The sequence below is a fragment of the Rattus norvegicus genome, chromosome 18 (assembly GCF_021556685.1).
Source record: "Rattus norvegicus strain SHRSP/BbbUtx chromosome 18, alternate assembly SHRSP_T2T, whole genome shotgun sequence".
Classification (NCBI taxonomy): domain Eukaryota; kingdom Metazoa; phylum Chordata; class Mammalia; order Rodentia; family Muridae; genus Rattus; species Rattus norvegicus.
This window is the reverse complement of record NC_141551.1, coordinates 73,144,244-73,288,422: the sequence shown is the minus strand read 5'-3', so window position 1 is coordinate 73,288,422 and position 144,179 is coordinate 73,144,244. Positions and strand designations below refer to the sequence as shown.

The 144,179-nt window shown below is 44.3% G+C and overlaps 1 protein-coding gene, 1 long non-coding RNA gene and 1 other non-coding gene across 6 annotated transcripts; 1 reads left to right on the top strand and 2 right to left on the bottom strand.

Annotated features, from left to right (window-relative positions):
- The first annotated feature begins 27,459 nt into the window (after positions 1 to 27,459).
- On the top strand, positions 27,460 to 111,268 carry Ark2n (arkadia (RNF111) N-terminal like PKA signaling regulator 2N). Of its 4 annotated transcripts, none has more exons than XM_087592711.1 (5): positions 27,460 to 27,639; positions 64,523 to 65,306; positions 86,619 to 86,786; positions 98,199 to 98,325; positions 107,456 to 111,268. In XM_087592711.1, exons 2-5 carry the CDS (start codon positions 64,592 to 64,594, stop codon positions 107,643 to 107,645), a joined length of 1,200 nt encoding a protein of 399 aa, XP_087448837.1. In that variant the 5' UTR covers positions 27,460 to 27,639; positions 64,523 to 64,591; the 3' UTR covers positions 107,646 to 111,268.
- LOC147999885 (uncharacterized) lies at positions 52,956 to 92,369 on the bottom strand. Its single transcript, XR_015643081.1, has 3 exons — positions 92,274 to 92,369; positions 78,721 to 78,799; positions 52,956 to 54,120 (listed from the first exon to the last, which is right to left on the bottom strand). It is a non-coding gene; the product is annotated as an uncharacterized LOC147999885 (long non-coding RNA).
- On the bottom strand, positions 53,842 to 53,969 carry LOC120098380 (small nucleolar RNA SNORA17). The gene has a single exon (XR_015643191.1). It is a non-coding gene; the product is annotated as a small nucleolar RNA SNORA17 (small nucleolar RNA).
- Positions 111,269 to 144,179: the final 32,911 nt, after the last annotated feature.

The following is a 144,179-nucleotide window of genomic DNA, read 5'->3' as shown; positions in this document are numbered from 1 at the left end:
ATCCTTCCCAAAACAATTCCACAAACTAGGAACCAAGAATTTTAAATATTGGGGGCTGGAGAAATGGCTCAGCGGTTAGGAGAACTGACTTCTTCCAGAGGTCCTAAGTTCAATTCCCAGCAACCACATGATGGCTCACAACCATCCGTAATGGGATCCAATGCCCTCTTCTGGTGTGTCTGAAGACATCTACAGTGTACTTATATATAATAAGTAAATAAATCTTTAAAAAAAGAATTTTAAATATTCATTCTCATTCAAACCACCACAGTCAGTGAGATGGCTCAGTGGGCAAAGGAAGGCACTTGCTACCAAGCTGGACGGTCTGAATTCAGTTCTGGAAACCCACAGAATGGAAGGAGAGAACCAACTCCTACAAGTTGTCCCCTGACTCCCATACGCACATTGTAGCCTGTGGATACCCACACACAAATAAGTAAATGCTATTTTTGAACAAGCGAGCAAATAAAACAAAGGCTATGAACCATTCTCTGCTGTGAACTCAGTTGTATGTGCAGGGGAGACGGTGTTGAGGGGCACCCTCTGGTGTTTTGTTTGTCTGACCCTAGGCTACATGTCTGACTGCTTTCCTCCTGTTACTTCCGTATCCATCCCCTAAGAACAGAAACATTTGTAGCTAAGCACAGCAAAATAATCCAATTTATAAAATGTAATATTAATGAAATATTACTGCTGTGTGATCCATACTGAAATTTCTCCAGCTATCTTGTAGATACACTTGTCCCATTCAGGGACATATATTATGTATTGACCTGTTTTCCTTTGTTGTTTTCTGCTTTTTTGAGACAGGGTCTCACGTACACCTGACTGGCCTCAAACTCAGTGTGTAGCCAGCGATGATCTCAAACTGTTGATCCTTCGGCTCCACCTGGAAGCTGGATGCCGGCTGAGGGCTGACGTATGAATGAGAAACATTGCTGGGAAGATGTGTCTGGTACTATTTTAAGAGCAGGATGATGGCACTGGATGTCCTTGGTTGCCAGGGGAACTCTTTCTTGTGACTTATCACAGAAGCACATGAGAGAGGGCTCACCCTAGGCTGGCTGCAGCCCCGAGCCTGAATCGCTGACGTTGTGGGTTGGACCGGACACCTCTGAGAGGCCATCCTGCCAGCTCCCTTTAGGAGCATGGTGCGCGGCCCCCTTCTGATCTCAGAGCGCTTCCTCTCACCTTGTGCAGGTGTGTATTTTTAGGCTCATCTCGCAGCACCCGGCTCCCACATGTTCAGTTTGCTTTAAACTCTGCAGCGGCAGTCGTGGGCTGACAGCCTGCCTCCACAATGTGGGGAGGGGGAACCGCTCTCTCTCGCGCTACAGGAACCAGATTTCCAGCTTATTCCACAGGGAGCATCGAAGCCCATCCTTACACTCCCTGCGGTGTGACCTTAAAGACTGCAGGGCTCTCTCTCTGGGCGTCAGACAGCAGAGCCGCAGGGGCCTTCTTTGCTTCTCATTGGCTCATTTCTGAGCATCCACTAAGCATAATGTCTTATCTGATGAGGTTATAAGGATAAGTAAGAATTTCCAAGGCCCTGGGTTCGGTCCTCAGCTCCGGGGGAAAAAAAAAGAATTTCCCCCTCAATTTCAGGCACTTAATAAATTCAAAGATCATCAGACTACCCAGTCTAAATATTAGTTTTGGAAAGATAGGTAAAACACATTTTTACAAAGATTTATTTAGTATTATATATAAATATAAATATACCATAGCTGCCTTCAGACATACCAGAAGAGGGCATCAGATCTCATTACAGATGGTTGTGAGCCACCATGTGGTGGCTGGGAATTGAACTCAGGACCTCTAGGAAGAGCAGTCAGTGCTCTTAACCGCTGAGCCATCTCTCCAGCCCAAAACACATCTCTTACATGACACAAATGTCTTGAGTATCGCCAGACTTAGCTTATCTGTATTGTGTTCTTATTATGCACACGGAGACCCGAGTTCAGCTCCCAGCACTCACATGACAGCTCACAACTGTGTGCAGCTCTGGTTCCAGGCAGCTTACTCTTGCTTCCGGCTTCCTTGGGCACTGCAGGCATGGTGCACGTAGACAGGTATACAGGCAAAACACACACATTAAAAAAGATTTTTGGCAAAACACCATACACATAAATTTATTTTTAGGTTTACAAAATTCCACCTTGGGTATGTGCACATGCTGTCATCTAAGCATTAGTGAGGTGGAAACAGAGACATCAGGAGTTCTAAGTCATCTTTGGTTACAAAGATATTAAATCCAGGACCAGCCTGGGCTACAGGAGACCTCATTCCTCAAAAACAACACACACATGTAACTGAAATGTATTTAGAATTATTGATTACTTAACAAGAGCTGGTAACATTAAACATTGTCCCTTCCCCAAAGGTAATTGCATTTGAAGTGTAGGGTCTATGTTTCTCATAAAGTCTATACCTCCCATATACTTTTTTTTTTCTTTTCTTTTTTTCGGAGCTGGGGACCGAACCCAGGGCCTTGCGCTTGCTAGGCAAGTGCTCTACCACTGAGCTAAATCCCCAACCCCCCATATACTTTCAAGTACATCTATCTATCTATCTTCTTTCCTTCCTATCTATGATCTATCTTTCTCTCTTTCTTTCTTTCTTTCTTTCTTCCTTCCTTCCTTTTCCTTTTTTCTTATCTATCATCTATCTATCTATCATCTATCTATCACCTATCAATCAATCAATCTATCATCTATCTATTAATCAATCTATTATTATCTATCTATCATCGATCTATCATCTATCTGTCTATCATCTATCTATCATATCTATCTATCCATCCATCTATCTATCATCTATCTATCTATCATCTATCTATCTATCTATCTATCTATCTATCTATCTATCTATCTATCTACATCTATTTTTGAGGCAGGGTCTCACCGAGTGTCCCTAGATGGCCCAGAACTCACAGAGATCCACTTGCCTCTGTCTCCCAAGTGCTGAGATTAAAGGCATGCACCACCATGCCTGGCCTTTAAATCTCCTCTATGTTAATTAGTTATAATATCCAATACAATGCCTACAGTGTAATGTTTAGAGGAGGGGACCGGAAGGCTGTACGTGTAGGTATAGGTGCCATGCTTAACCAGATGTTTCCTGTGGTTGGTAGACTCTGCACATGCAGAGCCCACAGATGTGAGCACCGACTGTTTATCATCCTTTATATAATCTAGCATACACAAGTATACATTTAGGAATAAAATTGTTGGTATGTTAGCATAGACATTCCTATCAAAAAAATTCCCAAAATGATTGTAGTAATTTCTACTCTCTTCAGTCCCACATCCTCATAAATCCTTGGCATTGTTATTTGAATTTTTTAAAGCAGTCAGGTGTGGTGGTACCAGCAAGAGAATCACCTAGAGTTCAAGGTCAGTTTGGCTTAGAGTGAGAGAAGAGACTGTCTCAAAACTGCAATCCACATCACAAAGGAAAAAAAAAAATAAACAATGCAACTAGGGAGTGGTGATGCATGCTTTTAATCCTAGCACTTGGGATCCAGAGGCAGGTGGATCTCTGTGGGTTCGAGGCCAACCTGGTCTACATGATAGGGATACCCAGAAAAACTCTGTCTCGGGAAAAAAAAAAAGCCTAAAAATACTAAATAAATAAGTATAAAAATAAATATTTCATAAATGCTGCGAGTATCCCATTGGTTTTTTTTTTTTTTTCTGTTTTAGATTTTTTTCCCCCTTGAGACAGAGTCTTACTATGTAGCTCTGGCTGTCCTAGAACTCACTGTGTAGACCAGGCTAGCCTTGAATTCACAGGGATCTGTTTGCTTCTGCCCTTCAAATTCTGGGACTAAAGGTGTGCACTAATATGCCCAGCTTACATTTTTTTTTTCTTGGTTCTTTTTTTTGGAGCTGGGGACCGAACCCAGGGCCTTGCGCTTCCTAGGCAAGCACTCTACCACTGAGCTAAATCCCCAACCCCTACATTTTTTTTATTATTCTTTTAGTTGTGTGTATGTGAGTATGCATCTGTGTGTGAGTGTGTGTGCGCGTGAGTGCGTGCAGATTCCTTCAAAGGCTAGAGGCTTCAGGTATCCCGGAGCTGGAGTTAAATAAAGAGGGCTGTGTGTAGTGGAGTTTTTATTTTCTTTAAAAAAACATAGAAATAGTATAAGAATGTTTTCATTTTAATCCCTTCGCAGCAACTGTCAATGATTTGCCTCGTTCTCTTGTTGGGGCGTGATTTTTACCAGCTGCAGATAGTTTCTGCAGTTGTGTGACTTTTGGAATTCTAGGGACTTTTCAGAGGCCTCTTGAGGAGAGGTGGTGGGTTGCTGGTTGCAGTTTGTTAAGTAGTCATGCTCAAAGAAGAAACAACAACAAGAAGACATTAGATATCCTGACAGCAAAGATCAAACTCCCCCCCTCCCCCCCAGGAACCTGATGCCCTAATTAGCAGGAAGTAGTTTAACAACTACGTCAGTCACCCCTTTCCAACCTCTGACCTTATTCAGGGATCTCTTTCCTTTCCTCCCTATCCTGTTTTCCTCTCTCCCATGTAGTGTTAGGGGGTTGAAAGGGTGGAAGAAAAATGGTGAAGAAAAAAGAACCCATGATGTAGCAAAGGACAGATACAGTTGCAAGCTGCCCAGCATGGCCCTAGGAACCAAGTGCTTGGCAACAGCTGCCGATGGCTCTTAGCAGCTGAGCCGGCTCTCCAACAGGCACTGCCACTTTGCACTCAAGTGGGCACAGTCTTCTCACCCAGCGAGTGGATTGTCAGGATTATCTAGCAAGAACGTGGAGTTGTTAGGGGTTGGGGATTTAGCTCAGTGGTAGAGCGCTTGCCTAGGAAGCGCAAGGCCCTGGGTTCGGTCCCCAGCTCCAAAAAAAAAAAAAAAAAAAAAAAAGAAAGGGTGAGCCACCAGCACTCCTGGCATTATTTTGGGGTTGGGGATTTAGCTCAGTGGTAGAGCCCTTGCCTAGGAAGCGCAAGGCCCTGGGTTTGGTCCCCAGCTCCGAAAAAAAGAACCAAAAGAAAAAAAAAAAAAAGAACGTGGAGTTGTCATACATCTACCAAAGGGGAGAACTTAACTATTCCTGAGTTACCAGAAAATAGTCTACCAAATAATGTTTTAAGCCTTGTTTTAAGCCTTTCAACTATTCTCATTTTGTTGATTTTAAAAAATAAATGTAGGGTTTTTTTTCAAATACTTTTTTAAAGGAAGACAGCAAAAAGAGGTAAAAATGTGCGGAGTTGTAGTCCTCCCTGTAAGGGGCCAGTTCGTGCGTTCATTTTTTATCTCTCAGTCATTCAGTCAACATCATTGAGCAGTTACCGTGTGTCCTGCCCGCACTCTGCGAGGCACTAGGATAAGACACAGGCGCAAAAAAAACCGTATACCTGAAATGACCCGATCAGTTCTCTACTGAAGTCTGGTTTTCACGCTCAAGATCCTGAATAACTTAGGAAACTATCTTAGCAGTTCTCCTGCTCGCGATACTCAAAACTCCCTGTCTGGGGTCATGCTTGAAAGGCTCGGGTGCTGGCAACCATAATTTCAGACACCAGAGGGCGGTCATAACTTTAAAATACTTTCAAACAAAAAGAGGCGGGGGGTGGGGGGGAGCGCGTCTAACTGGGTCCAGAAAAGGCTATGGGGTGGATATGTGGAGAAGAGCATAATCTCACAGAGCTACAAGTCCAGCAACCAATCTATTGTTCTACTCGAGGCCTGGGGTCCTTAATGGAGGATGACACAATGGAACCTGATGCTCGTCAAAGCAAAATAGGTCACAGCGTTTCCAAACCAACACTGTCCCCCAACTCCCCCCACCCTCGCCCGGGGACGTTAGCCGCACTGGGACCTATGGGGGCTGGTACCTAGAGCATCCACAGACACGCCATCAAGTTCGCACTGGAGGGTTAGACAGGAGCGATTGTTGAGCAACAGTTGTTTAAGCAATGGCTATTCCACGGCTGAAGGGAATCAGACTTGCTCTAGCTGCAGCGAGAAGGCTAGCTGGCAGTAGGTCCTGGGGTGGCCACAGCCAGGACGCCCTTTCCCTTCACTGGAGGGGATCACTGTTGCCATGTGACCAAATTTCAGTTTGTTTAAACACAGCCTACAGAGCTTGCCTTCGCGTTCTGCTAGCCCACAAGTCCAGCTTCTACCCAGCTTGGGCTAGGAGATCCATTTCCATCGTCACTTTTTGTTTAGTTTGGGGTTTGGTTGATTTTGGTTTCTAAAGTGTTTTCTGTCAAAGCCTGACATTCTCAAAACACAGGGCTTAAGCTTTGGGAAAGTACAAGTGAGAGAGAGGCAGAGCCGGCTTAGTAGCTCTGTTTGTAACCCTGTGGTACTTAAGAAACTGAGGTGGAAGGACATGGAGTTCACCGCCAGCTCCGACAGTTTAATGACAGCCTGTTTCAAAAGAGAAAGGAAAAATTATCCTCTCTAGCGCTTAGGGAAACTAGAGGCGATGGTGGAAAGGGTGGAAGAACCAGGGAGGGGGTCGGGGCAGAGTGCTGAAGAACATTGCGTTCCAAGCAGTGACAGACACTCTTGTGCTCCGCTCTGAGCAGGCGTTGACCAGCATCGTCACCGCCAAACGACTGGACCTTCGACCATTCTGGTGTGGGGTCGGGTTCATGAGAAGCCTCCCTTCCCTGTGGATTCATAGTAGTGGTTGCTGGGAGAGTCCTTTTCTTTGGTGGTAGAGATGCTAGTAAGTTGCCCGTGCTCCTGTAGATAGATCTAATCAGACTAATTAGGGGAGGGGGAGGACTGGAGAGATGGCTCAGTGGTTAAGGGCACTGACTTCTCTTCTAGAGGTCTTGAGTTCAAATCCCAGCAACCACATGGTGGCTCACAACCACATGTAGTGAGATTTGATGCCCTCTTTTGGTGTGTCTGGAGACACCTACAGTTTACTTATATGTAATAAATAAATAAATCTTTAAAAAAATAATTGGGGAAAATCAAATGAGCCCATTATGTATTACATAAATTGTATGCTAATGCAAAAAATTTAAAAAGTAAATAAGAAGGCTGTTGTATATCTAAGTGGGAGCACTAACCTACCATGGGTAAGGCCCTACATTCAATCCTTTTTTCTTTTTCTTTTTTTTTTTTTTTTTTTTTTTTCCGGAGCTGGGGACCGAACCCAGGGCCTTGCGCTCGCTAGGCAAGCGCACATTCAATCCTATATACGAAAAAATACACAGAGAAGAGACAAACAGATCTCTGAGAGTTCAAGACTAGCCTGGACTACACAGCAAGTTCTAGGTCAGTCAGAGCAACATAGTAACACCGTGTCTTTAATAACAATATTAATAACAGCAATAACAACAATAATAATAATGTTGAAAATATAAAACAGAGAGTTGGGCTCTCTTCAGCCTCCTCTTGCTCCCATATTCATGAGTACAGAGTCTGCTGGAGTGAGAAGAGAAGAGAGGGAGGGAAATGGCCGACATAGTCAAACTGTATCCCGCCTGGAGCTGTGAGACCGCAGCTCCCTGGCCTGCGTCTGGCCTATGGTAAGAGCACACCCAGCATCGGTTACTGCAGGTTCACATCTCCTCACTGGAATTTCCAAAGCTCCCAGCACTCTCGAAACCCCCAAGGGTTTTATAACTCATCAGACAGAACTTGGCCTGACCTGGATTTATCTATCGTGAGGACTTGGGACAAAGCTTGGTGGTAGACGGAGAGCTTACCTAGCACTCTGAGGCCCAGAGTTCCATCCTCAGCACCACAAGGGAAAAAAAAAACTACTGGAGTAAGACCTGACAACGTGGCCAGTGACGCCTGTGAAAACTGGCGCTGGCCTCACTGGGACATCATGAATTTATAGTTTGAGTCCCTGCTTTCTAGAATCTGAAACATCCTGAATTTTGAAGCAGAGCTGGCCCTGGGATCTTGTTCCTATTGGGAAATCATCCTCTCTGTCTCATCTCAGCCATTGTCCATCCACGTGACAACAGGTGTGATAGGTAGATCCCAAGGAGGCCCCAAGGCTCAGTGACCCCTTGGTTTTGACGATGGTGGGCGATTCAGTTTAGACATCAGCTGGACTGGATTAAGTGAGAACTTAGAGAATTGAGAGTAACTGTGAGAGGCGGCCATATTCACGTTATCTGTCTCTCTGTCTGTCCCTCTCTGTGTCTCTATCTCTGTCTCTGTGCCTGTTCCTCTCTCTGTCTCTCTGTGTCTCTCTGTGTCTCTCTCTGTCTGTCTCTCTCTGTGTCTATATCTGTCTGTCTGTCTGTCTGCCTCTCTCTGTCTCTCTCTGTCTGTCTTTCTGCTTCTCTCTCAGCTGAGGTGCTTATCTCTTCCTGCCACAGGCCACCAGAACTCCAGGATCTCTGCCCTTTAAGCTGCGTCCCTTCACCTTCAAGCTAAGATTTCCTTCTGAGGCCTTTGGACATGACATGTAGTGTGGGCACCCTTGGATCTGTCCCAGAACTTCTCAGCCTCCATAATCGCATGAACATGAGCCCAATAAACCTCTTATTTAGCTATTTTTTTTTAACTTTTAATTTTTTTTTAAAGATTTATTTATTTATTTTATGTATATGAGTACACTGTATCCGTCTTCAGACACACCAGAAGAGGGCATCGGATCCCATTACAGATGGTTGTGAGCCACCATGTGGTTGCTGGGAATTGAACTCAGGACCTCTGGAAGAGCAGTTGGTGCTCTTAACCGCTGAGCCATCTCTCCAGCCCCTTAACTTTTAATTTTTGTTTGTAAGGCAGGATTTCCCATGTTGTTCAGGTTTCTCTGGTCCAAAATCCTGGGACTGGGGAGGTGCACGTATTAGCCTCTTTTCTCAGTGACGTAACCAAATGCTGACAAGAAGCAACTTAAGGGAAGAAAAGCTTATGGTGGCTCACAGTCTAAGGGTGCAGGGAAGACCTGGGGATGGAGGACAGCTGTTGGTTGTGTTAGCTGTGGCAGTTGCAGTGTGAAGCTGCTGCTCACATCTGGGCGATTCAAGGAGCAGGAAAGGAAGTGCGAATGCCCCGCTGGCACTGGCTTCTGCCTTCCGTCACTTTATTCAGACTGGGATCTCCATTGGGGGATAGTGCAACCTGCCCAAGCTCATGGCAGGTCTCCTCTCCGCCAGTCCTTTCTGAAAATGCCCTCAGTGACAGAGGCAAGGTGAGCCTCACTAATCCAATCAAGTCGACAATGAAAACAAGCCGCTTTAGACCTGTCTGTCTGTCTGTCTGTCTGTCTCATATTTGTTTTGGCCCAATGGACAATCCTACTAATATAGACCGACATCACTCGCTATTAACAGAATATGACAAAGTGAAGAGATTTTAATCCCAGTAATACACATACACGCACACCAAAGTTGTCATGGGGCTCAGGTTAAGAAGCCCTGCTCTAGTGTGTACGTGTGGGTTGGTGAGTCTATCCCTCCCTTGAGAGAGCAGAGGGGACCGTGGGCCCCGAGCTGTGATGCTGAAATGGCTACTGCACAGGCAGAGGCTATGCAGACAGCTGGGGACTCCTCCTGGGTGCCTCTTGACCCATCTGCTAGGCTGGCCAATGACTGCAGCTGGCTTGGCTCCTGGCTGCAGAGGGAGTCGGTTTTCAAGAGCAGGAAAAAGAAACATTCTCTTTTCCCTGCTTGGAAGGCCAGTTCCACTGTGCTAGACACTGGCCCTGTCATATTTAGGAGAGGGAAAAGGTCACAGTTTGAGATCTTTGTCCCAAAGCTTTAGAAGCTCTTGGGCTTGTCCCCTAGAACTGGCCTGGACCCTCTGGAGCAGCAGACGGAGGATTGGAATCAGGTTTCCTGTGGGCTGTTGGCAAGCGTTTGAAGCCACAAGGCTGTGCTTCTGTACTTCCCCACCCAGCCAACTGTCTTGTCTCCTTGCAACCCATCTCTCTGGCTATCAGTCCTGCTCTCCCTAACACCCCCGACTCCGACCACCCACTCATCCCAGCCAGGAGTAGTGAGTGTGTCACGAACCCTCTGCCTCCCCTCCCCCAACACTCCCTTGCACACACAGCTAAACTCATCTGCCTCGCTAAAGGGATTGTCCCTTATTCAATTCCTTGGGGGATGATCTCATTAAGCCTCGTTATGGGACTTCTATTTCAGGGACAGTAAATTTGCCACAATCTATGGGCGGCTAGTTAATTGAAACCTGAGGAAGGGACTGGGGGAGGGGGGGTGATAGAGAAGCCTGAACACGCAGGAACCGGGTGGCCAAGCCTGGTGTTGGCGCAGGGTCCAGGAGGAGGCCGAGGTCCAGGAGGAGCTGGAGTACACGTGAGGGCAGCTGATAAAGGGAAGACCTGAGCCACAGAGGGGGAGGAGACAGAACAGCCTGATGCGGGCGAAGCTGAAGCTGGCCTTGCGGTCCTGCTAGACTTTGGCTCACCCCCAGACAGCCAGAGTCCAGACTGGCCCCAAGTGATAAGGACCTAGGCTAGGATGCAGCCACTGCGATGGAAAAAGAGGAGGAACAGGAGAACTTGGAAACTAATTTGATACGGGCATGAGGGAGAGCAAAGAGCCCAAGATGACCTCTAAAGATCTCTGGAGAATGAGGACAGGTGCCGGAGCGCAAGCCCAGCAGAGGCCTCAGGCCGGTGCCAAGCTCTTTTGCGCTATTATTTTCGACGGTCTGTCTTCACGCACATCCTCAGAAAGCGTCTTCGTCTTCGTCTATTAATGCTTACATTCGGCTCCTAACCAACCTCTATGGCTCAGCGTAAGCCAGATCCGACAAGTACAAACAGGAGCACCCCTTGGGTCGGACACTCGGAACTCCTGCAGAGAGCACTTAGCCACACTTGGAATTTCTTTGACTTCAATTCCTCTGTATAAGCAGTTGTATAATTTTCAGGACAGTCGCAGAAGAGGGAAGAATGTAAACACTTGGGAAGCAGCGGCTGGTAGCCAGCCTGAATGTCAGATCAGCTGGGGCTTTTGATAGTGCTTGGAGACAAGTGGCCTCTAACCCACTTTGTTCTCTTAGCCTCGAGGCCTGGGTTTCTTTGGGTGTAAAAGAAGCCGGTGAGCATTGGCATTTCCCCAGAACTATTTTTTTCCCCTTCTTTTTCTGTGTTGTTATTGAACGGATGTGGACGCGCACCTGCCAGTGTGGTCTCAGTCTGGGGATGTAGCTGAGTGGTTGAGTGTGGGCCTAACAAGGGCTGGCTCCCCGGCACTACCAGGGAAACGGAAAGACACAGTTGGGGTTCCACTCAAGTGTGTACCGTGTTCTTTCATTCCGGAAAAGGACTTCAGAGACCTGTGCCATAGAACTTCATTGCAATCCCTTGTTATTTCCATGGAGTTAGGGTGCGGTGCGAACCTCCCGCCATGAGTGTCTCTGGACTCTCTCTCTGGACTCTGTCGCTTTCTCAAAATTTATTTCCATTTACCAGGCATAAAGATACTTTAATCTGAATACTCAGGAGGCAATGGCAGGCAGATCTGTATGTATATGATGTATATGTATATGTAATGTATAGGTATATGTACATGATATGAGAGAGAGAGAGAGAGAGAGAGAGAGAGAGAGAGAGAGAGTTCGTTCCAGGATGGCTGGGGCTACATAGTAAGACCCTGTCTCAAACAAAACAAACAAACAAAAAATCAACCAACCAACCGAAGACACCCAAAAGATTTATTTTTATTTATTTATTTTATTTTATTTTATTTTATTTTATTTTTTTGGTTCTTTTTTTCGGAGCTGGGGACCGAACCCAGGGCCTTGCGCTTCCTAGGTAAGCGCTCTACCACTGAGCTAAATCCCCAGCCCCTTATTTTTATTTATATGCCTCTGTGTATGAATATGAATTTCCAGGGAGACCGGAAGAGGGTGTCTGATCCTCAGGAGCTGGAGTTACAGTTACGCACTGCCCGATGTGGGCCTTAGGAACTGAATTCAGGCCAGTATGTACTGTTATGCAGAGCCATCTCTCCAGCCCCTCTGGCCTGCCTCTCTTGGAAGGAAGGATGACTTGTTCGATACAAGAGTTCCTGGAGTGGAGCAGCTCTGACTGGCCCTCTCTGCAGAGCTTGCCTGCCCGCAACCCTTTAGCCAGCTCTCACGTGAGGAGGTGACGGTCCCAGTGCAGAGGCTAGGCTTAGAGTTGCTCTGGAGGGGCATTCTGTAGTCACGCTGTTGGCATTCTGTCTAAGCTCCACCCCCCTAGTTACCTGGCAACAGCCAGGTGTGCCTGACTCACTATAAAAGGAGCTGCTTGCCCCCTCCTCATTCTCTTGCTCTCGCTCTCTTGCCTCTTGCCCTTCCCAGTTTGTCCCTTCTTTCCCCATCCTCCTCCCCCCCTTCCCCTCCACATGCTGGAATGGCACTCTGCTCTGAAGCAGGTGTCCACGAAGAGGCCCTTCCATTGCATTCCTTACGGTCTTCTTCTCCACACCTCCCACTTGCAGGCGGCTGCCAGGCTGGTGACTCCTAGTGTCAGGGACCTGGGTGGAAGGAACCGAGGCGAACAGCTCTCCTGTCTTTCAAGAAAAATGCTGATGAGTGGGGGAAAGGAATAGGGTGAAATTCGGTGAGGCATCTTGAGAGAAGCAATTCTCGGAGCCTTGGTTGGGAGAAAGATGCTGCTGTGCCCACCCTTGCATAGCCATCCATTTACAGAGGGGTCCTAAGAGGATCTTGGGGATTCCAGTCTTGGGGAAGGTCTTCGCACTCATAGCATGAGGCCAGAGACCCTGCCATAGTGTATTGCTGGGTTTGGGCAAGTGAGGAACTTGCCTAGATGATGGTCTAAATCCTCTATTTTTGGGCAATTGGATTCTGGGAGTATCTAGCAGGAAAGGGAGAGAGTGAGGCCTTGGTAATAATGAAATGAACCGGGTTTGGGGATTTAGCTCAAGGCCCTGGGTTCGGTCCCCAGCTCCGAAAAAAAAAAAAAAAGAAAAAAATAATGAAATGAACCCTTCTGGTAGGTGGGGGCCTAGGAATAGAAGTTAGAGGGGCTGGAGAGATGGCTCAGCAGTAAAGAGCACCGGCTGCTCTTCTAGAGGTCCTGAGTTCAAATCCCACCAACCAACATGGTGGCTCACAACCATCTGTAATGAGATCTGGTGCCCTTGTGTGTCTGAAGACAGCTACGGTGTACTCATATAAATAAAAATTAATCAAAAAATTAAAAAAAATTAGGCTAGTTTGGATGTGGGTATAAACTAGGCATTCGAGTGGTCTCTTGGTTAGCGCATGTGAGACTCTGTTCTTTTCTGACTTTGAAGGTAAACAATAGAAAGACAGACTATAGGTAAGTAGACCGATTGATTTAGGTCAGTAGGTAGAGAGGAAGGAGGATGGGTGATAGGTAAGTAGATGACGGATTGATTTAGGTCAGTAGATAGAGAGGAAGGAGGATGGATGATAGGTAGGTAGAGGTAGATAGATGCCTCATTGGGACAACTCTTACATAGGTGAGTTTGAGGACAAGATTATTATCTGCTATATGGGAATTCTGAATACCTCATTGGTCCCTGAAGTGCTGCTCCACTCCCACCGCTCCCACCACACACAGACACACCTTCTATAGATATGTTTCCAGATCTTTAACTGACTCAGAATCTGCTCTATCCTTCCTCACCATTTTGGGGAGTGTTTTTTTATTCCCTAGACTGGGTAGATAGTGGCCATTTTCACAGTGGCCTGTGCCAACTGGTCTCAAAGGGAATCTCATCAATGGATGGGTGTTTCCAGCTGGAGACCAAAGGCCCAGCTAACTAACGAGCCCTTCCATTGTTCTGGTATCGAGGACCAGGGTGAAGAGGATGGCACAGATAAAATTCAACCGCCTGCAGATGAAGGCCTGCCTAGAAGGGTCTGGCAGGGCAAACAGGATCCCTCCAGATCTGAAGACTGTGTAGCCAGTTAGCACCAGGCCTACTACCAAGGGACCAGGGGCATAGGGAAGAATAGCAGAGACTGTTCTGTCATTTTTGTCCCATGAGGACTCTGGGAAACTACAAACACTGCTGTCCTCTCTGTGGCCCAGTTGTCTTTGCTGTCTGTCCCCTTCTCCCATCATGAAGAGACCAGGGTTCCCTGCAGATCACACGGCTGACTCATGGCTTCCAACCTGGGCTGCCTGGAAGAACCCTATCTCTACACAGATACAGCCAGCGAGTCTACACTAGACAAGGCAACCAGAGATCAAAGAGAAGAAGAAAAGGCAGAGCGGGCACAGGACACAAGAGGGAAGCAACAGCTATTGGCTTGGGATACCACAGAGCAAACTTGAGGTAGCAGCTCACCAGTGGGCTTCGGTGAAGTCAGAGGAAGTCAGAGACGTGGTGTTGTTTCTGCCACTAGCCATTGGCAGAGAGGTTGGCCTTAGCAATGATGGAGCGTCACCACCCTAGTAGCCATGGGCAATCTCTTTCTGGAAGACAATAGGCCTCCTTGCCTTTGACGGTTCTTCCAGTTCACTGTCACCTGTGAGGTTCCGGCTGTGAACACAGCCTGCCAAAGGGACAGGCCGCAGGGAAAGGACTGCATGGGGGTTGGGGATTTGGCTCAGTGGTAGAGCGCTTGCCTAGGAAGCACAAGATCCTGGGTTCTATCCCCAGCCCCGGAAAGAAAAAAAAAAAAAAAGGACTGCATGAGAAAATGGGGAACCTGTCAGGGTACAAGCAAGCTTCCTGCAGCCCCATGGCGTGGCTCTCCAGTGTGGGTTGTCTCTCCAACCTTTGTTTTGGCATGGATGTGAGACATGCTCTGAAGTTTCTGGAGAAAAGTAGGGTGGCAGGCGAAGTTGGCAGGGCTCTGTGAAGAGGCTGGAACATTCCACATTTGGATTCTTGTACGTCTTTTTGTTTTGGGGGGGGTGCACATTTAAAACATGGTTTCTCTGTGTAACTTTGGCTATCCCGGAACTCACTTCTGTAGACCAGGCTGGCCTCAAACTCAGAAATCCACCTGCCTTTGGCCTCTCTGTTCCCTAGTATGGAGATTAAAGGTGTTTGCCACTAACACCCCACTAAATTCTTCTTTATTTTGATGTACTTGTGCTATGTAAGTGCTCTGACCCTGAATTGCTACCCACCCCCCCAGCACATAGAGACCCTGGCTACACTTTAATTCCAGCCCTATTGGTTGTAGAAGAGGCTTCCTCACCTACATCAGTGACTTCTCTGGGTTCTAAAAGCTGGCTGAGCAAGGGAGAGCACCCCGCCTCAGCTCCTGACTGGTTTGAGGTACTACCTTGGCTTCTGTCAATGGACTATTGATATCTAAGCTTAATAAACCCTTTCCTTCCCGACTTGCTTTTGGTCACGGTAGCATATCTTATCTCACTATAGCCATAGTAACACTAACTAGGGCACACTTCAACTTCACAGTTTCGCTTTAGGTAGAGTTCCCTTCGGTGATGACAGTTTATCCAGGTGATGATGGGGCTTTTACTGCCCCATTAAAGAACGCCTTAGGTCTCGGAGGGCAGTCTGCCTCTCACACGTTTTATGCATCCTTCGGTCTGACCTGCAGCTTGTGGGTGTGTGTTCTCCCCGCTTCCAGGACTGGGGCACTCACTCTCTGGCTTTGCTGGTCTCTTGTACTTTTGGCGAGTCTGTGTAAAAGTTCATGGCTTTCCTGTGCCTGTCCTTGCTCTGAGACATTGACATGGGGATCTGGAATTTTTTCTTGATGAGCTTCCTTCACTCTAGCGGGGTCGATACTGAGCTCTTCTAACCGGACCATGCTGGCCTGACCTACTTCCCAGCCACAAGGAGATTCTTGCCATGTGGGTGTCGTCGTTGCCTTCTTCATGGTGTCTCATCCTACCTCCCTCTTTTTCCACCCAGGACTCCCTCACTGGGATCGGAAGCCCCACCTTATTCTTTCCTGCCCAGCTGCTGGTTTATCAGTTCTTTATTAACCAATCAGAGGTGATGAAAAACAATTTTTTGCACAGCATTGAGACAGGAGGTGCCTGACAATGCCAACCTCAGGACTGTAACCAGACCTCTGGGCAGAGCGATCGGCATCTGAGTACACAGTGCACAAAACAGTCCCCCAACAAGCCTGACTTCACTCAGGGAAGCCTGCAGGTCAGTGTAAGGAGGGACTTCAAGAGGCTTTGCTCTCGAGCTGGCCCTTTGTCCTTTGGCGACTTGAACTAGTGATGAAGAAAATCCAAGTGGAAAAAAAAGGCCAGAGTACGCTGGCCACAATGGTGCAGACAGAAGGATCAAGAGTTCAAGGCCAGCCAGGCCTGCACAAGACCCTGACTCAAAATATAGACTAAAGCAAGCAAGCAAACAAAAATGGCTAGAGCATCTGGATACTTAGCTCTAGAAAGGGAGATTTGTAAAAACATACTATGGTAGTCTGAAAGAAAATGGCCCCATGAGCTCATAAGGAGTGGCGCTATTGGGAGGTGTGAACTCGTTGGAGTAGGTGTGGCATTGTTGGAGAGAGTGTGCCACTGGAGGGTGGGCTTTGAGATTTCAGGAGCCCAAGCCATGCCTAATGGTGCACTGTCTCTTCCTGCTACCTGCAGACCCCGATGTAGAACTCTCAGCTACATTTCCAGCACCATGGACGGTAATGCACTTACCTCTGAACTGTGAGCCAGCCCCAAATAATCGGTTTCCTTTTTTTTTTTTGGTTCTTTTTTTCGGAGCTGGGGACCGAACCCAGGGCCTTGCGCTTCCTAGGCAAGCGCTCTACCACTGAGCTAAATCCCCAACCCCTATCGGTTTCCTTTTTAAGAGTTGCATGGTCGGGCTGGAGAGATGGCTCAGCGGTTAAGAGCACTGATTGCTCTCCCAGAGGTCCTGAGTTCAATTCCCAGCAACCACACAGTGACTCACAACCATCTGTAATTGGGTCTGATTCCCTCTTCTGATGTGTCTGAAGACAGCAACAGTGTACTCATAAAGCTAAAATAAATAAACCTTAAAAAAAAAAAGAGTTGGGTTGGGGATTTAGCTCAGTGGTAGAGCGCTTGCCTAGGAAGCGCAAGGCCCTGGGTTCAGTCCCCAGCTCCGGAAAAAAAAGAACCAAAAAAAAAAAAAAAAAAAAAAGAGTTGCCATGGTCACAGTGTCTCTTCATATCAATAGAAACCCTACTGAAGACACATGCTATGACTCTTGGCCTCTTACAAAACAAGACCCTGACCTCTAAAGCCTTCTTTTATACAGGGTTACTGAGGAGCTGCTTGGGACCCAGAAGTCGTTCCCATCCCCTTGTTGTTCTATGGTCCCAGGGGCATGACCATTTGCTGTCTCTTTCAGGGGCTGGCTCTGCAAACCTCTTCTTAGTCTTTCTTCTCGGGGTCCTCTCTGGACCCCAGGACTGGTGCCTTTGGACAATTCCCTAAGAGAGCATGCAACCGTTGCTTCAGTCAGTCTGTTGAGGGACTTTATGGAATGCTTGTTCTGTTCTCATGTCTAGAACTTGTCAGATGCTCTGCACATTAGTAACACAAGGAGGGAGGCTGGAGAGATGGCTCAGCGGTTAAGAGCACTGGCTGATCTTCCAGAGGTCCTGAGTTCAATTCCCAGCAACCACACGGTGACTCACAACCATCTGTAATGAGATCTGATGCCCTCTTCTGGTGTGTCTGAAGACAGCTACAATATATTAATATGTAACAAATAAATCTTTAAAAAAAGAATAAATAAATTAAAAAAAAGAGAGATATAAGGAGTCTTTCCCCTCTCCCCCCAGTTCCTGCACACAGTGGCATGGCTAAGTTCCTCCCAATCCTCCAACACACAGGTGGAACTGGACGTGGGGAGTCACGGACAGCAGAACAAGGTTTGGTTTGATGTCCACCTCCTCCATTGGGTGATGGTGACCTTGGGCAAGTCAACTGCTCCCTGATTGTTCAACATTTCCTTGGGATCTTCTGTTAGTCCTTGAGTCTCTGTGAAATGATACAATAACAATATCCACTGGAACCTCCTTCTGTCCCATGCTACTGCCGGCTACTCTCTGGCCCCAGCAGTGTCACTGCCTCCAAGGCTAGCCCCATGGTGGGCCGCAGCCACACCAGCCCCATGCAATCACGCCCACCTCGAGGCTGGCTGTCCCAAATCCCTATACCCTGGCAAAATCAAAATCCTAGAGGCTTGTCATTTACTAATCGGATTTATATCAGTAAACTCTCATCCCACAAATCCTCCACACAATAAACTCATAACCAATTGATATAGATATAAACTGCCCACCTAGATAAGACAAATTTTCCTGTAATCATCCATCCTTATAAGATATTCATAACTACCTGTGGCTATTTAAAGACACATGGATCTGGGTCCTCCTTCTCTTCCTCCGTCTTCCTTCCTTCTCCCCTTTTGGTATTCTCTGTCCGGTCTCTAAAATTCTCAGCCCGCCTTTCTTTTCCACTGCCCAATCACAGACCTTGCCTTATCTTGGGCCTGCCTTCACCTGCATCTAGACATCAACCCACATCCTACTAGTCCTGTTTAGAGAATCTAATAAAGCCACCCTTATTAGCTGGATGTAGTGGTATAAGCTTATAATCCCAGCACCTGAGACTGAGGGAGGAAGATCACAATTAGGGGCTAGCCTGAGATGTATAATGAGACAATTAGGGGCTAGCCTGAGATATATAATGAGACAACTAGGGGCTAGCCTGAGATATATAATGAGACCCTGTCTCAAAAATAAAAACCAGGACCTGGAGAGACAGCTCAGTGGTTAAGAGCACTTGTACCCCAGTTCAGTTCCCAACACCCACACGGTGGCTTACAACCATCTACATCTCCAGTTTCCAGGGGATGGAATGCTCTCATGCACCAGGCACACCTGTGGCACACATGTATATGACTTGGTAAGACACTCATACATGTAACATAGAAATAAACGAATCTAAAAAAAAAATTTAAATCTCTACTAACAAAAGCATGCTCACGAAAGGGATTACATAACGGATACACACGTATATTTGTTGGTATTAATAAGAATCAAAAAAGGAAACAAACCGGAGGTCTGGATGACTGACGTAGTGGTAGACTGGTCTCTTAGAATGCACAAGGCACTGCGCATGCTCGTCAGGAACTCAGATGATGGGAGTGGTGGTGAGAAGCGCCCAAACCGTAATGCTTATCCTAAGAGCTATGCACTTGCCCTGAGAATGGGGTGTCAAAGGCAGCCCTTCCTTAAGCCCTTCCTCAAGCCAGTCTTTGAGACCTTTTTGAGCCTTACCCTCTGCGTGAGGCGCTAGCAAGGCACACTGTCCATTCTGTCCTTGCTCTTAAGGATTTGTGGTTTCCTCTCACACAATCCTGTATCAATTAAAGACCATGAACGGGGCTGGAGAGATGGCTCAGCGGTTAAGAGCACTGACTGCTTTTCCAGAGGTCCTGAGTTCAATTCCCAGCAACCACATGGTGGCTCACAACCATCTGTAATGGGATCAGAGGCCCTCTTCTGGTGTGTCTGAAGACAGCTACCGTGTACTGATATAAACAAAAATAAATAAATCTAAAAAAAGACCATGAACGAACAGAGGAAGCTTGTTCCCAAAACCACGCCCTTGGGACAGGAAAGCAGCACAGTGGCAGACTGCTCACCAGAGGGTCTCCCCCTGTGAGCTGAGGAAACCTGGGCCTTCTTGGGTAGCCACTGCGTGGTCACGGAAAGCACTTTGCGCACACTCAGTTGGAGGCTGTAACTAGAGGCTGACAGGTCTTGGGTGTTTAAAACGGTGGGCAGGAGGGCTGTAGGGATGCCCAGTGGAATGGAACTGCTGGGTGTAGCTGTGTTGCTTGAGAAGTAGCAGTGTTCTGGGGAGAGGTGACCACATTCTCTTCCAGGAACCCCAATTCGACTTTCCTTCTCCCTGAAACCTGGTCAGGCAAACTGGTCTGGTCCACAGAACCTTTCTTATTGCCTGTGGGGAAGATTACCCACAAAGCTTTCCACCGCAGACCTTGCTTAGGTCTGGCCTTCTTGGGCTGTCTTTGGAATACAACTAACGGGCGTATACACTTGCTGAACTCTGCTGGCACGCGAGGCTTAGGAACGGCTTTGTTTAATTGGACATACTCGGTTCAAAATAAAAGGTTTCTCTTCAAAGTCAAATTTTAGGACATTGTGTGCTCCCCCCCACCAACACACACACTTGGGGCAGGAATGGAGAGGTGAGGAGGGACGGCCAATTCTTTGAGACCAATGTAGTATTCCACAAATTAGCCCGGTGCAGTCTAGATGTCTAGGTTAGATGGTCGGGCTTCTGAGCCCAGCGGGGTTTCCAAGTTACATTCTGTTCCAGATCTGAAAATTAGGGGGAGGAGGACATTCTCATGATCTCCATTTTATATTTGATAGAGTTCACAGAACTCGGGTTTAATTAAACTTACTAACAGTGCATTATACTTTTGCCCATGTACTAATATTTGATTTTTCTTTTTCTTTTTTTTTTTTCTTTTTTCTTTTTTTCGGAGCTGGGGACAGAACCCAGGGCTTTGCGCTTGCTAGGCAAGCGCTCTACCACTGAGCTAAATCCCCAACCCCTTGATTTTTATTTTTGAGAGAAGGTCTCATTGTGTTGCCTTGGCTGGCTTAGAAACACACTGTAGACTGGGCAGGACTCAACCTTGCTGCAGCCATCCTGCCCCGCCCTCCTGAGACCTGGGGATACCAATGTGGGCCACCACGGTCTGTTCCGTTTATTATCTTCATACAGGATCTCACTGTAGTTCAGGTTGGTTTCAAACTCACTATCCTCCTGCCTCAACAGCTTATTTGTTGGGATTGGAGGCACTTGCTCCATCTGGGTTTATTTACAATGTGTGTGTGTGTGTGTGTGTGTGTGTGTGTGTGTCTTGCTGGGGATGGAATCCAATGCCTCATTCATATTGGGCTAAAGTCCTGCTACCAAGTCCCAGTCTTGGTCCTAAAGTATACATCCAGGAGTCCAAATGAGAGACAAGGAAAGGGCCTGAGGTTAGCTCGAAGCTCTATGCCTTACCCAATGTAGGGCACAGTCCCAGAACTCCTTAAATCCCATCATTTTGGGGGAATTTATTAAGGTTTCACTACACAGCATTCACGATTAAATAATCAGCCATTGGTGGGTAAGGTGCATACCTGGAATTCACAGGTGATATGATAGGTTATTTTTCCACTGGTGAAATGAAATGAAGAGTGGAATATATTAAAGGCAGAGTTATTGGGAAGCTGCTCTTGGGTGAGTTCGCTGGTCCCCAAGGACCAAGGCAGGGAAATCACCATGGGGAGAAAAGTGGGGTGGGGGGGGATAGAGAAGAGAGAAAGGGTACAAGCACATTGAGAGAGAAGGGAAAAAAGGAGGAGGAGGAGACAGCTCCAAAAAAAAAAAGAAAAAGAAAAAAAAAGGAGGAGGAGAAAGAAGAGAGGAAGAGAAAGGAAGGGAGAGAAAGAGGAGAGGGAGGGGAGTGGGAAAGAGGGGAGAGGGAGGGGGAGGGGAAAGAGAGAGGAGGAGAGGAAGAAAGAAGGGGAGAGGGGGAAGAGAGAGGGAGGGAGGGGGAGAGAGGGGAAGAGAGAGCGCTCATGGAAAATGTCTGGATTATGTAGCCTCTGGGGTAAAAGCAGCCCCTGGGCTGGAAAGTTCAGGGTTGGGCCCAGGGTAGACCCCTTAGGGACTGAGGGATGCTCTGAAAACCTGAAGGCCAAGTCTGCTTTGATATGTAAAATCTGCACCTCAGTCCCTTGTCCCAAGAGAAACCAACCATCAGGCAGCTGAGGCAGGAGGAATTTGGAGTCTGAGGCTAGCCTAGGCTACTTCTCAGGACCTTGCCTCAGACCAATACTCTTTGGCCTTTGGCAACTGAATCCCATCTCCAGCCCTTCTCCTTTTCCTGGGGTTGGAGGTGAGGGTGGAGGATGGGAGGAAGGTAGGGCTGAAAGTTAGACTCAGAGTGGTAACTGGTAATTCTTGGAGGGTTTACTTAATCCCTTTTGTCCCTGAGTAACTGAAGGGTGTTCCTAGGTTTGCTCTAGCCCATTCTAGCTCCGAATAAATGACAGAGACTTGGTTTATTTGATGACAAGCTTCAAGCCTAAGCAGGGCAGGTTCTGCGCGGTTCCAACTCTCTATGGCTGCCTACTTCCGGTGGCGTGGTCCTTTGCCTGCATTTGAGTCTTGCCCTGGTGCCCTCTGGTCCGCGTGTTCCTCCTGGCTGTTCTCTCAGCCTGGTGGCCATTCCTCCTAGTTCGTCTACCTCCATGAGGTTTCTCCACTTCTTCCTCCCCGTGGTCCTTCTCTAATACTCCTCCCTCTCCGGTTTCCCTCACCTACCCCCACCCCCACCCCACCCCATCCCACCTTCTCCCGCTTGAATCACAAGTCCTGCTCTATTCTCTCTGCCCAGCTAAAAGACTGATCAGTTCTTTTTTTTTTTATTTTTTTTAATTTTTTTTTTTTTATTAACTTGAGTATTTCTTATATACATTTCAAGTGTTATTCCCTTTCCCGGTTTCCGAGCAAACATCCCCCTCCCCCCTCCCCTTCCTTATAGGTGTTCCCCTCCCAACCCTCCCCCCATTGCCGCCCTCCCCCCATAGTCTAGTTCACTGGGGGTTCAGTCTTAGCAGGACCCAGGGCTTCCCCTTCCACTGGTGCTCTTACTAGGATATTCATTGCTACCTATGGGGTCAGAGTCCAGGGTCAGTCCATGTATAGTATTTAGGTAGTGGCTTAGTCCCTGGAAGCTCTGAAGACTGATCAGTTCTTAAAACGCTTGTTGTTTTGTTTTATTTTGTTTTGTTTTGTTTGCATAACATAGAGGCCGGAGATGGCCAACCTTGCTAGAGTTAGGACCTAGAAGTCGGTATCTGAAAACACAAAGCCCAAATCATCCCCTAACACAGCTCTCCAGGTTTCCCAAGGGTCTTGTCATTAGCACAAAGTCAGGCAGCGGGACTTCTATCCACAGGGCATCAGGAACCTGGGTCGAGGAGGGCAGAGACCTGGGGTTTGTTTATTCTGTCACCTGTCCCCTGGTGCGGCTCTTCAATGCCATTATTATTAGAACTGGGGGAGGTAAGACAAGGAGCAGAGACATTTGTAGAGCTCATAGCAGTTCAGCCCTTTCTTCTCAAGCTAAGTGTCTTCTGTGGCCACCCACAGGGAACTACCCTTGCTGTTTCCTTCCCCACGTTTTCCTTATTTCCTCCAGAGCCTTCCGAAGTGCCTTTTCTTCTCCCTGGGTGCCCATTAGTCTCCTGGGTTGCTGGTTCAAGTCCTTCACTCCCTCTTCCCTGAAGTGTGACTGGGTAGTGACAGGTAGTGGCTGTGACTGGAAAAAAAGTCCAGCTTTCTAATTTCTTTATAACCATTTTTTTTCTTTTTGCAATGAGTTCTCTCTCTGTAGTTCTATCTGGCCTGGAACCCACAATATAGATCAGGATGGCCTTGAACTCCCAGAGATCCCCTTGTCTCTGCCACTTGAGGGCTGGGATTAAAGCTGTGTGCCACCATACCTGTCTTTGTCCTCTAGTTCAACCTAAACTTCGTGGTGTCAGAATCTGGAAAATGGAGTTGTGGAGGAGAGGAACAGTTGCTAGACCTCTTTGATCCTATTCTAAACGTGGTGACAGCTATGAATCCCCTTTCTATAGCACTTGCCTGCTAATTAGTCTACTATGGAGAGGTAGCCTAACTTGTGAGAGCGGCCAGGGTCCAGACACTGGTCCTAACAGCTGCAGTGATGATGATGAGCTCAGACACCCGTCACAGAGGGGGATCCGTTATTTACGAAAGAGAGAGTGGGAATGTAGCTCAGGGGTAGAGAGCTTGCTAGCATGTAGGAAGCCTCAGCTTTGATCTCGAGCCACTCGTAAACTGGGTGACTAGGTGTGGTGGCACATTTCCATCATCTCAGCACTTGTGAGGTGGATGAGGGAGGATGGGAAATCCTGGGCTCAGAGGTGGAACACAGCTGGAACACAGAGGTGTGGGAGGTGGGGGAAGACTGATGAGTTAGAAACCATCTTTTGCATTTGTTTCCATTTTCTTTCTTTTAGGATGTTACACTGGGTCTGGAGAGGTGGCTCAGCAGTTAAGAGCACTTGTTCTTGCAGAGGACCTGGGTTCAACCCCCAACATCTACACCATGGCTTGCCAGTGATGACCTGGGTCTGCTCTCTATTGGAACCTAAACCTCATGTCAGGATCCTGAGAATGGGGTTGTGGAGGAATGTTGCTAGACCTCCTTGTTCCCATTTTAAATTCGATGGCTATGAATCCCTTTTCCAAAGCACTTGTCTGTATCACGCCTTCTCCTGATCTCTGCAGGTACCAGACAGGCAGATGATGCGCACACACACACACACACACACACACACACACACACACACACACACACACACAATGGGAGAACGGTCATACACATTAAATAACTCTCAAAGAAAGGCTTTCCATGTGGAACAGGTTTTGTTGCTCAGCTGACATGAGAGCACTTCATCCCAGGCAGACGGATGCCAATCACCCTGGCAGGAGAGAAAAGGGAGTCTCTCTCAGTCTCCCTTGGCCACCTTCTGCTTCCACCTCACATGTCCTTCTGTGCTGTTCTATTATGGATGGCTCTGGTTCTACGTGGTTGTCCTGGGGGAAAGGGGACAGAGAGAATCCTGTTGAGATGGAAATGTCATTATACTAAAGCACTGTGCTGGCTTTGGGACTCCCCAACACGTGACTGGGGACACCGGTACCAGAAAGCAGCACTGATTCATGTGTTCTCTCTGAGCCAAGGACTATGTCGGGAGCTTTCTCTGCGATTCTCATTTCACCTTCACCCTCAAGGGCATCATCAGGGGTCAGCCTGGACTCCCAGGTTCAGCGAGATCCCTTAATTGCTCGAAGGTCACTGTGCTGGAGTGAGGCACAGCCAGGTCCAAATTCGGACTTGCTCTTTGGATTCCTTTGTCTCCTTCTAGATAGCCTTCCCCTCGAGGATGCAATGTGATTCCGTGGGCGTATACTTCCAGGCAGGGCAAGCAAGTTAACTCTGGAAGCTGTCACTTGTCTGAAGTTACATGCCTATCACAGCGCAGAGGCTCAGCATGTCCCCAGAGTCCATAGCCTGTACCTTTGACAGGGCTTAAAAATACCATCAAGCCCATGGGGCCGCTACGAGGCTCAGAAGAATAAATCTGTTTAAATAGCACAGTATCTGTCACAGAGTATTTAATAAGAGCCACTATTATCTCTTTCTCTCACCTTACTTAGGGCTGGAAAATTCTTGTGCCTATACTATACCAGTGAGCAAAAATGAATGGAATATACAGGATATAATGCATGCACATACACACACGTGCACACACACACACACACACACACACACACGAAATGACATCAGCATATCAAAGAAATCCCTGCATGTGCGTGTTTATTACAGTCCTATTCACAAGATATGAATGTGATACACAGTACAAGGTTATCCAGCCGTGAAATGAAATTTGACCATTTGTTGCAACTTGGAGGTTTTGGATGTTAAGTGGAATGTGTCAGGCACCAAAGGACAAATGCTGAAACTGCATGCTCTCACTTATATGTCGCTGCATTGACTTTGCCAGGGGAAATGTGGAGGAAAATGTCTATTCACCCGGGACAGAACATCTGGGACAGATCTAAGTAATGATTCCACTTAAGTCCAACTTAGTAAACCAATGAGTTTACTGGTTTATTTATTATAGGAGCACAGGTGAGGGGTTACTTACGGGAGCTTGGGTGACTCAAAGACAGCTTCATCACCAAAAGGTCCTACTTCATGAGTGGTGACTTTAGGGAAGTTGTATGGGGGTGACTAGAATTCCAGGCTAAGATCCCATGACATACTCCCGTTTTTTCTAGGGTGTGGTAGCAGTCCCCTTACTGTTCCCATAGACCTAGTTATCACTTATTGCTCGGTACCACTGCCATGACTATGAGGCCAAAGTTATTTCTGCTCCAAAGTGGTCATGGGTTAACCATGTTTTGGCTGTTGGAAGAACTGATACGGTGACATGTGTAGAGGTTAAAGAGTGCCTCTCCCGAGAGCACAGAGTAGGACAGCTGTTACCAGAGCCTGGGGCAGACACGAGGGAGGATGGGATGTAGAGAGATGGTTAAGAACAGGTGCAGCTGGATAGGAGGACGAACTGGCACTGCTTTGAACAGCAGGCGAGGATAACGGTGCCTGACAACAATGTATCGAATTCAACAGCTAGGAGACAGGATTGTAAACGCTCTGGATGGAGACGAGCGATGGCTGAGCCAATCACGCTGATCTAATCATCACTTATGAGGTGGCACACTGCACCTCCACAAATGGTGCAGCTATTACATGTAGATAAAACACACTTGCAGACTCTTGAGAGAGGGCTGACAAGAAGACTCAGTAACTGTGCTTGCCTTGGAAGCCTGACTGAGTTTGATCCTCACAGGAAACAGACTCTCAGCGGTTGTCTTCTGAGTTCACCTGCACTTCTCTATCTTTCTTTCTCTTTCTCTCAGGATGATGAGAATAATGATCCTGAGTGAACCGGAGAGCAGAGCGACCTTGTCTACGGAGGTAACTGATGTTGATGGAGGTGCGAGCCTTTTTGTTTGTTTGTTTGTTTTACAGAGAGGCAATTTACTAACAGAAAATGACTGTGAATTCTCTTCCTCAGATGCTGTTATAAACGATGGGGTGATATCCCATAGCAAACAGAAACTCTGAAGGCTGATTGGACCCAGGGTCAGGGGTCTCGGTCTTGTCTCCTTCAGTGGTCTGGAGTTTGAGATGCAGGGCAGTGAGAGCCAGCCGGGAGAAGACTCATCCCAGGAAACCTTTACCTTTGTTTCCCAAGTCGCCAGGCAGATGGATTCTTGCTAGGACCAATGACACACAAAAGTTATCTGAAAGGTGCAGAGATGTGGCAGACACCAAATACATTTCCCTCAGCTGCTTATCAAGAGGCGCATCTGCTTTCCATCTTTTCCTTCCATTTTCTCGGTTATGCGTTGTCTCCAGACTCCACTACCAAATGAAATCAGAACAGACCTTTACCAGTTTGGAAAACGGTGAGACCCTGTCTTAAAATTGGAAAAAGGTCTGGGGACGTAGCTGAGGGGTGAACAGTTGCCTCGCATCTGGAGGTCTGCAGGGTTCAGTTCAATTCCCAGTACTAAGGAGAAAAAAGAAGGTACCGATGATAATCATTTTCTTCTCCTCCAAAACCTGCACTGCTTGTAGGGAGTCAGACCTTGCACTGTAAGCTTGTCCTCAGCGTCGGGAGCTCTCCACTTGTCAAGTGGAGACTCATCCCACTTTCTCCAGGTCCCGAGCCCAGGACGTAAGGACAGGTCTGCAAAACTCCTAGTAGTGTGTGTCACCCTTCCCAGGGCGCGCTGCCAAACCAAGGAGTGACTCTGCAGAGGTGGAATTTTGGGCGTCTGAGGCGTGTGTTGGCGGAGCGGGGTCCCCCGGAGGACTGTGTCACCGGCAGGTGGCGCGCTAGCCGCAAGCCCCGCGGTGTTTTCCGAGCCAAAACTTGAACAGGACGTTAGTGCGGGTGTTGGAAACCAGCGGTTCCCGGGAGCCGAGCTGTTGGCTCCCGCGGAAAAGTGACGAGAGAAGGGAGCGGACACCCTGCTGGAGCGATTCCACGATTCGGACATCGTGAGCTTCCTTCGGAAAGGCTTCGTGAGTGGGTGAGTACTGGGTAGCCCTCGGGAAGCGGAGCCCCGTGGTTTTAACGCGCGGGGTTTGCCTGGCCCGGCATCTCGTCCCTCTCAGACCGACGTTGCGGGATCGAACGGGGGGCGCGCGCGAAAGCCCGGGAAGCGGGCGCGCTGGAGCCCGCGCTCGGCGAAGGGCGCGTGCGCGCGTCCCCGCCGCCAGATGGCGCTGCGCAGTTTGCTCCGGGCCGGCGGCCAGGCAGCATAGGTTCCCGCCGCCACGGCGGCCTCTCTAGCCAGCAGGCGCTGCTCTGTGGTTCCGGGCGGAAGTGAGGCGCAGAGCGGAACGGCCTCTGGTGACATTTTCTTGGGGCGGCGCGGACGACTGAAGGGAATTGGTGTTGGAGGCTGCGGAGGCGGCGAGCTCTACTCTGCCCCGCTGCAGGGGCTCCAGCCGCGCTCCTCTGCTCGCCGCTGGGAGTTGTCTGAGGAGAAAGGGGGCGGCGGGGCCGCCGCGGCCCGAATCTGCGGCCCGTCAGCGCCGCCCGGGTGGGCGCGTGCCCCGACGGGGCGCGCGGGGCCGGCGAGGAGGCACGGACGGCGGGGCGCAGGTGAGGCACGAAGGGGTGCGGGGCCGCAGCCTTGGTTGCGGGGTGAGCCTCGAGGTCGGGGCTGTGTCCCGGAGAGGTGCTTGCGAGGCGGAGGGGAGCGGGGCCGGGGCTGCAGGCTCTGCGGCGTCTGAGCGTGGGGTCACGACGGCGGAGGCGCGGCCCGGACCCCTCGCCTGCCCGCCCGCCCGCCCGCCCGCCCGCCGCGGTGACCCTCGCGTCCTCTGCCCGCCGGTCCAAGTGCCCTCCTCCGGCCGCTGGCACCGAGTGGGCAGCGGGCTGAAGGGACCGCAGCCCCTCAGGCCGCAGAGTTGTGTTGGAGCAACTTTGCGGAGCCCGGCCCACGGGAGCAGCGGAGGCGGCCCCTCCTCCAGCTCGGTAACGGAGGCAGGCACTCACACCAGCCCGAGCCGCGGAGAGCCCCCTCCCGCGGTGGCCTTGAAGGAGCGAGAAAGGGCTTCCCGGGCTTGGTGCCGGCCTCTCGCCGCTTCCGCGACTGTGGGTCGGCTGATGCCCAGAATCTAGGTGCGTGGGTCTCCCGACAGTGTCCTGCGACTTTGTCAACTTTAAAGGCCAGCTCAAATGTATTCCGAGGACCCCCGGGTTAAGGACTCTCTTGCCTCCCCCGATTTCCCAGAGTACCTCACCAGTATCACTTCTCACCATTTCTCTTACAGCACTTATTTTTATAGTGTATTTGTGTGTGTGTGTGTGCGCGCGTGTGTGCGTGTGTGTATGTGTGTGTTTAAATGGAACAGCCCCCTGTCAGACTCGTCTGCCATTCATTCTCACCTTTAAAATTACCCTATCTTTATCAACAAAGTGGAGGCTCGAGGGTTGAAGGAAAGAACCGGTGCAGCCCTTGCAGATCCTTCACCCCTCGGGCAGTCTGTGCTTGCAGTGCTTTTGGTTTTGAGTTTGAGCCCTGCTCTCTGAATCTTTGCGTCCATTTGGGCGAACGGTTCCACCTATGATGCTTTCTTTGTAAAGGTTGGAGCACTTAATTATAAATGGGTCCGACAGTTTGCTTAGCTTATTACTGTATAGTATGGTTAGGCTCAGGTTAACAGTTTGAATCTCTTTCTCCTCTTGGGATATTTTAAGGATGGAGGCTATTAACTTCGCAATGTAGTTTTGCTGATCCTGGCAATTTGGATTTCTCCAGTAATCAGAGCATCGCCTTTTGGTTTAACAAGCAGTTTAGAGACCTACATATGTATCGTCTGCTATCTTGAAGAATTACAGCAGTATCTCCACCCCCCCTTTGGAGGATCATATTTATATGCTATTATAACGTTAATGAGAGTGTATTGTACATAGTACATTGTTGATAAGTGTGTAATTAATTAAATTTGAATTTAGGAAGCAAGATGGACTTTACTTCAGTGACCTATATACTACTTTAAAAAGAATTTGACCGAAATTTCAATTCATTCTATTACGTGAGAAAAAATGTTTTTAACATATAAATCGACTTTCTTTAGTATGCGTCTCAGTAATGCTGTTTTTTGTTTATTTTGGTATTCGTTTTTGGTTTTCAAGATAGGGTTTCTCTGTGTAGTCCTGGGCGTCCTGGAACTAGCTTTGTAGTCTAGGTTGACCCTGAGAGAGGCCTTTGGCTCTGCCTCCCAAGTGATAGGAGTAATGGTGTGTGCAAATGTGCCAGGAGCCACTGCAGCTGGCCGCTTACTGCTGAATTCTTACAATGGTAAACTACACTGATTCTGCCTCTGTCCCTCTTCCCCCCCCACAATATGTATGTGTGTGTGTGTGTGTGTGTGTGTGTGTGTGTGTGTGTGTGAGAGAGAGAGAGAGAGAGAGAGAGAGAGAGAGAGACCCCAACAGTGTTTTGTGTAGCTAGCACAGACTGGTTTTGAACTCCCGATTTTCCTGCTTCCATCTTCCAAATGCTAGCTAGGATTACAAGTGTCGTTAAAATAGGTGTAAACATTAAAGTAAACATAATAGACAAGGTGAAAAGTTACGATAGCTGTAACTGGAGGACCAAGTTAGTCAGGTTTTTTTCTTTTTAAGCCAGTCTGAGTCCTCCTGCCTCACCTTTTTCAGTTTTGCATGCTCAGATTTTTCAGTTTGAGTTAAATTTTTATATTTGGGTGCATGCACTGTTTTCTTAAGTGGAGGTCAGAGGAGTTTGTGGGAGTTGGTTCTCTTATTTTCATCATGTGGATCCCAAGCACTGGGGCTAGTGTCTAACTTACCAAGCCATCTTGTCTCCATAAGTCAGATTTCTTATGAAATGCCACCTCAACTTTATGGAAAGTGGGCTGGATTTTTGAAACAAGAAATTTGCCCATTGTTAGCTTCATATTAAGTTCACAGTGCATTTGTAATTTAGCTGGTATCTGTCTGTCTGTCTGTCTGTGTGCATGATGGAGAGGGACAGTGTCCAATCTAGCCATGCATTTGTGGCAGTCTTTCTGCCTCTGCCTTTGGAGTGCTGGGATTGCAAGTGTGTGCCAATACTCCGTGGCATTATTCACTCTTAATGTGTATCCATATGACACTGTCATGATACTGTTTTATGTGAGTAATTCAAACCCTACATAATGAAGATAAGTTTAACTTTAACTTCAAGTATAATGAAATTCTGCTCCAGCAATACTTACTCTCAACCTGTGGGTCCCATTCCCTTTTGGGGTTGAACAGTAACAAGACGTCCTGTTATCAGATATCTGGCATATCAGATAGTTATGTTATGATTCATAACAATAGTAAAAGTACAGTTATAAAGTAACAACAAAATAATTTTAGGTTGGGGTCACCACAACATGGGGATCTTATTAAAGGTTTGCAGCATTAGGAAGGTTGAGCTCCGCTGTGCTGGAGCTCTGTGTTCAGTGTATGGCCTAAAGTTTTGTTTGTAATGTTTGTGTCGATATCAATACTTTAGAATTTTTTGTAATAATATTTTACTGATACTTTAATTCTTTTTACTGAGTCAGGTATGATAGCTTATGTCTATAATACAAACTGAGGCAGAAAGATCGCTTTAAGTTCATGACCAACAGGTGTAACAGTGAGATTCAGGACAGCCTAGATTATAATGTGGGATTGAATCTCAGAAATACTTCTGTTTACTACAGAACTAATAATTTCTGTGAGCTTGTGTGGTTACTCATTATTCAAGAAGTTGTTTTTGTGGGAGCACTAACCTTACAGTTTTGCTCCAACATGTACAAGAAGAGACATGATGGACAGGCAATTTGAGTATTTTTCCCCCTTTAAAGCTTGGATGTAGTAGCAAACCAATCCTTAGCTTGGTAACTTTAATAATAATTATCCTAGACCTTCATTTTCCTGTGTGTAACTAGCTGCATGAAAATAACTTAGAGTATATTGTACTTACTCAGTTGGTAATGCTTGAAACCTCCAGCAAAATACATTATTATTTATTTTTTTCTTTTCTTTTTTTCGGAGCTGGGGACCGAACCCAGGGCCTTGTGCTTGCTAGGCAAGCGCTCTACCACTGAGCTAAATCCCCAACCCCTAAAATACATTATTAATGTGTGTTCTCTGCATACTCATTTAAGTATATTGTTGTTGTAGTATGTATGTATGTATGTGTGTGTGTGTATGTATGTATTATGTATGTATGTATGTGTGTGTGTATGTATTATGTATGTATGTATGTATGTATGTATGTATCTATCTATCTATCTATCTATCTATCTATCTATAAAGTCTAAATAGCCCTTGCTGGCCTGGAACTTTGTAGACACCAGGGTTGCTTCTTGCTCCTGCCTCCCCTAATAATTTTAATATATTATTTTAAGAAAGATTTGGGGCCCAAATTGATAATTATGTAGGCAAAATAAAATAGACATAATAACCAGTAAAGTGATGATATATGGACAAAGAAGACAATATTCACGTGGGACTTTTTTTATGGGAGATGAATATTACTATTACGACGTAGCCTTGGCTGGCCTGTAACTCACTGAGATCCCGCCTGCTTCTGCTGTGTCAGTCAGTGCTGGGATTAAAGGCATATACCACCACACCCTGGCCTCATTTGTCACCTCTTTATCCTCAGCCTGAAGCTATTGATTCTTAACACTTGCCAGCAGTTCCATAGAGCTGTGATGGAGCATGCTCAAGAAACGTCAACTTTTGAACCTAAGGTTTCTAGACAAGCATTTTCTGCTAGGGACAGGCCTAAGTGAAATCATTAAGCTCTGAGTTGCCTCGTGCTCTTAGGAAGGAGTGGCTGTGTTAGACAGAGTAGGGCCAAGTGGTGAAGATTTCTTAGTTTGCTAATGGGGGGAATATTGTGAATTTTCTTTTAAAATGACGTCTCATCTCTTAGTTGGAATTAGAACTTAATTAAAGACAAAGTGTTATAGCCCAGACTGGCCCGGGATTTGTGATCTTGCTACTTAGCATTCAGAGTGTTGGAAGGCACACAGGTAGGTAGGACATCCACCCTAATTCACAAGCAGTTGGCAGAGATGGGCAGTGGGGAGACTGAGACTGAGACTGGGTGTGGTGTGGGCCACCCCCAGTGACACACTCCTCCAACAAGGCCACGCCCAATCCTTCCCAAACAGTCCCACCAACCAGGGACCAAGCATTCAAACACAGGGGCCTATGGGGCCATTCTTACTCAAACCACTGCAATGGGATGTGCCTCTTCTGAGCCCTCTCACTGGCCCTGATGAATATTTTTCTTTAGTTTCTTTGAATTTGACTAGTGTCATGAAACTTTATAAAGACAATTTTGTCAGTCTTTGTCTTTTAAATGTACCTACTTTGCTTATTCTTTCAGAACTCTCATAATTGAACTTCAGGGAAAGAAACAGTGCTTCTTGTGTGGGCAGCATCTCTCTCAGATGAGTGGGATTGATGTTCAGTTTTCGCACTCAGCCTACAGGGTCTTGTGGTAAAGAAAGGAGAAAGGATCAGGGAGAGCTAAGAAAGTAACTTGTTCTTCTTTTCAGTGTTTCTGAGCTCCTAGAAGAGCTACACACACACACACACACACACACACACACACACACACACACACACACACACACCCCCAAGTACAGACTTATCAAAACGTAGTAACAGCACCTTGCAGTGAGTTTAAAATATTTTAGCCTGTATGAAAGATTTGGTTAGTTGTTCTATTTGGGATTTCTGGGTTTGACTTGGTTCTTGCAAATAACCTTGTTACTTTTCTTATATGTATATATGTATATACATAGATATATATATAATTTATTTCATATATGTGAGTATATTGTCACTGTCTTCAGACACACCAGAAGAGGGAACCAGATCTCATTATAGATGGCTATGAGCCACTAGGTGGTTGCTGGGATTTGAACTCAAGACCTCTGGAAGAGCAGTCAGCCCTCTTAACCACTGAGCCATCGCTCCAGCCCTATTTTTCTTATCTTTACTTAAAATAAGGAACTTTTCTTCACTCAGCCAATAGGTACATGTTGTAAATCCATAAATCCAAGTATGAACTTGGCTTATTTACACATTTCCTGGAATTTTTTTTTTCTAGTTAGATAAAAAGTGTAACTCTTATCAACAAATCCTCCTTTGTGTGAATGTAGGTGAATTTTACAAATTTTACAAAGTGGTTAAATTGAAACCCCTTTACTGAGTTTTGAAGTACTAGGTGGGGATGGGTACACAGATAAAATAGTTTCTAGCCAAGGAGATGATTCCTGCTTAGAATGTGAGAGGAGTATGCTATAAGGGAAAGCACTCACAGCAGTGTAGGCCATTTTCAATAAGGCTTGGAAAGCCACAGTTTTCTTAAATGGCTCTCTAAGCTTAAAGTGCCTGGAGACAGACAGACTTACTTTCTTTCTTTCTTTCTTTCTTTCTTTCTTTCTTTCTTTCTTTCTTTCTTTCTTTCTTTCTAAATATACTGTCAGTCCCTTTGCAAAATGCATTTTTTTCCACCTGGATTCAACTTTATGTATTAATAAATTAGCGTGGGTGATTGTTCAAAGAGCATCAGTGGTAAACCTATTAATATTTTTGGAGTAGCTATATTAAAAAAATTTAAAGGTTTTATTAGTATTATTATGTGTGCCTGTGAATTTGTGTAAATATGTGCCACCACTTTGTGTTTACTCAAGGAGACCAGAAGAGGGTGTTGGGTCCCCAGGAGTTGGAATTACAGTCAGTTGTAAACTGCTTTTGGTGGGTTCTGGGAATTGAATTTAGGTATCCTAAGAGCAGGAAGTCCTCTTTTAACCACTGAACCTTTTTTCCCCACCCCCTAGAACAGCCTTCTCTTTCCCCTTCCCTCCCCTCCCTTGCCCTCCCTTCCCTAACATCCTACTCTTTCCCCTTCCTCACCCCGTTTTCTTTTCAGTTTTTATTTATGAATGTTTTTTTTTCAAATATCTTGAAGATTAAATGTTGTGGAATGCTTTTTGTGATTTTTTTTCCCTCTTATATTCTCTTTTTGTTGTATGGTTTTCTGATACTTGAATTTTCTCAAATTTTATCTTGTCTTAGAGTAGCTGTTTCTAAGAATGTGTTTAAACTAGAATTGGGCTTAGTCTAGAAACTAAGTTTTTATTTACATGATTGACATTAGAGAGTTAAGATTACTGACTGAAATTTTTTAAATGGAGTCTTCTGAGTTTTAGAAATAAGTTTTTATGATGTTTAGAGTCAGTATTTTGTTAGCTGCTGTGTAGTTATACAAAGATATTGGGGATATGGAAGTTGGGTGTGGAGTATAAACCTCTAGGAAAACAGAGTTGTTCTCCTTTCTGTATTAAGAACAAAAATCTCATGTAGTTGATTTTAAAGAGTGTCTTTCCTGTCTGCCTTAGTATTATCCTAGAACCATATTCTTTGGTCATTTGTTGTGGTGCACACCTGTGATCCCATTACTTGGAAAGTAGTAGATTGAGAGTTCAAGGTCACCCTCAGCTACTTAGTGTGTTTGAACAAGCTTGGGTTTGTGAGACCCTATTCCTTCTAACAAAAGAGGGACCCTAGCTACTAAGCGTGACTATCTGAGTTCGATCCTGGGGATTCATATGGAAGGAAAGAAGGGACTCCTGCAAGCTGTCTTCTGACTGCTTATGGACATGGGGTACTGTGGCACTCAAACCCACACATGCGGGAAATAAAGTTAAAAAAATTATTGAGAAAGGTTGGGTGTTTTGTATTTTCTTTCTTTTCTTTTTTTTGGAGCTGGGGACCGAACCCAGGACCTTGCGCTTGCTAGGCAAAGCGCTCTACCACTGAGCTAAATCCCCAACCCCGTGTTTTGTATTTTCACACAGGATCCCACTTCGTATCCCAACCTGGCCTCGAAATCTAAACAGTCTTCCTGCCTCAGCTCTCTGGATCTGGGATTATGGGAATGAATGAATCACTATGCCCGTCTAATAAAAATGTTTAAATTTTTAAAAAAGATTTATTTATTTAATGCGTATGAGTACACTGTAGCTGTCTTCAGACACACCAGAAGAGGGCATTGGATCCAATTATAAATGGTTGGGAGCCACCACGTGGTTGCTGGGAATTGAACTCGGTTGTTGTTGTTTCATTTGGTTGTTGAGACAGGGTCTCTACGTAGCTCTGCTGACCTGAATTTACCATGTAGACTAAGCAGGCCTTGAACTCACAGAGATTTTCCTTCCTTTGTCTCCCTAGTCTGGGATTAAAGGTATGGGCTATCTTACCATGCCACAACTTGTTCTTAGGGATTTTTATTTTATTTTAGTTTTTGGAGGGGTGCTCTTGATTGCAACTATTTGAGAAATGTGTGTTGAAGACAGGACAACTTGTAGGAATCCATTCTTTTCCTCCACCATGTAGGCTCAGGGATCACACTTAGGTGGTCAGGCTTGGTAACAGGTGTGCTTACATACTGAGCCATCTTGCCAGCCTAGGTTGCTTTTTTTTTCTTGACAATTTTTTCAGTATAGTATTACAAGTATTCAAGGAATTTATTTCCCAATCAGGTAAGACAATGTTGGTTTTGTGTTTAAGGGAAAATGATCAAAAAGCAGTATTTATATTTATAAAGTAGCGTAGTATTTATTTATACTAATAATTTGTATTAATTGAGCCATAGATCTAGACAAGTGTCTACATACAATTTGCATATTCTGTAGATCTTTTGAAAAAGTAATTCATTTCTAAAGCCTTGTGTTGTTAAGAATACACTTATTGGTAAAGTCTGTGCCCAGAGAATATAAACCAGAATGTTCTTTTTTTTTTTTTCGGAGCTGGGGACCGAACCCAGGGCCTTGCGCTTCCTAGGTAAGCGCTCTACCACTGAGCTAAATCCCCAGCCCCTAAACCAGAATGTTCTTAAGATTCTATTTCAGTACTTTAAAATGATATATTTTTTTTATTTTTTATTTATATTTTTTTTAAAGATTTATTTATTTATTATATATAAGTACACTGTAGCTGTCTTCAGACACACCAGAAGAGGGCATCAGATCTCTTTACAGATGGTTGTGAGCCACCATGTGGTTGCTGGGAATTGAACTCAGGACCTCTGGAAGAGCAGTTGGGTACTCTTAACCGCTGAGCCATCTCTCCAACCCCCTAAAATGATATTTTAAAAATATATTTTTATTTATTTATGTGTTTGTCTGCTTGTTTGCATGTGTTCTCTCTCTCTCTCTCTCTCTCTCTCTCTCTCTCTCTCTCTTTGTGTGTGTGTGTGTGTGTGTGTGTGTGTGTGTGTGTGTGTGTGTGTTGGTAGCTGTAGGTATAAGTGCCCTGCAGGCCAGGAGAGAGCCCCTGAACTGGAGTTACAGGTGGTCAAAGAGCTGCTTGGTGTAGGTGCTAGGAACTGAATCCAGGTTCTCTGCAAGAGCAGCTAGTATTCTTATCGATTGGGTTCACTCTCCATCCTTATCAGTATTTGTGTGTGTGCTGAGGTATGCTTTCTTGTAGCTCAGGCTGGTCTAATCTTTCTGCCTCTATAGGCGTGTACTACTATGCTAAGTTTCTATCCTGGGATAGAACCCAGGGTATCACATGTAAACAAGACCTCTTCCAACTGAGCCCTATACGAAATTCTTGCCTCAGCATCTTGAATATGCCCTATCATGCTCAGCTATACTTGTTTTCCATTTGTGTTAAATATTAAGACTGGGCGTGAGGGATTATTTAGAACATTTAATGAAAGCCTTTTGCTAAGGTCTTAATTTTTGTCTTTCCAAAATTTATGTGTTGAGTTCTTCACTTCCAGCATTGGTATTAGTAAGGTGAGGCTTTGGGAGGTGATTAGGTCATGAGGGATCTGCCAGAATGAGTAGGATTAGTGCCTTTATAAAAGAGGCCAGAGAAAGATTAGATGAGATCAGGAGTGTTCAGCTACATTGGCTGTGGGCATTGGAGAGGTATTAGATTGCTTCTCCCTTCCACCATGTGAGGATTCAGTGAGGAGGAGCATTCTGTAAGCCAGGATGCAGACCCTGGCCAGATACCAGATCTGCCAGAACCTTGATACTAGGCTGTGTAGTTGCTATGACTGGGAAAAATAAGCTCTGCTGTTTAAGCCACTGAATCTCTGATATGTTAGAGGCAACCTGAATGCACTCAGGACACTTTTCTTCAAGAAATACTTAAAAAAAAAACTCTGTTATGTGTATATGTATGTCTATATGTACATTTATACGTGTGTGTGTGTGTGTGTGTGTGTGTGTGTCTGAATTGAGTTTAGATAAGATTTCATTGTGTTGCCCTAGCTATCTTGGAACTTAATATGTAGACCAGGCTGGTCATGAATTTGCACTGTTTTCTCCTTTCTCTGCCTCTTAAGTCCCTGGCTTATTTATTTGAGACAGAATGTTGTTTTAAAGCTCAGGCTGGCTTTGGACTTCTCATCTCTCTTTTGCTTCTCAAACTCTGAGGTTGCAGACAGACACTAGTAATTTTGGCTTAAAATTTTTTTTAAAGGAGTCTGTAGCTGAAGAAAACTTATTTAAAGGACTTTTAAATCTTATTATAGTCATATATTTGCCATCTTCAGGGAAAGCTTGCAAGTAGAAGGCCCTCCTGAACAATTTAGTCAAATCCTGTTTCAGAATAAAATTAAAAAAGGGGCTGATGATTATAGGTAGAGCACTTGCCTAGTATACAATAGGTTTTGTTCCAACCCGCAGTAATATAAAAGCAAACTTTTACTTACTGATTTGAAGCAAAGTTGGGTTAATTAACCTTCTCCTTGTCCTCCTCCTCTCCTTCCTCCTCCTCCTTTTTTTCCTTCTCCTCTTTTTTCCCCACTTCTATGTAGCCCTAGCTGGCCTGGAATTTGATATGTAGACCAGGCTGGCCTGGAACAAGCAGAGCTCCATTGCCTCCTCTGCCTTTGGAGTACTGGGATTAAAGCTGTCTGCCCCCATGCCTTGCCCTGTGAAGGATATCATAGCACAGATCTTACCCCAGAGGGTTAAAAGTAAGAGAAGCACTAAGAAGACATATACCTAGGCATTGTGAGTGTGGGCTTCTCAAGCGGAGCAGCCTTATTTTTACGACAGGGATTATAGGCATACCCTAGTATACCCAGTTTACGTGGTGCTGAGCATCCAGCCCTGGGCTTTGTGTGTGCAAGCACTCCAAGTGAGCTCCAGCCCCAGCCCCAGCCCCAGCCCCAGCCCCAGCCCCAGCCCCAGCCCCAGCCCCAGCCCCAGCCCCAGCCCCAGCCCCAGCCCCAGCCCCAGCCCCAGCCCCAGCCCCAGCCCCAGCCCCAGCAACAACTCTTGTCTTTAAAGCATTACAATCCAGGTCATCTTTTGTGAAAACCTAGATGTTTAGAATGTTTATATTTGACTAAAAGAGGTTGCTAGTATAGTATGGTCTAGTCTTGAAGCTGGGTGGAAATTCAGGAAGTGTTCTAAATATATCTTTCTAAATATATCTCGGCCATTGACCTACATATTCTGTTTTTGGAAATGAGTATTTCAGGCTAGTTATAATCAGTAATAAAATTTAATATATTGATTTCAAAACCTAAAATAGAATTATTTAAAGATAGTTGTTAATGTAAGTATACTTACTTATGTATTCATTTGTTTTATTTTACTTTACTTTATTTCATTTCATTTCATTTATTTTATTTTTTGAAGTGGGGCTTCTCTGTGTAGCCTTGGCTGTCCTGGAACTCACTATGTAGACCAGGCTGGCTTCGAACTCAGAGATCTGCTTGCTTCTGTCTCCTGAGTTAAAGGCAAAGGCATGTACTACTACTGCTCAGGTTCAGCTTTTAAAATGCCTAAAAATTAGCAATGATATATCCAACATTTAAAACAGAAAAGGCATGTGGTGGCACCTGACTGTAAGCCTAGCACTTGGGAGGTAGAGACAGGAAGACTGAGAGTTGAAATTAACCTTTGGTTCAAGGCCGGCGTGGGCTGTACACAACCCTATTTCAGAATAAACCTTTTAAACTCCAAGCCAGTTAACAAATTGTCAAAATTTCTCCAGTGCTGGGGTTATAGGCAAAGATTCTTGAATATATGTTTCATTTTCTACATGCCTGTAGGACATGTGCTTGTGTGTTTCCTCATGAGTTTTACCAGCTTTGTAGTGGAAGTGGGTAGGTGTATCAAGTTTTCATTCTATTCGAGATTGGAACTCACAGTACTTTGTAAAAATTTCAACTATACTGTATAACTTAACCATTCTAAACATTAAGACATGTAGTATGAGAGTATTGATATTGAGTATTAGATCCGTAAGAATTTTTTTAATAAAATTGTAGTGTGTGTTGGGAGCGGGGGCCATGAACATGGGGATGTCAGGCAAACCTTGTTAGAGTTGGTGGTCGAGGACAGACTCAGGTAGTTTGGTAGCAGGTATCTCTACCCTCTGAGGTGTCTCACCAGCTCCAGTTCATTCATCCTGTCATGTCAGGCTCTAGATAGTGCATGGGTTTTTGTCGTTGTTGTGTTATTTGTTTATTTGCTTTTTTGTGTATATCTTTTTGTATTTTTCTTCTCTTCCTCCTTTTTCATTTTTCTTTTTTCATACAGGTTTAAAGAAAATCTGTATAAGATTATTCTTTGGGAGTTTGAATATGCATTTATAGTTTGAGTTGATATTCTATGAGTTGATTCTATTTCTGTGTGAACCTAGAACGTCATACATTTGAGGTAAGCACTCGACCACTGAGGTATACCACTAGTTTGTTATTGTTTTTTAAATTTATATGTCTGTCTAAAGACATTGTCTATTTGTAGGCTGCCCTTGAAGTTTTGTTCCTCAATTTAGGCCTCTCAGCGCTGGGATTATAGGTTCATGCTATTATGTCTTGTTTCCTTTGTGCATTTTGAAATTTCCTTGTTAGCCTTTGGTTTGAGGCTAGTTCCTAGTTGGTTAAACTTGGGTAATGGATACTGAGTTGGGAATGCTGTTTGGGAATGTTTGCTTGCTTGTTTCTCAAGGCCTCTTGTCTGTGTAGATGATATGCATTTGACCTAATGTGGCTGTAGGAGGCCCATCAGCTCATGTATTTGAATGCCTGGTTATCAGGGGTGGTACTACTTGAGAAGGATTAGGAGGTGTATCCATTTTACAGTAAAGGAAGTGAGTTGCACTTGCCTGCTGCCATGCCCCTTGCCGTGATGTCACTGAACTAAGCTCTGGAACTGTGAGCAAGCCTACAATAAATTATGAGTTGCCTTGGTCACGGCATCTTTTCACTTAAATAGAACAGTGACTAAGACATCTATACAAGTAAGAGTCAGGTAGTGATATCAAATTCTCTGGGTACTGATCTCCCTGTCTTTCCTGATAGACCTGTTGGCACATGCTGTTTTTAACCTGGATCTCCTTTTAGCTAATGGTAGAAGCCACTGTGATGGTCTTGGCTCAAGAGTATCAGATTGGGCTGTCTTACTTTGCCCTGGCCTAAAGTTTGATCTGTTATTAAATTAATTTGGTATTTGCCCCAAGGCAGCTTTCATTCAGAGTTTTGGCTGCGTGCGTGTGCGTGTGCGTGTGCGTGTGTGTGTGTGTGTGTGTTTTGTGGTGGTGGTGGTGGTGGTGGTGGTGGTGGTACTAGGATAAAAGGCTTGTACCACCCACCAATCCTGGCTTTTGACTCTATTTCTTTTTTTTCTCTTTTCTTCTTTTTTGTGTCTTTAAAATTGAAAACTCAGAATATATTCTGATCTTAGTTTCCTCTCCCCATCTCCTTTTGGATCCTCCTTTCCTCCCACCTGTCCAACTCCATGCAAAAACACCAAACCAAACCAAACCAAACCAAACCAAACCAAACCAAACCAAACCAAAAAAACAAAACCATAACCAAAAACGAAAGAAAAGCACAAGAAACATAGATACACAAAAACAAACCCTTAAAACCACAAAAATTGGAAACCTTAATATACAAGGAAAAGACCAGTATAATTAAAAAAAAAAAAAAAAAAGCTGAATCAAAGCGATCTAAGCAGCAAATCTACAAAACACCACTGAGTCTGTTTGTGTTGGCTGTCTGTTGCTGGGCCTGGGGCCTGCCGTCATTGTGGTTTATATGAGCAGTGGACTCCACCAGAATCTTTTCCTTTCTAAGCGGTCAGTTGGAGATATATTTAGTTAGGGATGGGAGCTCGTGCCCATTTCCCATTCTTAGTACTGGACCCCATCTGCGCATGCTGCCATAGTTTCTTTGCATCAGTCCTGCTCTGTGGAAGACACTGTATCCTTGGTGTCAGCCATGCCCTCTGGCTCTTACAATCTTTCCATTTTCTCTTCTGCATAGCTCCCTGTACCCTGAGGAGAGGGGTTTGATGAAGACGTTTCTTTGCTTAAGACTAAGTGTAACATAGTCTCTCACTGTGCACATGGTCTGGTCCAGGTTCACTGAATTAGTTACCATCTATGGTAGGAGGAAGCTTCTCTGATGATGGCTGAGCAAAAACCCGATTGGTAGGTCCTGCAGTAAGATCACTTGTTAGGAGTCATCTTAGTGCAGTATTCTTTTAGCAGAACAGTAATATTTGGGTTTCCCATGCCAAATCTAATCTCATGTTCTTGGCCACCTGAGCAATATTATGCATGGGTTCCATTACATGGAGTGGGCATTAACTCTAAATAGCTAATAATTACTAATAATTGCTCTCACAGTTTTTGTGCCACTATTGTACCAGAGTATCGTGCAGCAGGACACTATTGTAGATGGCTGGGGTTGTAGCTGGCTTGGTGGTTACCTTTTCCTCCCTGGTGGTGTGCAGAGTACCCTCCAGTACCCTAAACATTACTCAGTAGGGGTGACGGCTCCCGTGAGACACCAGCTCTGCAGCTCCACGATGAATGTTTGTGACGTTACTAACACTGAGTACTTGCTGAGCAGGTCAGGGCTTCAGTCTCATCTTGGTGTTGATTGCCACCAAGGTTGGTGTGCCACACTGCACCCTCAGGGTTGTTGTGCCCCACTGGTTATCGATGCGCTTTCCAGGCCGCTTAGCGGGGTAGACTCTTGGTTGTCTCCCTCCTGTGGAACTTGCACGGAATCTTCAGCAATAGGGGTTTACTTCCCACCTTTGGGGGTGCACAGTAGCAATCGACTGTGTTTTGGGACTCTTGGAAAGCCCTGGCAAACAACTCAAAAGAGGGCTTCTTTTGTCTGATATTGGGGGTTTTGTTAAGTGGTGTTTGGCTCTTGGCGGGAGCAGTGGCCAGTCCAGATGAGAAAAGTTTGTTAAAGCTATATATGTATATTAACATGTAGAGTTACACATATTAAAGTTTTTTAGGTAAAGAGTTAATAACTATGATTCAATATAGCTTTTCCAGACATACTTATTGTTTAAAGATTATTTTAAGATTGTTTAAAGATCATATGATCACACTGTAGCTGTCTTCAGATACACCAGAAGAAGGCATCAATTACAGATGGTTGTGAGCCACCATGTGGTTGCTGGGATTTGAACTCAGGACCTCTGGAAGAGCTAACAGTGCTCTTAACCACTGAGCCATCTCTCCAGCCTCTGACATCCTGATTGTTAACTTACCCTCCTTCCTCCTTCTCTGGTTACCTCCCTCTTGCTCCCTAAAGACTCCCCTTTCCCATTTCCCTTATCAGATCACTTGCACCCTGCTCTTCCCTTTACTTCCTTTCTTGTTCTGTGTTTACCTCCTTCCCCCTCCTAAAAGGAATGAATGTTCTCCTTTTCTAGCATCCCTTCCAGCACATAAAATACAGTGTCCTTCCTTCCTTCAGATTTATTTATTTTATGTATCTGAGTACACTGTAGCTGTTTTCAGACACACCAGAAGAGGACATCAATCCCATTAGAGATGGCTGTGAGCCACCAGGTGGTTAATAGGAATTGAACTCAAGACCGCTGGAAGAGCAGTTAGTGGTCTTAACCACTGAGCCATCTCTCCGGCCCCTACATTGATCTTTCAAAGGAGACTGATAAAAACCCTAGTATTTGATATTTGAATCTAGATTACTTAAAGCAGCGTGTGTATTATTTGACCCAGTTGTCAAAGGAAAAGAGGAAAGAATTTACCTCAACTCTAAGGCTTTCTTCCTTTAAATTTTTGTGGCGGAAAATTTCATATACTCTTAGTGAAGAGAAGCTTTCTTATTTTACCAGTAAACTTTGGCTCTCCAAAAATTTTGAGTCTTTTTTTTTTTTTTTTTTAAAACAAGAAATCCGGGTTGGGGATTTGGCTCAGTGGTAGAGTGCTTGCCTAGCAAGTACAAGGCCCTGGGTTCGGTCCCCAGCTCCGAAAAAAAGAAAAAAAAAAAAAGAAAAAACAAGAAATCCATCTTTATTTTATATGTCTTGTGTAAGACAGCACAGTTAAAATTCATAAGATATTTAATATTAATACGAGTATGAAAGCGTACTGGAGCATACATATGCAGCAGCAAGGTAAGCTAACGGCTTATGCAGACGGTGTTTGAGACGTAGTTGCTTGTTCTGTCGGCTTTGGGGTGACGATTAAGTAAGCAGTTGTAGCAGTGCCGGCAGTCAGAATGCCTTGTTCTGTAGAGCGAAATCTTGCCTTAAAGTGTTCTGTTAATTAAGTTAATTTATTTTAGTCCTGGAGATAGAACAGATTTGTGTACATGGACCCTCCACAGATCTACGTTTCTGTCCTGGGAAATGTCATTTAATAGGTTCAACTTTTATCAGCTTATAGCCTCAACTTGTGGTTTCAGTTGAAGTTTTTTTTGTGGCAGCAATAAACTTGTAACATCGAGTGACTTCAGTTTATATTTTGTTACGAGGGTAAAGGACAGCAGTTTTAGTTTGTTTTAGCAGAAATGCCACGTCATTATAGCTGTGTAAATGATGGTTAATGATTGCTTATAAAGGTATATAGTTGAAAAAGGTAAGGCTTAAACTGAGTGTTCAGTGAGTTTATACGTTGCTTTACACGCACGCACGCACGCACGCACGCACGCACGCACACACGCACACTTAGATAGGGTCTTACTGTGTAGCTTTGATTGGCCTGGAACTCACTCAAGTCTAGCAAGTTCATAGGTCTGGGACTATAGGCTGTGCCATCATCCTCTCTCGTCTGTGTATTTTCTGTCTGTTTATGGTTTGTGCTCTTGTGTTACTCCATACACACTCAGTTGATTATTTTCCACTACCTATTTTATCCTGTCTGTGGTCTACTTTTGTCACCTAAGAGTGTTCTTCCAGAAACCCCCCTTTTTCTTCTCTGAAAGAATTTTCCTGATCTGTCTTGAAACCTTGTTTCCTTTAACTCTCAAATTTCTCTTTACTGATACCACTTATCTCATTTAGAAATAACTTTTAAAAAATACTTTAACTTTATGTGTATGTGTGTACTTATGTTTAAGTCTTTGTACCATGTGTGTGCCTGGGCTCTGAAGAAGCCAGAAGAAGCATCAGATCCCCTGGATCTGGAGTAAAGATGGCTGGGAGATGTCTGTGAGCACTGGGCTTGCAGTAAGTACTTTGAGTTGCTGAGCCATCTCCTCAGCCCCATCTCTATGGATAGCTTATGGAATTTGTTAGAGGCAGCAAGAAATGTCACTGGAATTGTCAGCTTTGTTGCCTGAAGAGTTCTTCTCAGGACCCTCCCCTTAAACACTGGTTGGATCTTGACTGAGATCTTAGAAAAAAATTTGAGGATGAATCAGAATGAAGCAAAGTTGTGGGTTTACTGTAAAAAGAACAGCATATACCCATGGGGTAGATTATGCTTCTCAGTCTCTCTAAAATGTCATGTATGTATGTATGTATGTATGTATGCATGCATGCATGCATGCATATATGTATGATTTTGAAATTACATTTCTAAAGAATACATTGTGTTTTGGTGCTAGGCATGGATGCACATGTCCTAATTTCAGCACTTGGGAGACAGAGATAGGCAGATCTTTCTAAGTTTGAGGCTAGCCTGATCTGCATAGTAAATTCCAGACCAGCCAAGGCTATATAATTTTTAAAAAAAGCAGTTTATGGGGTGCCTTGTACAGGTTTATAGAAAGAAGAATTAGTTCTGGTAAAATTAAAACAAGTCAAAAAATAAGAGAGGGGATGGATGGCTGTGTGGTAAAGAACACTGCTGCTCTTCAGAGGACCTGGGTCCAAAGTTCCACACCCAATGGTGGTCCAGAACTAGCTGTAACTCCATTTCCAGGGAATCTGGCACCCTCTTCTGGATTTTGTAGGCATTGCACACACATAGTACACAGATATCCATAAATACATAAAATAAGATTAAAAATAGACAAGAGGAATTAAATGTTTTTTAAAGTTATATATAAGTCACTAGGAGGTCAAGACATTTTATGGTTGTAACATGATTCATTATCATGTATGTGAGGTTTTTCTTAGGCAAAACCAGCTTTGTAGATGAGAAAGAATTTTTTTTGAACTTGAATATTTTATTCATATATTTGCATATGCCACATTCATGTGGCTGCCCAAGGATGAGGAAGCAAGAGAGCCCCAGTGGAGAGTCCAGTAGAGCCACAGAGGCTTGCTCTCAGTGCGAGCCACCTTGTCATACCACTAGCTGGGGACCAACTAGTCAAACGTGTGTCTGAGGAACATTTTCATTCAAATCACAGCACCATGGCTTCTTTACCTCCATTTTCTATTCTGCTTGGATCCATTTATTAGACACTAAATATAAGTGCAGAATTATTTTTGAAGGTTGAATATACTTACTACAAAATCTTTATTTTAGGTATTCAGTGTAGTAGAAGAGTGTCTTAGTCACTGTTCTGTTTCTGTAAAGAGACACCATGATCAAGGCAACTGTAATAAGAGAAACCATTTAACTGGGGGGATTTACTTACGGTTTCGGAAGGTTATTTTATTATTATTGTAGCAGGAAGCATGGCACGCAGGCAGAGGCTGGAGCAATAGCCGGGAACTGCATCTTGTTCCATAGGTAGAAAGAGAGAGACAGAGAGAGAGAGAGACAGAGAGAGAGAGAGAGAGAGAGAGAGAGAGAGAGAGACAGAGACACACACAACATACAACCACACACTCTGGACCTGGCATGGGCTTTTGAAACCTCAAAGCCCATTCCCAGTGGCACACTTCCCCCACAAGGCCACACTTCCTAATCCTTTGAATCCTTTCCAAATACTGCCACTCTGGTGACTAAGCATTCAAGCCCATGCAGGCCATTCTTATTCAGATGCCTCAAAGAGAGATAATTAGTTTAAAATATAGTTATGTAATGTATCCAGGGAGCAATACAGTAAATCATTTTGTTTTTGTGTTTGTCTGTCTTGTCTGTCTGTCTTTGAGTCAGGGTCTTATGTCTAGAATTCACTATGTTGACTAGCCCTATCTGAAATTCTTAGAGATCTGTCTGCCTCTGCCTCCAGAGTGCCAGGATTAAAGGCATATTCATGCCTATAGCCCTTTTTATTTAATTTAATTTATTTTACTTTTTTATTATTGGGGTCATAGTATAGTTATAACATTTCTCCCCTTTCCTCTCTTTAGGCACCTTCTTACAAATTCATGGCCTTTTTTCTATTGTTATTGCACACGTGTGCGTGTGCGTGTGTGTGTGTGTGTATGCATACACACATTTATATATGTAAATATATATCTGTCATCTGTATAGTGTGATTTTATGTATGTTTTCAGGCTATCTTATATAGATAGCCTTTACTGGCCTTGAACTTCTGATCCTCTTGAGTTTTTCTACCTCCAAGTAGTGGAACTATAGAGGTATACTAGATAGCTATTATTTTGATGTATTTGATATTTGTTTGAATTACAAACCTGAATATAAATGAAACAATTGCTTTTTGTACATTTCAGTTATTTTGTGTGTATGTATGTATATATTCACATATATGCCATGATATTATTACACATCAGAAGACAACTTGTGTGTATGTATGTATATATACACATATATGCCATGATATTATCACACACCAGAAGACAACTTGTGTGTGTGTATGTGTATATACACGTATATGCCATGATATTATTACACACCAGAAGACAACTTGTGTGTGTGTATGTGTATATACACATATATGCCATGATATTATTACACACCAGAAGACAACTTGTGTGTGTGTGTATATGTATATACACATATATGCCATGATGTTATTACACACCAGAAGACAACTTGTATGTGTGTGCATATATATACACATATATGCCATGATATTATTACACATCAGAAGACAATTTGTGTGTGTATGTATATATACACATATATGCCATGATATTATTACACATCAGAAGACAACTTGTGTGTGTGTGTGTGTGTGTATGTGTATATACACATATATGCCATGATGTTATTACACACCAGAAGACAACTTGTGTGTGTGTGTATACACATATATGCCGTGATGTTATTACACACCAGAAGACAACTTGTATGTGTGTGCATATGTATACACATATATGCCATGATATTTTTACACATCAGAAGACAACTTGTGGGAGTTGGATTTCCATCTACTATGGGAATCTGAGTTTTGGTTCTTTTTTTTTTTTTTCCGGAGCTGGAGACCGAACCCAGGGTCTTGCGCTTCCTATGTAAGCGCTCTACCACTGAGCTAAATCCCCAGCCCCGGGAATCTGAGTTTTGAACTCAGGTCCTCAGGCTTCATGGTAAGAACTTTTATGGGCTGGTTCATTTCTCTGGCCCCTTCTATATTTTAAAAATAAGATTCAAGAAAGACTTTCGTACGCTAACCCCCAACATCCCCCTGTTAGTTGTCATCATTCATTATTTAGGGTCCTACCATATTTTTTTTTTTAAGGTTTTATTTATTTTATGTGAGTACACTGTCACTGTCTTCAGACACACCAGAAGAGGGCACCAGATCTCATTACAGATGGTCGTGAGCCACCATACGGTTGCTGGGAATTGAACTCAAGACCTCTGGAAGAGCAGTCACTGCTCTTAACTGAGCCATCTTTCCAGTCCGTACCACTTTTGGTTATGAAGGTCTCTTTGCATTTCTTTTAATTTTGAAAGAATGGTTTTGTTGGATTTGGGAATCTTGGTCGACAGCTTTCTACCCCAGCATTTGGAAAGTGTGGGTCTACTAATACTGCCTTTTGTAAGGCTCCTCTTCACGGACCGGATTACTTCTGCGTTCTTGAGAATTCGTGCTTTGTCCTTACTGCCTGTGCTGCTGTCATGTGGCCCACTGTCAGTTTATCCTCTCTGAGTTTTGAGATGCTGCTGCTTCTTTTTAAATCAACTTTAGAGCATGTGTGAGTTGTTAATTTTCCTTTTCCTTTTCCTTTCCTTGTCTTTTTTTAGACAGGGTGTCATGTAGTTTAGTCTGGCCTTGAACTTGCTTAATAGCTGAGAAAATACTGCATCTACCTTTCAAGTACTAGGCTTACAAGTGGATGCTACCTACCACTGGCTTTTAAGATTTTTCCCTCCAATTTTCTTATGTTCTGTTCTCTTTTTGAGGATTACCATTAAATGTATGATGGTATTTTTCTTTTTCTTTTTTGTAAAGATAGGGTCTTATGTGTAGCGCTGGCTGTCCTAGAACTTTGTAGATCAGGCTGGCCTTGCACTCAGAGACTCACTCACCTGTCTCTGCCTCCTGAGTGCTGGGATTAAAAAGACATGTGCCACCACAGCCACTGGGCTTTTTTAAAAATAAGATTTTAAGTAAGTCTGAGTGAGTGAGTAAGTGAGTGAGTGAGTGACGCGCGCGTGTGTGTGTGTGTGTGTGTGTGTGTGTGTGTGTATGTGTGTGTGTTGTTGAGAATTTGAGGTTAGGGCTTTGTGCGTGTTTGGTAATTACTGAGGTACACTAGCCCCATCCTTAAGCTTTTGAACATATTTAAAATATATATAAATTATAAAAATATAGCTCCTATGAAGTCTTTAAAATTTTGGAAGTCTTAAATTTTTTTTTTTGAAATTGGGCATCTTAGACAAAATATTCCAATTTTGGAATTTGATTTCTATCCTTTTGAAGATGTTACACTCTTTGTTAGATTACAGATCTGTGAGGTGTCTTCACTCTGGTGTATGGCTGCTGGTTTCTCTGTTCAGTATTTTTTCTTTTTTAAAATGTTACGTTTTTAGTGGTTGCGCTTCTCATTTATGATACTGCGTACTGATCTACCAGCATCTGGAGCTAGTAAGACCTTGTTCTCCCAGTAGCTCTGTGTGGAGATAGCCGAATGCATTTTAAAGCTGAGGCCCTTTCAAAATCTTTCCACCACTATTATTTTCCGAAATGCTTATGCAACAGACCTCAGTGTCTTCTTCTGTTTTAGTTACCGTTCTGTGTTAGGAATAAAATACCTTGACCAAAAGCAACTTAAGGAAGAAAGGGCTTTTATTTTAGCTTATGGTTCCAAGGGGATAATGTTTAATCATGGTGGGGAAGTCAGAGCATGTTAACAGAAGCAGGAAACTAGTTGTCACACGTGTATTCATATACAGAGGCAAAGGGTTGGTGGGAGTGGGAGTGGGGGATGAAGTGGGGAGAGAAATGAGGCAGTCAGTGCTCTTAACCTCTGAGCCATCTCTCCAGCCCTCTAAGAGGAATCTTTTAAACCCCACCACCAACTGGGCACTAAGGGTTCAAATACATGAGCCTTTGGAGGAGGAAGGATATTTTTCACACATCAGCTGAGGATATGGTTGATACATTTACAGCCATATCTTAGTACAGCTCTTGGCTACTCTATTGGCTAAGATTATCATTTCCCCACAATATCTGGATATAGGTGTGGTCTATTTCTACATACTGAAATGAAGGTACTTTGTCAGTGTTTACTGTAGATTCTCAGTGCATTTTCCACATTAACAGAATCTCCTGAGCTTGCAGATCGCCTTAGGCAAGAATGTTAACTCCTGTTGTTAACAAAAATCCAGTTTTCAAGCATCAGCACTTATTTTTTGTATGCCTTTTTGGTGAATTTCCAGAGAATTGAAATGGTTCTTGTTAGTCTTGCTTTGCTTTATAGCAATATATATATATATTTTTTGAGAGATTTGCTAGCCCCCAAACTTGCCTATAGCCAGAAAGCCTGTATGTAACACAAAGTTAGATGCTATCCTCAGTTACTCTCCACCTTAGTTTCTGGTGAAGGCTCTCCCAGTGAGCTCCCATGATCCACTTGCCCCATACCCTCTGTTCCCTCTAGGGCTGCATGCAGATGAACATTACTGCTATGCCTGGCTTTTGCATAGATGCTGGGGATCTGATGCAGGTTCTCAGGTCTGTGCAGCAAGCACTTTCTCAGCACAGCCTCGTCTTTTTTGTTTCTTTGTTTTGTTTTGAGGTGGTCTTCTGTAGTCTAAAATGGCCTGAGCTCATAGTCTTCCTTCCTAGTCTCCTGAGATAATAGACTTGAGCCACCACACTTTCCTCTGTCAATACTTTTAATCTCTCTGTATTCAACCTTCGCTCTTCCACCTATAGGTAACTGCGACCTTCACATTTTGGTAAATGCTCCCTTGCTTTATAAGACGTTTTAGGGGGCTGGAGAGATGGCTCAGTGGTTGAGAGCACTGACTGCATTTACCCATATTAATATAGTTGTGTTAATTTGTTTCTACTTTATATACTTCTTTTATTTTTTTTTTAGTACTACATTTCTTTTTTTTTTTTTTAAAGAATGTTCAAACTTTTTATTGGTTCTTTGCGAACCTCACATCATGCACTGCAATCCCACTCATCTTCCTTTCCCCTCATACTTGCCCTCCACCCTCGCAACCTTCCCCCAACAGAGAAAATCTTGTGGAAGCTGTACTGTATAACAGCGTGTCCCACAGTGTTCCCTTTTCTCCACACTTCTTTTTATTCTCTTTTCCTTTTTTCTCTTTACATTTCAAATGTTCTCTCCTTTCCCAGTGTCCCATCCATAAACCCCCTACCTTATTCCCCCTCCCCCTGCTTCTATGAGGGTGCTCCCCTACCTACCCACCCTTCTCCACACTTTTTGCTTGCAAAAAAAAAATGTTCATTGCAGTGACTCAGATATGTGGTTTCTGCTATTGTATCAGTACTGGAACCTCAGTGGGGCTCCTTTCAGATATCCCGTTGTTGCCCTGTGTCATGAAGATCCTGTAGTTTTGGATCTGTAGACCGGCCTCTTCATCCACTCTGGCAGTTCATTGATGGGGTAAATGTTGGGGTGGACCAATTGAACGCCCTTGATCTAGGCCTGAGAGGCACCAGAAATGGTCATCTCCCCTGCTCTGATGCCCTGCAGGCTGGCTGACCTGCAGCCCCTGCACCAGGGCCAGCTCTACCCTGCTGCCTAAGTGAGGTGCAGGCCCACTGTCCTGAGTGCTACAGCCAGTGAACGACATGGCCAGTTCTCCCAGTCTTATAATCCTGGGGGCAGCTTTCTTGTCTGCCACAGATGGTGAAGGACAAGGGAGGGGAAGTGGGTGTCTCTCCCTCATCTGTGCCACTCACTGCCCAGCAGACAAGAGGCAGAGCCAGCTCTCCTATGATCACTCCCTTGGGCCTGGCTCACCTGCAACCCTCACATTCAAGGCCAGCTCCACCCTGCTGCTCAGGCAAGGTTTAGGGCCTGCTCTCCTCAGTTCTGTAGCAGACGAGGAGCAGAGATAGCTCTCCTGCTTCCATGACCCAAGAACTAGCCCTTCCACCTGCCCCAGGAAGCAAGGGGCAAGGGTATGGAATACTGTTGAATGGCAGACAATAGGCAGGGCCAACTCTCCCACACTCACACTCTTGAGGCCCAGCTTACCCGAAGTCCCACCATCAGGACCAGTTCTATTGTGCTGCCCAGGTGAGGTATGGGGCCTGTTCTTCCAAGTACTGCAGCTTGTGAGGGGCAGGACCAGCTCTCCTGTCTCATGACCCTAGGGTCAGGTCTCCTGCCTGTCACAAGTGGTGAGGGTGAAGGGTACTTCTTTCTTGTCCATGCCACCACAGGAAGATGAGTGAGAGAGCTAGCTTTCTCATGCTTACATCCTTGGGACCAGCTAACATACAACTCCAACAATGTGCCTGCCCTCATGCTTCTAGGGCCAGCTCTTCCTTGATGAGAGCTGAGGGCTGGGGCCGGTTCTGCACAGCCTTCAGACATCAATATATCCCCAGTGGCAGTCCAGACAAAATGTCTCACCTGCTTTGCTCCATCCCATATCACACTGTCGATGGCTACTCTCTGAGCCTGACAGCAATCTCTCTACCTGTCTAGTCCCAAGGCAGGTTGCCATCATGCCAGACATACACATCCCAATTCTGTGGTGGCTCAGTGTCTCCATCCACCACACACTCTCTTGAATTCAGTTAAATTGTCACATGAAAGAACACACAACACAATAACCTCCGATCCAATTGATAAGATATAATTGCCCACCTAAACATACAAAGCGCTGTACACATCCATCCCTTAAGAACACTCATAACAACCTGTAAATGTGCAGAGAGGAATCTTAACATTGGCCTCCATGTTCTCTCGGCTGCTTCTCCTTGCTCCAGTGTCCTCTTCCTCTCTAAAGCTTTTCTCCTGCTCATCCTTCCTTCTCGCCCACTGACAGGCCTCGTTGTATCCTATACCTGCCTTCGCTTGTATAATGACATTATCATGCAGATATCCATCTCACCTTTGGTGGTAACAGACCCTGCTGCTGCAGAGCCACAGACCCAGACATGGCTCCCAGTGTCAGCACAGGCCAGGACCCCATCATGGTTTCAGGTGGTATCACCGGCTATTCACTACCCTTGAGCCTCCAATACTAACTCTCTTTGTTGTGCATATATCCTTTTGTTTTTCTTTCTCTTCCATTTCTCCACCACTTACTTGTTCTTAGTGGCATCTTGGGTCTCTTAAGTGTCTGGGGTCCTCTCAGGAGTGATCTCAGGAATACTGTGCCTTCCTTGTGCTTTATGGCAGGTGTCATCTTGAGCATGGTTTGCCCCAGCCCCCAGACCTGAGGGGTAGCAGACTGGGTGTTCATCTTAAGCTAGCTTCATTTCTGGGTCCCATATTACCAGACTGGTGGTCAATTCAGGCTTGCTTCTCTCCTGGCCCACAGGAGTGGGGCATCTGTCTTGGGCTGCCTGGGGCCTGTGGTTCCTTGCTGGGTTCTTCTAGCCTCAGGCTTGCTTCCTGTTCAGGCCTATCCAGTAACCTGGCACCAGAGAGGTGGCCAGCTCCCTGTTCAGAACCTCTGGCACCAGACAGTATTGGTCTCAAGCTTGCTTTTTCCAGGGAATGTTAGGCTACTAATCATTCAGATGTTTGTAGATCAGAACACAGAACAAAGACATACCTCTCCTCTTTGCCACCGACTGATGCACATGTGACACAGCAATCACATTGCAATGTCTCTAGGGGCAGGAGCACGGCATTTCTTTATTGTGTCTCTCTGTATGTGTATGTGTGCACATGTGTGTGTATGCAAGTGTTTTCAAGTCCATGCCTGTGCTCCATGGTGCTGACGCAGAAGTCGAAGGACCACTTTGAGCAGTCAGTTTTCTACCATGCAGGTCCTGTGAAGTGAATTCATGTTGTCAGGCTTTGAAGCAAGAATGCTCTTATGTTTTGAGTCATTTTGCTAGCCCAGTGCTTCTTCAATAGAATGTATCATAATTTATTTTTTTAAAAAACCAGCTGTATTGTCAACATAGCCTGTGCATGGATTTCTGTTTTCCAGGCTGAACTCAAACTCCCTGTTAGTTGATGATGACTTTGAACTTAAATTTTCCCTCTTACACTTCCTCATGTTGGGATCAGAGCTTGTACCACTACTTCTGGTTTGTGTGGTGTTGGGGATCAAATCCAGGATTTGTGAGTGATAGAAAAACACACACTCTTACCTGAGTTACATACACAGCCCATGTGTACAGACTTTAGGGAAAGCTTTCCAGGTTTCATTTGGGCTGCCGCCGCTGATGGGTTATGAAATCAGTTTACTGAGTCATGACCAGAATTAGCTGTGTTTTACACACCTGCACACATACACGCACACACAGAGACATGGAATAAATAAAGATTTATTTTTAGTATATGTGTGATTAGCCATCATATATGGCTGTGTTTCATGTATTTTCAATGCCTGTGGAGGTCAGAAGAAGGAGTCAGAACTGGACCTGGAGTAGTTAGTACCTCTGAAAGAGGAGCAAGTGTTGTTAGGCCATCTTTCCAGCCCCAAGAAGAAATACATCTTGAGTGTATTAAATGCTAGGGTAGTTTTTTTATTTCATGAATGTCATCAAAAGAAACCCCACACTCTCAAGTCATGCTGTTTCCTACATGATAATTTCTGGAGAAAGCACTGCTCTTCCCTCATTCTGCTTTCTCCTCTCTCCTAACTGCCTTCCAGTTTGTACTTTGCAGTTCATGATTTGTCTTCTGAATTCTCAGCCTCTTCTGAACCTTCTCTTTTTCTCACACACTAACAGGTCACTAGTGGTGTTCTTCTCCTGCTGTCCTCCTCTCCTCCTATCTGGAGAGAGAGAGGAAGGGTAAGTGGTCCTCACTGCTACTCTTTTCTGGAATTTTTCTTTTCCTTCTTGAATCTACTTACTGTGGCCATCCATTAAATCACTGTCCCTTTTCTGTCCCTACGGCACTTGTTCTTCATTGTCATCTTGTCCATTCTTACTTTTTTCTTAGTTCTTGGTGATTTCAGTATATACATGGATGATTTTTATTTAATAGTCCCAAAGTTCTGTCAGGAACTCTCTCGTGATGATGATGTTCTATGTTCTTACCTCAGCCAGATTGTAGTATAGCCAGTACTTCATGAGTTATCCATTAGAAAGGGCTATGGATGCTTTTTATATATGGATTTTATATATATATAGAGAGAGGCTAGAGAACAACCTTGAGTGTTATTCAGGTCTTTTCCACTTTTATTTGTTTCACTATAAGGTCTCCCACTGGCCAGGAACTTGCTAAGTAGTATAGACTGGCTGGCCATTGAGCCTCCAAGGATCCAGTGCTGGCTGGCATCACAAACACATGTCATCATCATGGCAAACTGCTTTGTTTTGTTTACTTATTTACCTATACATTTATTTAATTGTTAGAAATAAAGCACATGGATTCTAGGGACTGAACTTAGGTTCATGTGTTTGCAAAGGCAAGCACCTTACCAAATGAACCATTTTCCCATAGAGCTGAGACTGGCCTGAATTTTTAATCCTTCCTGCTTCCAAGTTCTGGGATTACAGGCATGTCTTACCACACTACAAAGAAGAATTTCCATCCTGGATGTCCTTGTCTAAAAACATTGCTTATCTCAGGTTTGTTTGTTCTCAGGAGATAGGATGAACCTATTCTGGTTGTTCTGACCCATATGGGAAGAAAATCGATAGCAGAGTTGACACTCACACCATGCACAGCAGTGCTGGAAGCATGCTGACTCAGTGTTAGCGTCACTCACTGCATTCACTCCTAGTGCCCACATCAGGTCACTGTCTTAGGAGGCCCTGCATGCATGCTGTGCACATGCGCTCACCCAGATGAGCACATACACAACAGTCTTAAACAGACGTAAATGGTGGTGTTTGCTAAACCAAATGACGGGAGAGACTTAGGACTTTTTTTTTTTTTTAATTTTTAAAAATTTAATGGCGTGTGTGTGTGTGTGTGTGTGTGTGTGTGTGTGTGTGTTTGTGTGTGTGTTTGTTTCAGTTCAGGTGTGTATTCCAAATTGTGAGATGCGGTTTGTGGTTCCAGGGATGAAACTCAGGCCATTAGGCTTGCTTGACAAGTGTCTTTTAAACCATTTGAGCCATCTTAACCAGCTCAAGCTTTCAAGGCTTCACGCTCAGATTCAACTTTATCTGTTTGGCAAGTTTGTCTGGGTATATTCTCAAAGCATTGGATTATTGCTACTCTGCTACAATTTATTTATTTTATTTACTTAATATCTGTGAATTTACGTATGCATTCATGTATGTATGGGAGTGCACATGTGCCACAATGTGCACATGGTCAGCAGCCAGCCCTCAAGGGATTGGTGTTCTCTTTCAAATGTGGGTCCTGAACTCAGGTTTTGGGCTTGGCTGTAAGTTCCTTTACCCACTGAGATGGCTGACCTTTGGCACCTGCATTTAAAAAGGATAAAAGTTTAAAAAGGATAGTACAGAGCAAAACTGGAGTATATGATAGCCCCAGTTCACAGAATTACTTTGTTTCTAAAAAACCATACTGCAAAGCAACCAGCTAAAGAAAGACCAAGGAAACGGGGGGACTTGTAAACGTGGCCTATTCCCTTATTTTGTATAACTGGGTCTCACTTCCCCAAAGAAATTTGTTGAAGTATGACATGTAGTATCGACAATATTTCAGACTTCTTGTTTAGGCAGTTAGTAATCACAAAATATTTTATTGTCCAGAACCATTCTTGCAAGCAGATTTAATGAGTGCTTCTGTGCAGTACTGCTTGGGGATGCAGCATTTCTGGAGTAGCAAAGGGACTCCTTACCACTTCTTTCTAGTGGGTTTCTGTCATACCACGGGAACTAAAAATTCCAGAGTTCCATGTTCTACCAGATAACTCACTTTAAAAAACAAAAACCCCTATGACTTAGTGTTTCTTTTTTTTAAGATTTAATTTTTATATGCATTGCTATTTTGCCTGAATGTATGTCTGCGTGAGGGTACCAGATCCTCTGAAACTAGAGCTGCAGACAGTTATGAGCTACCATGTGGATGCTGGGCATTGAATTAAGTTCTCTGAAAGAACAGCCAGTGCTTTTAACTGTTGAGCCATCTTTCTAGCGCCAGACAACTCACTCTTGACCAGTCGATATAGTGAGAGGTATCTAGTGCCATGACTGTTCCAGAGATTGGGTATACTGTTCCCAGACAACAAAGTGAAGTTTCCTAAGAACTCAGGAGCCAGTTGTGGTGACGCCTTTAATCCCAGCACCCAGGAGGCAGATCCGGGTGGATCTTTATGAGTTTGAGGCCAGTCAGGTCTACATAGTCAGTTCTAGGCCAGACGAAATTACATAGCGAGACTCTATGTCTTCAAAACAAAAACAAAAACAACAACAAAACAAAACAAAACAAAAACCAAACTCGGGAGAGGAGGATGTAAAGTTGAGGTGGTGATCAACCTCCTGCATATGGAGTTCAAAGGACAAAGACTTCTATTTACTGTGTGAATCCCAGGGATTAAACTTGAGTTGTCAGGCTTAGCTCAAGTACCTTTATCTGCTGAACCATCTTGCCAACTCTGGCTTCACACTTAAAAAAAAAAAAAATCAATGTCCTACTTCCAGCTATTTGATTATCCCTACCAAAAAAATCCACTTTTTGGTCAGGGGAAAGCCCATGAGTCCTCTACCTTACACCAAGAACTATACTAAGGAATGCAACTAAGGAACACTAAGAGCAGGAGGAATAGTCTTCCCCAGGGAGGAGGACACCAAAAGAGTAGCCCTGAAGACCCGAATAAAAATAAAATAAAAATAAAAGTAACACAATACAGACAAGCACACATGCAAGCATGTACACAGTGACCACAGAAAAGGAGGCCATGAATTTGAAAGAGAGCAAGGAGGGCTATATGGGACTGTCTGGAGGGAGGGGATGGAGGATAAAAGTGATAAAATCATATTGTAATCTCAAAAGAAAACTAGAAAAAGAAAAAAGTCCACTTTTTGATAATTTGATTGTTAGGCACAATTAAACTGTGTATATCTTTCCCATTGTGTTTAGAGAACTTTATTTAGCTTGGATTTCTGTTTCTAGTGACTTTTAGACCCAACCCTGTGTTTAATTATAAGAAAGTTATGTCCTAGAGGGAAAGCTTTGTAACATTTATTGATGAAAAATGACCCAAATGGTAGAGTGTCCAAAGTAAAAGCACTGTCCTCTTTCAGAAGACTTACCATAGAGCTTTGAAAGATATTTATTGTATATGATAACAAAATTTTATTCCTTGTCCCTCTCTTCCACTTTGTTAAGGATCCTTCTAGAGATTCTGTGCCCTAGACAAAATTATAAATAAAATTGCTTGTTCTTTTTTTTTTTTTTTTTTTCTTTTCTTTTCTTTTTTTCGGAGCTAGAGACCGAACCCAGGGCCTTGTGCCTGCTAGGCAAGCGCTCTACCACTGAGCTAAATCCCCAAGCCCCAAAATTGCTTGTTCTTTTTTTTTTTTTATTCATTTATTATATATAAGTACACTGTAACTGTCTTCAGATACACCAGAAGAGGGCATCAGATCTCTTTACAGATGGTTGTGAGCCACCATGTGGTTGCTGGGAATTGAACTCAGGACCTCTGGAAGAGCAGTCGGGGCTCTTAACCACTGAGCCATCTCTCCAGCCCAAAATTGCTTGTTCTTTTTTTTTTTTTTTGGTTCTTTTTTTTCGGAGCTGGGGACCGAACCCAGGGCCTTGCGCTTCCTAGGTAAGCGCTCTACCACTGAGCTAAATCCCCAGCCCCAAATTGCTTGTTCTTAAACAGATAGTATAACCACTTTTTCTGTCCACTTAAGGTTTCTGTGTGTTCTGTGTTCAGTACTTCTGTTGGTGTGTGCATAAGTGCTTGTGTGTGTGAAGTCAGAGGTTGATATCACTCGTTTTCCCTAGGTCACTCTTCACCTTGTTTTATGAGACAGAGTCTCTCACTCAACCCAGAACTCAAGGGTTTGGCTAGGTTGGTTGGCGAGTGAACTCCCAAGAAGCTGCCTGTTGCCCTCAAGCACTGGGGTATAGATGTGTGTAATCCAAACTTGGGTCCTCATGTGTGTACAGCAGGCACTTTACCAACTGAGCCATCATCTCCCTGACTTCCTCATTTAGTTTGTGTTCACTGCAAGCTGCTCTATTCATTTTCTATGAAGAGCCTTTTCCTTCTTAATGCCCACATTGTTTGGAAAGACCTTGATGTGCTCACTGGTTCTATTTATGGTTGGTTAATGCCAGTCCTTTGTGATTGATTTGGAAATATTCATGTGGGTTTTAACCAGAGTACTGTTGACATATTTAGGCAACTGTGATGAAATCTCATTTAAAACTTAAGTTTAAGGATTTTGAAATGCAAGTTAATTGATTGATGTATAATATTAAAAATAATATTGTATAAAAAAGTAGTTCAGATTCATTTGTGCTATCCATATAACTTATTCCCTGAAGAAACAAGAGTCATGCACATTTTAACTAGTCGAGTGATTTTTAGATTTTAGCTTTTTATTGATCATGTTGCAGAAGAGTTTAGTCAAAAGACCATAGCTGGTGGGGTTGGGGATTTAGCTCAGTGGTAGAGCACTTGCCTAGGAAGCGCAAGGCCCTGGGTTTGGTCCCCAGCTCCGGAAAAAAAAAAAAAAGACCATTAGCTGGGATAGAGAGATGGCTTGTTGTTGGTTAAGAGTACTTGTTCTTGCAAGTTTGGTTTGATTCCTAGTACCCAAATGGGCAACTGTAACTGCTTATAACTCCAGTTATAAGCCCTTTTCTGGCCAGGAACACCTGCATGCATACATGTGGTTCACAAACATATAGTCTGGCACAGACACATGCACATAAAATCAACAATTAAATCTTTAAAAATAATAACAGCAAAACCAGACTAAAGCTCATAGCCATCTTGAATTCTTTTTTCTTTTTCTTTTAAGATTGGTTTTTACTTGCGTTTGTGGAGAGACAGACACACTCATACACAGAGAGGGAGGGAGAGGGAGGAATATGACCGTGAAAATGTATGCAACATGTGTATGTGTGCCTGAGGAAGTCAGAGAGAAGCTTATGTCCTCTACAGCCGGAGCAACAGGCTGTGAGCTGCCCAATTGCGTTCTAGAAATTGAACTTAGGGACTCTGGAAAGGCAGCGAGGGTTCTTTTTTTTTTTTTTTAAAGATTTATTTATTTATTGTATATAAGTACACTGTAGCTGTCTTCAGACACACCAGAAGAGGGCATCAGATCTCTTTACAGATGGTTGTGAGCCACCATGTGGTTGCTGGGATTTGAACTCAGGACCTCTGGAAGAGCAGTCGGGGCTCTTAACCACTGAGCCATCTCTCCAGCCCAGCAGCGAGGGTTCTTAACCACCACCTCTCTTCTCATCTGCCCACTCTCTTGATTCTTGTTTCGTGCCTCTTCACCTTTCTCATTCTGATGCATCAGTGGGCAAGGCTCCTGCTAAGTGTAATACCAACTGCATGAGCAGGTCCAGCAGACTCAGTGCTGATCTTGGCTGGGACTTTGCAAATAAGTTAGGCCAAAAGGTTCAGGTGTACAGCGGCTGCTTTAATGAGCAGCTGTGCAGTCATCCCATCATCTTTCAGGGCGAGAGCAGAGTAGATGCAAGCAAACATGGAGATAAGCCAGGGTGGGCAGTGGGGATGGTGCTGGGGAGACTGCCACTGCTGGGTGATGTGCTGGTCTCCAGATGGAGCAAGGCCCTCAGCCAGCCCCGCACTGAGGAAGGGGCCAGTGCATTGTTTCTCAGTCCTATGCCATATTGTAATCTAAAGGTCTAATGCTCCCTTCTTCTCAAACTAGACTTTGATGTGTTTGTGTTATAATTGACATTACTTTCATTTTAGTATTTTTATTGTAGATATTTCAACTTTAAAGAAAAGAACTGTTAGTAGAGAGAGGGGAGCTATGGCCGGAATGTATAAGAAAATTAATAAAAAAAAAGGAAAACCCTCTATTCGAGAGTATGAATGATCCCACCAGAAGAATCAGTGTTCTCTTTCTCACACACACACATGTTAGGCAGAGCTTTAGCTGGCCTTGATCTTGTTATGTAGCCAAGCTGACCTTTGCTCCTCCTGACACTATGAGGACCTATCTCTGTGGTGTCAGGATTACAGGCAAAGTTAACTATGACTTTCGTGTACTGGTTGAGATTGAACCCACAGCTTTTGTGTTTTAGGCAAACACCCAGCCCACAAACTCTGACCTTGTTTTTTTCTACATTTATTTATTGGAGGGTGGGGTATGCACATGTGATACAGTATGTATGGAGTGGTCAAAGGACAGCTTATGGGAGTCAGTTGTCTTTTCAACCCTGTGAGTACAAGGGACTGAACCCAGGTTGTAAGGCCAGGTAGTTAGTGCTTTTACTTTGTCTGTTAACATTTTGCCAGACTCAACTCTCTCTTCTTTTATTTTTATTAGAAGCAAGGACTTTTTTTCTTTAGTTCAAGGGTATTTTATATAGACATACAAATGTTTTATGTTGTTGGCATACTTTATTAGTGACACTTTTCATTTATTGATTTAGCCTATGCTCCCCCATTGGCTTACATTTCTTTCAGGACTGTTAAGCATTCATGCTTGTTTTCATTTAGTTAAAAATTAGTTGTAAGAAATACAAATATGTTTATGAAGTAGGCTAAACAAGAGGGTCTCAAATTAGTAAAAACTCTAGTAGGAATAAATATTAGTCTTCCTGAGTTTGTTAAGCAAAGTATTGCAGTGCCCATTTTATTAAAGAACAGGGCCATGCAAGGAAAAAGCAGTACATGGAATATGTTTAAGTCCGTAAAAATGATGCTTCAGATGTTAGATCAATAAGAGAATTTTTCTGATATTTCCTGTATTTTGTCATAAAATGAACTAATACTTGGTAAACCCAAGTGATGGAGATGCCGTATTATACCTACTAGCGTACGCTAAGATTAACGTGTGCATCTGTCTTTGCCCTATGGGGTCATTATGTTACCTTCTCTAACAGTCTGTGTACAGAGCAAGAGTGCTTTGCCTTGCTTCATAGCATTCTCAGGAATGCCATCAGTTAATGAAATTCACAATGTAAAAGGTTACTGACTGATGGCTAAAGGTTATGTTTTACTCACGGTTAATTAGATTTGTGTTTTTTATTGGAATGGCAAGGACATTAGGTTCTAAATTTAGTATATAAGGTATAAAATGTATAGGATGTTTTTCTTAAACCTGAACCTAGTCAGAATTTCTTGGATTCACAAAGTAACTGAACTATATTTTAATGCTTATTGTTTTTGAAACAAAACACCTGACATGAGACTGACTCAGTACATAGACTAAGGGAACAGCAGAATCTGGCCTTTGAGAGAGGCTCTCAATATGTAGCTTAGGCTTATGTCCAATCTCAGTCCATAGTCAGCCATGCAAATGCTATATTACATGGGTATGCTGCTATGCTCAGCTAGCCTTTTCTTTTAATCCTCCTTTGGGATTTGTCCTATTCAGGGGAATGAAGACAAGTTTGATGCATATAATTACTTTGGTTGCTCACTTCCCAAAAGCATGGAGTTTTGTTTGTTTGTTTTTGTTTTTTTTGTTGTTTTTAAAGAAGCAGTGAGGAGAGAGGGCTCATTCAGAAAATCTGACTTTAATACTCAGAGCCCATGTTAGAAAGTCAGGAGCTGGGGAGGCAGAGGCGGCCTCCTACAAACCACTACCAGCCAGCACAGAGGAATTGCCATCTCCAGGCTAATCAGGGACCTTTAAAAAAAAAAAAACAGGGGGCTGGGGATTTAGCTCAGTGGTAGAGCGCTTACCTAGGAAGCACAAGGCCCTGGGTTCGGTCCCCAGCTCCGAAAAAAAGAACCAAAAAAAAAAAAAAAACAAAACAAAAAAACAAACAAACAAAAAAAAACAAACAAACAGGTAGATGGCTTTCCTCATGCCTCACATGTACCAGCCCACACATGTATAAACACACCTCTGACCCCTTAACGACCCATTAGTGTACATTAGATGGCTCTCCCTGTTACAGTCTCTTCTCCTCTGGGGAATTGAGTCTAGAAACCATAATTTTAGTTACAGTGATTGCAGGACTAGTGCTGTGTGGGACATTGAAAACGTTAGTCAAACACTCTACTACTGAGCTTCGTTCCAGCCCAGTTCCCCTTTATCTATGTTTTTAAAGATTTATTTTTTTTTTATGTATAGAGGTGGTGTATGATCTCCTGAAATTGGAGTTATAGATAGGAAAAGATGTAGGTTTGGGGACCTAAACCCAGGTATTCTGCAAAAGCAGCCACTACTTTTAACCACGGAGCTATCTTTCTAGTCCCTTTATTTTTCATTTTGAGAGGAGTCGCCCAAGTTGTCCAGGTAGGCCTTGACTCTGGGGTCCTCAGCCCTCGGTCTCCCGAGTAGCTGGAACTATGTACTTAGACTGCCATGCCCAGTCAGACTATTGCGTGTCTTTTGTTTTCTTTTTTGATATAGGGTCTCGTATATCCTAGAATTGCCTGAAATTCACTGTGGATCATCTTGAACTTCTAATTCTCCTGCCTCTTCCTCTGTAGTGCTGAAATTACAGGCTTGTAGCATCATGTCTAACACTACGTAGTGGTGAGGATTGAACCCCAGCTTCATGTATGCAAGGCAAACATATGAGCTAATTAACTACATCACAAGCCCCCAGTCTTATTTTAAATCATTCTTTTCATTTATATTAAAGTCAAGTACACATTAATTATATTAAAGTTTTTCAAAGATTTCTTTTTTGAATGTTTTAAACTTTTCTTATTTTGGTGCTGGAGATTGAACTCAGGGCTTCATGTACCCCAAACAAGCACTCTACTGCTAAGTTACTTTTCGAACCCTTTAAACGTAACTCTTTGGTTAATTGCTGTAATTAAAATAGAGGTTAATATTCTATTTTTAATAGATGAGACTGCTAGGATTTTGCTGGTGTTAAAGTCCTTTGAATCTGACTGCCAATCAAGCCGAGTATAGGCACATAGTGTCTTCTTTTTTTTCCTTTTCTTTCTTTTTTTTTTTTTTTCCGGAGCTGGGGACCGAACTCAGGGCCTTGTGCTTGCTAGGCAAGCACCTCCCACTGAGCTAAATCCCCAACCCCGGCACATGGTGTCTTAAAGGTCTGTTGTGTAAATGGTACCTTTTGCACTCCCTTAGAAGCATAGCATGCTGCATAGGTTAAATGACCTTCCATTCCTAGTCATTGACTTTGTGTGTTTTCATACAGGCTGCTTTCCAGTGCATCTTTGATATCGTTTCCTAGACTCTGTTCCATGATTTAATCTGGAGTTCTGAGATGAAGATGGAGGAGGCAGTGGGAAAAGTAGAAGAACTCACTGAGTCTGCAGCCCCACCAAAAGCATCGGAACAAGAGACAGTCAAGGAGGAAGATGGCTCTGTAGAACTGGAGTCTCAAGTTCCTAAAGACGGTGGAGCCGGCTCTACAGTTCTCTCTTCAATGCCCTGTTTGTTGATGGAACTGAGAAGGGACTCCTCAGAGTCCCAGTTAGCATCCACAGAGAGTGACAAGCCCACGACTGGCCGAGTTTATGAGAGTGACTCCTCTAATCATTGCATGCTTTCCCCTTCCTCTAGTGGCCACTTGGCCGATTCAGATACATTGTCTTCTGTTGAAGAGAATGAGCCCTCGCAAGCAGAAACAACAGTAGAAGGAGATACTTCAGGAGTGCCTGGTGCCACTGTTGGACGAAAGTCTAGGCGGTCCCGTTCCGAAAGCGAAACATCTACCATGGCTGCCAAGAAGAACCGGCAATCCAGTGATAAGCAGAATGGCCGAGTCACCAAGGTTAAAGGTCATCGGAGCCAAAAGCACAAGGAAAGGATCAGACTACTGAGGCAGAAGCGGGAGGCTGCTGCAAGGAAGAAGTACAGCCTGCTGCAGGACAGCAGCACCAGTGACAGTGACCTGACGTGTGACTCCAGCACCAGTTCGTCAGATGATGAGGAAGAGGTTTCAGGGAGCAGCAAGACAATCACGGCAGAGATACCAGGTAGAGGATGCTTTTTAAACTGACTGTAAGCACCGGTGGCCTTTCTCAGCTGTCAGACTCAGTTAGATGAGTGACACTTGAAACCCAGGAGATCTGCAGCTCTGTGTAACTGTGAAGACTGCAGTCTGTTAAAAAGACATGGCCAACTTAAAACACAAACCCATTCTGAGTTGCCAGTGCACTTTTTAGCACATCACAAAACACTAAGTAGTCAATGAGAGGGACAAGATTATTTTTAAGAAATGGAATTCTCACAGGTCTTTCTCTGTAACATACTATCTGAACTCTGTCATTGTCTTTTTAGCACTGCGTAGATTTAAAGCTCATTGTTCAGCATTACGGCTAAGTACAAGTGCATTCTCCTCAGGACTAGGCACCTTGCTTTAGTATCTAGCCTCTGCACTCGAGCATATGGTGTCTGAAATGATACATTCTTTCATTAAAGCTTTCTAATTACGGGTCCTCCTAAAATAGTTTTTTCTGGGTTTTCCCTCAATTTAGTGGATGATATTGCACTTTTTTTTAAATCTACCTTGTCACTCAAATTGTAAAGAATGTTCAAAAAAACTTCCCCTTTATCTCCTAGGCTTTAAAAAGATTTTTGGAAATTGGCTTGTTTCAGCGCTCATAAATAAAAGGGTCTGTAGTTTGTTGTATGTTTGGCATGTCTGTCTTCCCTGTATTACTGCATCTGATACTGTGTGCTACAGAGGCAATCTTTGAGATTTCATATAGTAAGAAAGATGTTATCTGAATGGTTCTTAAGTGAAGAGTCCTCATTATTGAAGAGAATTCTATGACTAGGAATATTTTGTAAAGTAAGCAATACTTAATAGGTCATGACAGCAGTGTTTATTGCTGAATTAAAGAAGGGAAAGTTGGTTTTCTAAAGGTTTATAGGTAATTTTTTTTATTTTAGTTTTCTGTTTTATGCATAAAGCAACATTTTTAATGTACAAAGGATATTTCAAGAAAAAGCATATTGGTTATCTAAATTTATACCTAACCATGTAAACTCAATAGCAAGAATGATTTTAAAAGCACTTTATAGGTGATTAATGTATAAAAATAAGTCTCTTTCATGTAGCATATTAAATATGAGTTTAAACAGTCTTTAGAAATGCGTTTCTGTGATATCTTGATTAAATTCCTTTAGTAGTTTCTTATTATTAAAACTAAATGAGACAAGGTTAAATGACGCTCATGAAAGAAGCAGCCTTTTGGGTGGTCCTAAGGCATGTTCTAGGTATAGTTCAGTTGTCCGTTTACTATTATTTTTAAGGAAGCCTTATTAAGTACCTATAACATTGTGTATTCTTAGAGTCTGTTCTAATCTATTAATCAAATTTATTATGGATTTCCTGATACAGTACTTAATTCCAGTTAAATTGATTTTCAAATAACCATATCAACACTTTGCCTTTTTATGGAAAGGGAGAAGGTGGGTGAATAAAATTCTTTTTAAAGCTAGAATCCCGTTGTAGAGGTGAAATGAGTAATGTCTAATGAACACTCTCCTATCTCCTTAACATGTGGGCTAAGTATGCTTTGTTCATATCTGACTAACAGTCATTTCTAAGACTTAGAAACACTGGTATTTTGTTTGCCATCTATTCTTAATTGTGTACTAATCAAACATTTGAGTAAGTTAATAATTTACTATATTTCTGTTTTTTTATATATCACTTTGTACGTTTTTGGCCATTCAGAAGAGTGTAACATTTTCTAAGGTAATTGTGGGAAATCCAATGGTAGTTGAAGATGAAGGCCACTGTACAGCTGTGGTATGCACTGCTCGGATTTTTGGAGAGGAAGGTGGCAGTATTCACACATAGAACAGGCATAAATGGTCTTTTTACAAATTATGCAAAGCGGCAAACATTAAACAACCCAGTGTTTAAATAGAAGGAACTTCAGGTCGGCCATATTATGTTTGAAAAACTGTGACCTTGTACAGTTCTACTGTAACAGACACATTTCCTGAGTCTCACATCACATGACTTTGGGCAAGAAGGGAGGCACACTCAGCCTTTAGCAAGAGTGGGTATTGAAAGTGCTCTAAAGCAGCGTGAGTGGAAGACGTGGACGTCGGGTGCCGGCCCTGGATGTACCTAGGACAGTCTTTCGGATGCTGAGATTTCAAGTGCAGCTGTTTACACGGAATGCAAAACAACTGGAACATTAAAGTTTCCTACTCTGTAATTTTGTCAAGATATAGCCAGTTTAGTAATTCAGAAAAATTTGTAAGCTTTTGTTCAGTCACATTTTAAAAATTGAAGGAAGTATCTAATTGTACTATATGCCAAGTAATTTAATAGTATATTTTCATTTAAAGAATGCAGATAGTAATGCAGACGAGTACAAGCTTATTGATTTATTTTGATATTTTGGGAAGAAATGTTTAAGAAGTTTTTAAAAAGATCAATTAACTAATAGGCTGTTTAGTATTACATTGTATCATTTTCTGGAAGTTTTTGGAAATAGGGATGATTTAAGTATCTGTTTGGAGGAACAGGAAATAATCTGGCAGTACTTTCATTTGGAAGGCTTAGAAATATTATAAATTTATAGTATTTTATAGTAACGTAGTATAAAAATGCTATGTGATAGTTATCTTGAATATTCAATCTGTTATTCAAAACTGCCCGGCTTCTGTCTGGAAGTTTGGTGTGCGTTACAGACTACCCTTGCAGCTTTGCCTGGAGCCTTTACATGCTTTGTTTTCTCCACACTTTGTGAACATTACTTTTCATGGGGCACAGTTTCTCTGTAGAATCACTCAGGTTATGTTTGTTGGAAGTATTCTGACTTTAGTTACTAGAATAATAGGCAGCACTAAACCCAGGGAACTAGTTTCCTGAGTAAACATGTGCATCAGTGTATATACATATGGCCACCCAGAAAACATTTTCTTCTGTAACTTTTCCTTTTCATTAATAGTTACTATAGGATGAACTTCAAGGTAGCTTTGTCTCATCTTGGCTGTCATGGCCTACTTTTGTGTGGTCAACGAATATCCATTGTGGCAGGTAAGAGTCAGTTGTCTCAGCTGTTTTACTTTTTTTGCAGTGGGGAGGCATTATTGAAGACAGTTGTCTAAGATCACCTGAATTCTTAATGCTTGGGAGGTGGTCAGAGCAGCTCAGCCCCACTGAAGGAAGGCAGCATCTCTGCGTCTAACATCCGCCACAGATACAGACGCTCAGATGATCGTGATGGACTGGCCTAGCTAGTTTTTCAAATATTATTATTCTTAATCGGTTAATTCTTGTCTAGAGTTAAATATTCTTAAAAGTAACACATTTGGGGCTGTTACTGGCTCAGTGGTAAGAGCGAGCACTGTTCTTTCAGAGGCGCAGTTTCTGGTCCCAACATGGGATACCTTACACCCAGCTGTAACTGTAGCTCTACTGCCTCTGGCAGATACACACATGTACGCACACTCATAATTAAAATTATGTTAACATTATATGAAGATAAATCTTTAAAAAACTAGTAAAGTCTTAAGTTTTCATAGTTCCATAAGTGGTTTGCCTGGATGCATTGGTGTGCACCGTGTGTGTTTCCGGTGCCTGTGGAAGCCCAAAGTGCTTTTGGTTCCCTGGACGGGACTTGGAGACAAGTTGTGAGCCACATGTTGCTTCCCGTAACTGAACGTAGGTCTTCTGCAAGAACAACAGGAGTTCCTGACCAGTGAGCCCCTCTCTAGTCCCCAGTAATTATACTTTTGTTAGCATTCGAGTATATCTTCTATGATACATAACAACATTTGTCATATAGGATGTACATCTGTCTTCATTTTCTTTATATCATTGCATTTTGAACCTTTAAACATATTACTCTCTGGATTATTTGGATTTGGATAATTTACTATAAAAATTAACTATAAAAGTAACTTTCCTGTTGTTTGACATTTGGGCCGTTTTTCTATTTTGATGTTACACGTAAGAGTATGAACACTTTGGATTTCTGGTCATATATCACAATAGTATGTTTACTGTATCTTGAGTCTCAGTGTTCATGTATTCTCTCTGTAGATAATACATATTCAGTCTTGTTCATGTGGTGGAAGACTAGGAACGTCAGGTTGATTTGTATTACTTTGCTATTTAGTGAAGTTGAAAAACTACCTTTGCCACTTGTTCTGGTAAACAGTTCTTAAGTTTATCACACAGTTTCTTCTTGGCACATGTGCTTTTTTTCTTCTTCATTTGTAGGGGTTCTTAATCTACTGGGTATTTAATTGTTTGGAAAAGTTTTAATATTAATCTAAGCAGTAGGGACTCATAGTCCTGAGACTCATAAGGATCCCCATGAAGCCCTGGTCATTGACCTAGAGTGACCGTGAAGTGACCCTCAGTGACAACAAGCTTCATGTACTTAGTGTAAGTAAGTGTTGTAATCTGGAATTAGTTTGCTAGCTGTGTAGGAGATCTGGTAGATAATGTTGTTAATAAGAAACAGAGGCAAATAGGTAAAAACTGCTTTAAGCTTTGTACGTGCAGAGTAGGCTGATAAGATCCATGCGTTTTGTTGTTGTTGTTAGTTTTGATTTTTTTTTTAACTCTGGCTTTGTATTTTAATAGCCATTTAAAAATTCCGGTACCCAGGCCATGCTCCAACCCAGTCAAATCAGAATCTTCTGGGGTCTGACTCTCCGAATGAACTGCTCGGTGAAGTCAGCCAGGCCGTGTGGGGTGATAGGGGGTGAGAGAATAAAACTGGTGCTCTGGTCGCTCACTTGAGTTGCCAGTGGGTGTGAGGGTTTGAGAAATGGTGGTCAGAGTGTAAACTGTGCAGTTCTATGTTAATAGGCATGGGCACCTTCTTTCTCCATATAAATGAAAAAACAGTTTTTTGACCCAGCATCTCATTAGGTAGGTGGCCTTGACTAGAGGTCCTGCTGACCCCTCATTTGCCCACTATATCTACCCAGGTGTGTTTATATCCGTTGATTAAGTGTATTAGTCTGTACATCACAGTGCCCTTTGGATAGATATCTTTTGGCAGCCTCTCACGTTAAAGCACCAAAATACATCATTTACATCCTTATCTGAAATGAGCGTCTATGCTAACTTTGTATACATAACACAGACTACCTTAGTGGTAATAAAAAGACCATGTTTGGGGTTGGGGATTTAGCTCAGTGGTAGAGCGCTTGCCTAGCAAGCACAAGGCCCTGGGTTCGGTCCCCAGCTCCGAAAAAAAGAAAAAAGAAAAAAAAAAAGACCATGTTTATTTAACATGAGATTATCATCATTCCTGTTTTTTAATGTTTTTTCTTTTTGAGACAGGGTTTCTCTATTTAGCCCTGGCTGTCCTAGAATTCACTGTAGACCAGGCTGGCCTTGAACTCAGAGATCCACCTGCCTCTGCCTCCCAAATGCTGGGATTAAAAGTATTTGCCACCACCACCTGGCTTTTAAACTTACTTTTTAGTAGTTTTCATTTTACAGCAAATTTGAGCAAGAATTCTTCCAAATTCCTGCCTCTGCATATAGCCTCCTGCTATCACCAACTTAAACTAAAAAATTAAAGAACACTTTTTTTTTTTTTTACAATGATAAACCTACATTGACCTTCTGTTATTACCTAAAGTCCTTTATCTACTGCTAGGGTTCACTTAGTTTTGCTTAGTTTTGTGAATTTTGACAAATGTGTCATGTAGTTCTCAACATTCATGCTTGTTAGTGTTCATGTCCAGCACTCATACTTTTGAGGCTAGGACCTTAGTCCTTATTATACGTGTTCTCTCATCATTTCCTAAAGTCAAGATTTTAAGTACCTATTTTTATATTCATCCAAAGATAGGTGAAGCCAGTATTTAATAGATCAGCTTTCTGACTTGTACCCTATATTTATTTCTACCCAATACTTGTAATAGGGCAAAAGGAAAATGGTTACATTTTAAATTCTGCTTAAGCCAAGTAGGGTGGTGACCATCTAGAACCCAGCATTCCAAATAGGCAGGAGTCTAATTCAAGGCTGGACTCAATAGCAAGTTGAAAGCCAACCTTAGCCACCAACTGAGACCATGTCTCAAAGACAGGCCTCTTGTGTGGTGAGATGTGGTGCTGCTCTGTAGCTACTCACAGCCTAGCAGGCTGAGAGGGTGATAGAAAGTTAGATCAGCATGGGACACATAATGGGACACTGTCAAAAACCACAAGGAAAATAAAGTATACATTCTATTTGGTCTGGTTTTCCTAAGGCTGATATAGTAGGAGAAGGTACATCCTTCTCAAAGAATTTGTTTTTAAACATTTTTAAATAATGGATTTAGTGGAGAAAGAGTAGTCAGAAGAGGAGAAGATGAAGTTGAAGAAATGTAGGTAACAAACTTGAAAAGTTTATTATTAAGTAGAATGGGATTAAAAATTTGTGCAGAAGCATGGAGGAATAAAAAATGAGTGGTGTCATTGAAAAGGTTTTAGTGTCTGCAGTCATTTTTGATAAGGATGTGTTCTTTTGCATATTTATAAGTAGCCACTAAATGATAAAAGGAGTCATGTTTGAGAAAGAAGATGTAGTAAAAGTGATAGAACAATTCATTAGATTGTGTTTTCCAATTTTGTTTTGTTTTTTGGTGGTGCTGGGCATAAAAGCCGACCAAGGCCTTCCACATGCTAGGCAAGGGTTCTGTTATGGAACTATATCCCAAGGTTAGGTCTGTCCTTCATACAACATCTTGATGTAGGTAGATGGTATAACCCGACATTAGTCAGTCATTTTATTCAGAAAGTATTTTTGTACCTGTTATGCAGTGTCGGGACACAATAGTGAATGAAGCCTCTTCCCTCATGAAATAAACTCTTCCTAGAGTAGCCAGATAATAAATGCATTCGTTATCATTGGGTAGTTTCTTACCAAGAATAATAGTAATAACAATAAAGCATATAGGAGATAAAGACTGAGAGGAAGTTGGATGGGAAAGCTACTGTAATAGTATAGTCAAGAGTAGTGTGAGGGGGTTGGGGATTTAGCTCGGTGGTGGAGCGCTTGCTAGGCCCTGGGTTTGGTCCCCAGCTCCGAGAAAAAGAAAAGAAAAGAAAAAAAAAAAAAAAAAAAGAGTAGTGTGAGAAGGCAACCTATTTAATATTGGTCTTGAAAATGAAGATTTTACAATCCAGCCCAAGGATGAAGTTTGTGTAGGGCCAAACCTTAAAGCATAGTCTGGTAAACTGTTCTTCTATTGATATTAGTATCTGTTTATAGTCACATATTTGGAATATGCTTAGATTATATGAAAAGCTTTTTTTTAACTGCAGGACAACTTAGAGTTACTAATATATCCTATATAGGGAATATATGCCCTATCTATACTTTCTATCTCTCCCTCTCCCTCTCCCTCTCCCTCTCCCTCTCCCTCTCCCTCTCCCTCTCCCTCTCCCTCTCCCTCTCCCTCTCCCTCTCTCCCTCTCCCTCTCCCTCTCCCTCTCTCTCTCTCTCTCTCTCTCTCTCTCTCTCTCTCTCTCTCTGAGATAGGGTCTCATTGTAGCCCAGTTTAGTTTGACTTCCAGTTGAGGATGACCTTGAACTTCTGAACCTCCAAATATTGGTATTATAGGAATGTACCACCACATCTGGGTTCAGGCAGTGTTGGGAATTGAACCCAGGCTCCATGCATGCTAGGCAAACACGCTACAGCTTACATCCTTAGTCTGCATACCCCAAACTTAAACACAAGACTCATTTGCTCTCAGTGGCACACACATTTAATACCCTGGCAGACACTCAGGTTTCTGTAAGACTCGCCCAGACGTACACATAGATTTTGTACATCCTTTGCGTAGTTTTCTGTACAATTAAAAAACATCTAAAATAAGAGCTCTTCAGTCAGGTGAAGGTTGGTTACGGGTTCACCTGACAAAGTACTACGTTTTAGAATTCTAAAACCAACACAGTTAAACTATTCAATATATAGTGGCTCTCGACAAAAATTGTACACTAAATATTATCTTGAAAACTTTAAAAAAAGAAATAAACTTTAAATATCTTGGCACCATCCTGGTTGGCGGTATTGTTAAGCCACTCCAGATTCTTAGTTTAGCAGAGGCATAAATAAGAGAACACATTTTCCCAGATAGATCACTGAAGCTATGAAAAAGGGTGACACTGTATGATATCAGTTATTTTATGATTTCTTTAGAGTAAGCTGCTTTGGCTTGGTTAGTGAATTTTGACAGCGCTCATCCGTGCTGTAACTATCAGGCTTAAGACAAAGAAACCAAAAAACAGTTCTGTTGCTGCTTTCCTGAGTTAAGGGTATTGAGATAAAAATACACTTTTCTAGATTATTGTTATGTTAAGTGGCCTCAGTGTCTCAAAGCTGACATCAGTTGTGCTATGGGATTTTGATGTGTGTAGCCAGGATTACTTGGCAGAGGAGTATGGTGTGACAGGACTTTATAGGCAGTGTTCTAGAAGACTGACTGTTCTGTTAAGTTCAGAGGCAGAGAGGTCCTGAATGTATATGGGGAACTAACTGGTTTGTACATTGGTTAAGGCCATGAGCAGTCCCTGAACCCAGAGACCCAAAACATGGCTGGGTACTCCAAGAGTTCCCCGGCGCCCAGTCAGGTGCTTACGTGCTGATGCCCAGCTTTCAAGCGCTGCCACACAACGCTTTGCTGCTTTTATGTTCTTGCCAGTTTGAAGGTTGGCAGTGTTTTAGAATTCCCAAAGACAGTAACTGCTAAAAATGGAAAACTTTCTGAATCACCCATGAACTTGTCATTAAGGTGTATTGTCTACTTTGTGGATTAAGGAAAGCTAAACTGTTGGTATAAAAGTTTCTTCTGATGCTACTTTAGAGACTGCACAGTAAGCAGGTTTTTGTCTGTTTGTTTTCCTTTAGGTATTAGCTGAGCCTGGCGGCAACACTTGGGAGAGAGGGAGGCAGGAAGCCAGCTTCAGCTGTAGGGGAGTCTGAAGCTAGCCTGGGCTATGCGAAGCCATTTCAAAAACAAACCAAATAGTATTTTAAACAGAAAGCAGCAGTTGGATAAACTTGTGTTTTATTTTGTAGGTTGGAACATAGTCTTACAACAATAGGTAGGAAGGAATGATTGTTTTATGTTCATGCATAAGAAAAATCTAAATAAAAAATTTAGTGAAAGCAACTCAGTAAAAGTAGATAGTTGGTAAATAGAGATTCTCGTACCATCTGTTCCATAGTCCTCACTCTAATTTAAATCCTGTTTGATTCGATTTTTCTAATTCAGTTTTTCTATGAAGACTGAAATAATGTACTATATAAGCATTTTTAATTCCTTGTTATTTAATTAATTTGTTAATAGTCTTCATTAATTGTAATATATTGTACATGAGAAGCACATATTGCTTTCTTGAGTAGATATTTACTTTTGTACTAACTATACAACATAACGTGTAGAATATCATGGCATGATGTTGCAGGCCTGTCATCCTAACATTTAAGAGGTTGAGGCTGGAGGATCAAGAGTTTGAGGTTGGTCTGGGTTATAGGAAAACCCTTCCTCAAGGGGAGGGGGAAATATGGTAAGGGTCACTTTACTTCAGGAAAGTAGTTCAGTAGTCCCCCTCACAGGAAGGGGTGCTCTAAGATGTCCGGGGGACACTGTAAGCGTTAGCCACAGTCGGAACCATGGATACATACTGTCTTCCCTGTATGCGCATCTCTACTCTAAAGCTTAGTTTATAAACCAGTCACATCAAGGTTAATAACAGCAATAAGCATACACTGATAAGCTGTGTGGATTGTTGCCGCCTCAGAGTACCCCACCAGACTGTAGTTACCCTTTCTGTGATGTAGTAAGGTGAGTAACACTGGCCTAGAATAGCCTCCTAACTGACATGGCAGCTGTCTTTGGTGATAGTCCCGACAAAGGAATAATTCAGAGCTTGAGTTCAGGACTGTGGAAGATTTCATCACACTGCTCAGAATATCATTGTGGAAATTAACATTCGTGAGTCGGTCATTTCTGCATTTTCCCTTTCCTATTTTGGTCCTCAGTTAACTGTAAGGAATTGAAATGATGGGAAATGAAGACGTCCTCATCGGGCAACACCGTGTTTCTTTCTCATCATACATAAATAAACTTTTAATCTTGAGCTTTAAATTAACCCTGGTAGATAGCAGTCAGTCGAATTGAATGTGGTTTTGAGTTTCTAGTGAAAAACACTTAGTGAATATACTAGTTTAATTCTGTTTTCTTTCATTCATTAGACTGAAAATAAATCATCTCTGGTCATTTTAAAGGGAGTAAACATGGCAGGATTGTCGGGTTTGTTGGACATGGTGATAATAGGTTTTTAATCCCAGGAGTGGGGAGGTGGAGGCAGGAGGACCAGGAGCTCAATCAAAGTCATCCCTGGACAAAGAAAAGTCTTTCAGGATGGTAGATGTGTTTGTATGTGGGATTTAAAAGCATATTTTTTGAGGATTGGTAGGAGTTATGGTGAGAGACAGCTAACTTGGCATGAAAGCCTTCAGTTAGGAATATGCAATTTTGCTAATATTAACTGGATTTTGAGTTTTTTTCTTGCAAGAGAAATTTGCCCTTTTCCTTCATATCAGTGAAAAAGAAATATTCTATGCCTCATGGATTAGGCATGATATTTAGAATTTTATATGTAAAAAATTAAAACTTGTAATTTATCTTAATATTTATCAGTAACCTTATGCGGGGAGAAAAAACACCCTTGTGTCTTCCCACCTAATTTTGAGACAGGGTTTCTTTTTTTTTTTTTTCTTCTTCTTTTTCTTTTTTCTTTTTTTCGGAGCTGGGGACCGAACCCAGGGCCTTGTGCTCGCTAGGCAAGCGCTCTACTGCTGAGCTAAATCCCCAACCCCGAGACGGGGTTTCTTATAGCATAGGCTGGTCTTGAACACTGTGTAGCTGAGGGATGGAATCTTAAACTTCTGAACCTCATGACTCTACCATATCCAGTTCACGAGGCTCCTAGGATCCAGCCCAGGCCTGGGTGCTAGGCAGATGCTCTGCTTAGCTGAGCTGGCCCAAGCCTGTTTCTGTTGGTGATGCTGAGCTGCACCCAGGGCCGCACACGTTCCAGGCAGATCACTGAGCATGCGGCATCGGCTGAGGCAAGACCTCCCTTTTCTAAGAAGAGTTGAATTAAACAAATACTTGTAAATTTTTAATTTTCACAATTTAAGTGTATGAGAATTGTGAGTTGATTGCGGAAGGTTTAACACGTCTTTTCCTGAGAATATCTTTGTAGATTGATGTTCTTATTACTATGTAATGAGTTTATGAACCTTGTTTTCAGTCTGTTAGGGTGAGGTATAAACATCAAGGCTTTTCCTTGTAAGGATATAGGAGTTTCTTATGGTTGATGAGGTTTTCTCGGAAGTGAGAGTATAGTTACAAACTCATCAGTCTATATACATAGATACATGTATGTGTGTGTGTGTGTGTGTGTGTGTGTGTGCGTGCGTGCGTGCGCGCGCGCGCGCGCGTGCGTGCGTGCGTGCGTGCGTGTGTCTGTGTGTTTTGTTTTATATCAACAGAAGGAATAATATTGTTTTTAGGTAACTGACTGGACTTTAAATTAATCAACAATCTTTCCTTGGAATTGAGAGATGTGTTCAAAGGAAATTTGTCTTTACTTTCATTCTAGAATCACAAATTTTATTAGACTTATAGACTAAGAAAATGCTACTTTCATTTCAGCATATTACTATGACTTTTCTAGTGCATGCATACACTAATATGAGTTCTATTTTGCTTTCTGATAAAATATTTAACATATTAAGCATGACTGGAAATTATATTTATTTTTAAGATAAAAAGACTAATCTTTAGCATATAAGAAAATGATTGCTGTTATTGATGCATCGAGTGGATATGATCTCATTTTGTTGTTCAGTTAGAGGTCTTTAGGTTTTTTGTTTTCTTTTGTTTTTGTCTTATTTTGTAGCCCCTGGCTAGTCTGGAACTCACTATGTAGAGCAGCCTGGCCTTGAACTCACAGAGTTCCTAAATGTTGAGATTAAAGGCATGTGCCACCACCTTGGCTATATATCAAACAAGGAAAAAATTCAACGAGTTGGAAATTTCAAGTAATAGTTAACCTTGCAAAGTGATAGAATAGTGTTTTAAGTACTTGAGGAAATGTTAAACACTTGTCATTTTGGGAAGTCTTTTCTGCAAATGTGTGGATAAAGATGTAGAAGTGAGTTTTGGTAGAAAGAGGGTGTGCCGTAACACTGACTTAATTTAAAGAATATATACTAAAATATTAAGAGTTTATCTTAGAATATTAAGACTTGGCATTCTATAGTTTGAAGAGTTTAGCCTTCAGGATAATTTTGCAGTAGAAACCTATAAAAATTTATTCTGATTTAATTTTCACACAGTGCCTTAAAAATAATACATTACTACTGTCTTAAGGATTATAGTTTTGAGAATAGATTTACTCTAATGATAGCATCATTTCCAGAATGCACAGATTCAAAATTCTCCCTTTAAATAGTTTGAGTTTGTACTATAGACACTTAAAAAGTGGATCATTAAACGTGCCCTCAGTGTGGTGTCATGGAAGTGCCTAGTAGCCTCCGTCCCCTGGGAACTCCTGTGGTGGCACAGCAGTGTACAAACAGTGATAGAAACTGCGTCCTGTTTGGACTGAACGTGTAGTCTGTAAAGGGATAGTCCCGGCAGGAAGCATATTTCAACCTACAACACGGCGAATCCAGGCATTGCTGAAAGGCTTTTCTATCAGAGTGTCATCTTTCATCTGGATTGGACCGTCTCTTAACATCTGTGCAGAGAATTATCTCTTATCTATCAGGTTGTTTTCATTTGTGGGTTTTTTTTTTTTAATGGAATAGGTAGAAAATTAGACAATCAAGTTGAAGATTTAGTTGGTGACATCTTAAGGGCTTCATCCCCTTACTAAGTTTATTTTCTCATAATTTTTCTGCAGTCTGTTTTCTCCTTGATATTTACTGTTTAACACTCTGAAATGTTCCATACCTAATCATTTTAAGAGACTCTTACAGATTAAAGTAAGGTATTAGAGCCACTTATGAGACAGTAACAACTATATTGATATATATTTATAGCATTATTAAAATTGAGTTAACTTTAAATTGAGTTCAAGTAAAATTTTAGTTTAGAATAACGAGAAATTAAAAGCTTACAATTTAATATTTTGCATGAATTTTTAATTTAAAAATATTTTATTTATTTAAATGTTTTGCTCAAATGCATGTATGTGTGCCACAGTTAGTTGTTGCCCTCTGAGGTCAGAAGGCAGTGGGTCCCTGGAACCTGAGACACAGATGGTTGTTAGCAGTATATGAGTACTGGGGACTGAATTCCAGTCTTCTGCAAGAGCAACTGCTCTTAACTTAGTAAGAACCATCTCTCCAGCCCCCTCATGAAGTTTTTTTAAATAAGAAACTTACCTTTAATTTTCTCTCTCTCCTTCCTCCTTTCTTGTTTCCTTTCTTCACTCGCTCATTTCTTTCTGTCTTGTTGTTTTTCCTAAGCAACATAAAGGTGTCTGATCTCAGGGATGTGCCACATAATACACATATATACCTATAGCTTAATCTGAAGTCATCAAAACTATTTGATAAGTAGCTAGGGGCAGATTCCTGTGTTACAGCCTATACTGATAGAATAGATTCAATCATTAATACAATACTCATTTCTTGCTTCCTAACATACGGGGTGTTTGGGGGAGGTGGGCAGGAAGAGATCTGCTCACATATAAACTTAATTATGATAGTTAAAATGGAGTGGGGGAAGATTTTTCTTTTAAGACAGTGTCTTTGGACATAAATTATTGCTGACATGCCAAATAAAAAAATAAAAAAGAGCTAGTCTGGCTTTGTGGTACATGCCTTTAATCCTCGCACTTGGGAGACAGAGGCAAGTGAATTTGATGATTTTAAGTCAGCCTAGTGAACATAGCAAGTTCCAGGCCAGTGAGGGCGTCATAATGAAATGAGATCCTGTCTTTAAAAGGCAAAACAAACAAACAGACAGACAGACACAGACAGACCCTCCTTCAGACACAAATGAATTTATCTTGCTTACTGTTACTGGGTTTTAAGAGAGGGCCTCTGAGTGTAGGTTTTTCTCAGCTTATGAAAGCGTACGTAAGTCAGTACACTGTCGCTGTCAGTGAAAAGTTACCTAGTGTATCATCCTGTTCACCAAGGCATCTTAAACTGATACTACTGATAATTTGTATTTTGTTAATGACAAGGTCCTGCTGTGCAGCTGCCTTTGAACTTGTAATCCTCCTGCCTCAGCGTTGCTGTATCCTGAGATTGCAGGCCTTTGTTACCTTGCAAAGTTACCTTATTGATAACTTTCTTCTTCTTTTTCTTAAATTGTTAATTAATTAACTAATTTATTTTTAAGGCAGGGTCTCCTGTGATGCAGGTAGGCCTGCACTTCCTGTGTAGCCAAGAATAATGGAGACTCCTCTTGGCTCCACCTCGAGTTGTGAGACTTGACACAGTCGTGTATCATCGCACCAGGTCTCACGGTTCACTTTTAGGATCGTGGTTGACCTTGCCCGATGGCAAAGCTACATCATAGTTATAGGAAAAATGGTATGCAGGAGTCTTGTTATCTTCATAAGTACATAGTAAAAATGACAGGCAAATTACTAAAAGGAAGTCTTCTAAAAGTATTATATTTTATTTAGCTGATACTTTTTATCCTTTCAAAAATGGTTTAAGTAATGCATGGGGGTGGTGAGAAGATTTTGTGTTATGCCACATGTTAGAACATATAGTATTAAAGCACTTCTATCAAATTTATTAAACTTATACATTTATTAAATATATTTTGTTAATTTGTTATATAAAATTCTAGGTTCAGCTCAAATCCTCTTTAAAAATGGCATAGGTGCCTTTAATCATAGTATACACAAGAAATGTGTTGGTTTCTCTAGAAGGTGTGTGAATTTATAAACGTAGATAGCATTGACCATGACTTCATTTCTATGCGTTTGGAGGGAGGTCTTCCTTTGAAGTATAGGGAGATCAGGGTCAGCAGCAAACCAGAGCATGAAGCATGGACGAGGTGGTTGAATTGCTGTATTAGGTCACCACAGTCTTACAGATTTGTCATAAACAAAGGGGAATGGCTGCCATAAAAATGTGTTGTTTTTATTAGAACTTTCAAGATTTGAGAAGAATGTTATTTAATTGCTGTTTTTATTTTATTGCATTTTCTTTATAATCTTTATACATCTGTGCATCTGGAGTGTAACTAATAGATCAAATAAAGAGTTTGAAAAAGAAATGTTTCTTGTTACTCTATTGAGGACTCTGTTGTAATTTTAGTCATTTTCTACCAGCTAATTCATACTATTCCCAATAAAACTAGAAGTGTTATAATTTATAGCCAGAACAATGGATTTTGCACAGTATTTTTAGGATGACTTTCAATTTTGAAATTGGTATACCGAAAGGAAGATAAAATACCATTATAAACATAAAAGTCTGTCCATTAAACTATGTGCTCTACTGGTTAGCATGTTAAAAATCAAGGTCTGGAAAGATAGCTCAGTGGATGGGAGCATTGGCTTCCCAGTTCAATTCCCAGCAACAAACAATGGTTCACAGCATCTATAATGGAATCTGACCTATCCTGTCTGTCCTCTTGTCATGCAGGCATACATGCAGATAGGGCATTCACATACATTAAATACATAGATTTTTTAAAAAGAATCAAGGAGTATTTGGGAAAATGGAAAAATGTAGACTGGGTCTGTTTAAAGAACTCAGTAAAACATTGAATGAGTTGAATCTTTAGCAAGGAGTTAGACTGGGAGACATGGCTGAGCTAGCACGTGATACATGCTCTCTCCCGTAGTGTGCAGTGCATGCTTTAGTCACTTTCTGTAGATCTGAGCCCTTAAAGCAGATGGCAGCCTCTTCAGATGCTTCGTGCCTGTGTGTCTAGGTTCCTTTAAGTATCTCTAGAAATGATCCTGCCTTATCTTTTCTTTTCTTCTTTTTTTTTTTTTTTTTTTTTTTGGTTCTTTTTTTCGGAGCTGGGGACCGAACCCAGGGCCTTGCGCTTCCTAGGTAAGCGCTCTACCACTGAGCTAAATCCCCAGCCCCCTGCCTTATCTTTTCATTGCATTCACTGGAGTCAGCGCCTTCTTATCTTTGTACACAATGCTGACTCGTTAAGCTGTCATTTTCTTTCGATCACCTTTTTGGGTATTCTGAGTATCTTGAAGAACCCTTTACCTCGTTGATCCTCTCAAAGTGATAAATGGAACTCTTTCATCTATTATAGGTGACATTTATTCTGAACAAAGTGACTTATTGTTTGTCAGTATGAGACAATGTAATTCCTAAAATTATTTGCATGGTTGGAACTTTGTGAAGTATAAATTTTTTAGTTGTTGAGATGAGCAGACTGTCTGTCTCCTTTTTATTTTAAAAGCAGCATAATTCCTAAACATAAAATGTAGAACATAAAATTTCATCATGGTTAGCCCCCTGCTTTACATTTTTATATTAAAATGGCTTTATGATGTTCTTCAGAAGAAAACTGTACTCATACAGCTTTTTATACTTCAGGTTGTTTGTTCAGAGACGACACTTCCTTGTCTTTCTTTGGTTTTCTGTTGACATAATTCTTTTCCAAGAGTTCTTTTGGCTACTTTCTTATTTATTCAAATGGTTCTGGATTTTTTCCTTTGATGGTAATGAATAAACAAAATAAGTATCCTCAAGCATTTTTGTCTTTTACAAATATAAATTTATAATTTAGTGTTCTAGAATATAATAAAATTAGTGTTTTTAAAAAGTAGATTTTTGGGTTGGGGATTTTTAGCTCAGTGGTAGAGCGCTTGCCTAGCAAGCACAAGGCCCTGAGTTCGGTCCTCAGCTCCAAAAAAACAAAACAAAAAAACCCAAAAAGTAGGTTCTTCTAAAATTCACTCTCCTTATATCTGGAAGTCTGTCCCTTCTCTTTGGTTCCTCAAGCCCGCACTGGTTTCCCTTGCTAGCCACCAGCAACACTGTGGCAACAACCTGTTTGAAAGTCTTTATCAGTAGAAAATACAACTTTTGTATCTGCTATTGAAATTGTAAGACTCACTCTCAGAGTCTTTCTTTAATAGTTCTACTTAAGGAACTTAGGTTTTTCATCTGTTCTGAAAGAAGTTGGGTGGGGGTAGATGCCTAGGCTAGACCCTGTCTCGAAATTTTTTTTAAAACATTTTTTTAATCTTTTTATTTATTTTATGTATATGAATACACTGTAGCTGTTTTCAGACACACCAGAAGAGGGCATCGGATCCCATTTCAGATGGTTGTGAGCCACCATGTGGTTGCTGGGAATTGAACTCAGAACCTCTGGAAGAGCAGTCAGTGCTCTTACCCGCTGAGCCATCTCTCCAGCCCCCCTGTCTCGAAATTTTAAAAAGGCTGTGAGTGTAGTTTAATGGTTAGTGCCCAGCATTCACAAGACCCAGTACTGGAAAATGGGGGGTGGGTGGGTAGGGAAGCAGTTAAATTGTGTGATTACCTTGTATAGTTATAAAACAGTATGCTTCTAGTTACAAAATTTGAAAGGAAAATTCATTATGAGTAAGCATATTAAATATTTTGGGGTTTTTTTTTTTTTGGTGTGATTTTGATTTTTTCCAATTAGGACATATTTGAAAAAGAAACTAATTTTATGAAACATTTAATATCAATAGTGAAGGTTGAAGGTCGGAAAGAGTAAACTTCAGTTTCTTAGGAAAGAGTAGCAATGCAGATTCATCAGCGTTTGTTTTCGAACAGTCGGACCCTGCCTGGAGGGACAGCTCACTTAGTAAAGTGCTTGTGGCACAAACATGAGGACCTGAGTTCAGTTCCAGAACCCATGTAAAGAAGCCAGGTAATACTGTCCGTGTCTAGTTCCAGTGTGGGGGGCAGGAGGACTTGTGGGCTTGTTAGCTAGGTGGTGTGGCCTACTTGGAGACTTAAAGGCCAGCGACAGTTCTTGCTTCCAAACTACAGCAAAAGGCGAATGGTGCCTGAGAAATGACTGTCAGGGTTGGTGCATTTGCATCCATGTGCACGAGATGTGTGCCCGTGTGTGTGTGTGTGTGTGTGTGTGTGTGTGTGTGTGTGTGTGTGTCTAGAGCTTGATTAGAACCTATTCATATAGGAGCTTAGTATAGACGTAGCACAGTGTATGGTGTTGCTGGAAATTAAACCAGAACCTTGTGCGTGCTAGGCAGGTCCTTGACGACTGAACTGCCTCCCTAGCTTTGGGTTGATGTTCTGACATAAAAGATGGCTGGCGGACTTGTCAATTTTAAGACTTTTCTTCTTTCGTAATTGTAACCAGTTAGAATACACTCAAAACTATTTCTGTTAACTGGGCATAATGGTGCATGTCTCTAATCCTAGCTGTCTGGGTCCTCCCCCAAAAGCAATTAGTGAGGGAAAGCAGCACATGGATAAAGTGCACACTGATGTTATTAACTAATTATTATTAGTATTCAGTTTGTATGTATAAGGAGATGCCTTTAATGGCTTATAAAAACTAGCAATCTATTATTGTGTGCTGATTTTTATAGGGTGATTGGTTTCCATAGACAAAGGGGAGGATGTAGTTTGAGTAGCCTCATTTGTTGTGTAGAATATGCTTATGCTAATAATGGAACCTTAAACTGTTAGTGTTTCCACGTAGGCCTACTTGAGGTGTCGATATTTTGATATTCTTGCAAGTTAAAACAATTTCTTAGTAGGAATTGAGTCTTTCAAACAGCATTCATGAATAATCACAAGAGGACATATCCCCATTTACTCTGTACAGTCATGAACGGACAATGTTCAGTCTTTCTGTTAACACAGAGTTTTCCTAAAAAAGCAGATGAAAGGGTTATAAAATGGCTCAGTGGATGAGGGTGCTTTCTGCAAAGCCTGACCCAAGTTTGAGCATCAGAACCCACAGGATGGGAAGAGAAAACTGATTCCTGCAAGCTGTCTTCTGACTTGTCCGTGCAAATGGTGCTCGCACACACTCCCGTAGTAAATGTAAACACACACACACACACACACACACACACCCTCTACTTACATGCTATGCAGCCAGAGAACCCTGTCACAAACTGTCACCATTAGTTAATATCACATCCTTGTAGAGATCAGACCCTGGTGCCAGTGCCTTACTTATTATGTCTTGACTTACTGCTGATTGTGTAAGGGGACCCCCGGACACACGGCCTTTAGTAGTGCTTTCTCACTGAAAGTCAGAGTTGGAAAAATACTTCTCTAAAATTTATGTAGTTGTAAGTTGTCATTGTTTGAATCCACTGGAAACGAAGTGACAGTGAACATAATTTAACTGTTAAGTATAATTAAATATGAAAATATTGCTGTCTTTGTTTATGATAAATACTAAATTTAAGCTAAGTTATAAGGTGTGCGGTTTGGAAATATGGAAGATACAAGAATGAAGCCAGATAACAAGTTAATGCTTGTATTTTCTGCTGATGAAGACTTTCAGACAAGTTGTCCATGGGTAGGTGATGTGACTCTGCATGTACGCATACATTTTATGCTCATTTGCATGACGATACATGTAGGAGTGGTACAATTTTGACTTGACTGGTGACCTCTTTCCTCAATTTGGGGGCAGAGGTGGGGAATACAAGGATAAATGGCTCTGTATTGTTATTGGTTATATTAATTTTAGAAAAACCAGTAAATCACTGCAAACATCTGAAGAAACCCACAAAGCTCTTTGAAAGATAGAACCTGTGGTCACATAGTCAATATTGTACTTGGCCCTTACCCTCTGTACCTAAGTATTTGGATGTTACCCACTATCATGATTCTATAGTAGTCATTTTGAACTCTGACGAAAATTCTATAGAAAGATGCACTTTTTTTTTTTAACGAAAACCCCCAAATGAACAATATTTTCTGTTTGAACTAAAACCTATTACCATCTTAATAAAGATGGGCACTGATGACTTTATTTGTTCCTGTAAGGGAACTGGAAATGATTTTTAATAGTCAACTCAAATCTCCACGATCGTCAGAATTTCATATTGTGATGTCTGTCCTTTATATAGTGGCATCTGACAAGTCATTTGCTTCTCTATGTTTGATCACTTTTATTTAAAAAAATGTTGCCACATTAAAATATGCGATAAATACCCCATGTGTATTCCATGTTTGCTATGATAGTTTACACAATGGATATATATATATATATATATAATAAGCCTTCATTGTATGATGTTTTTTGATTCACTGATACATATATTCACAGGCAAGAGTGTCATAAACATGTTTGATACGCATTTGTTGAATGATGTTAGAATCTGAATGGAGAAGCAGTTTGCTTGCCCGCTCTCTCTTCATAGCTAACTGTTGGCTAGGACCCAGCATTTCCTTCAGCTCTGTTCTAAAATGGGGGAGAGGGATGTCCTGAAGGAAAAGTGTTTCAAAATACTTAAAGAAGAGGGTGGCAGTACCATCTGAAAGCATGCGTTCGTTCCCTGTGTAAGCATGGCTACTGGGCTCTCGGCATGAGTCACTGCAGTACAGTTACCTTGGCATCATCTGCAGTCGGTGATAGGGTTAGGGTTGGGAGCATGCTCTTATTTTCCCAAAAAGAGAGTTCTCAGCTTCCTTTAAAACCTACTCACAAGGTTGCCGTCCTTTACTTGAGTGAGCTTATCTTTCTCAGGGAAAAGAAAATATGAACACTTTTTCTCCCTTGTATAATACCCAAAGCAGAATCCTGAGAGTGGGTTTTGAGGTATTGTCCTTTTGTAGAGTGTTGTGAAGTGTGTAACATCCCTGTTACTGTCAAAAGGACCTCATTGGAGGTAAATAAGTTAGTGGGCCAGGGCTCTCGTGCCAACTTTGTTTAGTGAATAAAAAATGTACATGTGATTTTCCTCTACTAGGATCTTTTAGTATTACCTACTAAATGATTCATTTTCCTAAAGCCATTAAGTTAGATTTCAACAGGTGACTGCAGTTTACCCCTCCCCCCGTTTTTTGTGGCGTCATCGCCTTTTCTAAATCTGTTGCTGTTTAGAAATAAGTCAGTGTTACATTGTTCAGTACTGTCTTGTCTTCTGTTCTTCATAGTAAGTAATGCCCCTTTCCTCTTTCCAAAATGTGTCCCTCATCCTTATAGACTTGGGTTATCTTTTCTACTTCAGCATCATGTTCAAAAGCATAAAGTCAGCATCTAATCAGATGCAGTGGTAGTTAAGGCGACTGGTGTTTAGTGGCTCTTAATTAGTTGGAGAGGTATTTCTTACCCCACAAGCTAGATACAAGTATACATTTTTTTTCCTCCCTAGATGGACCTCCAGTTGTAGCTCATTATGATATGTCTGACACCAGCTCTGACCCAGAAGTGATAAATGTGGACAATTTATTGGCGGCTGCAGTAGTCCAAGAGCACAGTAATTCAGTAGGCGGCCAGGACACAGGAGCTACCTGGAGGACCAGCGAGCTTCTAGAGGCAGGTTGGTCTCCCTACCCTTCTCTAATGACACGGGATGCATGAGCCCTACCAACCATTTCTTCTGGTGGGAGACCCTGCTGAGGAGAGCAGGTCTCAGACCACCTGTCATTGAATGCTTGCAACTGTCCAGGCTTCCCTGTCTAACAAGAGATTTGAGCAGCATGTCGTGTTACTGCTTAACCAGAAGGAAGCAAATAAAAACATAAATGCAGGCAGGAGTGTAAGTTCCAGGAGGCAGTCTCTTGGGTGAAAGACGCTTGTGTGAAAAAGCAGCCCAGATGGCTCCTCTGCCTGTTCTTTCCCTGCCTTACCCGCCCGCCCGCCTTGCTGCTTCTTCGGAGGGGCTGTGGACACCTCTGTGCGAGCTTCCTCATCTGTGGGGCTGTCCCTTTTAACCCCTCCCCCGTAAGTTCGTTCGCACTCCCCTTTCACAAGCCCTTCTTTCACTTTCTGCCTCCATCGTTTCAGGGGGAGTCTCCTTGTTTTGTGTCCTATTATTTTAGGTCTCTGACACTCTTAAAGCTCTTAGAAAGAACCCCACTGCCTATCAGAAGACTTGTCAGCGTGCCTCCAGCTTCACTTTCTTTCTCAAATTCTCTCTTTCATTTGAGCTTTTCAAAAGGATTAGTCCTTAAGTTTAAGATAAAAGGGAAAGAAACCTTTAGAAAAAAACTTTTTATTCAGTATATGTTTTCTTTGTTGCTTTCAAAGGATTATGTTCATTGGTTTAAAGCATCGGTTTGGTAGTTTAGTGATTAACTAAAGTATTACTTTTATGGGAAGTTTTATAATACTAGTTTTCTGCATAAAAACAGTGCCAGTGGTCATTGTCCTGAATTCTTTCTTGCACCGTCTTTGATGAACATTGAAGAAGAATGACTTACTGACCTTCTGATTCACTTTTCTGTCTGATTTGGAAGTTAGATTTAGTTTTAGTTTTGATCTTGGACCAGTTGTTTTTCTTCTGGATTTTTATTTTTATATGTATAAATACTTAATTTGCCCAACAAGAGTTTTTAAGGATTTATTAGTATTCTATATCAGTACTATGAAAAGAAATAGTAGTTTAAAATGAAAAATACTGGGCACGCTTTGTAACATGTTCCCAAAGCTGTGTGATTTAGTTTGTTCTATCTACTACACAGTTTGTTTTTTCCTGTGCATGGCTGAAGAAGTAATCTGTTCCATCTCAGTTTTATTTCCCTGCCTTCCTAATTATGTCATTACATAGAGACCATTTCTAGTAAATTCTTGGGGGATAAAAACAAACAATCCCCAGCGTGTTCTTTTAAAAAAAAATTAGTCAAGTGTGTGGTGGTGGTGCATGCCTTTAATACCAGCATTCTGGGGGCAGAGGTGGGAGAAACCTTGAGTTCAAGGGCATCCTGATCTACAAAGCAAGTTCCAGGAAAGCCAGGGTCACATAGAGAAACCCTATTTCATAAAACCAAAACCAAACCACACCAAAAGCCCCTAAAGGAATAGCTAAATCTTTATTTTATGGGTGTGTGTGCCTGCTTCTCTGTATGTGCACCTTGTACACGCATTATCTGTAGAGGCCAGGACAGGTTATCGTTCCTGGAAGTGGAGTTCCAGGTGATCGTGAGCCACTGTGTAGGCGTTAGGAGCTGCGGCGGTGTCTCCTCTGTGAGAACAGCAACCACTCCTAAACATGGGGCCGTCTCTTGAACCCAGTGTTAACGTCTGTGCACCACTTACATGTCTGGTGCCAAAAGATGGCATTAGATTCTGTGGAGCTGGTACACAGATAGTTGTGACCCACCACGTGTGTGCTGGGAATCAAGCTTGGATCCTCTGGAGGAGGAACTGGTGCTGATGACCTCTGAGCCATCTCTCTAGCCTATGTAATTTTTCCCCCATTTTTTGAGACAGTAGTTCTCTAACAGCCCTAGTTGTCCTGGAACTCCCTTTGTAGACCAGGCTGGCCTTGAACCCACAGAGATCTTCCTGTCTCTGTCTTCCGAATACAGAGACATGTACTACCACACCCAGCTTCCCATGTAATTCTTAATATAGAAAATTTTTGATCTACAGAAAACCAATCAGTTTCTATATAGGGTAGTGTTTACATTTTCAGATTTAGGCATAATCACACTGTAGAGTGTTTGTGAGGGAATTTATTCCAGAACCTTTGGATTATAAAATAAAACAAAACAAAAAACAGCACAGGGGCTAGGCCTGTAATCCCAGCATTTGGCAGGCCGAAATAAGAAAGTCACTTGGAGTTTAAGGCTAGTGTAGGCTACAGAGTAAATTCAGGTTAACTTGGGCCAGAGTGAGATTCTGTTTGACAAAACAAAATCCAAGTCTATAGGAAAGAACAAGCCCCTGGTATAAAGTGGTCTAATGGATGTGTGTAATTTACACACATCTTTTTCTTCCAGTTGTCCTTGGATCACTAACAAGCTCTCACCATTGTGCTGTATGTTATTTGGGGGACGTGACAAAGAGACCATGTTTAGTTCAAGTACAGTTTTTCTCCCTCAGTATTTTCCATTCATAGTTGGTGGACATTTTGAATGTGGAACCATGGATGTGGAGGGTTCACTGTAAATTTTACCTTGCTTATTTAAAACATGATCGTCGTGTGCCTACTACATCCTTTTTAACAAACACAGCGTGTTGGCAATGTGAGGGAGAAAGCCAAGTGGCTTCAGCTCTGCTGCTTCTGCTCCTCTCAAAGCTGTCCTAAAATTTGGTATTTAATGCTCGGCATTTCTGTGTATTTCCTTATGTACTTAGTTTGTTAATTAGTTATTAGTTCAAATGCACACCTACTTTAGAATTGTTATTGATTTGCAGACAGTCATGTGAAATTTTGTTCTTTCAGTTAAATGTTCTTCATGAGCTGTGAACTCGCTAAGCCTGAGTCTGGCTCATTGGTTTCTTTTTTCATCGCTGTTTAGCATTCTATCGAGCATATCACAACTTACTCTCTTCCTGAACATTTGGAGTTCTGCTTTAAATGATGCTGCTGTTAACATTTTTCACATGCACATAATTTATTTAAATTATAACACACAGAGTATGTGTGCACGTTGGGCCATAATCTTTAGCTACAATTACTGCTAGTCAGTAGCTCCCATGCCATTTTCTTGTGAAGCGATTTAATCTCTTTCGAAGTCATTTCCCCCAGACCTGTCGGTCTAGGTAGCTAGTGAATAATGAACACAACTGAGTGCTGTGGTTTGCAGTAGGGATCATTGTATGGGTCTAAGTAGGAGCCATAAAAATTAACAGGAGTCATGATCGTAGGCCTAGTTTTGGCACTTCCTCTGTTCTGACTTTTGGATGTAAGTTAAATGTTCAGTGGTAATCTGGTATCCCTGTTACACAGATAAAGAGAGTTCTAGTTAACTGAGCAGACTCTTCATTTGTTCACTTTAATAATAGAGTCTCAGCTCAAGTCCACAGCCCTGATGTGTTTAGGGTCATGTGATTAACCGTCGGTGACAGAGCAGCGGGCAGAGGCAAAGTACACAAGCCAGCCAGAGATAAATATATAAATAGGGGGCAGAGGCAAGCGAGCTCTAGGAGTTTGAGGCCAGCCTGCTCTACACAGTGAGTTCCAGGACAGCTAGGGCTGTTGTTACAAAGAGAAAGCCTGTCTGCAGAAACTTAAACAAACAAGTAAATAGTCAGCACTTAATATGTTAGTTTTGACCTAGGCAAAAGAGTTGAGTGACAGGCAGATTTTAAAAACTAATTTGAAATCAGGGCAAACACTGGTCAGCAAAAGATGCACATTTTTAACCTTTTGCCGTGCGTTTGCTGTTTTTTTCCTTTGTTTGAATTGCTGTATAGGCTGCTTCCGAGCCAGCAGTCACGAAGTGAGGCCGTTGGTCAGTTGTATAAAGCAGGAGTGCTCGCCACTGCTGTGCTAAAAAGCGGTGGTGCTCAAATAGACTGAGTAAGGATGATTGCTGTGCTCTGAGTTTGAGGCGAGCTTGGGATACAGAGTAAGATCCTGAAACAGAGCAACCCAACAATAAAATTTTAGTTGGAGTTCAAAGAAGAAGTCTGAGGTACTCTTGAGTCTCAGTAGCCCAGGTTGGCCTCACACTTGGAGTCCTGGAGATCAGGTCCCGGTACAGGACTATAAGTATTACCGGGTAGCTTGCTTTTAGACTACAGGCTTGGATTGCTTGGTTTTGAGACAGCATCTTGTATAGTCCAGGCTGACCTTGAACTCATGGTCCTCTCGCCTCCCTCCACCAAGTACTGGGATTATAGGCACATGACACTGTATGTGGCTTTCACTGCAATTTTTATGGCCACAGTTGCATAAGTTGTTAAAATTGTTTAGGTATAATGCTCTGAAAGTAGTATATAAATTACGGCTTTTAGATTTATGATGAATAAAGTTACAATAATCTGAAATACTAGCTGTTTTCCTCTTTAAAGATATTATAAAAAAACATGTGGCATAGTTATTTGTCTTTTTTCCTTTATTTATTTTTTTTTTTAAGGAAATAAAGCTAATGTAATAATGTTCCTGTTGCCGGCTGTAATGGGGCCTTGAACACAGGGTCAGGGTGAGGGGGGCGGCCTAGTAACAATTAATATTCAAGAATATGGATAGATCACAGATTCCCACCGCAGAGTTAAATTGTAGCTTGGAAGCCTTGTGCTAGAACTGGGCACAGAAGTAGTAAGAGTAGTCATTTCTGTGGTGCTGTGTCTGGGTAATTACAGTTTTAGAGCATGCGTGATGAAGGAGGGAGAGATTGGCAGCAGCACTGACTTCTGGTTTTCTCTGTAAGTTAGGGTTAATTCGTTTGCTTCCTTATCTTTGGGACTTGGGCAGACTGAGAGTCCTGTAAGTCTGTGCGTGTGACTCTGAGTGCCTCTTTGGGCACAATTCCTTCCTCCTTACTGAGCCATTTATTTTACGGTGTCTGGGAACACAGATGAGCATCCACCAGAGCTGGTATGCAGGTGGGAAGAGAGGAGAGGCTACTCCAGTAATGATCATGAATGAATGAGCCTGTCAGGGGTCAGTGTGTGGCAGTGGAAGTGTCCCTGGAAAAAACAGGCTGCAGGTACTGGAGGGTGAAGGGCTGTTTGACCAGTCTCCAAGTTGGGAAATGGGTTAGGAGCAACTTCCCTTCCAGAGGAGTGGGGCAGGGGCAGTGTTGCGTGCAGTAATCACAGAACAAGTACACGCTATGGCCTGCGGCCTCCCGCCCCCGTGGCTAACCCCATGCGGCATCTGCCCACCGGTTTGGAACCACTCAACTTTCCCAGTCATCCACCACCTGTGGCTAGCTGTCACAAATCCCTGTAACACAGTAGAATCAAAACTCTAGAGGATTGTAATTTATCAGTTTTATATCAGTAAGTTCTCAACCCACAAAACACCCACACAAAGAACTCAAAACTCAATTGACATTGATACAAGCTGCCTGCCTATACTGAACAAATTACCCTACATTATTTTATGCTCTTCTATGATATGCATAGCTACCTGAGGCTGTTTAAAGTCACGTGGATCGGGTTCATCCTCTTCTTCCTCCATCTTCTCTGTCCTTCTGTCCTCTCTGTCCCTCTCTGTCCCATCTCTAAAACTCTCAGCCCGCCTTCCTTTTTCACTGCCCAATCACAGACTGCAATCTTCTATTTCTCCTGTCCTCTCCTGTGCATTGACAGCAGCCCACAGGGCAGCAGTGGGGTTGTTGGCAGGTGAATTGTGGGTGGCCACACACAGCAGAGCGAGAGTGGAGTCTCAGCAGAGAACCTGGATGGTGGGGTCCAGCTTTTCTGTGGAAGCGGAAGAGGACACGACAGTGCTGGCCTCTCCTGATCGTGTCTTTTGCAACCAGGGCCCTCTTGGGTTCTGTCACAGTCTGTGGTATCCTTTCTGACTCAGCCTTTCTCTGGCTGGGGTCACAGACGTGTGTCACCACTCCAGATTTGCCCTAAGGGCTTTTCTGTACTCTTGTTACTGTTACTTTGTTAGGTCTGGCCGCGGGGCTCCCTGGCTCGCGTCCTCAGCTGGTGGGTAGGGTTGTGTGTTCAGCTCCTAGTATTATCTAGTTAGCCTGTGTCTACACTGCTGAAGCTAACTGGAGACAGTTACACAGTTGCAGTAAGGGTCACTTCATTTCCCTAAATCTGCAGTCTTACCTTGACTCTCAGGGTCTGCTTTCCTTAGGAGTATTTTCCCTTTTCCCAGAATGACGACTGCATTCCGTTTCTAACCCATTTCTCTCGTCCTTGTCTGCATTGAGCAGACATCGTGTGTATCAGCTGCCTATTAGCTCTATCCCTTCCCTTCCCTAAATCCAACCTGCTCTGCCCCATCCTTAACAGGGACGTGTGTGCTCTCCTTCCAACCCACCTCGTGCTTAGCACCGTCTTAGCTCCTCCCTCCATTCTGCCCTTTGCAGTTTGTCTTTCCCGATTGCTCTCAGCTTGTTTTTCCGAATCTCCCATCATTCTGAGGCTTTGCTTCCCAAGGTCAACTTGTTGTCGACTCCGAAGGTCTCTACTTATTCTCATATGTTCCCCCATCAGAGAAAACAGATTGAGAAACATTGAGAAAGAACTCCCAAGAGTGGGAGGTGCTCCAAGTGAATAATCCTCCTTCTCACTTCCTAGCAGAGCCCTGTCTTCCATGTCTTTTGTTGTTGTTTTTATTTTCCCATTGACCCCCTTTTTAGTGCCGTCTCTTAGGTAGTGGTGGTCATCAGGGTTCTGTTCTTCCCCTCCCATGACCCTTCTCTCTGGGCTGCTATGTTTTTATCAGTCTGTTTTTCTCTAGATCTCCGAGTCAAAGAGGTTTTGAACAGCACCTCCACCTATCTGTCTTCTATCTGAGAGTTATGTACATAGGGACCCCCAGCCTTCGTTGTCTCTGTTGAGGTCCCTAGAGCAGCAGTGGGCATCCCTTCAACCTCCTGTGTCCTTTCACATAGCGGATCCCAGCATCACGGGAGCATTTCCCACTCAGCACCTTTCCCAGGAAGATGCAGCCGAGTGGCTGGTTCCATTGTCTGCCATTTCCCATCCTGATCTCAATTGGAGATCTATACTCCAAAAGGGAGTCTTTCAAATACAAACCTAACTTATGTCACTCTGTCTTTCAGTAATTTCTCACTTTTCAAGATCAAAGCCAGACTCTTACCTGTGATTTCTCAACTTGGCCAATGTTGTCAACCTTGTTTCTATTTTAGCTCTCAACAAACTTTTAGACCCTAAAGGGTGACAGTGTTCCTTGTGGTACTTTCCCTCTTACCTGTGCCCAACCTTCCCTGGGTGCTGAGCTTCTCTGATGAGACTTCAGTCTGGGGAATGGGAATGTTCTGTGTTTCCATGCAGTACTTGACAGATAGCCCAGGCTGGCTCCCAGGTACTAGGATTACAGACAAGTGCTTTCCTCTGGCTCCCAGGCTCCCTGCCTTCCTCATAGGGCACTCTTTTGGAGCTATGACTGTTTTATTGTCTCTGAGTGAGTTACAGACTTGTTGTAGTGCCTGTGTGCCTTGTGTCCTGTAGTATTCCTCCTACCTAGTGTAATGTATACCATGCCACGAATAACGTACTTGTAATTATAGGAGCTCACAGGTAATTAAACAGTAAAATGTACTTGAGTTATTGATTATAGACTTGTTGAAAGTTGAGATGAGGGAGGTTGCCGGGTTTCGCTTGTCTCATGTTCCTCCCCCATGGTGCAGCTGGAGCTGTGTGCATAGTGACAATCATAACTAAAGCATCAGGCCACAAGTGGATAGAACACTTGGTCACACCAAAGTTTTAAGACAGAATGAGGATCTAGCTTTACCATTTCTCGGCTTTGCCAAGTCCTGTTTAAACAATATCCTAGATTTAACAAAACCGGGTGCTGTATAGTGAATATTTGTTTCAAAGATTAGTGCCTGTTGTCAGTGCCAGCACATGAAATCCAAACTGTGTTACAGACCCATGCAGACTGTAATGTAGTCTCAGTCACTTGTTCTTTCTAGTGATTAAGAATTGATTTCTCGGGGCTGGGGATTTAGCTCAGTGGTAGAGCGCTTACCTAGGAAGCGCAAGGCCCTGGGTTCGATCCCCAGCTCCGAAAAAAAAGAACCAAAAAAAAAAAAAAAAAAAAAAAAGAATTGATTTCTCTATATGTATGTGAGCACAGGTGGGAGGAGAGGTAGGTTCTGTCTTTCCACCATGTGGATCCAGGGATCAAACTCAGGCAGTCAGGCATGTCCATAAGAGCCTTTACCCACCGGCCATCTCACTAACCTTTAAACTTGCCAGGTTTCGCTTTTCTCATGTACGTCCTTTTCTGTCTTTTAAAAAAATTCTTCTCTCATACAAAATATCCCGACCTCCATTCTTCCCAGTCCCCACTTCTTCTCCCAGATCCACTGCTCAATCGTTTCCTTCAGAGAAGAGTGGGCCTCCAAGGATATCAACTGAACACAGCATAACAAATTACTATAGGACTAGGCACAAAGCCCCATATCAGGGATGGGAGAAGCCACCCAGTAGGAGGAAAAGGGTCCCCAGGGCAGGCAAGGGTCAGACACAGCCTCACTTTAGGAGTCCCATAGAAACACCAAGCTAACAACCACACTACTTGCAGATGACATAGTGCAGACACATGCAGTCTTTGGGCCCCCATAAGCCCAGCCTAGTTGATTCTGTGGGTTCTGTTCTTCTGGTGTCCTTGACCCCTTTGGCTCCTACCATCCTTCCTCCCCTTCTTCCACGGGGTTCCCCGGGTTTAGCATGAAGGAATCTGATGGAGACTTCTAATTTGGATTCTCTCTGCACCTAATGTTTGGCTGAGGGTCTCTTCATCTGCTTGCACGTACTCCATCAGCTACCAGAGGAAGCCTCTGATGAGTATTGGACTAGGCAGTGATCAATGAGTATAGCAGAATATCATTAGAAGTCATTTTATTGTTTTTTTTCTATCCTAGGTTTATTGAAGAAAAGTAGATTTAAAAATAGCATTAAACAATAAGCACTAACAATATCAAACTGGACTCCTTTGACAGTGTTTTTTTTACTGTTGATACATTTTTATAATAGTATGTATTATATTTTAAATGTTATGTGTATCTGTTCCCAAGTTGATGTTAGCACTGTAGTGCTCATTGTTGACTGTGGTAATATTTAACTTATGTAGGTCCTTTCCTCTTGGAGAGAAGTCTCCAAGATGGGTTTGCAGGGGTAGAGGTTGCAAGTAAGCACTGTAAGCTTTTGATGGGGCTGCCTGTGCTTTCCCATCGCGATCTGTGCTCTGAAGAGGTTGATGGGAGTGAAAACACAGGACTTCTCAGTGATACTTGCAGATGTACCGAAGCACGTGACAGGAGGGAGAGTGATCTGTCTGTAAAGTCCTCCTTTCATTGGTCTCATTTGTATAAAGTTTCAGTAAAAATTTTGATAAGTATAGAATATTCAATAATTTTTTTTTTTTGCTGGGGGGGAGGTAGGGAGTTTCAAGACAGGGGTTCTCTGTGTAGCCCTTGCTGTTCTGGAACTCACTGTAGACCAGATCTCTAATTCAGAGATCCATTTGCCTCTACCTCGGGTGCTAAGATTAAAGGCATGCACTATAACCATCTGGCTTGATAGCATATTTAAATGCAAGTATCTCTTAAAGAATAAACAAAATTTTATGTTAACTGCAACTGTGCTAATTTGTAGGAATAAGAGTGTGTGTGTGTGTGTGTGTGTATGGTGTATGTATGTGTGTGTGGTATGTATGTGTGTGTGTGTGTGTGTGTGTGTGTGTGTGTGTGTGTGAGAGAGAGAGAGAGAGAGAGAGAGAGAGAGAGAGAGAGAGAGAGAGAGAGAGAAAATGAGAACACAATTACACAATTTCTGGGAATCTATTCCTCCTTCCATTGTATTCCTGGGGACTGAACTCAGGTTGTCTAGCTTGTGGGATAAATGCTTTTAGCACCGAACTTTATTGCTGGCCATCTAGGAATTTAAAGTTCAGTTAAGATTGTATATTTAAGAACTGGAGACGTAGCTGAATTATTTTCACTCATACATGGATTGTTCTTAGAGCCATGTGTTTTGATTTGATGTTGTGCCATTAACCTTTCTGTCAGCTCTGTGACATTAGAAGCGTTTTATTGTACCATGTAATGAATAGTTTATGGAGAGGCCCGTGAAGAAGTCCTTTGTATCTGAGAGCCTTGAACAGGTTTCTGTCTCCAGCGCTTGTGGCTTGTCATGTCTAATGAGAGTTGTCAGCAGTGCGCAGCTTATGTTTCAGTCATGCAAATCCCAACGCTCCTTCTGCCTCTTGTCTTTGCTTTTGTATGGATTTGGGGATCAGACTCTGCCAGCTCGTCCTTCCTTGAGAGGGAAAAAACATGTTAAGTCTTTCACAAAACATACCGGTATAAATATTGTATTAATTTGGTTACTTTATTCTGTGTATGCCTATGCAGATTTTTGATTTAGAATTTTGTTCTATGATGATAAGCAGAGGAGAACTACCCCATTGACCTGGGTGGTTATGCAGGTCATTAAAAGTGGACATTACGGGGCAAAATGTAAGAGTGATACACACACACACACAGAGTTTGTATATGAGTGATACACACACATATATACAGTTTATGTATAGATATTTAGATAGATTGCTAGTCAAAGTGTTTAGCTTTTGTTCTAAGGAGCAGAAGTGTAGAATAAAAAGACTTTGAGTCTCTTACATGAAAGCACAGCTACATGCCATGCCCATACATTATATTTCTCTTTTAAAGATACTGGTTTTATTTTTAATATATGATGTGTGTATGGGCATGTATATATGAGTTCAGGGTCCTGTAGAGGCCAGAGGAGAGGGTCAGGTTTCTTGGAACTAGAGTTGCAGGCTGTTGTGAGCTGCTGATGTGGGTGCTGGGAACTGAATGTGGGTTCTGTGGAAGAGCTGCACATGCTCTCAACATTAACTGCTGGGCTGCTCTCCAGCCCTTTATATTCCCTTTTCACTCAGTTTGTTTTCAAATGGCAGAGGGTCTAAGGAGATGGCTGAGTGGTGGGGGGCAGTACTTAGCATCCAAGTGTGAAGAATGGAGTTCAGAATCCCAGTCACCTGCCTGTAACCCCAGCCCACAGTGGAGACAGCTGGCTGTAAGACTGGCCAGATCGCTGAGCTCTGAAGTCAGCCTGGGGTCTGCACACGTATGCCCACACATGTGTACACACACACACACACACACACACACACACACACACACACACACACACAGGAAAAATGGAGAAGGAAGAAAACAAAAAAATAACAGTTGTGTCTCCCCTGCTTATTTGACATGATGATGGTTTTGCTGTGACTAACTTGCTTTAAATCTAGGTGAGTAATTTGTCAGTGAGCTGTCTCTGTCTAAAGAGATCAAACGGTTTTGTTTCTTTCTCTCCTTCTCCCTCTCAGGTCATTTGGATCCAGGATTCCTAGCAAGTGACAAAACGTCGGTTGGCAGCGCACCGCTTAATGAAGAGATTAACATCGCCTCTTCAGACAGCGAAGTGGAGATTGTGGGTGTCCAGGAGCATGCAAGGTGGGCTAGTGACTGGTATCTTGGTACTTTAAATTGTCACCTTATTTAAATCAGAAAAATAAGCGATAAAAATGGTATAGCTCTTAGCCTGGCTGCAGCCTTCTTTGGGTTAATAAATACTTTTTGTATCTCATATGCTTGCATATAAAGAACAGATTACTCAGGGCTAGAGAATTGGCTTGGTAATTAAGAGCACTTGCTGCTCTAGTAGAGATCCAGGGTTCTGTTTGCAGCCCCTGTGTGGCTGCTCACTGTTACCTCCAGTTCCAGTGAACTAATGCCCCTTCCAACCTCAGCAGGCACCCCCCCCCCACACACACACACGCAGGCATGAGAAACATGCATATGCATAAACTAAGACACACAGACAGAACATGCCAGTCGGGTGTGTGTAAACTACCGCTGGTTTAACCCCCTTTAAGCAAATGTCTCGGTAACAAAACAGCTGGCTCTTAAGAAACAAAGTATCTGCGTGCTGTTCTGCCTCCTCTCTCCTGGGGCTTGCTTGCTTGTTTGTTTGTTTGTTTGTTTGTTTTGTCTTTTCTTTACTTTGAAATAGAGCAAAGAACTGGGGAACATGCATCTGACACCATACTTCTTGCTGGTTTAGAACAGAAAATATCTGTGAAACATTGTGCTCCATTAGGAAGGTAGTTTTTGTAAAGTTTGGTGTTCTTTAAGGTAGGAGTTAGCAAACTGTTCCAGGCCAAGCCTGTCCTGCCACAGCCCTTTGTATGTATTGAGAGCTAAGAGTAGCTCTTACATCTTTAGTTTAAAGTTGTAGTGTGTGTGATTATGTCTGGGTGGGTGTACTCGTATGTGAGTGCAGGTGACTGTGGAAGCCAGAAGCACTGGGCTCTTCGGACCTGGAGTAACAGGGTTAGAGAGTGCCGAGCTGCTCACGTCAATGCTTGGAGTTGAACTCAGCTCTCTGAAGACCACTCTGTGTTCTTAACTGTTAACCTGTGTCATCTTTAGTCCTTTTACATTTTAAAATAATTAGGCAGGAATGATTTTACGACATGTTAAATTTTTAAGAAATTCATAAAATTATCCCAGTAGAGTTATTGTTAGTTCATTTTGCATGTAAGATGTGGCTGCTTTTTGCCCTGCAGCCACAGAGGTGAGCATTTGAGCAGACCGTATACCTCAAGGCTGAAGATATTTGGCCTTTGGCAAAAAAAAAAAAAAAAAAATTGCCTTTTTTCTCTTCTTTTTGAGACAGGAGGTCTTTATGGCTGTCCTTGGCTTAGAACTTACAGAGATCCATCTGCCTCTGCCTCCAGTGCTCTGGAATTAAGGTGTGTGCCACCACCACACCTGACTCCCTTTTAAATGCTTGCTTGTACGGCTGGGGCTGTAACTTAGCAGTAGAGAGCTAGGCTACGTACATGTGCTGCTCCCAGGCACCAGTCTTCTGTCTGTCTCATTTTTATTTTTTAAATAGTTGTTTGTAGTCCTCTGAATGTATTTTTTTTTGTCTTAATACATTTATATAAAAACCAAGAATTTACATTTTGAATCTGTGTATTCCGTCTATCAAAACCAGTATTTCTCTCCAAGGAGTAAGTTCTATGTGTGTGTTTTAATAAAGAAGCACATAACAATTACCATCTTTGTTTAAGAACGCCTGGCTCTTTGTTCTAATTTTATTCTTTTGTTAGTACGTTAATAAATATTTGCCGGTATTTTATGTATAGCTTACGCAAAGACAGAAGTGTAAGTAGCTGTGTGGAGTGCAGTGACTCTCAGGCATCTGAGCTGAGGCACCTGGTCAGGCTTCTTCACCCTTCCTGATGGAGTTTAGAGGGACAGCAGCTCTGCTTCTGTGGACATTGGTCCTGGGTGTCACCGGCCAGTCCTCTGTCAGAAGCCTGCGGACTTCCTTTCTCACTTCTGCTTTCACAGTTGCTTTCCCTGCCTGGGGGAGATGAGGTTTCTACTTTTGTCTTTGTCATTTCTTCTTTTCATGACTTAATAAAAAAATTCCTCATAAATTCTCTTATGAGGAGAATTTTTCCTCTTTTTAATCTGATTTTCTCATTAGATTAGGAAGAAAGAACTACTGATTTTTTTTTCCTCCCCTTATTTAACATGTGTTTGCCATTGGTTTATTTCTTATATTATTTCTTAAAAGACCCTATTCCTTTAAAATTCTGTGTTAGGATCTCCCTCCCTCCCTTCCCTCCTTCCTTCCTTCCTCCCTCCCTCCCTCCCCTCCTCCCTTCTTCCCTCCCTTCCCTCCCTTCCTCCCTCTCTCCCCTCCTCCCTTCCTCCCTCCTTCCTTCCTCCCTCTCTCCCTCCCTCCCTCCCTCCCTCCCTCCCTCCCTTCCTTCCCTCTTCCCTCCTTCCTGTTTTTGGGATTTCAGGTTTCCTGCTATGATACCCTGCTGGCAGATGATGTAGTTACTTCTCCTCTGTCCCTGTCACATCTCCCTGCTTTATTGTTCCTTCTTCTAGGAAATGGCAGATGCCTTCTTTTCAGTTTCTTTGCTCAACTTTTCTTTCATCATGAAATTTCTAGCTTCCTTTAACAACTTTTTAAAAAAGACTTATTCATGTTTTTTATGTGTCTCACCTGCATGTGCGTGTGCATACCACATTCATGTTTAGTGCCTGCCGAGGTCAGGAGGCTTCAGGTCCCTGGAGGTAGGGTTATGGATGGTTGTAAATGAACCCACGTTCTCTGCCAAAGCAACAACTGTTCTCAACTGCTGAGCCCCCCTCTCCACCCCCTTTCTCTCCAGCCCCAGCTCCTGGCCCTACAACCAACGTTTTGGTGTCTGGGATCCGTTTTATCATGAAAAACATTTAATTTAAATTCCAGAGCTTCCTTACCCCTAATTCATTTGTGTGTAGACACCATCTCTGGTCTGCCCTTCTGAACATCAGTATCTGGTCTAGATGAGTGGTTCTCCATCTTTCTAATGCTTTAACACAGGGCTTCCATTGCTGCCTCATAACTAATTCTGCTAATGTTATGACTCCTAATATAATATCTGATGCAGACAGTCCTGTGGTTTTAGGCAACCCCTGTGAAAGGGTCATTCATTTACCCTCAAAGTGTTCACAACTCACAGGCTGAGACCTATAGATGTCTTAGTCAGGGTTTCTATTCCTGCACAAAGCATCATGACCAAGAAGCAAGTGGGGCAGGAAAGGGTTTATTCAGCTTACACTTCCACATTGCTGTTCATCACCAAAGGAAGTCAGGACTGGAACTCAAGCAGGGCAGGAAGCAGGAGCTGATGCAGAGGCCATGGAGGGATGATCCTTACTGACTTACTTCCCCTGGCTTGCTCAGCTTGCTTTCTTATAGAACCCAGGACCACCAACCCAGGGATGGCACCACCCACAATGAGCTGGGTCCTCCCACTCTTGATCACTAATTGAGAAAATGCCTTACAATTGGGTCTCATGGAGGCATTTCCTCAAGGGAGGCTCCTTTCTCTGAGATAACTGCAGCTGTGTCAAGTTGGCACACAGAAGCAGCCAGTACAACAGGTCTAGACTGTCATCTTGTTCTGTACCTATTTTGTGCTATTTCTTCTGTCTGTCTGTCTGTCTGTCTGTCTGTCTGTCTATTTATTTTTACACTCCAGATTTTATTCCCCTCCCGGTCCACTCTGTCTGTTCCACATCCCATACCTCCTTCCCAAACCCTGTCTCCAGGAGGATGTCCCCACCCCATCCACCCCACCAGACCTCTAAATTCCCTTGGGCCTCCAGTCTCTTGAGGTTAGGTGCATCTTCTCTGACTGAACCCAGACCTGGAGTCCTCTGCTGTTATGTGTTGGGGGCCTCGTCTCAGCTGGCGTCTGCTGCCTGGTTGGTGATCCAGTCTGTGAGAGATCTCGGGGAGTCCAGGTTTATTGAGACTGCTTGGGCTATTTCTTGAATGAGTTGTGTGACTGTCTTACCTCCAAGGACCTTTTCTTAGAGGCCTTGCAGCACAAGTTGTGCGTTCTTATCCATTGATTTGAACTGGAGGGAGAAACCGTTTGTGGATTCTGTTTGGAGACTTGACAGGAAAAACTTTGATTTCGAGATTATCTTTTATATTGTCCTTTGGATCCAGCACTGAGGCCTGTGGTCTCACATGACTGCTCTGTTGTTCTAAAAGTAGTTTCTGCAGGGGTCGCTAGGTGAGCTGCACTCCTGCAGGGGATTCAAACTGAGAGGCCCCCAGAGGAGGCTTTCCTGGTGGTCAGAGTTGCTCCTTCGCCTGCCTGCCTCTCATCTAGGAGTTCCTGGTTACAGATCTTGGGTTGCAGTTATGAAGCAGTGAAGCTCCTGGTGAGGTCATCCCTGGGGAACGCCTTTAGGTGCTGGCTCTTTGTGTTCTTTTGTTTGCAGGTGTAGATACTTGGTTTGGATCCAGTCGCCCCTCCCCCTTCTCTTTGCATTTGTTATTCTACATAGTCATGGGTGTTCTGAGAATTTTAGGAAGTCAGATTTGCTCTTTGAGTTGTTCTCCATGGGATCATATTGCTCTGCTTGTGTTGGGTGCCATTCTCCGTGTTTGGCTTTTGTGCTTCATGATGTGCCTGTTCAATGAGGTTGCTTTTCTTGCTTACTAAGGTCCTTTTTCTAAAAAAAAAATAAATAAATCAGGAATTCTGTCTTCTGTCTGTCTATCTGTCTGTCTGTCTATCTATCTATCTATCTACCTACCTAATTTATTTATTATGCATTATTGAGCCTGGCTTTCACTTCATAACTAGCCTTGGCTGATCTGGAACTTGCTTTGTAGGCCAGGCTGGCACGGAAACCACACTGGACCTTGTGATGTGGGTTTTATCTGACCACAGATAGAAAGTGTGCTCTCTGGATTAATAATGGCTGAGTGCTTTGTTCATGGTGGCCTTGGACAGTTCAGTCCACAGCCTGTTCTGTGCTTATAAGATGCAGACGTCAGCTCTTCTAGCCCATGTTAGTCTTGGTAGATGGTTCGGCCTTCATGCCACTGTTTTTCTCTATTTTTCCTCTTTCCCCCTTTCCTCCACCAGCCCCACTGATGGTTTCTTGAGATGGCTTACTGCCCACAGTGCTGCTTTTCGTGGAACCAGTCACTAACACCAAAACTTAAACTAGAACAGGGAAGGGAACTAACATCTCCCTAAAAACCACAGGATGAGCTTTGTTCCCGTGGAGAAGAAGAGCTAGGTACTTTGCTTTCTCAGGACAGAGAGTACACCCATCAGCGATAGGTTGGCAGGGGCTGTCCTTTCTGTAATGTGGAAAGTCAGCATCGTACAGCTGGAGTCTCCCCTGTTGGCTCCAGCGAATGAGGAATAAGAAATTCTATCAGATTTTACTGTATGTATTTTTTTCTAGAATTTTTACAAATGAGGTCTGAAGGTTTTTTTAATTTTAATATTAAAAATATCTTAGGCCTGGTGCCATCTACCCATAATAACAAGTACTCGAGCACTGAGGCACAATAGCCTGACTATAACGGGAGACCGTGTCAAAGCAGAATCAAAAACTTCTTCAAACTGTACCTCAGGGTCGTCTGATGGGTTACGGGGTCCTGGGTAGATGTGTGCAGCCTATGTCTGCACTAGAATTGGACTGGGTCAATTAAAACCCAGCCAAGTATGCTCCCCACCTACCCAATGCCATTCATAATACAGAAAAGTGTATGGATTCATGCATGAAAATTGCTTTTTATTTTAATGCCTCAAAATTTTGAGCCTTAACGGTAACTCTGTGGAGCTTATAAAAACCACTGCAACCTTACTGCATGAAAAATTACCCTCTGGAAAATTTCCATCCCCGTTGTTATACATTATAAATTATTTCTCTAGTGCGCACTGCTTTACACTGCAGTTGAACCGTTTCTCCAGCACCAGCCTGCTCTCTGTACTATACAGAAAGTTATTGGGCTGGGAGGCGGCTCTCTTGGTTAAGTGCCTGTGGTACCAAGCATGAGGGAGGATGGCTTTCTGATCCCAGCAGCTGGTCTAACCCAAGCTCACTGGCCAGCCAGCCCAAACCGTGTGGGCGAGGTGTGTGTGTGTGTGTGTGTGTGTGTGTGTGTGTGTGTGTGTGTGTGTGTAACTATTAGAGAAGCAGTCAGGGAAGATTGCTAAAGTTGTCTGCTGGCCTACGTGAACATACAGTAACCCTACCCCTCCGTATTCATAGATTCTCTCCCTTTCCTCTCCTCTCCCTTCCTCTTTCTTCCCTCTCTGTTTTCACTGTAAGTAAGAAAAAAGCCTCACTGTATTTCATTCATTTCTTGGGTACATAAATCATAATGTACACCTTAATTTTTGCAAGCTGTTCATTTTTAAGTAGCCAGCAAATACTGTAGACAGGCATTCTCTTGAAAATGTTTGTTGTTAACTGTGTGTGTATATGTGTGTCTGTGTGTGTGTGTGGGGGGATTTAGGAGTATGGGTGCCATCAGAGGACAGAGGTGTCAGATTCCTTGGAGCTGGAATTAAAACTTGTAAAGTCACCCAGAGTGGGTGCTAGGAACTGAACTTGGGTCCTGTAAGAGAAATAAGCCCTCTTAGCCCCCCAACTTGAGTCTTAGGGGTAATTTATTCTATTTTGTGCTGCCTGGATTGTTGTGTAGAACTGATCATCTAAAACTTGCCTTCTAGAAGCTGGTTTGTTTCACTTTTGCCTTTGAAATTTCTGAAGGGCAGAATGGTACCTCTCAATGGGAGTGTGCAGTTTATGGTGGTTCTCTTTGGGAACTAGCCTTCGAGCTATAACTGTCTTGGTAGTCTTGGGTTCTATAAGAGAGCAAGCTGAGCAAGCCAAGGGAAGCAAGCCAGTCAGTAACATCCCTCCATGGCCTCTGCATCAGCTCCTGCTTCCTGCCCCGCTTGAGTTCCAGTCCTGACTTCCTTTGGTGATGAACAGCAGTGTGGAAGTGTGAGCTGAATAAACCCTTTCCTCCCCAACTTGCTTCTGGGTCCTGATGCTTGTGAAGGAATAGAAACCTGACTTGAGACAAATCAGGAAAGTGTTGGACCAGAGAGTTTTAAATTCTGAAGACAGACCCAGGAGGTCAGGGCTTGATCTCATCCATTGTTCTTTTAGGGGCTCCAGTGGAGCACAGTCCTGCCTCCCCTTTATCCCTGTGGTGGCTGGCGCTGCCTGTACCTGGCACAGCAGTGAGTGGTTTAGTAGTTAAGTCCGTCTGCTCTGGCTCTGGCTCTGGCTCTGGCTCTGGCTCTGACTTCGGTAGGAAATGCAGGCTTTCACTCCTACTCCCTGCTCCTAGACCAAATTCTTTGCTAGAATCTCTTTGGATGTTTAACAAATACTCCTGAGGCTGGGCAGCATTCTGTGGCTCGATAGAGTAGCATTCAGTGGTCACCGGAATGGAGATGGGATTTTCTGTAGGTCTGTACTTAAGTCGCATTCCATCCTCTTCTATAAAGTACAGCTTAGATCTGATCCCTTTAGGCCGCTGCCCGTGATTCCTCAGGGAGAGTGGCAGTGCACTTTACACCCCATGGTTCAGAGGTTCTAGGAATTCTGCCAAAGATTACGTTGACTGTCTTGATGGCAACTTAGTTCCTGAATTCTTACCAATTTTCTAGTTGGCTGACTTTAGTCAGAGTGCTGTGCTAATGAGTTCTTGAAGTTTTAGAGAACGTCATACTTTTAGATGGTTCACTTTACTTACATGACTTGCCTCAAAGTTCCTTGACCTGACACATAAAATATTGTGACCAGGGTAAATCCTGTCACCCGCCTTAAGCATGTTTCATCTGTAAAAAAAAATTTATTCTATGTCAGGTTTTTGGATTGTTCAGTTAGATGATATATAAAACTACTTAGGAAAGTTAGTAGTCCTTTTGTGTCTAGTCATCAAAAACAGGACACCCTTAGCCTAAACTCTTTACCTCCCAGACAGTTTCCACTTCACAGACCTTAGTCTGTGTTACTTAGTGGTCGGAAGACTTGGACTGGACCCTGTGCTGTGCGGTCCTTACTTAGTACTACCACTAGTTAGCCGTGGAGTATAGTGTGTCTTCTAGCTTAGAAGCTATGCGGCCCATTTCCGAGCTGATATATAAGAGATATGGGTTCAGAGCAGGTGTGGTAGCCCACCCCTGTAATTCTAGCACTCATGAGGATGAGGCAGGAGCATTAGTATGACTTCAAGGTCAATTATGATACATAGTCAGTTTAGGGCCAGTAAGGATATGTAGAAAACCTTGTCCGAAAGAAGAAGAACAAAGCACATAAAAGCCCCCACCCTACCACAGGCCTTTCTCTTGGTTGTCTGGCCGGCCAGCCTTTGAGAGAGTGCGTGTGTAACTTTGGGAGGCGTATGGTTTAAAAGCAAGGTTTCCTCAGTCCTTATTACTACTGTGTGTACGATACGCGGTGAGAGTTGAATTCTGGTTGTCGACTGCCAAAACGTGTGCTGCCTGTTGTTTCACACATGAGCTATGTGAGGACAGTAGTTTCCCATGTGCCCTTAGAGCTCCAGCCTTCTGCCTTTCTTGCTTGAGTCAAGACTTCTCTTGGGCTTCCCAGGGGAGGCTCCGGTTTCATCATTCGCCTAGAATATGAAGTTCATGAAGTTCATGCTGGTGTTTCTGAGGTTCACCAGGAGATCAGCAGAGTACTTCCTCCAATATGCTGTAAACTGAGGCCCTCAGCCTTGCTCCTTTCACTGAGCCACAGTGTAAGACACATTGATCTTTTTAGGCAAGGTGTAGTTCCCACACAGTCTTAGAAATACAACCTGTAAATGTGTTATTCTTATTTTAAAAATAATGGTTATTTAATTGTGTTACAGAACTTTTTTGCAAGCAGATTTTACCCATTTTTCTTGTTGTCTCAACTAAGGTGGTTCCTTCTGTGGAGAATTTCTGTTTTCCTACCATAGGAATTCCAGAGATTTAAGCAAGTCCAGAGAAAGTCCTCTTCCCTGTTGTCAGTAACTGACTGGAGCCCTCAGTCAGTCTTTTAAAGGCTAACCTGAGAGCGGGTGGGAGGGAGGGAGAGGCGGGTGAGGAAAAGGCACTGGTGGGCGTCGTGAACTTGCATAGTAGGACTGACATAGTGTTATCAGTACAGCTAAGGTCATGCTATCTCATGGTTCTCGTGGTACGATTGGTACGATTAACCGGACCTCATTCTCACCTTGCAGGTGTGCTCACCCCCGAGGAGGTGTGATCCAGAGCGTTTCTTCCTGGAAGCATGGCTCGGGCACACAGTACGTGGGCTCCCGGCCGACACAGTCATGGACTGCTGTGACGCCCCAGCAGACGTGGGCTTCGCCAGCAGAGGTGGTCGACCTTACCTTGGATGAGGATGGCAGGCGTAAATACCTTCTGTAGTGGAGTGCCACTGTCTCTGCACTGGTCCTTCCAGCCCTCCTCTCCGTGACATGGAAGTTCATTTCATAGCTTCAGCTTCCTAAGCTGTTTGTGGCATTTGTGGGATGGAAATTCATGGTAGCTCCCCCTTTTTATTAAAATAATTCACTTAGGAAAATAACAGCACAGAGAAATAATTTTTTCTTTTCCTCAATAACAATATGAGAATGGTGGATTTTATTAGACAGCTTCATTTTGCTTGGTGATCTACCTTAAAGTCACCCTCCATTTAGAATAATATTTTACTTACTAGACAAAATGGATTTCAGGTTTTGAATCTCATATTTATTTTTCTGTATAATGAAATTAATATCTAGATGTGACCACTCTCTGTCACCTCATTGTCACTCCTGGTCTCGGGCATTTGCACACAGATTAGTCAAGTTCTCCTCATTGGCGCCTGGTAGGGCATGTGCATTTAGAAACCCCTTCCTTAGATGTGGAGGACAGAAGTGTTATAAAATATATTTTTCTTTAGCTTACTTCTTCTGCCTTCTTTCCTGACAGCTCCTTGTTTGCCACAACACAGATATTTGAAATGCCCCTTTTATTTCCAAATACTATTAAGGGGACTCAGTTGGTCTCTTTGTTGCAATAATTCCTAATTCTTGGAGATTTTTCTGGATATCTGAAGAGTGCATTGAGAGATCAGTGGGAAATCTGTATCTTCCAACGTTTCCCTCCTGGTTTATTCAAACAGTAAGCAGACATGGAAATCTGTTACTCAAGTAGGAAGGCTGTAAGAGGCAGAGTGGCATCAAAGTCTGTAGGCACTTGCAAATCTGAGCAGACAGTGCCTTTCCTCACATCTGGTTGCTCCAGAGAGGGTGCGACCACTGTTTAACTGGACCCCAGGCTGTGTTTGTAAGTTTTCTTCTCTGCCTCCTAAAAGTATGTATTCAAGAGAAATCAAAATATATTGTAAGGAATCGGATGCAAAGCACATCAACAGTACTGTAAGTCGCACAGTTTAAAGCATTAGAACAGGTAATAGAAACTTCAGGGAATTTAGGAAATGCCAGCGGAGGAACTCTGTCGCATCAGTACTACCCTTTCCCTATAATGTTGTAGTTACTAGTGAAGTACTTTTAAAAAGCAATACCTAGAATTAGAACACGCTGTATTGTGCACAGGGGGAGTGAAGTAATATTGGCCTGGAAGACTTCACGTGTTTTTGTTTCTGCTTCTGTTTTCATTGTTACGTGCGGTGTTGCTATGTCCTTTTGCCTCCCTCTTCAAACGCCTTGGTGGTTCCTCCTCATTACAGGGTGAGACCCGCCATTTTCATTCAGTGCACACACACTGACCAGGGATCCACTCTGCATCCAGCACTGTGCAGGGTCGATGCTGTGGAGGCCTGAGAGGAATGAGGCACAGCCTGCCTGCATGCTCCTGCATGAGTCTGCCTGGCTCCATCTGCCTGGCCTTTCTTTTTCCTTACACAAATACAAGTTCACTCATTCTTCTCCTTGTTAATTGAGTTCTTTTGTAGACTCCTCCTGGAGGGCGTTTTTGAGCGCCTGCTTGTTGATCCTTTCAGGGTGTCCTGCCCTCTGCTCACCAACTGCTCATTTCCCCTTCAGTCTATGGCTTTACTACTCACTAGGTTTTAAAATCATGAATCTCCAGTTGTAGTGCATTGATCACTCTCACCTGGCCACAATCCTAGATAGAAACCAAAGACCCAGAGGCCAGAGCTAAACAGAGCTTCTGAAAATTCACTGCTGGTATATCTTTGGACTTTCACATCTTGCTTTAGGATTAATTTATTGAGTTTTACTGTTACACAGTTTTTTGTTTTGTTTTTTTTTTTTACTTGAATTAAAATACTCAACAAAGGAGAAACATAATTTCTGGTCTGTGTTTTCCAGAAAATCATTGGTAAGAGAATACAGTGGAGGGTATGACTTGAAGTTTTTGCAGCTTATCTCTCTCTTCCCCAGTGTCAGGGCACAGCCCACTTTAAAGAATGTTTTTGCATTACTTATTTTCATGTTAATAATGTTTTGTTCAAGTCTATATAGCAGGTGGTTTCCCTTGACATTTTATTTAGCCATCCCCTGTCTTTGGGTGCACTGTGGACTGGGGACAGAATGGAGTTGCAGCCAAACTCTTTTCTGGCCTTTTATCTTAGGTTGCACACAGATACTCCTGATACATGACCCTGACTACTTGACTTGGTGCACCGGAACGGAGAGTTAGACATTAATATTCAAGGAAGTGAAGGCATGCTTGAAGCAGTCTGCTCTCTCTAGCAAGTATGGGACTTTCCCATCTGATGCCTAATTAAGAGGGCAGTTGAACTCCTTGGTTATTACTACATCTAGGAGAGTGGAAATGTGGTTTGTGGCAAGGTGTTACAAATTCTGTGACATACAACTCTTAGAACATTTGAAATTTCTCTGGAAGTATTGTTTGCTAATCAAACCTTTACATTTGGTACCATAAGGAGTTCTTTATGCTTTGCCAAGACATTGTGTGAGGGTGACAGTGGGATCACAGATTACCTTATGCCACGAATGTGATTGATTCCCTCCCCTCCAGTCTGAAGAAGCAGAAGCAGAAGCCTGGCTGTTTGTCACTGTGTCGGCTCTGCAGTTACAGAGCAGTGGTTCTCACTTGTGGGTCGTGACTCCTTTGGGGGTGAATGGCTCTTTCACAGGGCTGCAGCATTAGGAAGGTTGTAGACTGACTGGATGATGTCAGTGGCAAGGGATTAGTCCTAGCATGCGTTTGTCAGCACAGCTCTTAGCATGACCTGCCCAGTTTGCCAGCTCAGTCATTCGTTCACCTACTGTTAGCAAACTAGCACCACAAGGAATTTAAGACAGATGTTGCCTGCTTCTTTTGTCATTGTGTCACAAGGCTTGCAAAAGCCTGGGGCACAGTTTAGTCTTAGTTTTGACTCCCCCCCCCCTTTTTTTTTTAAAAAGGCAAAGAGCCGAACCCCAATTCCTGTTGTCCCATATGTGTGTGATGTGACTTCCATGTGTATATAAAACTATTGCACCCTAACCAAACTTCCTCAGACTGTGCACTGTTTGTTTAAAATAATCACGTATTTTAGTTCAATGCTGTTGTATTTTTTCTTTTTATTTAAAACACTACTTATTCTCTAACAAATTTCAAAGGGTAGAGATCTTTAAAAAAATCACTGGAAACGAGGAAATGCGTTTGTTGTTGCTTTGTTCTTTAAAGAGTGCAAAGGTCGTTGGCTCTTTTGCTCTTCTTACCTTGAACATGAATTGTCAGCCATTGTGTGGCTAGGACCCAGTGCACTTGGTGTTCACAGACCTGCTGTTGCTGGCCTGAGCGTGGACTTGATGCAGTGACGACAAATCATTGCGTAGAAGTAATGTTTCCAAATGTGCAACTCAAGTTTGTAAATGAAATTTGGTTCTTTACATCATTATTTAGGTTTTGTTTCCATTTAGTATTTAATGGTCTTTGGAGAAAAAAATAAACAGAGTGTTATATATATATTTTTTGGTGCAAGATAAGATTTTGTTTTTTGAAATAAGTCTGTAGCATAAAGGTTAAACTATTTTAAGATAAAATAAAAATAGAGTGTATTTAAACAATGACATTTTCTGAGAATGTTTTTTTTTTTTCCTGCCTCAGTTAATAAGGTCTTGCCTGGAACCTTTCCCAAGCTATCCTTTGGAAGTGAAAACATGTTACATTTTGTTAACAGACCATTGTAAGAAGCCTAGTTTTCTAATCCATATCTGTGTCCTATTTCCAAGATGTGTTACTAAGTAGCCTGTGTCAGGTCTAGGGGGAGGCAGTTTAACGGGATTAGGGCTGGCTCAGTTGGTAAAGTACTTGCCAAACCTGGGTTTGATTTCCCACACCCAGGTAAAAAGCTGGTGACACACTGGGGGGGTGGGAGGGTGTAAGACAAGAGGATTGGTCCCTGGAGCGTAATGTCCAGACAGGCGGACTCTGAGGAGGTGGATGGCTCCTGAGGATGACAATGCGTCCCCGCCTCATACACACTTGTGACAGTTCTACATTGGCTTCCTTAGCCTGCATCTCCCTTTAGCTAGGGCCAGTGAGATTTCAGGCACTGTCGAAGGGACTTTTGCTCTCCAGAACAAAATTCTATTCGGAACTCATCACTTTTCAGAAAAAAACCATGCCGGGTCTGCTTTGCACGGGATTAAACACTGTCTCACACATAACCACAGGAACCCTTTCCCTAGTCTGGCTCTGCCCTCAGAGTTTATTTGGTTACAGAGCAGAACATGTCATGGCTTTTGTAAAAGGCACGAAGAATGGAGATCTGGGGAGAGACCGAGCTCCTAAATCCGTCACCCAGAATCCAGTACTTAGTGGCTCTCTTTACCAAGCAGGGGCTGTTTCCATTTTGTTTGAGACACCTTCTTCACACTGCCTGGTACTTGAAGCACCTGCCAAGAGTTTGTGGTCACACAAACGCCTCTTCGACTCTAACAGAAAACCGTTTGCCATTTGTGGAATAGTCCCACGCAAATAGAGTAATATGTGACTAGTACTGTCTCACCTGGCCTTCCTGCTGGAGTCTTTGCCAGACTGTGGTTTGCCTGCCCTTACTGTAGAGGTTCTCGACCTGTGGGTTACGGCCACCACAGGGTCCGCATAGCAGAGGCTTACATTACTATTCATAACAGTAGCAAAATTACAGTTACAAAGTAGCAACCAAGAACTTTATGGTTGGAGGTCACAACATGAGGAGCCATATAAAGGATCACACTGGGAAGGTTGAAAACCACTGCCTCATTTGGTTTGATTTTTAATGTAGGCAATCGCCTCACTGTAACTTCAATCTAAAAGGAAAAAATTACAGAGAAATCATATAGATAGATAGACACAGAGAGAACAGACAGACAGACATAGTTACACACGTAGTTATACACAGACAGATATAGTTATACACATGCATACATTTGATTTTAGGTATGTTCCTGCTCCGGAAGGAGCAGTCAGTCCTCTGAGATCTCGGTATGTATGATTCTCTTCTCTGATCTCCCCCCTAACCTCCTTGAGAAGGAGTTTTACTGTGTAGCCCTGGCCGTGTGTATCAGACTGACCTTCCACTCACAGTGATCTGCCTGTTTGTCTCCACGTGCCGGGATTAAAGGTGTGTTCTGTCATATTCAGAGTCTTCATTGTCATCACCATCCATCATCAGCATCAGAACCTTGGGGGCCCCAGAGATGGCTCAGTGGTTAAGAGTCCTGGCTGGGTTTTTTTTGTTTTTGTTTTTTTTTTTTTTTTTTTTTTTGGTTCTTTTTTTTCCGGAGCTGGGGACCGAACCCAGGGCCTTGCGCTTCCTAGGTAAGTGCTCTACCACTGAGCTAAATCCCCAACCCCGTCCTGGCTGTTTTTACAAAGGATTTCAAGTTCAATTTCCAGCACCCACATTGCAGTTTATAACCGCCTCTAATTCCAAGTCTAGGGGATATGATATCCTCTTTTGAGGGTTCCAGACACATACATATACATACATACATACATACATACATACATACATACATACATATGTACATACATACCAATGTACACATAAAATCAGTCTAAATTTTAAAATGTTTACCCCCACCCCCCATCTTCTTTCTTGATGCCCACACTAAGGTCAGAAAACAACTTAATAGCAGCCAGTCTTCCCTTCCATCCTGTGGGTACCAGGGTCAAACTGATCCATAGAGTCAGGGAAGTTCCTGGGCTACAGTGGAAGGCTGGCTCAGAGAACCTGCCTGGAGCAAAAGGATGCAGCACAAGAGCTGTGAGCTCAGAAGATGAACCTGAGTATCAGGCGCAGGGAGAAAATGCCCGCTCACCCCGAAGCCACAGCACCTCGGTCCTGCTACACCCCTGCTCTACCTTTCAGGATGGTGGGGCTTCGTGCAGGGGTCCCCGTGTGTGATGAGGATCCACGATTTCTTTCTGCTGGGCCTTGGTGTTACACTTGATGGGTGAGTGAAGGTGGGCACGCATCCAGTGAGTAAGTGAACTCTGCAGAGAGTGGCACGGTGGCCGGTGGGATGTAGACTTCCTGTGCTGCCTGGTAACACACCCATTTGTTAGTTTTCTCTATATCACTTCCTACTCACTGCTGTAAGAAGCTTGTGGGAACCCCCCTGCCCTTTGTGCTTTGGGAACTGGCACCTTAGAGGAATTGGATCTGTTCCCCTCAAGTAACACAAGTCTCGAGTGAGTTGGCGAAGTGGATCTTCACGCTATACCTGACTGTAAAGCAAGTTTGACGTTAGGGTGGATCATGATCCCGTGGCAGAGCTTGTCAGCAGGTCAGAGGCAGGTGAGTGACCTACAAGACAGCAGATAACCTGAGGAAACTGGATGCTAAAGGGACTTGGGGTGCATGGGTTTGTGTGTTTTAATTTAGAGAATACTTTATTGGTTCTTTTTTTTTTTTCCTTTTTTTTTTTCCAGAGCTGGGGACCGAACCCAGAGCCTTCCGCTTGCTAGGCAAGCGCTCTACCACTGAGCTAAATCCCCAACCCCTTGGTTCTTTATAACTCTAACAGAGCCGTTTGGGAATGAGCGTCATTGTTCGGTAGTGCTATAGGCTTTCTGGGTTCACACTCACTCACAAAAGCTGTTCAAAGGACTTCCGGTGCACTCTGGCTGAAGTTTTCAGAAGGTACTGGATGACCAGCACCCACACGGCCTTGACTGGGAACCCTGCTCTCAAAGTTCCAAAAGAAGGCTTTTTTATTTTTTCTAAATTTCCACATTGGGTAAGAAGTCTTAAGGATTGTTATAAATTCACAGATCAGAAGCTGGGCAGAGGTGTGACAACAGATTCAGATTTACAATGCAGACTTAGCCAGGACAACTTCATGCTTTATATGATTTAAAATCCTCTTTTCTCTGATTGATGTTTCCCTTTGTTTCTTTTTTAAAAAGATTTTATTTTTAATCATGTCTGTGTGTGTGTGTGTGTGTGTGTGTGTGTGTGTGTGTGTGTGTGTCCGTGTCTGTGTGGGATAAGTGCTAAGTGTCTGTGGAGGGTAGAGGTCAGGTCCCCTGGGATTGAGGTACAATGGCTGTGAGCTGTAACCACACTCTGGTGTCTCTGAGAGCCACACCCACTAGTAACCACCGTCTGCCTCTTCAGCCCCTCCTTAAGTATTTTTGCTACTGGTGTTAATTTCTTCCAGCCAGAGGAGAATGAGAAATCTTTCAGAGTAGATAAATGTTTGATTGGGCAAGTGGACAGAGATTTGAACATACAGACCAAAACCACACAGTATGCATCTGGGCTCAGGCTTTGGATTGACTCTGGAAACTTCCGGTAGGAGATTCTATAGCTATGGATCCTGAGAACAGATGGTCTATAAGCAAGAGAAGATGCAAGCTGGTATTACAGAATGACATAATTAGGAATAGATAAATATTTTTCAAAGGAGACTGGGGAGTAGCAACTTGTTTCCTGGCTTCTGGAGCATCATTTTCCTCAGTAATTGGGGAAACTGGAATTGTCTAGTAAGGCTGAACAGGTCTCTTACATCAGGATCAGGTAACTTCTTGGGATGGTCCCTTTAGTTGTGTCACATGTGCGTAGTGTAGAGAAGGAAGTCACAGAGACACTTCACTTAGTATAAGCCAGTTTGTTTCTTTAAAAGCGGGATCACTGAAAATAACCAGAGACAGTGCTGTCACGCGAAGTCCTTGTATGTTGTATGTGGATATAAGTCCACATGTGTACACGGGTAAGAAGTAAAGTGTGTTTAGACTGTGGGTTATAGTTTTAAAGGAAGGAGGAAGACAACAGTCAGGATAGGGAGAAGTGGAAAGCCGTGGTTTTTTTTTTTTTTTTTTCCTTCGGAGCTGGGGACCGAACCCTGGGCCTTGCGCTTCCTAGGTAAGCACTCTACCACTGAGCAAAATCCCCAGCCGAAAGCCGTGGTTTTAAGGAGAAAGTTTATGAGCATAAATTGCTTCTTGCCACTTTTCCATATTGTGCTGTTTCAGTGTGAATCCATCAAGATGCGTTCGCCGCTCTCCTAGGCCTCTGAGAAGTTGAATAAGGAGAGGTGTGTGTGCACTTACGTCAGCCACAGCAACATGACTGTCTCAGTAGTGGGGATTAGAGGAAAGGCAAAATGCAGAAGATTGAATGACGTCACTTTGAAACTTTAGAAATGGAAGCAGGGTGTTGGGAAGTGTTACCGTGTTCTGTCTGTGCCCTCAGGACTGAGATTCCCCTCTATGGAATCACCCTCTATACCACGATTCTCTGAGGAGACTCATAGGAAACTGGATGTCCTGGAATCTGGAAATGATTCTCTGCACTCAATCAGAGCCCTTAGTGATGCCCTGGAGGCCCCAGCACGCACAGGGGAAGAGAAACTTGGAGACAGGCAGATGGGCCTCTTGCAAGAAGAACTGGAGGAGTCGAAGGCGAGAGAACTAAGAGATGAACGGGTAGAAAGGGCGATGCAGAGTCAGCTGGGATCCAATGGAGGCCGTCTCGGAAAGCACACGGGGGTGGGGGGAATTTACGTTCCTTAGCACCCATCCGAGGTAAAACCACAGGAGCTATTGTCACAAGGCCTGAGTGCCGCTGCCTCTTCAGAAGCCCTTGGATGATCTGTTCCCTTTCCGGAGACTGTCTTTTAACCCGAGTGCTTAAACCTCTGTAAGTCCCTTTCAAGAGATGAAGTAGCACTGCATATTGACAAGGAGGACATATGAGTGCGTGGGAAAGACAAACAGCACAGTTAGGGGTTATGTGTCCCCGGGACAGTTAGCAGCTTTTTACTACAGTTTCTTAGGTTGGGTAATAGCAACGCAGAACCACAGCAGTTTTGTTTGTTGAGACAGGGTTTCCCAGTGTAGCCCTGGCTGTCTGGGACTCTCTGTAGACCAGGCTGGCCTCCTAAGTGCTGGGGTTAATGGCGTTTTGTGCCACCACCAGCCGGTATCAGAACAATGACAGTTTTGTCTTTGTTTTTCTGAAACAAAAGTTTCACCACGTTTGGCCTCGGACTTGTTACTCTTTTCTTTTCGTGTAGTCGGGTTTCATGTAGCTTGGCTCCTTGTTTTAATATTTAAATAATTATTTAATACCATTTTTGTATTAGATATGTATGATAGCCCCAAAAGAGGTTTAAGTGGAATAAAAGCCCCTTTCTGGCTTTCTTAACGTGTCACTAGAAATGCGTGTGTTCTGGGGCTGGTTCCTGTCAGCTGCTTGTACCACTTAGCGATATCACCAAGAGCACGGGCAACGTGGCTTTATTTATTTTTCTGATAATTTCGTCTTGTTTAAATTCAAGGCTTTTGAACTTCAAAGGATACCACCAAAAAGTAGAGAAGACTACTCACCCAACAGGAAAAAGTATTTAAAGGGCTCAGCCTTGTGTCTGAATAAACTCTTATGGCTCAATTTAAAACCATACACAAGTAGACAAAGGCCGTCTGTGGTGACACACAGCCCTTGGGAGACAGAGGCAGGTGGCTGTCTCTAAGTAGCAGGCTTTTCTTCATTCATCGTGACCAGAGACCTGAAGAAACAGCTTAAGGGTAGCAAGGTGTCCCAGTTTGGATTCTGTGCAGAGACACCATGACCAAGGCAACTCTTACAAAGGTAAACATTTAATTGGGGCTGACTTCCAGGTTCAGAGTGCATTATCATCATGGTGGGAAGTGTGGCTGCTTGTAGGCAGTTGTGGTGCTGGAGAAGGAGGTGAGGGAGAGTTCTAGCTGATCTGAAGGCAGCTGTGTGCCATACTAGGCATAGTTTGAACTTAGAAGACCTCAAAGCCCACCCCCACAGTGACGCACTTCCTCCAACAAGGCCACACCCACTCCAACGAGGCCACACCTCCTAACAATGCCCCTCCCCATGGGCCAAGTATTCAAACGTGAGTCTAGGAGAGGCCATTCCGATTCAAACTGCCACACTAGGTGTATTTTGATTGAGGGTGTTTCTGTCTTATCAGGGAGGGGAAGGCATGGTAGCGCAGGTGTCTCAGTCTGTGGTGTGGCCCTGTGAAGCAGCAGCTTGTTTACATTGTGTCGGATCAGAACCTGAAGCCAGTACAGCCACCAGCCAGGTCTTAAAGCTCTACTGTCTTCAGAACATCCCAAGCCAGGAAACACGGGGGGTGGGGGGATGTTCATAAACGAGAACCTGCGGGAGACATAGATTCAAGCCAATGCAGACGTCTGGCATCAAAGCATCCAGGGAAGATGACAGATTTAGAACCTGCCTCTCTCTGATGTGGTGAATGAGAGTCAGGGTAACAAGGAGAGGAGGAGAGGGAACCATTAGAACTCCCAAAGGAGTTGAGCGGGTGCAGGGAACAGCCTCTGAAAAGAACAGGCCTCCACCCACACAGTTCCTGGGGGTCAGGGAAGGCAGAGCCCCATCTGAGAGGCAGTCCAGGCGGCAATGGAGAGAAGAGGACAGGTGGCGGGAGTCACTCCTCTCTGAGGACTGAATTCAGCTCTTTAGACGCCCGCCTGCCGAGGCAGCAAGAGCCTCCACCGCTGAGCCTGAGGCATTTCACCAGCCTCCTCCACCCCCACCCTCCCTCCTGTCTGATTGTTTTGAGCCAGGATGTCTAGCTGAACCTGAAGCTCACTGAACAGCTTAGGGGCCACCCAGCAAACTCCAGGGATCATCCTGTCCCCGCCTCCCTCGTCAGCCTTTATTTTTTTTACATGGATGCTGGGCATTATTGAACTCAGTTCAACAAGCACTTTATCAACTGAGCCGTCTCTGTTTTATACTCTATTTCGTTGTTTTTTTTTTTTTTTTTGTTTTGTTTTGTTTTGTTTTTTTTTTTTGGTTTTTTTTTTTCCCCCGCTCCTGGAGCTGAGAACCAAATCCAGGGCCTTGCGCTTACTAGGCAAGTGCTCTACCACTGAGCTAAATCCTCAAACCCTCTATTTTGTTTTTACTTTCTTTCTTTCTTTCTTTTTTTGGAAGCTTTTATGGATGTATTTATTTACGTTTCTTTTCGTTCTTTTTATTTATTTATTTTTTTATTTTGAGATAGGGTTTCTCTGTAGTTCTGACTGTCCTAGAATTTGCCCTGTAGACCAGGCTATCCTTGAACTCTTGCCTCCCAAGTGCTGGGATTGAAGCCGCACACCACCATCATCACCCCGCGGCTTTAATGTCTTAATTCCTTTATACTTACAATTTGCTTTGGTTATTAAATTTCTCATCATTGGTACTGTTCTCTTCCTCTTAACCGTTTCTCTTCCCAGCATTCTTTCCTCGCCCCCGACCTCCCCTTTTTTCCTTTTTGAGACAGGATCTTACCATGTTCTATAACCCTGACCGGCATGGAACTTTCTAGTAGGTTGGTCTGCCTCTGCCTCTGCCTCCTGAGTGCTGGGATGGAGGCTGTGTCTGTCACCAAGCCTGGCCTTTGCTCCTCCCGGTTCAGCTTTGGTCTTGGTTTCCCCTTTCATCCATCTCTTTGCTTAATCTCATTCATTTGCCATTTCTGTATTTGCTCAAAATACTTTTTAAATTGCTGGTCCACCCTGCGGTGTTGGCTGTGTGCTGCTCTCTCCACTGTGGTATGGGTGGATTTGACGTGCGTCTCTGCTCTTACTCTTGTAAACGCCGGCTGCTCTTGGTGCTCTTAGCATGGGTGATGTTTCTCTTTTGTAAGTGATACTGGGCACTGAACCCTCAAGAGTGTGTTGCTCCCTGAGAAGATACTGAAGTAAAACTAGGAAGTATCCATCCAGTGGATGTTCAGACTGATACACAGAGATATAAGTAAAGCAACATGGCTGCCGGAGAGCAGGGCTGCCATGTAAGAGAGGTCGCAGACAAAGAACTGCGGGTAACCAAGGAGCTGAGAGTGGGAGAAATGGCCTTCCCCAGGGAGAGCACACGGCTTGGTTGGTTAACCAGTACCCAAAGGGCAGCCCTGAAAACATAGGCATAGGTGTAACACATAGGATGAGCACATTGTATTTACATACTGAGGGACAGACGTGCACACGTGCGTGCGAACACACACACACACACACACACACACAGATGGCTCTGTTAAACACACTTGTTGATCTTGCAGAAGTCTTGGGTTCAATCTCCAGCACACACACAGGGTTGCTCACAACTGCCTGTAACTCTGGTTCTCATGGATCTGATGCCCTCTTCTGGCCTCTGAGGGCACTGCATGCACACGATGCATCTGTCTGTCTATTTATCTACCTACCTACCTACCTACCTACCTACCTACCTACCTACCTACCTATCTATCATATACATGTGTGTATGTATACATGTACTGGAAACACTCAAAAATAAACAAAACCTTTTAAATGGTAATTTAGGAATATACCAACTACCTTGGGAATTGAGGATAATATATTTGAGCTGTTAATATCTTGGTGCCACTAAATGTCACAGACACACACACACACACACATATGTATATATATATATGAATGAAAGGACTATATGGGCAGAAGGTGTTTCAAAGGAGAGGGAAGGGTAGGCGAGCAAGAGAGTAGTAATGCAGGACCCAAAAGGACAAAATATTGCATCTTAATGCAAAATCTAGATGTAATCATTACAGATGTGTGCACATACATACACATGTATGTATGTGACAGGAAGGTAGACGGGCACCTATTTAGGGGAGGAGAGTGACCATCATTGAGGGCGGAGGGTAGGCACAGTAGGTGCAGCGTGAATTTTTTTGTCAACTTGAGGGAGGAAGCTCGAGTTTTCTGGGCAGAGGGAACCTCGATTGAGAAAATGTCCCCTCGGATTGGCAGTAGACAAGCCTGTAGGGTATTTTCTTGATTGATGACTGATGTGGAAGGGCCAAGTCCACTGTGGGCAGTGCCATCCCTGGGAAGGCGGTCTTGGAATCAAACTGGGCAAGCCAGGAGGAGCGGACTGGTGAGCAGTGCACCTCCATGGTCTCTGCTTCCTGCCTTGAGTTCTTGCCTTGGCTTCCCTTCAGTGTCACTTGGGAGGCGTAAACCATAATGAACCCCCTATTGTTTTCACCAATAAAAAATGTAAGTTTGTATTTAAGAGCCGGGTAGCATTGAGTGCTGGAGAAATGGAGAAACTAGTCCTTATGTCCTCCTGGTAGGAGAATAAAATACTGGAGACTTTTTGAGAAACCTTTCAACTGTTTCTCAAGTGGCTAGTCCTATTTGATTCAAAATAAAACATGAATGAGCCTTTCGATCACATTAAATGGTAAAAGCCACTTATGAAAAAGATTGCATATTTTTCTGTTTACTGGATATGTAGATTACACTGGTTGTCGAGGAGAACAGAGGGGCTGAGTGCTAACGTATAAGGACTGTCTTTGGGGACGATGGGGTAGTGGGGATTGTATAGTGGTGGCCTGGAGAGGTGGCTCAGCCGGTTAAGAGCACTGGCTGCTCTTGCAGAGAATCAAAGCTTGGTTCCTAGCACCCATGTGAGGTGCCCTGCAACTCCTGTTCCAAAGAGTCCACTGGCATCTGTGGATACTGCATTCCTGGGTGTGATGCATCTCTGCCTACTGTCTGTCTGTCTGTCTGTCTGTCTGTCTATATCTATCTATCTATCTATCTATCTATCTATCTATCTATCTATCTCTATCTCTCTATCTCTCTATCTCTCTATCTATCTATCTATCTATCTATCTATCTATCTACCAAAGCTATCTGATCTATATATCTAATTTATATATCTATGTATCTATACAGGAAACCACTCATAAAAAAGATAACCTTTAAAATAATAATTTACAGTACGTATCTCTTGTAGAAATATACCAACTACCTTCGGCGCTGAGGGTAGTAAATTTTGAGCTGTCACTATCTTGGCATCACTAACCTCCACATACTTTTCAGAAGACAGTTTTTAAACGGTTGTGGGCACAAAGCTTAGTTGGAAGTTAGTACCTATGTACAGGGGACCCAGAAGACAAAACCGGTCATAATTGAAGACTAACAGGACAGGCTTCCTCACCACTTACAGACTATTCTGACTGACATTGAGAGGAGATTTCACAAGATCCCCCACCCCATTGAGACGCATGGCTTCTGACTTTCCAAACCACAGGTGACAATTATTCCTATATAATCCAGCCATTATTCCTGCTGCGTGGGAATGCTTACTGGTTTCCTGCAGAGATTCAGGGCAAGCGTTGTATAGATGGTGGGATGGGGTGCAGTGAATTCTCACGATCCCACTGAACACCACCCCTCTCGCTTCACACAGAAGGTTTTTGCAACCACTCTATGGAGCGTGTTCCCCAGCTGGCATCCGTCCAGTGTGGCTATGATGGTATCTCCGGGCACTGGTTTGAATTGTGACAGCTTGGTGCAGATGCCCCTTTCTGTTCTAAGCTCCCATTGCCGAGGTTCTCCCTCTTCTTGGTTGCAGGCTCCCAGTTGCTGTCACAGCAGAGAGGCTGTGTCGTTGCTCAGGGAGGCTGAACAAGAATGTGTCAGCCTTTGGCCTTAGGCGGTGCTGATCTCCTCCAAGTCTCAGCTCAGCTCTGTTGATTAGCTCCCTGGCCCTTGGCCAGAACACAGTTTTTGACTGCATTGAGAAAATGCAAACCTTTCTCTTCGCAGTGAAATATTGAAATTCATGTAAGCATCAGTTCAGGCGCTAACTAGCTGGAGCCAACGTTGGAGATGTGGCTGCCAGGGGCTCCTGGGAGCTCAGTCTTTTGATGTATGGCGACCTGTTACGGCTACGCTGTGCTGGTGATCCGGAGGAAGGCAGAGGCAGGAGGAGCTCTGCAAGTGTGAGGTTTGTCTGGTCTGTATAGCAAGGTTCAGGGATACAAGTGTGAGAGCTTGCGATAAACATTAATTACGAAGATAAATGAAGCTAAACATGGTGGTGCATACCTTTAATCCCAGCACATTCTGGCTCCCTAAAGAAATGCAGAGGCAGTCAGATCTCTTAAGTCCGGCCAGCCTGGTCTACGAAGGGAGTTCCCAGGACAGCCAAGGCTACACAGAAAAACCCTGTGTCAAAAAAAACAAAAACAGGGGTTGGGGATTTAGCTCAGCGGAAGAGTGCTTGCCTAGTGAGCGCAAGGCCCTGGGTTCGGTCCCCAGCTCTGGAAAAAAAAGAAAAAAAAAAAAACCAAAAAAACAAAAACAAAAACAAGACCAAAACGACAACAACAACAAAACACATCAAAACAACAAAAAGGATAAATGAAAAGGTTATTCCTAAAAGGGGTTTTAAAATCTAAGTTTCTTTCATTTCTTTTTTTCTTTTCAAGTAAAAGTTTCTGACTTAGAAAGGTTCACATGTGGCTGTGTTGGTACAAACATTATCGGGACCCATTACTAATGGGGGCATGCTTCCACCTCCCTCCCTTCTGTCACTCCACCATGAGGGCCTGGTACTCTGACCTTCATCCCGTAATGGCTACTGAAACTGCAGGGAGTCCCATGGGGTGTACTGTGAGTCCCTTGAGTGTACTCAAGGAACTGTGGCAACTGGTTCCAATTATCCTTGGTCTAGTAATTTCCTGGTCCATTTCTGGCTCCCTAAAGAGCCAACCAAAAGGAAGACCAAGTCTCTTCACACACACACACACACACACACACACACACACACACACACACACACACACCTGTCTTGCCACCCATATCACCTGGATCAGTGCTCTTTGACCTAAGACACACACACACACACACACACACACACACACACACACACACACACACACACACACACATCTGTCTTGCCACCCATATCACCTGGATCAGTGCTCTTTGACCTAACTCAGCTAGCAGGGGTGAGACCAAGAAAAACCTCGAAGGTCAGATTTAGCCTCAGGCTTCTGATTTGCTATCTCCAGGCTGTGCGCACTTCACTGAATCAGCCAAGGCTTAAAAGTATTTGCTGAGTGCGGTGCGCGGGCCAGGCTCTGGGGCCAGTCCTCATCTTCAGTGAACTGGTACTATCTGGTTTAGCAAACCATCACAAAACCCACTGAATGTTAATGTCACTAGGCAACAAAAGGAAATCTCCTAAGCCAGCCAGCCGGGTGGGACAAGTGGATGAGAGGGGCTCCCAGAGTGGATGAGGGGGGCTCCCGCAGTGGATGAGAGGGGCTCCCGGAGTGGATGAGGGGCTCCCGGAGTGGATGAGGGGCTCCCGTTGTGGATGAGGGGCTCCCGGAGTGGATGAGGGGCTCCCGTTGTGGATGAGGGGGGCTCCCGCAGTGGATGAGGGGCTCCCGCAGTGGATGAGGGGCTCCCGGAGTGGATGAGGGGCTCCCGTTGTGGGTGAGGGGCTCCCGTTGTGGATGAGGGGGGCTCCCGCAGTGGATGAGGGGGGGCTCCCGTTGTGGGTGAGGGGCTCCCGTTGTGGATGAGGGGCTCCCGTTGTGGATGAGGGGCTCCCGTTGTGGATGAGGGGGGCTCCCGTTGTGGATGAGGGGGGCTCCCGCAGTGGATGAGGGGGGCTCCCGTTGTGGATGAGGGGGGCTCCCGTTGTGGATGAGGGGGGCTCCCGCAGTGGATGAGGGGGGCTCCCGTTGTGGATGAGGGGGGCTCCCGCAGTGGATGAGGGGGGCTCCCGTTGTGGATGAGGGGGGCTCCCGTTGTGGATGAGGGGGGCTCCCGCAGTGGATGAGGGGGGCTCCCGTTGTGGATGAGGGGGGCTCCCGCAGTGGATGAGGGGGGCTCCCGCAGTGGATGAGGGGCTCCCGGAGTGGATGAGGGGCTCCCGGAGTGGATGAAGGAGGAGGAGTTTTTCAGCCAAGTTTGAAGAATGGATAGCAATGATGGTTTCCAGCAAAGAGGAGTCTGGAAGTTGTGGGCAGGCAAGTATTTGGGAATAAAACCTGGACAAGGCACAGAGGTGACAGTAGGGATCCGGGGGGGACTGTCAGAGAGGACAGCTGCCTTGGGAACACCCCACAGGTATGCCAGCCGTGGGAGCCCTGCTGTTACCCTCAAAAATACCTCCACATTTAGAGGCAGGAAGAACCCATTTAAAAACTAAAGTGTAGGGGGCTGGGGAGATGGCTCAGTGGTTAAGAGCACTGCCTGCTCTTCCAGAGGTCCTGAGTTCAAATCCCAGCAACCACATGGTGGCTCACAGCCATCTGTAATGGGATCTGATGTCCTCTTCTGGTGTGTCTGAAGACAGCGACAGTGAACTCACATACAAAATAAATAAATAAGCAAATAAATCTTTTAATTAAAAAAGAGTATCCAGACATAGTGGCACATGCCTTTAATCCCAACACTCAGAAGCCCGAGGCAGGAGATCACTTAAAATTTGAGGCCCAGCCAGTTCCTAAAGCCCCATCACTGCAATCCAAGTGCACTTCTGAAATATGAGGGTCACCAAGGTGCTGTGTGGAGGGGAGCATAGGGCAGCTCTTGGCGGCGACTTTCATTAGGAAGATTCTATAGGAACCTATAGATTCTATAGGAACCTATAGATTCTATAGGAACCAAGATCAATGATGAGGACAGAACCAAGGCAGTAGGGGAAGCGATGGGAAGAACAGAATGAGGAAATACAGGCTAGGTGGGCAGACATGATGATGGCATCTGGAGAGATCCTTTGTGTGTCTCATGTCACCACCCCCCACCCCCACCCCCAAAGATGGAGATAGGTCACTACCGTTTGTAGCCTCTAGCAATAGGATTGCAGCACAAGCCTTATTGGGAACACTGGGAGCAGGCTCTACCGCTGCTTGGACCACATGAATGCTGGGTGTGTGTGGTGGAGAGGATGCTGTGAAGCTGACGTGGGTGCACACAGATTTTGGAGCACCGCCATGTTTTCTGCTGGAGAGAGCTAGTTACCTTTTGGTTCTGTTCGGCAGGTGCTGGGTCATCTCCTGGCTTGCGTTTGGACTATAGTTGAGGCAGCAGCTGACCGTGAACTCTCTATTGACCGGGTTGATTATTGTGAACTGGGTTTTGTACCACTCAGATCATAAGTCCAGGCTGATACAACGGCACCCCATCCGGAGAGGGAAGAGGTATAAATATCTATGTTAGGCATGAGCAGGACCAGAGGGTACAAGTTGGTGACAGGAGCCTCTCCTTAGGTGTTCAACACAGTCAACCTATTATGCTAATGTCTCTTCAGATGACACTAGTTTTGTTTTGTTTGTTTTGATCTGTGAGCAGCCGATAGGACACCAGTCATCATAGGGCAAGTTCAATGTGTTGATATTAACCAAAATGGACCAGTGTTTCCCCCTAAAATCCCCTCATTAATGCAGCCATGAATGGCAGTGGTCAGGAGGAACCCATCCAGGGGAGCAGAGCTTAAAGCCTGCTCAGGTGTACCTGCTCATGGACTTGGTGTGGAGGGAAATCATACGACTTTCAAAAAGGTCATATGGAATTCTGGGTAGCAAGTGGATTGGGTGTTTGGTCAGAGTCCTGACAGGAAAAGATGGGAAAGTGACAAGGAAGGTTCTGGTAGAAATGTGTGTGCCCCAAGGGATGTGGGCACAATAGATGTCTTTTTGACGGAGAACAACTAGGTTTTTTAAAAAAGGCAACTCTCTCTGGAGGTCAGCCTGTGTCAGGGCAAAGCAGTCATTGTGACAAGGGTGGAGAGGTTTAATGTGAATTCTGAATTTCTCTCAGGACAGAGAAAGCCCCGAGACTTGAACCGACAACCAGCCACTGGAGGCATGCTGTGTATTTTTTTGGAAAAGGCATCCGGTCTTCATTCCTGGATTCTAATGTTGGCCTGTAGGTTGTTTATTTATCCGTTTTTGGTTTTGTTTTTTAATATCTTGTTATCTGACACCTTTCAACAACTCAGACTTAAAAGCACAAAAAAGGTGTGTCAGTGGTACACCTCCACCGGGATCCATTGGTCGGTCCTCCTAGGGTGTGTAGGGTGGCTCGCCGAAAACCGAGCTTAGTTCCAGTTCACTACAGTGGGATTGGGTACTGTCATCCAGAACACAAGGATAGGTGGCACTGGGTGCCCAGTTGGCAGGAGACACAGGTCCAGGAGTCCAGGGAAGATATACGGTTGGCCTTTCTCACCAGCATGTTCAAAGATCCTCTGGTGTCAGACGAAAGTCTACCTGGATAGCTAGGATGACTTGCTCAGTATGGGTCACCTGGTGATGTTAGAGAACAGGCTCTGGCAGCTCGTGTTGTGACGGAACTCTTAGGGAAGGTCTCACCTGTGCAGAGGAACAGTCAAGCCCTCAGGCTACAGAGCTGTCTAACAATGTGGAAATCTAGAGCAGATGTTAAAGCAAGATAACGGGTGCCCATTTCAGCTGCGGGGGGGCCTGCTTCCTCAGTGAGCTGCACTGAGTGACATCCGGTACAAAGATTTTGTTGTTGTTGTTGTTGTTGCCAGACTATGAGTGGACAGCTCTGAAGTCGGGCAGAATAGGCTTCCTGTGGGGTGTTAATTGCTCAAGGTGATGTGAGGAGTGGGCCACCGGGAGAGCCTTATTACGGTTCTGTTGTCCTCTGATTTCAGCGAAAGGTGTGGTCCGTGGTTCCGTCTGCGTCTGGATTCAGGCTAGTGGCACTCTTGCTCCAGTGCTTGGAGTCTGTTTGGCTAGTGTGGTTCACCACAGCCTGGAAGTCACGGAAGCTAATGTCTGGGAACGGCTAACAGTAGAGGACAGGAGCAGTTAATACATTTCCTAGTTTTACATGTCACAATCAGGTGACAAACGTCCCAGTGTATTTTGGTGGGGTAGGTCTGGGAGGCGCTGTCAGGGGATCCTGGTGGACCTAGGCACTGACAACAGTGATTTTGATAATAGGCCCTGACAAGGAGCCAATCTCCCCCCGGCCTCCCTCCAATTTCCCAAGTCTTCCGTCACAGGCTTTGCTTTTAGAATTAAGACAAAAAGCCATGAGGAAAAGGCCAGAGTTCACCCTGGAGAGATACCCAGTGAAGCGGCAGTGGGTGTTGGTCCCATGAAATTTGGAGCTGTGGCTTTTGTATTAGCTTAGGAAGGTAGTAGCCACACGTTTACATAAGCCAAACGTATCTAGAAGGAGCCGTGAAAGAAAAGCCCTTCCAAGACAGTGCTTATCACACTGAGTAGAGGTGACAATGCCTGGGGCACTTTCGTGTGTGTGTGTGTGTGTGTGTGTGTGTGTGTGTGTGTGTGTGTGTGTGTTGAGGACAGGGAGGGAGGATAGATGTTCTTACCAGTATCTAGTGAGGCAAACCCAGGGTGCTGCTGAGAGCCTATAACTTGCAGGTCAGACCCCACAAGGAAGAACTCTGTAGCCCCAGAGTCACTGTTGTTCTAAGGGGATGGAGCAGGAGTGGTAACTAACACCCCTTGTGTACCCAGACTTCTGAGCACCTCACCCCGAAATAGGCTTGTCTGAAATCATTGTAGTACACAGTTGATATTAGAGATATGCTGTGACAGAAGGCATTGTGGGTAAAACAATCAAAGCGTACTTTCTTTCTATTAGACGACACATTTCGTAGTTGGGTTTAGGAACCTTTACGTCCAGAAGCTTTGAAGCTCCCCAGCTAAGGTTCCATTCTGTAAAGACCACTGTTCTGGTCTCACCAGGTCTTAGCTGTGCCAAGTATAAAGGGCAGAAGAGTAGAAAGGCAATAAAATACAATAAAATAAAAATAAAAGCTTCTCAAAGTAAGAGGTGAGAAGGAGGCCCAACTGGTTCCCCAGAGACAGAAGGCCAGCTCTGGGATTGGCCTAACTGCTTATCAGTCTTGGTCTCGACCTCGGTGTCGAGCAAGCCTAGGGAGGTGAGAATAGAAAGCTAATGGCGTAGACTGGTTGCCTATTTCCCAGGAGCTATTTAGCCTGGTCTATACATCTCATTTCTCTTCTACAACATGAAACAGACAGGACGGTAGCATCCCTGTCTGTGTGTTCTGCAACATTAGTTACACGAGTCTGTTCAACAGGTCAGATGGCATGGAGGTCTGGGTGAAGATAGAAAAATGGGGGGTTCCCCCCCAAGGAGCCTCACCTCTACCTGGAAAGAAGAAATGACTGTGGGCCTATTGACCAGCTCGCTGACAAGATTGTGATGACCGGGGCAGTTTTTATTTTGGAAGTCCAAATGAACGTTTTGTATTAGTTTGCATCTCTCTGTTGCTGTGACAAAGACCACGACCCAAAGCAACTGAGGGAGGAGGCGGTTTGCTAAGTTCACACTCCGGATCACAGTCCGTCGACGGAAGGCAGCGCAGAAACTGGCAGGCAGTACCTGAAGAAAATTGTTGCACGGACCTCTGGGCCAAACCGATAGGGTCATTTTCTCATTTGATGTTCCCTCTTCTGTATGAGCCTAGCTGTGCCAAATTAACAAAAATATAACTAGCATACTTTGTATTTTAAAGTGTGTCTGGTTTTGTTTTGTTTTAAATTGCCATTCTGCCTTAAAGAAATTGTTACTTTTTCCCCTAAACCCAGAGCCCTCCCATGCCACAGCTCTGCTGCAATGCCACTGGTGCCCAGCAGAGGGCGACTTCGCTCTTCCCAGCTCCTGCGCGCAGGGACGTGGCCGGTTTCTGTGCAGGCTTGGAGGCTTTATTTTAATAAACGATCTTTGCAAACTTTCTGCCACAGTAAGACATGCAGACCGCGATGCGCTTTGGGCTTAAGCTCATGTGTGTTTGGTGAGATAATGTTGTTTATGGTCCTCTGCCCTCCAGACGTTCTGGTTGATCTGATAGCCCGTGGAGACCTGCGGTCTGAGACTCAGTGGGAATCGAGGCTGAGGAAGAAGGGAAGAGTGTGCTTTGCGGTTGCCTGAAAAAGGACCTTCCAGCACAAAGGTTATAGGTGCAGTCCCATGCTGCCCCAGCGTCAAGGTACTCTTGTCTGTGAAGCAGAGTGCTATTACCTGCTTACAGGGAGCTTATAAGGATCAAAGAAGCCCTCCCTGTATGTGAAGCGCTGAGGACATGGTCCGGTCTTTGGAGGCCGTCAGTGAACGCTCTGACGGCCCTCACGGCTCTTCTTCTGTACTGACAACCATATTGTGAAGCACGAAGCCTGTCTAAGTGCCTCATGATTCATTGATGAGACCCGTGTGGCTGAAGATAACCAAGCAAAGAGTTCTGTTCTGGCAAGTGTGGTCAGCAGCGGGTACCCGGGGAATACACAGTCACCAGGAGGATACCTGAGCTCCAGGGCCTCTGGAGCTGAAGGAACAGCAGCCGCGTCTCCCCAGGGCATTGTTAGAAATGTACATCCGGGGCTGGTAGGAAGCAGTCTGGGCCTCTCTTGTCCTCCTCATGATCCTGGTGCCATCTCTGGTCTGAGCTGCACTTTAGAATCATCTGGAGGAGACCTTCCAGGGCGCACACGGAAAAGGTTTAATCACGATGTCCAGGGATGGAGTCGGATTTCAGAGCCAGGTTGTAAACCGGGACTTCAGATGTGTGAACCCGCTGGGTTGTGCCTCCAGCCTTAAGCATCTGCCATTTTTTTTTTTCAAGATTCCCAAGAGATGCTAGTGTGTAGCAAGAGGGAGGAATCTCTGCCTTAAACCCAACCTGGAACGGAGCAAGTTCTTCTCGTGGAGAGCGGGTGTCAGACAAGCAGAAATAGTGACTGAAGTAGGGATTGGTAAGGACATTTGGGTTTAAGGGATGGGAAGGGTTAAGGGAGACGCTGGTGCCCACAGAAGGCTTCCAAGAAGCCATTACCTAGATGGTGTTTAAAAAACCGAACTGGGAGGCCAGCTGCCTGGGTGCAAATCCTGATGCTATCCTCACTGCTGGTGTGAGCTCCTGCTAGTCCCCTGTCCTCTTAGCTCCTCCTTCACACTGGCTTCTGTAGGAACAGGAATTCAGAATTGCTGGAAAGCACGTTGCAATCTTGAGTTGAGGTAAGAGGCTAGAATGTCTGAAGGACTTAGTGTAGTAAGAGATGACACTGGAGATGTGAGGGGGTCAAAGTCACAGAGATCCCTGGACTTAAAGGGGCTTAAGAAGCCGCTGGGGAGTGACAGGTGCTGGGGAGCCACCTAAGGGTATATGAGGAAAATCCAGTCTGAGCATAGCAAGCAGAGGAGTGTGACCCAGAAGGGCTGGTCCAGCAGGGGGTGTGACGGTGCCTGCCAGCCAGAGGGTCACTGGGGACCTGTTGAAATGGTAAATCGGAGCTTAGATACACACTGCCTGCTGTGGAGGGGGACAGGAGAGGAGAGATAGACCAGGGACCTTGCCCTCAGCTGGGGAACAGCCTGGGTGCCCAGTGCCAGCACCAGGCTTTCCCGGTTTGCTCGTTCATTTCCATGAGAGTAAGTCTGAGGCATCCTGAGGCAGGCTCCCCCGCCCCACTTCCTGGAAACTATTCTGGAGTAATTTTGGCTTGGGGTTGAAGGCTGTGAGGACCCATGCAGGCAGGGTTATCTCTTGAATGCCATCCAAACCTGTGGATTCTCATCTCCAGCTTCTCCTTCCCCACCTGACAGGCAGGATCATGCCATCGGCCACCGGTTCCTCCACAGACAATACAAGCCTCCCCGAGAAGCTCCCCTGACTGGTGACCTTTCTAGAAATGAAAAGCAGTGGTGGGGTGGCACTTTAGACTGGCTGTCCTGGCGTCTGTGGTAGCAGAGATGCTGGAAGCTGGCAAGGGCCTGCGAGGTCACTGCCCCTCCCTAGATACCTGGCCCAGTGTTTTGTCAGGCAGAAGCTGGGTGAGGCCCCTTGACTGGATTGGGAGAGAAGCAGAATTCAATTACTAGCCTGGAAGGCCTTGCTGAGTATTAGATTATCAGAATTGTCGGCTGGGCTTTGGCCCTCGGGGCTCTTCGGGCAGGACTGAAGGTAAAATCCGGTTGCAGCGTCATCCTCCCAGGTCCTAGGGGCTGGGTACAACCTAACAGCCTTAACGATGTAATATGGCTCCTCCCCAAACTGGGGAGAGGTGGAGGCTGCTGGGCTAGGTCTTCTCTGAGGCCCTGTCAGTTCTTCCTGGTGCCAGGAGGTGAAGGATATTGCCATAGGATACATGGAGGCAGGAGCTGGACTGAGAGTCCATGGGAACCCATGGCCTTGTTGGCCTGCACAGGATATACCAGAGACACTAAACTGAAAGTCCAGATGAGGCATTGGGTAAGGCTCGGCTGCTGTGTCTGCTGAGTGGGAGTTGCCAAGCAACGCAGGGACAGGAACCTCTGGGCATCTGTCCACCCCTTAGCCAGCAGAGGTGACAGTGGCAACCGATGTCAACTGAACTTTAGTTACCTGTGGCAACTACAATGGTGAATGACCCAGGAACCTGGTCATGGTAGCTTGGGTCTGGCGTGAGTGTCCTGCCCCTTGCTGCTGCTGTGGTCCTGTTCTGGTTGTGAGAGGAGGCCATCGGCTCATCCTGAATGGGGGAGGAAGTGCTGGGAGGGTGGGTTAGAGAGAGGAAGATCTGAGCAGCCAGAGGGAGCAAAATGTCCTGGTTTTCAAAATGAGGAGGATCCAGCTTTTGGCACATAAGCTTAATGCCACTCAAAAGCACTCTGGAATTATTAAACAGATGGCCTGGGAGCTCGTTACAAAGAACATGCTCGTTCCGGAGTAGTTCATTAAGTCATGGCCAGCCATACCCAGTGAGTTTTGTTACCAGAGGATCCCCGCCCCCACGCACTTTTCAACATATTCATGGCCAGCCAGGAAAAGCAAAGGTTCTTTGGCAAACCACTGTATGTAGTCTGCCAGGCTGCCTGTGTACACACGAGACAGAGGTGAGCCGCGGGGAAGGCTACTGTATCTGTGGCCTTTGGAGCTTGGGTCCAGTCACCAAAGTCAGAGGAAAGCAGTGGAAAGGAATGTTACAGCGAGCCCAGCGGGACCTGTGTTCATAGGAGAAGCATTCTGAGACCTGTAGGGAACCCCTGTGACTGTATAGTACCAAGTCCTGAATATGTTTCTTCCTGTGTCCATATGCTTATGGTCGATCTCTGTCTCTCTCTCCTTCCCTCCCTCCCCTCTCCTTTCTCTCTCCCTCTCCCTCTCCCTCTCTCTTTCTCTCTCTCTCTCTCTCCCTCTCTCTCCTTCCCCCTCTCCCTTTCTCCCTCCCTCCCAACCCCCACCCCTGTGGAACTGAAACCAGGGTCTTGTGCACACTAAGCAATACCCCCCAGTCCTCTGATAAGGTTTAATTTATAAATTAGGTACAGTAAGAGAATAACAAGAATCCTAATGATGAAATGGGAAAGGAACAACTGTGGCACTCTGGGGCAAGGGGAACCATTCATAATTCATGAATTATGTATAGGTATTTCCATGCAATATTTTAGACTGAGGTCAGGTACAGGATGAGGCCACAAGTTAGCAGCGACTATGGTCATCAGAGGTACTTATGAATTTACCTGTTTAATACAGGTGTGATGGCACCTATCAATAATCCCAGCACTCAAGAGGCCGATACGGGAGGGTTAGGAGTTCAAGGTTGACCTGGGCTACATAATGAGACCCTGACTCAGGAAAAAAAAAAGTTTGAAAGTGTTTAAGAGCACAATGGGGAAGCAATGTTGCACGTTATTATCTATTAAATGAGAGGTAGCTAAGCTTGTGGCAGACTTTGGAAAGTAAAGATCATACAGCTGTAACTAAGAGACACTTGCAGTTCTTCCTCAGTGGAAACAGATTGATACAGTGTGGCCAAATGCAGTAGCGGTGAGGGCAGATCAGATGGCATTTAAAATGGCGAGGGGTCCAGAGTTGGTAAACCCAGAAAAGAACTGTGAGTCACAGAGGCACTGGCAGGGAGAGGCCGTAGGGTCAGTTGTCCCATCCAGAAGGACAGCGCTAGAAGGCGGAGGCTCCCAGAGTGGCTAAGTTCAGCTCATGGAAAAGGAAAACCCGCTGCCGGCTAGTGGGAGGGGCTGCCTGGGGAGGTGGGGCTGTTGGGGTGGGAGGGGCTGCCTGGGGAGGCGGGGCTGTTGGGGTGGGAGGGGCTGCCTGGGGAGGCGGGGCTGTTGGGGTGGGAGGGGCTGCCTGGGAGTGAGGCTATTGGGGTGGGAGGGGCTGTCTGGGGGTGGGGCAGTTGGGGTGGGAGGGGCTGTGTGGGGTGGGGCTGTTGTGGTCAAGCAGAAGTTCCAAACCTACCTCCTGGGAAACTCATCTCCCATTCTCTATTGCACTCTAAGGCCTATGTATCTGTAGGTGAAAACACAGGCAGAAAGAGCTAGGCTCGGTTACCACTGAGGCCAAGGAACAGGTTGTAAAACTGCATGCTCTCGATTTTCTAAGTGGCATACCGCTGAGTCTGTTTGCACGGAAAAGAGACGGCAAGAAAATGATTGTTAAGTCTCATACCGCGGGAGACGCTCTGCGTCGTAGGACTGTTTTGATTTCTCCAACTTTTCAACAATCGACTTGCTTTCAAATCCAATAAACGTGTCGTTAAAGTCGATGCGTCTCCCACGTGTGCGAGCTTATCTTATTCTTTGTAAACAGAAGACCCCTTGGAAGTCATTTAACACAGTGCACTGGCTGATCAGCCGAGCTGTTCTCAGGGAGTCTCTTGCCCTGTTTGTTACCGTGTTCATGGCCTGCCTCTCTGTTCCCTTGTGCTGCCCTGCCTGGGGGTGATGTCTTTTGCTAGCACACCCTTCTTTGTTTGCCTGAGTCCTCTGGGGCCCAGCTCAGATGCCACTCTCAGGAGGGCTGTCTTCAGGACAACCCGTCCCACCCTGCGTCCCTGCGCCCATTGAGGGGTCTCAGCTCATGCTGTGTGGCTTTTTGTTTTAAATTGGATATTTCTTTATCTACATTTCAAATGTTATTCCTTTTTCCGGTTTCCTGTCTATAAGTCCCCTATTCCCTCCCCATCCCCTTCTTCTATAAGGGTGTCTCTCCCTCCACATTCCCTTACATTGGGGGTCCAACCTTGGCAGGACCAAGGGCTTCTACTTCTATTGGTGCCCAGCAAGGCCATCCTCTGCTACCTATGCAGTTGGAGCCCAGGGTCAGCCCATGTAGAATCTTTGTGTAGTGGTTTAGTCCCTGGAAGCTCTGGTTGGCTGGCGTTGTTGTTCTTATGGGGTCGCAAGCCCCTTCAGCTCTTTCAATCCTTCCTCTAATTCTTCCAACGGGGGTCCTGTTCTCAGTTCAGTGGTTTGCTGCTATCATGCCATGTTTTTATATCTACTGTCAGAGTGGGGGTCACTAGTACCCACTGTCCTAGTGTCTACTCCTGGAGCCGGGGTAAAAATACTGTGACAAAAGCCACTTAAGAGAGAAAGGGTTTGCTTTAGCTTAGGGTTCAAGGTATAGTTATCAGGGCAGGAAGTCAAGCATATCCAGCAGGGTCATAGCATATCCACACTTGGGACGCAGAAGGGTGAGAGCCTGCTTGCTAGTGCTCAGATAGCTTTCTTCATGTTACAATCCAGGATGCTCTCCCACAATGAAGATGGGTCTTCCTACATCAAGAACACAGTCGTGAGAGTTCCCCTCAGCCCCATCTCTCTGGGGATTCCACTGCCCACTCACCATTTAACACCATTTCCCCTGGTTTGCTGTTCAGGACGCTGGGGAGGCTCCATAGTACAGCTGCACTGAAGCCAGGACTGGTGAGCTTTAAGCTGTCTTGTATTTCACCTGATACGTTTGTTCCTTTCACCAAAACCAAAGCCTCCTGGTGTTGTGGTGCAGCTCAGCAGTGTATGTGAGTCTGGCTTCAACCTTTAGCACCCAAACCAAAGCCAACGAAACAACCAAAACACTGAAACGAGAGCCAGGGAGCCCCTCCATACGCCCGATGGTGTCTGTGTGGTAAGAGCCTGAGGGACGGACGGGGGAGAGGTAAGTTTAACAATAGAGGCTCCTCACCCTCACTCTGCAGGGCTCACAGAGAGGTCCAGAAACACACACACACACACACACACACACACACACACACACACACCCCACACACACACGTCCAGATGCATCCGTAAAATTTATAAAGGATAATTTTGAGTGACCAGTGTCTTAGATAGGGTTTTACTGCTGTGAAGAGACACCATGACCATGGCAGTTCTTGCGAAGCCAAACATTTAACTGGGGCTGGCTTACAGTTTCCGAGGCTCAGTCCATTATCATCATGGTGGGAAGCATGGCAGTGTGCAGGCAGACATGGTGCTGGAGGAGCTGAGAGCTCTACATCTTCATTCAAAAGCCACAGGACACAATCTTCCACAGGCAGCCAGGAGGAGACTGAAATTCCACACTGGGTGGAGCTTGAGCATAGGAGACCACAAAACCCACCTCCATAAGGCCACACCTCCTAATAGTGTCACTCCCTATGGCCAAGCATTTATATACATGAATCTACCAGTTGGTTAGGTCTGATGTATCTTCCCTCTGATGGCCTCTCTGCTATGTTCTCTCTCATGATAGATGGTGTTGGAATGCCCTGGGGACTTGGGGATCAGGTTGAACTGGGGATGGGGGTTTGTATAGTTAGGGTTAAGCAAGGGCTGCTTATGTGGTTTTTAGTCACAGTTAGTTCACTGCTTGTACTGGCTGGTTCTGTGTGTCAACTTGACACAAGCTGGAGTTATCACAGAGAAAGGAGCCTCCCTTGTGGAAATGCCTCCATGAGATCCAGCTATAAGGCATTTTCTCAATTAGTGATCAAGGGAGGAGGACCCAGCCCATTGTGGGTGGTGCCGTCCCTGGGTTGGTGGTCCTGGGTTCTATAAGAGAGCAAGCTGAGCAAGCCAGGGGAAGCAAGCCAGTAAGTAACATCCCTCCATGGCCTCTGCATCAGCTCCTGCTTCTTGCCCTGCTTGAGTTCCAGTCCTGACTTCCTTTGGTGATGAAGAGCAGTGTGGAAGTGTAAGCTGAATAAACCCTTTCCTCCCCAACCTGCTTCTTGGTCGTGATGTTTTGTGTAGGAATAGAAACCCTGACTAAGACACTGCTAGTTACGTTTCTGGTTGCTGTGACAGAATTCCTGGCCAAAGTGACTTAAGGAAGGAAGAAAGGTTTATCATAGCTCGAGAGTTCAGCCTTTGGGTGGGAAAGGCATGGCAGAGGAGGCTTGGAGTGGCTGATGCTGTTGTATCCACACTAGGGAAGGAGAGGGTGATGGATACTGACTGCTGTTTGCCTATGGGATGCTGTTGCTTGCATTCACCACACGTCTCCACTTCTCGTTTTCTCCTCTCTGAAAACACTTTCAAACTTAAATATGTGGCATCTATGACTACCTGTGATCCTACGGCAAGCCATTGGGAAAAAAAGACTTCATTGCTGCCATTTTTCAATGCCCAGCCTATGCTGCAGGCTAGGCTTAGGTAAGGTCCTGGAGCATCGGGCATAGCAGCAGGGGCCAGAAGTTCAATCCTTGCTATCCTGACCCTCTGTGCCCACACTTCATGAAGTTTGGCATAACTGGTTCTGGGGCCACATCTACACTCTTCTCTTTGCCTTGGAAATGATCCTCTGGGCTGGTTGGAAGGCGGCATCAGCCTGGGAGCTGTCCCCATTTGAGCAATAGGCAACTTCTGGATGTGAGGACTGAAGCTATTTCTCCTTGGGTCTGATGGGCACAGGCAGTCCTCGGGGGTGATGAGGAATAGCTGCAGAACCATCTGGGGAATTCTAACCATATATGAGGCTTCATTCACGACAATCTGTGCTAATATACTATCGGGGCAGTGGGAAGGACAGGTAGGTGCCTTTTAGAAGGTTTCCCAGCAAATCCGATACTCATCCATTGTCTTGGGGATCCTAGAAAGTCTACAAAGACCTAGATCTGCCCAGAGATTAATGGAGCCACTTGCTCTCAAGGTGCAGGGAGCCAGGGCTGGAGGCCAGACGGTGTTAGGTGAGTCCTTGCTCCCTCCTCACGACTGACTTGACTCTGGGCAAGCCACTTAACCCTGCTTATCTACAAAGTGGAAATGGAAGCCCTTGGCTTCGGTGGCACAATGCTCAGAGCACAGATTGGACACATGCCACTCAGGGACGCTGGCCACTGCCACTGCTTCCTATGCAGATGACAGACAAAGGATGAGAGGAAGGAACATTCCCCATTAGGTTTTTGTGGCGGGGGCACCCTCCCTCCACTCAGCCAATGAATGAACAGAGGCTCCTCGTGAAATCTAGCCTGGTCAGATCTGCTTTCAGCCGGTGCTGGGGATCACCCTCCTTTGTCTGGATCTGGGAAGATGGTTTGGGGAACCGGAGTGTCTGGAATCATGCCTGTCTGTCTGTTCTTGGAGCTGCCCCACGAAGATAGCCTTTCCCTTTTAGGATAAACATCTGGGAACCAGGAACCAGAGTAGGCAGCTGGGCAAGGTCAGAGGGCTGGGGTAGTGAGGGGGAAGGTAGTTATAGGCTCTCTTTCCTACTTTGATTCCTCTAATGCTGGACCACTCCAGCTTTCAACGTTCCTCCAACTCAGGCCTCCTGGGTAAAGTAAAATCACTTTCACCAACCTGCTGGGGATGGAGAGATTTGTGTCTGACAGGGTAATACCTTGTGGTGGCTCAGGTTGGAGAGTGCAGGGAGCTTGGCATCGTCCTGTGGACCCCTGAGAGAATGGGAAAGTACAGGAAGGGGAGGGAGGGAGGAAGAGGGGGGAGGGTAAGGGGAGGGTAAGGGATGAGGGTGAGGGAGAGGGGTGTATTCTAAATTGGGGTCTCCTTTGGGTCCTTTCCCTTGGGGATTGGGGAACCCTGTGAAAAAGAGGGAGAGGGAGAGGAAGAAGGAGGGGGAGGGAAGGGGAGAGGGAGAGAGAGAGAGAGAGAGAGAGAGAGAGAGAGAGAGAGAGAGAGAGAGAGAGATCTGTGTATGTAAATGGCATCTTGTCAGCTATGGGAACCTCAGGCAGGTCTATAATCTTCCGCTTTCCATTCCCTTGGCTACCACCACTGCCCTCCCACTAGCCTTGGATCTAGGAAGGCTGGACAGCATTTGAACTCAGATCTCTTCTCCCAAGTTGCTGCTGAGCCCTTGGCAGAAGCAGTGGGGATTCGGAAGGAGTTCTGTAGGCCAGCTTCCCACCTCACGCTTGGCATGGGCTTGGTGCCAAACCATCTCTGCCCCAAACACAAGGCATGTGCAGCCTGGAAGCATGGGGAGGGGGCGAGAATGAAAGCAAAGAGAGCTCCTCCTCCTCTTTCTCCTCCTCCTCTTCTTCCTCCTCTTCCTCCTCCTCTTCCTCCTCCTCTTTCTCCTCTTCCTCCTCCTCTTCCTCCTCCTCTTCCTCCTCCTCCTCCTCCTCTTCCTCTTCCTCCTCTTCCTCCTCCTCCTCCTCTTCCTCTTCCTCCTCTTCCTCCTCCTCCTCTTCCTCCTCCTCTTCCTCCTCCTCTTCCTCTTCCTCCTCTTCCTCCTCCTCCTCTTCCTCCTCCTCCTCTTCCTCCTCTTCCTCCTCTTCCTCCTCCTCTTCCTCCTCTTCCTCCTCTTCCTCCTCCTCCTCCTCTTCCTCCTCCTCTTCCTCCTCCTCTTCCTCCTCCTCTTCCTCCTCCTCTTCCTCCTCCTCCTCTTCTTCCTCCTCCTCTTCTTCCTCCTCTTCCTCCTCCTCCTCCTCTTCCTCCTCCTCTTCTTCTTCTTGGTTTATTTATTTGTTTGTTTTTTTAGTAGTGTCTGGCTATGCAGCCCAGGCTGGTTTCAAAGCTGCAACTGTCCAGCTTCTTCTGCCTGTCTGGGAATTCAGGCCTCTGCTACCACCCCAGGCACAACTGAAGATCTCTCTCCCAGAGCTGGCTGAGCTCATGAGATAAGCTGCCATCCCGTATTACCCACCATCTCCTGAAATGCTCGTTAGTTACCCTCCCCCATCTCTACAACCCCCAAAGGCATTTGAATGCCTCTGAAGTTGACTCAGCCAGATGAGGTCAGACCCTGTGTGGACACACAGAGCCGCAGCATCTATTCCGAGGGCGGCAGGGTCCGGTGACTTGGAGGGAAGCAGGTTTTAGGGCCGTGGCTCTCAGTTTCAGATAACCTAGCCCCTGTATCCTCATATGTCCTGCGCTGGACGCCACCTCCGTGTTCTATCCTCAGACTGCTGGTGTCTTTCCTTTCCACACCCACAGTCAAGAGTAACAGATTTGATGTATGCATGGCCACATGGAGCAGCTTAAAACAGCGTCAGAGAAAACACGCAGAGGGAGACCCAAAGCGATCATTCACACTCATTAAGCAGGAATGTACACTTATGAAATCTATTAGAAAGGTATCCAAGGAGGGAGAGAAGGGAGCGTGTGGAGGGTCAGTGAAGAAGAGAAGGAACAGAGGGTTTTCCTCACAAGCCATGAATTGTTTCTAGGGATAAAATATGGATTTATTCAATGTATGTAGACAAGCCTGTACAGCTTTCAAAAATGGGAAATTATAGCTAAATCTAGTCGTGCACACCTGTAGATAACCAGAACCTAAGAGGCTGAGGCTAGAGGATCACAAGTTGGAGGCCAGCCTTGGCTACAGAGCAAAACTTTCTTGCAAAACAGGTGTGGGAGGGGGATGGAGAGAATGCTCAATGGTCAAAATAAGTGAGGTGGCTATACTTGTTTATAATATCTCTTTTAAACCAGGACATCCCCTGGCTTGTTTGCTTGTAGGGTTGGTCATCTTTATTTATTTATTTTTGACGCATATAGCCCAAGCTAACTTCAATCCTGCTGTAAAGCCAAGATTGGCCTTGAGCTCATCTTCTTGCTTTTACCTCCCAGGTACAGCCATCATAGGCTGTGCCACTGTACCCGGTCACTGTCTTTATCATAAAGATCATTTCAAGGTTGGCACCATCGAGGGCAACGAAGATTCCACAGTCTTGCTGAAACATCGCAGAGATGGCTGAGTAGTTAAGAGGACTCGGGTTTGACTATCAGCGCACATGCCAGCTAACACTGTATTATTCCAGTTACAGGGGGTCTGATGCCTTCTCACCTGCAGGAACCAGCGTGCACCAAGTGCACAAACCACACATAGGCAAAACACTGGTGTAGGAAAAATAAAAGAAGTCTTTAAAAAATGACAGAGGCACAAAAGCAAGTGCCTCCAGGAAGGAAAGAAGGGAGGAATGGAGAGAGGAAGAAGGAAGGCAGGGAGGGAAGGAGAGAGAGAGGGAGGGGAAAGAAGGAGGGGATGAATGAAGGAAGGGATGAAAGAAAGAAGGAAGGAAGGAAGGAAGAAAACATTGGAGTCTCAACCCTACATTATCAATAGTGTGCCTGTGACCCCTGGGTTTATGACTGACTGCTTTGGGCTCTTGTGTTGTCTCTTCTCTGACTTTCTAAGCTGTAACCATTCTGGTAGCACAATTCATAGCAAGAATAAAAACGAGATCCTGGGGCCTGGAGAGATGGATCCGTGCTTACAGGTGCATACTGTCCTTGTAGAAGACCCAGGTTTAGTTCGTCGCACCTACATGGAGTAGCACTCAGCTGTCTGTAACTCCAGCTCCAGGGGATTTGATGACTTGAGCCTCTGTGTGTACCTACACTCATGTACACACACTTACACAGATGCCACCCATACACATAATTTAAAAATACAAAAGAAGCCTTTTTTTAAAATTATTTATTAATTTTATGAGTCTACTGTTGCTGTCTTCAGACACACCAGAAGAGGGCATCAGATCCCATTACAGATGGTTGTGAGCCACCATGTGGTTGCTGGGAATTGAACTCGGGACCTCTGGAAGAGCAGTCGGTGCTCTTAACCACTGAGCCAACTCTCCAGCCTTGAGGTCTTTAATTAAGAAAAAAAAATCTAGATACTTACTGTGTAGTGTTTGCTAGTTTGACCCAAACTATAGTTACTTGGAAAGGGGAAGCCTCAAATGAGGAATGACCTTGGTCACATTGATCTGGCGAGTCTGTAGTACATCTTCTCCACTAATGATTGATGTGGGCAGCGCCACGCTTAGGCTGGTCCTGGCTGGGATACGAAAGCAGGATGAGCAACCCATGAGGAGTAAGTAAGCCAATGAGCAGCACCCTTCATGGGCTCTGCATCAGCTCCTGCCTCTAGGTTCCTGCTCTGACTTCTCTCAGGGAAGACAATTACCAGGATGTGTAAGCTGAAATAAACCCTTCCTTCCCCGGGTTACTTTTGGTCAGTGTTTCTATCATAGCAACAAAGAAGCAAAGGAGGACAGAATCCTATACAAAAATATGCAAAAGATAAGAACAGATAATTCACACAAACAGAAAACCAGTATAAAAATAGCTCTCAAGCAAAGGAAAAGAAACCCAACTTTACTCATGCTGACACAAATGCTAATTATAAGAGCCAGATGCAGAGGCAACTTGGAAGTTTGAGGCACAGCGATTCGGAGTTTGAATCCTCCATGGATGACTTGAAGAAGTTATGTTACAACTACAGCTACTTGTTGCTGCTGATGTAACTCTGACTCCCAAGGCCCCGTCCCAGCCACAGCTGTTCCAAACAGCTTGTGTCTGTATTTTGTTGTCAGGAGTCTCAGTCAACTCTAACAGCCATTTCCACCTGTAGTAGAGGTGTGGCTCTTCCCCTGCTTACCCAGAAGGCTTGTGATTGGTGCAGGCATAATCCTTCATTTGAATAAAGAACTGCACATTCTGATTGGTTCAAATATGCCCCTCCCTAATATCTAACAGAAGGCTTAGAATTGGGCTGGCACAATCCTTCATTTACATGAAAAGTTGTCCTACTGATTGGTGTAAACAAACACCCCCACCCATACCCAACAGAAGGCCTATGATTGGTGCCGGCACAGTCCTTCATTTGCATGAAGAGCTGTGCTTACTGATTGGTGCACACACCGACTGCCACCTCACCTCCTATGGTGGTTAATGTTGGTTATCAGTTCTACCAGAGTCTAGAATCATCTGGGAGAAGGGCCTCTGGGTATGCCTGCCTATAGGGGATTATTTTAAATTAATTGAGGTGGTGGGAAGATCAACCTATTATAGAAGGGGAATCCTGGACTGTGAGATAGAGCAACTGAGCTGAGACCATCCTCATCCCTTCTGCGTCATGACTGCAGATGCAGTGAGAACTCCCTCAGGCTGCAGCTCTTGTGACTTCCCTGGTATGTTTGACCGTAGCTTGGAGTTGGGAGCCAGAACTTCTTATCTTAAGTTGATTATGTCACCGCGTCATCATCACAGGACATAAAAGTAACCAAGACATCTTCCTTTCTGACTGTACAAACATGTTGTTGGGTTTCTGTTCTGAATCAGCCAGAAGACACCCTCTCAGACTGTCCCCTAGTGTCACACAACATCAAGCCCAGTCAAGAGGCTTCTCTCCAGTGACAGCCTTGTCTTCATTGGCGTGGTTGAACAAACAGATAACAGGAAGAGGGGACATCAGAAGCAGCCTGGTAGGGACAGTGAATCACCAAGCTTTAAGGGCTGAGGGTTTCAATAGCCAAAGGGTCACTGCTGTGGGATTGTAACAGCTTCGAGGTGCTGGGGCTGCTGGGAGTTAAGATCTGGAGCAACGAGCTTCCAGCCAGCAGAGCCATACGCCTCGGTCTTGTAAAGCCTGGGGCAATAAGCCTTGTGCTCCCAGGATTTAGAATTATAAACTCTAGGTCTGCAAGACCTCCCCCTATGCCTTGGGGATTCATGGATAGGGGATTGCTGACACCAGAGGAGCCAGTCTTGCCTCCTGCTCAGGATTGTATCCCAGAAGACTGACATACTTCATACATCCTAATGGCTTGGATGCTACTTGGAGGAACTGCAGGAAGTGAAGGCAAAAAGATTACAAGATGGCCACAGGACTTGGTGATGGTGAGCACAGTCCCATGGCAAAGTCCTCGTGAAAGATAATCTCAAAGTCTGAGAATGTGACCTTACTTGTAAGATACTCTAAGACTTGTAGACATGACAAAGTTAAAGGTGACATCATCCTTGATTCCCCAAACAGGCTCTGAATCTGATGACAACTGTCCTCATAGAGACAGAAGGAAATAGGTTTTCCTGGGGCACAATAAGGCATGTGACCACCGAGGTAGAGTTTGGAGTGACGCGGCCTCAAGCCTGAGAATCTGCCGAAAGCTAGAAGAAAAGAGTGATCAAATAAGACACCTAACATTGACCTCTGACCTCCACACAAACATGCAAGCATGTACATGTGCATGCATGCTTACACATACACAGACATACAAAATAAAATACAGTCTCATTGCCACTTGGTTTCAAACTTCCTCTTCCAGAGCTGTGGGAGAATACACTTCTGCTTAGTAGAGCACTGCACTTGTGGTAATTTGTTACAGCAACCCTGGGGACTGAATTCTGTGGCACTCTCCCAGGTGTCCCATACCACTATCGCTCCATCATAGAAGTCACCTGTCAACTCCTACCTCTGGCCCCTCTGGTGTGGATGGAGGTTGGACTCTCCGCTGAGGTGTGTCTTTCCATGAGTGCTGACCCTCCGTCTCTGCCCTCACTCCAGCTGTGAGGAGGAGAGAATATATCAGCAGCCAAGCATCAGTGGGCAGCTGACATATAATGGAGAAGAGGCCTAATCTGCTTTGGCTAGGGGAGCATCTGACCCAGGATACAAGAGGCTTGTGACAAGCAGGGTCAGCAAGACTGGCCTGGAGCCAAAGGGGTGAGGAGCACAGGGAGGTGAAGTCA

Bases quoted from the DNA above. Each gene is read 5' to 3' on its own strand.
- Ark2n (XM_087592711.1), top strand. From the start codon at position 64,592: ATGAAGATGGAGGAGGCAGTGGGAAAAGTAGAAGAACTCACTGAGTCT. The intron at 86,787-98,198 runs GTTGGTCTCCCT...TCTCCCTCTCAG, and splicing joins CAGCGAGCTTCTAGAGGCAG to GTCATTTGGATCCAGGATTC. The intron at 98,326-107,455 runs GTGGGCTAGTGA...CTCACCTTGCAG, and splicing joins GGTGTCCAGGAGCATGCAAG to GTGTGCTCACCCCCGAGGAG.